Genomic DNA, 144,179 nt, shown 5'->3' with positions numbered 1-144,179 from the left:
GGTGTTTTCTTATCATGGAGGTGACCAATTGACCAAGACCAATTGAGTGGTCGGGAGACAAGTGTTTCTTTATTGATGAATAAATGTATTTGTTAAACCAGGGGTCGGGAACCTTTTTGGCTGAGAGAGCCATGAACGCCACATATTTTAAAATGTAATTCCGTGAGAGCCATACAATATGTTTAAAACTAAATACAAGTAAATGTGTGCATTTTATGTAAGACCAACACTTTTAAAGTACAATAAGTCTCTGAATTCTTTTTAATAATGTTTTTATGCTGTTGCTAGACAATGATGAATAAAGTACTTCTTACCATTAATGCGACTTCTGGTGCTGCATGGTTTTGCTGATGGCTTTGTAGTCTGGTTGATACGTGGTCAGGTTAAGCTTCATGCAGGCGTTGAGACTTCCATCCGTTAAACGTGATCGTAGGTTGGTCTTAATGTTCTTTAGATGTGAGAAAGACTGCTCAAAGCATACGTAGAGCCAAACATTGTTAGTACAGCAATATTCACACGCTGCAGTGTGTGGTATGCTACGGGAAGCGCGTTCCAAGTTTTGACAATCAGCTGGTCCGCGGGTTGAGGTTTTTTCATTTCTCCCCACTTGTGTTTGCTCGCCAACTCTGCTTGCTGTCGTGCAAGTCTTTCCAAATCTTCATTCAGTGACTTGAACTTATTCACCCACATGTCTGAGGCCTTCAGGTCAGCAGCTTGTAGCTCAAAATCTCTGACGGAGACACCGGGGATGTAACTCAGGTCGGCGCTGTCCACTGCACACTCGTGTGGATGGGTGATGAACTTAAAAAGACGAGTGCGCTCACGAAATTCTCCAAAGCGCGCTTTCAATGACTGCATGAGATTAGATGTGAAGCCCTGCTGCTGCTGAAGCTGCTGAAGATCAAGATGTTGAGCAGGGTCACTTGCTGTGCATGTATCTTTAAACTCTCCCAGTTTCTCAAAGTGTAGTAAACGACCTGTTTCAATGTCGGCGATGAAGAGTTCTAGCTTGTTTTCAAATGCAAACACTGCTTGTTAAAGGGATAAGACTGTATTTCCAACGCCTTGCATTTTCACATTGAGCTGGTTCAGATGTTCAGTCATGTCCACGAGATAGTAGAACTTCAGGAGCCACTCAGTGTTAGCTAACTCAGGATGCTCGACGTTTTTTCATTTCAAGAAAAGTCCGGATTTCGCTCAGACAAGCCGCAAAATGGCTGAGCACCTTCCCTTTTGACAACCAACGCACACTGCTGTGCAGAAGCAGACCAGGATAATTATTCCCAACTTCATCCAGCAGTGTTTTAAACTGGTGATCATTTAAAGCTCGGGCAACAATAAAGTTGACCACCCAAATGACCAGCGACATCACCTCACCAAGCTGCTCGCCACACATCTGAGCACAAAGCGCCTCCTGATGTAGGATGCAGCGAAAACTTAGGATGGGTCTCTTTTCATGTTCACGAAGAAGCACTATGAATCCTCTGTTTTTCCCCACCATGCACGGAGCACCATCAGTACACACCGAAATAAGTTTATCCATCGGTAGATTTTTTTCTTTGGCGAGCTCAGTGAAAGACTTAAATAAATCCTCCCCTTTTGTTGTCCCTTTCATAGGCAAAACAGCAAGACTTTCCTCACGTAGTATGTCACCGACAGCATACCTTGCAATCACGCTGAACTGGGATAAATGGCTTACGTCTGTTGACTCATCCAAAGCAGGAGAAAAGAATGGTGCTGCATTTATGTCCTTCACTTGATTAAAAAGAAGGGAAGTTTACTTCCTGACCTCACAACGACCCGTGTACGTTACGCATTATCCAATAAAAATTTGGTGTTGTCACGGAGGACAGCTGTGATTGGTTCCAGCCACCCGCAACCATGAACATGAGCGGTAGGAAATGAATGGATTGAAATACATGAGAATGTTTTATATTTTTAACGTTATTATTTTTCTTATTAAAGATTTGTCTGCGAGCCAGATGCAGCCATCAAAAGAGCCACATCTGACTCGCGAGCCATACGTTCCCGACCCCTGTGTTAAACTGTAAATTCCATCCGAGTCCTCTGTGTGATGAGAGTTTGGTTTTGAATCTGATGTCACTCCAAACCTCCTGTTACACACTGACCCAGCGGCTTTTTCATCATCAAAGCTACACAATGAGACAAAGATCAGCTCATACATTCATTCTTACTACAGTAAAACACATTCAACTGACTTTTAAAGTGAAGTTCAATATGTTGTACAGACATCGTCACCATTTAGTGCTGCTAGAAATAAATTACAGCTTGTTGCTTGGGTACAGATTTGTGACTTTATTATTATTATTATTAGTACGCTAGCCTAGTTGTTTGTTTGTAGCCTTTAGCTAAATAACTTTTTATATACGTATGTTTTAAACATATAATTTATACGTTAATCTTCCGTGTGTTGTTGATTTAGTTTTATTTTGTCTATCGTAAAAAAAGCGCTTGTGTTTACTAACGTAAATTCGTGCTGTGTTGGAAACTAGGAAACTTCTGCTACCGGCATTTGTTTGTACGCTAGCCTAGTTGTTTGTTTGTAGCCTTTAGCTAAATAACTTTTTATATACGTATGTTTTAAACATATAATTTATACGTTAATCTTCCGTGTGTTGTTGATTTAGTTTTATTTTGTTTATCGTAAAAAAAGCGCTTGTGTTTACTAACGTAAATTCGTGCTGTGTTGGAAACTAGGAAACTTCTGCTACCGGCATCCGAACGAAGCCGGTTTTGTTTGTTTTTGTACTTCAGCGCATAAACATCATAATTATCCAGAATTAAAACCGTTTTCGGTCCGCACGAAGCGCGTTTGTGTTTGGTTGTGTTCTGTATTTCAGCTCTTAAAACACCTCTGTTTTGTGGGGAGTTATAACCGTTTCTGTTCGTAGGAAGCGCGTTTATTTGTTTTGTACACCAGCGCATAACACCGTTTTCCTTTAGAATTACAGCCGCTTTTGTCCGAACGAAGCGCGTTTGTGTTGTTTGGTTGGTGGTTTTTGTATTCCAGCTTATCATCGCCTGTTTCATCTGGAATTAAAGCCGTTCTTCTGTGACTACCAGCAGAAGCGCCGGTGAATCCAACATTAACATCATCTCCAACTCATCTTGTAAAGCTAAGTACATTTCTTTGTTACTATGGCCCCAGCAGGAGCATTATATCCATGTTCCGAATGTAATATGTTCAGTTATTCCTTCTCCGTGTTTAGTGATAACTTTACATGTGATAAGTGTAGATTAGTGGTTAGTCTAACGGAGAAGATCTCAGTGTTAGAAGGGCGCATTCGGGCTTTAGAACAGACTACTACTAGTGAGGGCTTAGATTCAGCTGTAGCAGTCCCGAATGGCAGCAGTTCAGGTGTAGAACCCCAGACTCCGGCATTAGAGCCCTCACAGCGGGGCGACTGGGTGACGTCTCAGCGACATAGTCGTAGGGAAAAGCACCGACCATCTCAGTTGCACGTGTCCAACAGGTTTTCCCCACTCAGTGAGCCACCCGCTGAGAAGCCTGTTAATGTAAGTGCTCTGGTTATAGGAGATTCTCAGCTCCGACACGTGCGTATTGCAACCCCCATAGAGACACCAGCAACCATAGTCACTTGTATTCCGGGGGCCAGGGCGCCTGACATCAGAGCAAATCTAAAAGTGCTGGCTAATGCTAATCGTAGATTTTCGAAGATTGTTATCCACGTCGGCACTAATGATGTTCGTTTACGGCAGTCTGAGGTTACTAAGAGTAATGTTAAAGAGGTGTGTGAGTTAGCTAGGTCGATGTCCGAGGCAGTAGTGTGCTCTGGCCCCTTACCGATTCGACCCAGTGGCGAAACCTACAGCAGGTTATTGTCGCTGAACCGCTGGATGTCTAAATGGTGCTTAGAAAACTGCATTGATTTTGTAGATAACTGGTCCACCTTTGAGGGAAGGCCTGGTCTTTTGAAGCGGGATGGTGTCCACCCCACATGGGAGGGTGCTGCTCGCATTTCTTGCAGCATAGGTGACAGGCTTTACCACCGCGTTAGTGTAGCGGCAGATAGTGTTAAATGACTATCCAGAGCCAAGACCAGGCAGCAGACTAACAGGCCTAACCGACTGTCTGTGAGTCGCCATCGGACGTCGCCTGGAATCCTTAGGTCACAAACCATTGAGACTGTGTCTGTTTACCGTGGCAGGTGTAAGCCAAAACAAAATCAAAAAGTATGTCATAATAACTTAATTAAAATTAATCTAAATGAGCATCATGAAAACCCTAGTAAAGTTAAACTAAAGTTAGGACTTCTAAACATCAGGTCACTTGCATGTAAAACAGTAATTGTAAATGAAATAATTACAGATAATAGTCTTAGTGCACTTTGTTTAACTGAGACCTGGGCTAGACCTGATGAGTATCTAGGTTTAAATGAAGCAACTCCTCCGGGTTACAGTTATGAACATAAGCCACGTCTTAGTGGTCGTGGTGGAGGAATAGCCGCAATTTATGATAAAGACATAGGTCTTACTGTAAAATCATCTCCCATAACAAACTCGTTTGAAGTTCTTATCTCTGACATAACCAATAAATGTTCATCTGATAAAACTAGTATGTTTAAACTGGTTACTGTTTATCGACCCCCTGGTCCTTACTCAGAATTTCTTAACGAATTTGCCGATTTTCTTTCTAAATTAGTCTTATCAACTAAGAAAGCTTTAATTGTTGGTGACTTTAATATTCATTATGAGGATAAGTGTAATCCACTCAAAATTGCGTTTGACTCTATTTTAGAATCCTTAGGCATCACCCAAAATGTAACAGGACCCACTCACCGCTGTAAACATACCTTAGATTTAATACTTACTTATGGTATAAACATAGACAACCTGGAAATTATACCACAGAATGACTTAATCTCTGATCACTTTCTACTAATTTATGAAGTGTCCCTGTCCAATAATATACAGCAACCAAATCGTTTTAAATATAAGCGCACTATTACATCTGCAACTGCAGCAGCGTTCATAAACTGCCTACCAGAATTACCAAATATATCAGCATCAGAACCTAAAGAACTAGATCAGGCAACTCAAAACCTAGAGACCGTACTGCGCACAACCTTAGATAACGTAGCCCCACTCAAAACTAAACTGATTAGGGAGAAAAAACTTGCTCCTTGGTACAATGACCACACATGCGCACTTAAACAAGCAGCACGAAAATTAGAACGCAAGTGGCGTCACACTACACTAGAAGTGTATAAGATTGCTTGGAAAGATGCTCTAACTGAGTATAAAAATGCACTTATAAAAGCTAAATCTTTATATTATTCATCCCTAATAGAGAAAAATAAAAACAATCCCAGATTCCTTTTTGAGACAGTGTCCAAATTAACTAAAAACGTTAATGAAACTGAATCTAATATACCGCCTGACTGTACCAGCGATGATTTTTTAAAATTCTTTAATGACAAGATAGAAAAAATACGACTTCAGAGTCAGAGTGTGTCACTTGCCAATGTTAAGTATGGACTCACTCCGAGCAGCATTGGTGATAACAGTGGTGATAATAGTAACGAGTTAATCCAACTAAATTCCTTTAATCCAATCTCCCAAAATGAACTAACTGTGTTGATTAAATCATCGAAGTCATCATCGTGTATACTCGATCCTGTTCCAACTCGTTTACTTAAAGATTTACTCCCAGCTATTGTAGAGCCCCTGCTTACATTAATCAATGCATCCCTTAGCCTTGGATATGTACCTAAATTGTTTAAAAGTGCTGTTATTAAACCCCTGATTAAAAAACCTAATCTTGATCCACATGTACTAGCTAATTATAGGCCAATTTCAAACCTTCCTTTTGTCTCAAAGATATTAGAAAAAGTCGTTTCCAAACAGTTATGTTCTTATTTGAATGAAAATTGTATTCATGAAAAATTTCAATCAGGATTTAGACCCAAACATAGTACCGAAACCGCATTAATTAGAGTAGTTAACGAGTTGTTAATGTCTTCTGATAATGGATGTGTCTCTTTTCTTGTTCTATTAGATCTTAGTGCAGCGTTTGATACGGTCGATCATAACATTTTACTGGAGAGGCTAGAAAATACAGTAGGTGTTACAGGACTCGCACTCTCTTGGTTTAAATCATATCTGACTGACCGCTCTCAATTCGTTTATGTAAATAATAAATGCTCGGAAACTACAAAAGTAAAGTATGGTGTTCCACAGGGGTCGGTACTGGGACCGCTATTATTTACACTCTATATGCTTCCACTAGGTGAAATTATTCATAAACATGGCATAAACTTTCACTGCTATGCAGATGACACACAGCTCTATATATCAGCCAAACCAAATGATACTGACACAATCAGTAAGATAGAAGATTGTGTAAACGACATAAAAAACTGGATGTCGTGTAATTTTCTTTTACTTAATTCAGATAAAACAGAGGTTTTACTTGTTGGCTCTAAAGCTGCAAGAGACAAGTTGTCTAACCTGGTGCTAAACTTAAACACGTTCTCTGTTACTCCCAGCCCAGATGTAAAAAACTTAGGTGTCACAATAGATTCAGATCTCTCATTTGATACACACGTTAATAATATTACTAGAGTTGCTTTCTATCATTTGCGTAACATTTCTAAAATAAGAAATATACTATCTGTTAATGACGCCGAAAAACTGATCCATGCGTTTATAACTTCTCGATTAGATTATTGTAATGCTCTTCTAACTGGATGCTCTGGTAGATCCTTAAACAAACTCCAGTTAGTTCAAAATGCAGCAGCTCGAGTGCTAACTAGAACTAAAACATTTGACCATATTACTCCTGTTCTATCATCTCTACACTGGCTGCCAGTTAAATTTCGCATTGATTACAAAATACTTTTACTAACTTATAAAGCGCTACATGGTCTGGCTCCACAGTATCTGAGTGAACTTATTAATCACTACAGCCCAGCGCGTCCACTTCGTTCACAAGATGCAGGGTTACTTATAGTTCCTAAAATTAAAAAGATCACGGCTGGTGGAAGAGCGTTTTCCTACAAAGCTCCACAACTCTGGAATAATCTTCCTGCCTCTATTCGGGATTCGGACACAGTCTCAATGTTTAAGTCTAGACTGAAAACATATTTATTTTCTCAGGCTTTTGATTAGTATAGACAAAGGCGCAGAGCTTGGGGGTTCTTGGTCATAGAAACTTGTGGTGATCAGGGATGTTGGGTTGCTGTCGTTCTGCCTCTCTTGTCCGATCACTCAGGTTTGGTGACGGTGGGGAGATGGGCGCTGATGTCCTGTGAAAGCCTTCATGACCTTGTTACCTGCTCGCTCTCCCTTTTAGTTATGCTGTAATAATTAGGGCTGCCGGAGTCTAAAACTCTCTGTAAAACTGTTTGTCAACTAGCATTGTACATTATTAACTACATTCTCTGTTGTTTTACCCCGAGGGCATTCTGATGGAAACCTGTTTACCCGCCGAGGTTAAGGATTGAAGTCGAGACTGCCGGGACAACGATGCTGCTCCTGTCAGATGTGACGGGTCTGGAGTAATTGCAACGACAAGAAATCACTACAGACTTTATTGAAGACTAGAGCGGATAACAACTCTATTATTATTTAATTGTTTATTTATCTATTTATTACCAGTTATGACTTTTAGATCATTTAATTCTGTGTTTGTATGATTTGTGTAAATCGTGTATTTATTTAAAGTATCCTCCAGGCCACCCATGAAGGATGGGCCCTGCTGAGTCTGGTTCCTCTCAAGGTTTCTTCCTGTAATTTTCAGGGAGTTTTTCCTTGCCACAGTCGCCCTCGGCTTGCTCAACAGGGGTTTTTGTATCTGTTGGTCCTGGATTTTGTAAAGTTGCTTTGAGACAATGTCTATTGTAAAAAGCGCTATATAAATAAAGTTGACTTGACTTGACTTGACTTATTATTATTATTATTATTATTATAATTAATTGTTGATGTGTTTGTTGTAATAAAAAAACTCTTCATGTTTTAAGTGTAAAATCATAAACAGCACCGTCTATAAAGATGAATCCTCTTGTGCTTATAGACTAGTTGGTTTGTAGTGTTATTTTTAAGCTTCTACTGGTGTGAATGTGTGAGTTGGAAAACAAAACATGACATTAGAGAAACTGCTTGGAAGAACATCTAGGACTGACTGTAGTCCTCTCTAAAGCTACCTGAGCAGTGTTGGGGTAGTTACTCAAAAAAGTAATCCATTACTCATTACTTATTACTTAACTAAAATTGGAATGGGATTACTTTACTCATTACATCCTGGAAAATGTAATCTCGTTCCTCATTACTTTACTTTCACGTTACATTCTAAACCCAAACAAATACTGTATACTGGAATCACATCTACAAACAAATTCCATTTATTTACTTTATTTATTTAGTTTCAGAAAAATCCTCTCTTGTGCAGAGATGTGTCTGTGTTTGTTTCTGCTTTAAAACACAAACGCCATGAACCAATCAGATTTAACATCATTAAACAAGTTTATTCCTTAATTATTTGTCCTTATACTAGAGGAGCGACTCGGTTCCTTTAATTCATTTCAAAGAGTCGTTCAATAGAATCGGTTCGTTCGGGAACGACTCATCCCTCATTACAGTAACTGTAATGTCATTACAAATATGTAACTGTAACGCGTTACATGACTTCGTTACAGATAAAAAGTAATCACGTGACTGTACCGCGTTCCCCCCAACACTGTAGCTGAGAGATACAGGGCTAATGGAGATGTTTTACTGCTAAGCTGCTGTTCAACTCCAGTCCAGTTGGTGACGCTGGTGCGTCTTAAGTTGTTCTGCCAACCGCCATTAAACATCATAAGAAGAACAAGAAGCTGCTGTGTTTGTACTGTAGAGCCTCATCTGTAAGTAAAATATGTATTTAATTATAACCCTTATATTTAATTATAACCACATTCTAATTAATAATAAAACTAGAGTTCATAATAAAACATCACTGTGAGGATTTGAGGAGCTTTAACTCCAGTTTTATTTAAACAAACAAACTTTTAGCTGCTCCGCTAACTGTTAGCATCACACATGATTCAGTACTGATGAACCGATTCATTGAACCGATGAATCAGTGGATTGTAACGGATTCAGAGTTTATTCATGATTAAATCTAACATTTTGATATAAACGCGTCACATTTTCAGCTTTGTTTACAGTTTTTAATGTTTGATAGAAACAGCGAGTTCTTGTAGCTTTGTTTACAGGTTGTTTTACAGGTTTATAGTAAAAGTTAAAAGTATTAGTACAGCACTGTTATTGGGAGTGGATGAGAAACTAGATGTAAAGAACATCAGACTTCATCATTTCACTTTGGACCACAAAACCACTTCCACCAAACTCAAAGGGTTGTTTCCCAGACAGGCATTAAGGCTTATAGTCCAGGACTACATTTAGTTTTAAATAGAGAATCTCCATTCAAAATGCTGTGTAGTCTAGGACTAGGCTTAATCCCTGTCTGTGAAACCAACCCAAAAAGTTCTATTAGAAGTCTTTTCTGTCTGATGCTGCTCAGTCCCACAATAGTTTCAACATTTTCACTCTGTTTACAGCCTCACAGCATTAAAAATAAACAGTTAAAACAGTCTGAAAGAATTTTCCTGGATTTCTCTTTAATAGGGAATAAAGTACATTTGTCTATCTGTCCGTCTGTCTGTCAGATCTTTTAATAATGCAGTCAGCAGAAGAGGGACACGTCACCCCCATAGATCTACAAAATGAAGGATTCCAAGAGAAACTAATAAAAAAGGAGGAGGAAGAAGATGGAAGTTACTTCTGTAAGTAAATGTGGAGCAATTTGCCATGTTAGTACAGTACAGTGTGGTTAGTATAGTAGAACTAATAAGAGAATGTGGATAGTGGGATTAGAACCTGTACTGTACCGTACTGTCCTGTGTAGAAGTGCTGATACTTCCAGTCTGGATTAAATCTAAGTAGTATTTATTTGTGGTAACTAAACCCACAACCTTCAGTTTCCTCCAGTTGTTGAGTTTCTTCTTCACATATTGATGAATTTCAGGTGAAGGAACCTCGATCCCTGTGGAACACGTCACCTCTGAGGAACACCTCACCCCAGAGGACCAACAGTGTGGAGGTTTCCAGATGAAGCCTGTGAAGAAGGAAGAACCTGAAGATGAAGATGAACTCAGTAAGATATTTTTTATCTTGAGTAAAATAAGATTTGGATTGAATAGAATCAGAGGAACCTGGGATGAAGCATCATACAGTGAAAGCTTGTATTGTGCTCATGCAGATCAGTGTGAGCAGGAAATGATGAATGCAGGATGAATCACGTTACAGGACTTTAGCATCAGATCTCAGTTTAACAATTACTAACAGTATTTATTATTTATAATGTTATAAATGTATTTGATTATTTATAATGTTATAAATGTATTTGATTATTTATAATGTTATAATTGTATATTATTATTTATAATGTTATAAATGTATATTATTATTTATAATGTTATAAATGTATTTGATTATTTATAATGTTATAAATGTATTTGATTTTTATAATGTTATAAATGTATTTGATTATTTATAATGTTATAAATGTATTTGATTATTTATAATGTTATAAATGTATTTGATTATTTATAATGTTATAAATGTATATTATTATTTATAATGTTATAAATGTATTTGATTATTTATAATGTTATAAATGTAATTGATTATTTATAATGTTATAAATGTATTTGATTTTTATAATGTTATAAATGTAATTGATTATTTATAATGTTATAAATGTATTTGATTTTTATAATGTTATAAATGTATTTGATTATTTATAATGTTATAAATGTATTTTATTATTTATAATGTTATAAATGTATTTGATTATTTATAATGTTATAAATGTATTTGATTATTTATAATGTTATAAATGTATTTGATTATTTATAATGTTATAAATGTATATTATTATTTATAATGTTATAAATGTATTTGATTATTTATAATGTTATAAATGTAATTGATTATTTATAATGTTATAAATGTATTTGATTTTTATAATGTTATAAATGTATTTGATTATTTATAATGTTATAAATGTATTTGATTATTTATAATGTTATAAATGTATTTGATTATTTATAACATTATAAATGTATTTGATTATTTATAATGGTATAAATGTATTTGATTATTTATAATGTTATAAATGTATATTATTATTTATAATGTTATAAATGTATTTGATTATTTATAATGTTATAAATGTATTTGATTATTTATAATGTTATACATGTATTTGATTATTTATAATGTTATAAATGTATTCGATTATTTATAATGTTATAAATGTATTCTATTATTTATAATGTTATAAATGTATTCGATTATTTATAATGTTATAAATGTATTTGATTATTTATAATGTTATAAATGTATTTGATTATTTATAATGTTATAAATGTATTTGATTATTTATAACGTTATAAATGTATTTGATTATTTATAACGTTATAAATGTATTTGATTATTTATAATGTTATAAATGTATATTATTATTTATAATGTTATAAATGTATTTGATTATTTATAATGTTATAAATGTATTTGATTATTTATAATGTTATAAATGTATTTGATTATTTATAATGTTATAAATGTATTTGATTATTTATAATGTTATAAATGTATTTATTATTTATAATGTTATAAATGTATATGATTATTTATAATGTTATAAATGTATTTGATTATTTATAATGTTATAAATGTATTTGATTATTTATAATGTTATAAATGTATTTGATTATTTATAATGTTATAAATGTATTTGATTATTTATAATGTTATAAATGTATTTGATTATTTATAATGTTATAAATGTATTTGATTATTTATAATGTTATAAATGTATTTGATCATTTATAATGTTATAAATGTATTTGATTATTTATAATGTTATACATGTATTTGATTATTTATAATGTTATAAATGTATTCGATTATTTATAATGTTATAAATGTATTCGATTATTTATAATGTTATAAATGTATTCGATTATTTATAATGTTATAAATGTATTTGATTATTTATAATGTTATAAATGTATTTGATTATTTATAATGTTATAAATGTATTTGATTATTTATAATGTTATAAATGTATTTGATTATTTATAATGTTATAAATGTATTTGATTATTTATAATGTTATAAATGTATTTGATTATTTATAATGTTATAAATTTATTTGATTATTTAAAATGTTATAAATTTATTTGATTATTTATAACATTATAAATGTATTTGATTATTTATAATGTCATAAATGTATTTGATTATTTATGTTATAAATGTATATTATTATTTATAATGTTATAAATGTATTTGAATATTTATAATGTTATAAATGTATTTGATTATTTATAATGTTATAAATGTATTTGATTATTTATAATGTTATAAATGTATTTTATTATTTATGTTATAAATGTATATTATTATTTATAATGTTATAAATGTATTTGAATATTTATAATGTTATAAATGTATTTGATTATTTATAATGTTATAAATGTGTTTAATTATTTATAATGTTATAAATGTATTTGATTATTTATAATGTTATAAATGTATATTATTATTTATAATGTTATAAATGTATTTGATTATTTATAATGTTATAAATGTATTTGATTATTTATAATGTTATAAATGTATTTGATTATTTATAATGTTATAAATGTATTTGATTATTTATAATGTTATAAATATATTTGATTATTTTTAATGTTATAAATGTATTTGATTATTTATAACGTTATAAATGTATTTGATTATTTATAATGTCATAAATGTATTTGATTATTTATTGTATAAATGTATATTATTATTTATAATGTTATAAATGTATTTGATTATTTATAATGTTATAAATGTATTTGATTATTTATAATGTTATAAATGTATTTGATTATTTATAATGTTATAAATGTATTTGATTATTTATAATGTTATAAATGTATTTGATTATTTATAATGTTATAAATGTATTTGATTATTTATAATGGTATTAATGTATTTGATTATTTATAATGTTATAAATGTATTTGATTATTTATAATTTTATAAATGTATTTGATTATTTATAATGTTATAAATGTATTTGATTATTTATAATGTTATAAATGTATTTGATTATTTATAATGGTATTAATGTATTTGATTATTTATAATGTTATAAATGTATTTGATTATTTATAATGTTATAAATGTATTTGATTATTTATAATGTTATAAATGTATTTGATTTTATAATGTTATTAATGTATTTGATTATTCATAATGTTATAAATGTATTTTAATTTTTATAATTTTATAAATGTATTTGATTATTTATAACGTTATAAATGTATATTATTATGTATGTTATAAATGTATTTTATTATTGATAATGTTATAAATGTATTTTATTATTGATAATGTTATAAATGTATATTATTATTTATGTTATAAATGTATATTATTATTTATAATGTTATAAATGTATTTGATTATTTATAATGTTATAAATGTATTTGATTATTTATAATGTTATAAATGTATTTGATTATTTATAATGTTATAAATGTATTTGATTATTTATAATGTTTTAAATGTATTTGATTATTTATAATGTTATAAATGTATTTGATTATTTATAATGTTATAAATATATTTTATTATTTATAATGTTATAAATGTATTTGATTATTTATAGTGTTATAAATGTATTTGATTATTTATAATGTTATAAATGTATTTGATTATTTATAATGTTATAAATGTATTTGATTATTTATAATGTTATAAATGTATATTATTATTTATAATGTTATAAATGTATTTGATTATTTATAATGTTATAAATGTATTTGATTATTTATAATGTTATACATGTATTTGATTATTTATAATGTTATAAATGTATTCGATTATTTATAATGTTATAAATGTATTCGATTATTTATAATGTTATAAATGTATTTGATTATTTATAACATTATAAATGTATTTGATTATTTATAATGTCATAAATGTATTTGATTATTTATGTTATAAATGTATATTATTATTTATAATGTTATAAATGTATTTGAATATTTATAATGTTATAAATGTATTTGATTATTTATAATGTTATAAATGTATTTGATTATTTATAATGTTATAAATGTATTTGATTATTTATAATGTTATAAATGTATTTGATTATTTATAATGTTATAAATGTATTTGATTATTTATAATGGTATTAATGTATTTGATTATTTATAATGTTATAAATGTATTTGATTATTTATAATGTTATAAATGTATTTGATTATTTATAATGTTATAAATGTATTTGATTATTTATAATGTTATAAATGTATTTGATTATTTATAATGTTATAAATGTATTTGATTATTTATAATGTTATAAATGTATTTGATTATTTATAATGTTATAAATGTATATTATTATTTATAATGTTATAAATGTATTTGATTATTTATAATGTTATAAATGTATTTGATTATTTATAATGTTATACATGTATTTGATTATTTATAATGTTATAAATGTATTCGATTATTTATAATGTTATAAATGTATTTGATTATTTATAATGTTATAAATATATTTGATTATTTATAATGTTATAAATGTATTTGATTATTTATAATGTTATGAATGTATTTGATTATTTATAATGTTATAAATGTATTCGATTATTTATAATGTTATAAATGTATTCGATTATTCATAATGTTATAAATGTATTTGATTATTTATAATGTTATAAATGTATTCGATTATTTATAATGTTATAAATGTATTCGATTATTCATAATGTTATAAATGTATTTGATTATTTATAATGTTATAAATGTATTTGATTATTTATAATGTTATAAATGTATATTATTATTTATAATGTTATAAATGTATTTGATTATTTATAATGTTATAAATGTATTTGATTATTTATAATGTTATAAATGTATTTGATTATTTATAATGTTATAAATGTATTTGATTATTTATAATGTTATAAATATATTTGATTATTTTTAATGTTATAAATGTATTTGATTATTTATAACATTATAAATGTATTTGATTATTTATAATGTCATAAATGTATTTGATTATTTATTGTATAAATGTATATTATTATTTATAATGTTATAAATGTATTTGATTATTTATAATGTTATAAATGTATTTGATTATTTATAATGTTATAAATGTATTTGATTATTTATAATGTTATAAATGTATTTGATTATTTATAATGTTATAAATGTATTTGATTATTTATAATGTTATAAATGTATTTGATTATTTATAATGGTATTAATGTATTTGATTATTTATAATGTTATAAATGTATTTGATTATTTATAATTTTATAAATGTATTTGATTATTTATAATGTTATAAATGTATTTGATTATTTATAATGTTATAAATGTATTTGATTATTTATAATGGTATTAATGTATTTGATTATTTATAATGTTATAAATGTATTTGATTATTTATAATGTTATAAATGTATTTGATTATTTATAATGTTATAAATGTATTTGATTATTTATAATGTTATAAATGTATTTGATTTTATAATGTTATTAATGTATTTGATTATTCATAATGTTATAAATGTATTTTAATTTTTATAATTTTATAAATGTATTTGATTATTTATAACGTTATAAATGTATATTATTATGTATGTTATAAATGTATTTTATTATTGATAATGTTATAAATGTATTTTATTATTGATAATGTTATAAATGTATATTATTATTTATGTTATAAATGTATATTATTATTTATAATGTTATAAATGTATTTGATTATTTATAATGTTATAAATGTATTTGATTATTTATAATGTTATAAATGTATTTGATTATTTATAATGTTATAAATGTATTTGATTATTTATAATGGTATTAATGTATTTGATTATTTATAATGTTATAAATGTATTCGATTATTTATAATGTTATAAATGTATTTGATTATTTATAATGGTATTAATGTATTTGATTATTTATAATGTTATAAATGTATTCGATTATTTATAATGTTATAAATGTATTTGATTATTTATAATGTTATAAATATATTTGATTATTTATAATGTTATAAATGTATTTGATTATTTATAATGTTATGAATGTATTTGATTATTTATAATGTTATAAATGTATTCGATTATTTATAATGTTATAAATGTATTCGATTATTCATAATGTTATAAATGTATTTGATTATTTATAATGTTATAAATGTATTTGATTATTTATAATGTTATAAATGTATATTATTATTTATAATGTTATAAATGTATTTGATTATTTATAATGTTATAAATGTATTTGATTATTTATAATGTTATAAATGTATTTGATTATTTATAATGTTATAAATGTATTTGATTATTTATAATGTTATAAATATATTTGATTATTTTTAATGTTATAAATGTATTTGATTATTTATAACATTATAAATGTATTTGATTATTTATAATGTCATAAATGTATTTGATTATTTATTGTATAAATGTATATTATTATTTATAATGTTATAAATGTATTTGATTATTTATAATGTTATAAATGTATTTGATTATTTATAATGTTATAAATGTATTTGATTATTTATAATGTTATAAATGTATTTGATTATTTATAATGTTATAAATGTATTTGATTATTTATAATGTTATAAATGTATTTGATTATTTATAATGGTATTAATGTATTTGATTATTTATAATGTTATAAATGTATTTGATTATTTATAATGTTATAAATGTATTTGATTATTTATAATGTTATAAATGTATTTGATTATTTATAATGTTATAAATGTATTTGATTATTTATAATGGTATTAATGTATTTGATTATTTATAATGTTATAAATGTATTTGATTATTTATAATGTTATAAATGTATTTGATTATTTATAATGTTATAAATGTATTTGATTATTTATAATGTTATAAATGTATTTGATTTTATAATGTTATTAATGTATTTGATTATTCATAATGTTATAAATGTATTTTAATTTTTATAATTTTATAAATGTATTTGATTATTTATAATGTTATAAATGTATTTTATTATTGATAATGTTATAAATGTATTTTATTATTGATAATGTTATAAATGTATATTATTATTTATGTTATAAATGTATATTATTATTTATAATGTTATAAATGTATTTGATTATTTATAATGTTATAAATGTATTTGATTATTTATAATGTTATAAATGTATTTGATTATTTATAATGTTATAAATGTATTTGATTATTTATAATGTTATAAATGTATTTGATTATTTATAATGTTATAAATGTATTTGATTATTTATAATGTTATAAATGTATTTGATTATTTATAATGTTATAAATGTATTTGATTATTTATAATGTTATAAATGTATATTATTATTTATAATGTTATAAATGTATTTGATTATTTATAATGTTATAAATGTATTTGATTATTTATAATGTTATAAATGTATTCGATTATTTATAATGTTATAAATGTATTTGATTATTTATAATGTTATAAATGTATTTGATTATTTATAATGTTATAAATGTATTTGATTATTTATAATGGTATTAATGTATTTGATTATTTATAATGTTATAAATGTATTCGATTATTTATAATGTTATAAATGTATTTGATTATTTATAATGTTATAAATATATTTGATTATTTATAATGTTATAAATGTATTTGATTATTTATAATGTTATGAATGTATTTGATTATTTATAATGTTATAAATGTATTCGATTATTTATAATGTTATAAATGTATTCGATTATTCATAATGTTATAAATGTATTTGATTATTTATAATGTTATAAATGTATTTGATTATTTATAATGTTATAAATGTATATTATTATTTATAATGTTATAAATGTATTTGATTATTTATAATGTTATAAATGTATTTGATTATTTATAATGTTATAAATGTATTTGATTATTTATAATGTTATAAATGTATTTGATTATTTATAATGTTATAAATATATTTGATTATTTTTAATGTTATAAATGTATTTGATTATTTATAACATTATAAATGTATTTGATTATTTATAATGTCATAAATGTATTTGATTATTTATTGTATAAATGTATATTATTATTTATAATGTTATAAATGTATTTGATTATTTATAATGTTATAAATGTATTTGATTATTTATAATGTTATAAATGTATTTGATTATTTATAATGTTATAAATGTATTTGATTATTTATAATGTTATAAATGTATTTGATTATTTATAATGTTATAAATGTATTTGATTATTTATAATGGTATTAATGTATTTGATTATTTATAATGTTATAAATGTATTTGATTATTTATAATGTTATAAATGTATTTGATTATTTATAATGTTATAAATGTATTTGATTATTTATAATGTTATAAATGTATTTGATTATTTATAATGGTATTAATGTATTTGATTATTTATAATGTTATAAATGTATTTGATTATTTATAATGTTATAAATGTATTTGATTATTTATAATGTTATAAATGTATTTGATTATTTATAATGTTATAAATGTATTTGATTTTATAATGTTATTAATGTATTTGATTATTCATAATGTTATAAATGTATTTTAATTTTTATAATTTTATAAATGTATTTGATTATTTATAATGTTATAAATGTATTTTATTATTGATAATGTTATAAATGTATTTTATTATTGATAATGTTATAAATGTATATTATTATTTATGTTATAAATGTATATTATTATTTATAATGTTATAAATGTATTTGATTATTTATAATGTTATAAATGTATTTGATTATTTATAATGTTATAAATGTATTTGATTATTTATAATGTTTTAAATGTATTTGATTATTTATAATGTTATAAATGTATTTGATTATTTATAATGTTATAAATATATTTGATTATTTATAATGTTATAAATGTATTTGATTATTTATAGTGTTATAAATGTATTTGATTATTTATAATGTTATAAATGTATTTGATTATTTATAATGTTATAAATGTATTTGATTATTTATAATGTTATAAATGTATTTGATTATTTATAATGTTATAAATGTATTTGATTATTTATAACATTATAAATGTATTTGATTATTTATAATGTTATAAATGTATTTGATTATTTATAACATTATAAATGTATTTGATTATTTATAATGTTATAAATGTATTTGATTATTTATAATGTTATAAATGTATATTATTATATATAATGTTATAAATGTATTTGATTATTTATAATGTTATAAATGTATTTGATTATTTATAATGTTATACATGTATTTGATTATTTATAATGTTATAATTGTATATTATTATTTATAATGTTATAAATGTATTTGATTATTTATAATGTTATAAATGTATTTGATTATTTATAATGTTATACATGTATTTGATTATTTATAATGTTATAATTGTATATTATTATTTATAATGTTATAAATGTATTTGATTATTTATAATGTTATAAATGTATTTGATTATTTATAATGTTATAAATGTATTTGATTATTTATAATGTTATAAATGTATTTGATTATTTATAATGTTTTAAATGTATTTGATTATTTATAATGTTATAAATGTATTTGATTATTTATAATGTTATAAATATATTTTATTATTTATAATGTTATAAATGTATTTGATTATTTATAGTGTTATAAATGTATTTGATTATTTATAATGTTATAAATGTATTTGATTATTTATAATGTTATAAATGTATTTGATTATTTATAATGTTATAAATGTATTTGATTATTTATAATGTTATAAATGTATTTGATTATTTATAATGTTATAAATGTATTTGATTATTTATAACATTATAAATGTATTTGATTATTTATAATGTTATAAATGTATTTGATTATTTATAATGTTATAAATGTATATTATTATTTATAATGTTATAAATGTATTTGATTATTTATAATGTTATAAATGTATTTGATTATTTATAATGTTATACATGTATTCGATTATTTATAATGTTATAAATGTATTCGATTATTTATAATGTTAATTATTTATAATGTTATAAATGTATTTGATTATTTATAATGTTATAAATGTATTTGATTATTTATAATGTTATAAATGTATTTGATTATTTATAATGTTATAAATGTATTTGATTATTTATAATGTTATAAATGTATTTGATTATTTATAATGTTATAAATGTATATTATTATTTTTAATGTTATAAATGTATTTGATTATTTATAACATTATAAATGTATTTGATTATTTATAATGTCATAAATGTATTTGATTATTTATGTTATAAATGTATATTATTATTTATAATGTTATAAATGTATTTGATTATTTATAATGTTATAAATGTATTTGATTATTTATAATGGTATTAATGTATTTGATTATTTATAATGGTATTAATGTATTTGATTATTTATAATGTTATAAATGTATTTGATTATTTATAATGTTATAAATGTATTTGATTTTATAATGTTATTAATGTATTTGATTATTCATAATGTTATAAATGTATTTTATTATTTATAATGTTATAAATGTATTTTATTATTTATAACGTTATAAATGTATATTATTATGTATGTTATAAATGTATTTTATTATTGATAATGTTATAAATGTATTTTATTATTGATAATGTTATAAATGTATATTATTATTTATGTTATAAATGTTTTTTATTTTTGATAATGTTATAAATGTATTTGATTATTTATAATGTTATAAATGTATTTGATTATTTTCTGCTTCAGAACTGAACAAGGATTTCTGCTGCTCCTCGTGTCCACATTCCTCTACAACCCAAAATCAGCTCCACAATCACATCAAGAGCTGCAACCATGATAAATATGAGACTCTGGTGAAGATTAAGACTGAACATGAGGATCTGACGCCCACCAGAAGCTCCAGTAATCAGCAAACGTCCTCTGGTACTTTCAGCATTAACACCCCTCTCAGTCCCACACAGGAAGAAGGAAACGTCTGCTCACAGTGTGGGAAGAGCTTCAGGTTCCAGTGTCATCTCAAAATACACCAGCGCATTCACACTGGAGAGAAACCATATCAGTGTGCACAGTGTGGAAAGAGTTTTAATACAAAGAGTGAGTTTAAAATACACCAGCGCATTCACACAGGAGAGAAACCGTATCAGTGCTCACAGTGTGGAAAGAGTTTTAATACAAAGAGTAAGCTTAAAATACACCAGCGCATTCACAGTGGAGAGAAACCGTATCAGTGCTCACAGTGTGGAAAGAGTTTTAATATACAGAGTAATCTCAAAAAACACCAGCGCTTTCACACTGGAGAGAGACCATATCAGTGCTCACAGTGTGGGACGAGTTTTAATACACAGAGTTATCTCAAAACACACCAGCGCATTCACAGAGGAGAGAAACCGTATCAGTGTTCACAGTGTGAAAAAAGTTTTAATCAACAGAGTTATCTCAAAATACACCAGCGCATTCACACTGGAGAGAAACCGTATCAGTGTTCACAGTGTGGAAAAAGTTTTAATCAACAGATACATCTCAAAAAACACCAGCGCATTCACACTGGAGAGAAACCGTATCTGTGCTCACAGTGTGGGAAGAGTTTTAATACACAGAGTTATCTCAACACACACCAGCACATTCACACTGGAGTGAAACCGTATCAGTGCTCACAGTGTGGGAACAGTTTTCTTACACAGAGTAATCTCAAAACACACCAGCGCATTCACATTTTACAGAAATGATGCTCACAGTGTTGGAGCTGCTTTGCTCATTTCTCAGCACTTAGACACAAGTGTGACTCATCAGATTGTACCAAACAAGCTAAAATATAAAATATAGTGAGTGAGTGAGTGTTGGGGAGAAATGGTTAGCAATGAATGAATTATACTGTGTAATTAATAGGTAATTAATTACACAGTAAACATTAATAAGTAAATAGTAATAATAACAGTATAAATCTTTTGGTTAAACTATTACTGGGAAATAATGTGATTATCTGTGGACAGGTGTCTTTTATACAGATAACGAGGTCAAACAGGTGCCATTAATACAGGTAATGAGTGGAGGACAGAAGAGCTTCTTAAAGAAGAAGTTACAGGCCTGTGAGAGCCAGAAATCTTGCTTGTTTGTGGGTGACCAAATACTTATTTTCCACCATAATTTACAAATAAATTCTTTAAAAATCCGACAATGTGATTTCCTGGATTTTTTTTTCTTATTTTGTCTCTCATAGTTGAAATGTACCTATGATGAAAATTACAGACCTCTCTCATCTTTCTAAGTAGGAGAACTTGCACAATCAGTGGCTGACTTAATACTTTTTGGCCCCACTGTAACTGAGGCAGCCCAGAGCTTAACTTAAACTATACACTCTAAAAATGCTGGGCTGAAAACAACCCAACCTGGGTAATTTGGCAACCCAGCGCTGGGGAAATATTGGACAGAACACATGATGGGTTATTTTAACTTGTTGGGTTGTGTTGTCTTCCAGACGGTAGAAGAGAGAAAAGATCATGTCCAGAGTGAGTCACTTCTTTCAGAATCCCTCTGGCTCTGTTTAGACAGCGAGTTCTGAAGGTGTCCTCCAGTGTGGGCAGGGAGCGTCCAATAATATTTTGGGCAGTGTGTATAAACCTTTCCTTTCTGCTACTGTGCAGTTGGCATACAATGCATTAATGCAGTAGGTCAGTATGCTCCCCACGGAGCAGCGGTAGAATGTCACCAAAAGCTCCGTGTTCAGGTTAGTTTTCCTAACTAGGGTGTGTTCTCATAAAATATAGCCACTGTTGAGCTTTCTTGACCAGAGTAGTGGTGCTTGTGGTCCAGGTAAGGTCCTCTGTGATGTAGGTTTCCCGAAACTTAAAGCTGGAGACTCTTTCCACTTCCTCTCCTTTGATGTTTAAGGGAGTGAGGTTCTCATTGGACATGTTGAAGATTTGGGCTGGTGGGCACAGTCTCTGAGTTCTTTTCCTGGGATCCTATCAGAAATATAAACAAATGCATTGTTTTGATGTCAAGATGTTTTAAGTAGGCAGCCGTAGCCTAGTGGTTAAGGTACTGGACTAGTAATCAGAGGGTTGCCGGTTCAAGCCTCACCTCTGCCAGGTTGCAACTGTTGGGCCCTTGAGCAAGACTCTTAACCCTCAATTGCTCAAACTGTATACTGTAACTGTACTGTAAGTTGCTTTGGATAAAGGCGTCTGCTAAATGCAGAAAATGTAAAGTAAAAAAAGATGATTTAGGGTTTTTTTTCTGCTCTTAAACATAGTAGAGTGCCACTTAAGAACACACCAGGTATATTGTCAAAGGGACTATAACACATAAAACATAAACACATAAAAGCACTTACCAGTCTAGAGGTTTATGTCAAAGTGTTTGAACTGAGATTCGTTGGCAAGTGGAGCAGTGAAATCCTTAATTTGTTTTGGATCATTTTTTCCAAGAGCATTTGTGATGGACCTGAGTTGTAGCAGCATCTCTAATACAGTCAAAATTTCTCTCTAAATTACTGTTAGTAAAATATAATTTACAATATTCAGTTTCTAAATACACACACACACACACACCTTATACACACACATAATACACACACACGTGTTATACACACACACATCAGTACACATTACACACACACCATACACACACCTTATACACACATGTAATACACACATCAGTACACAATCACACATCATACACATGTATGAGGTGTCAATACCAGGGTGTGTCATGGTATGGGGGCGTGTCAGTACCAGGGTGTGTCATGGTATGGGGGTGTGTCAGTACCAGTACCAGGGTGTGTCAGTACCAGGGTGTGTCATGGTATGGGGGTGTGTCATGGTATGGGGGTGTGTCAGTTCCAGGGTGTGTCATGGTATGGGGGGGTGTCAGTACCAGGGAGTGTCATGGTATGGGGTGTGTCAGTACCAGGGTGTGTCATGGTATGGGGGTGTGTCATGGTATGGGGGTGTGTCAGTACCAGTACCAGGGTGTTTCATGGTATGGGGGTGTGTCAGTACCAGGGTGTGTCAGTACCAGGGTGTGTCATGGTATGGGGGTGTGTCAGTACCAGGGTGTGTCATGGTATGGGGGTGTGTCAGTACCAGTACCAGGGTGTGTCATGGTATGGGGGGGTGTCAGTACCAGGGTGTGTCATGGTATGGGGGTGTGTCAGTACCAGTACCAGGGTGTGTCATGGTATGGGGGTGTGTCAGTACCAGGGTCTGTCATGGTATGGGGGTGTGTCAGTACCAGTACCAGGGTGTGTCATGGTATGGGGGTGTGTCAGTACCAGGGTGTGTCAGTACCAGGGTGTGTCAGTACCAGGGTGTGTCATGGTATGGGGGTGTTTCAGTACCAGGGTGTGTCATGGTATGGGGGTGTGTCAGTACCAGTACCAGGGTGTGTCATGGTATGGGGGTGTGTCAGTACCAGGGTGTGTCAGTACCAGGGTGTGTCATGGTATGGGGGTGTGTCAGTACCAGGGTGTGTAATGGTATGGGGGTGTGTCAGTACCAGTACCAGGGTGTGTCATGGTATGGGGGGGTGTCAGTACCAGGGAGTGTCATGGTATGGGGGTGTGTCAGTACCAGGGTGTGTCATGGTATGGGGGTGTGTCAGTACCAGTACCAGGGTGTGTCATGGTATGGGGGTGTGTCAGTACCAGTACCAGGGTGTGTCATGGTATGGGGGGGTGTCAGTACCAGGGTGTGTCATGGTATGGGGGTGTGTCAGTACCAGTACCAGGGTGTGTCATGGTATGGGGGTGTGTCAGTACCAGTACCAGGGTGTGTCATGGTATGGGGGGGTGTCAGTACCAGGGTGTGTCATGGTATGGGGGTGTGTCAGTACCAGGGTGTGTCAGTACCAGTACCAGGGGGTGTCATGGTATGGGGGTGTGTCAGTACCAGGGTCTGTCATGGTATGGGGGTGTGTCAGTACCAGTACCAGGGTCTGTCATGGTATGGGGGTGTGTCAGTACCAGGGTGTGTCATGGTATGGGGGTGTGTCAGTACCAGGGTGTGTCACACACACACACACACACTTATACCTAGTGTACCCTGTTACCCCAGGACATGGGGAGAACATGCAAACTCCACCCGGGAATCGAACCCAGGACCCTCCGAAAGCCGTCCCACAGTGGAAATCAAGTCAGTATATGTGCAGTCACATGAATCCAGTCATGCCCATATATGGTAAAGGTAAATTCACTCTGCTGCCTCGGAACGCTGTGACATCACAATGTGGACCTGTGCTCTTCAGGAGCAGCATTTAGATTTTCTCCTCATTTACGATGGCTGCTTCTCTGAGACAGAGGTTTCTGCGTGTGCTGTATCGCGGGGCGCCTCCCCGGGCGTCCTCCGGGGGCGACCCGGGTCACGGGGGAGGTGCGGCGGCAGAGGAAGCGCTCCTGATGGAGGGGTTTCTGTTTAAGAGGACCAGGAGTGTGTTTAAAACCTGGAACAGGTCTGTACACTGATGCTTAGTGTATATATTAGGAATTATATATATATATATATATATATATATATATATACAGCATATATATATACTGTATATACACTCAATATTATATATATACACTCAATATTATATATATACACTCAATATTATATTTATACACTCAATATTATATATATACAGTGTATCACAAAAGTGAGTACACCCCTCACATTTCTGCAGATATTTAAGTATATCTTTTCATGGGACAACACTGACAAAATGACACTTTGACACAATGAAAAGTAGTCTGTGTGCAGCTTATATAACAGTGTAAATTTATTCTTCCCTCAAAATAACTCAATATACAGCCATTAATGTCTAAACCACCGGCAACAAAAGTGAGTACACCCCTTAGTGAAAGTTCCTGAAGTGTCAATATTTTGTGTGGCCACCATTATTTCCCAGAACTGCCTTAACTCTCCTGGGCATGGAGTTTACCAGAGCTTCACAGGTTGCCACTGGAATGCTTTTCCACTCCTCCATGACGACATCACGGAGCTGGCGGATATTCGAGACTTTGCGCTCCTCCACCTTCCGCTTGAGGATGCCCCAAAGATGTTCTATTGGGTTTAGGTCTGGAGACATGCTTGGCCAGTCCATCACCTTTACCCTCAGCTTCTTCAATAAAGCATTGGTCGTCTTAGAGGCGTGTTTGGGGTCATTATCATGCTGGAACACTGCCCTGCGACCCAGTTTCCGGAGGGAGGGGATCATGCTCTGCTTCAGTATTTCACAGTACATATTGGAGTTCATGTGTCCCTCAATGAAATGTAACTCCCCAACACCTGCTGCACTCATGCAGCCCCAGACCATGGCATTCCCACCACCATGCTTGACTGTAGGCATGACACACTTATCTTTGTACTCCTCACCTGATTGCCGCCACACATGCTTGAGACCATCTGAACCAAACAAATTAATCTTGGTCTCATCAGACCATAGGACATGGTTCCAGTAATCCATGTCCTTTGTTGACATGTCTTCAGCAAACTGTTTGCGGGCTTTCTTGTGTAGAGACTTCAGAAGAGGCTTCCTTCTGGGGTGACAGCCATGCAGACCAATTTGATGTAGTGTGCGGCGTATGGTCTGAGCACTGACAGGCTGACCCCCCACCTTTTCAATCTCTGCAGCAATGCTGACAGCACTCCTGCGCCTATCTTTCAAAGACAGCAGTTGGATGTGACGCTGAGCACGTGCACTCAGCTTCTTTGGACGACCAACGCGAGGTCTGTTCTGAGTGGACCCTGCTCTTTTAAAACGCTGGATGATCTTGGCCACTGTGCTGCAGCTCAGTTTCAGGGTGTTGGCAATCTTCTTGTAGCCTTGGCCATCTTCATGTAGCGCAACAATTCGTCTTTTAAGATCCTCAGAGAGTTCTTTGCCATGAGGTGCCATGTTGGAACTTTCAGTGACCAGTATGAGAGAGTGTGAGAGCTGTACTACTAAATTGAACACACCTGCTCCCTATGCACACCTGAGACCTAGTAACACTAATGAGTCACATGACATTTTGGAGAGAAAATGACAAGCAGTGCTCAATTTGGACATTTAGGGGTGTAGTCTCTTAGGGGTGTACTCACTTTTGTTGCCGGTGGTTTAGACATTAATGGCTGTATATTAAGTTATTTTGAGGGAAGAATAAATTTACACTGTTATGTAAGCTGCACACATACTGCTTTTCATTGTGTCAAAGTGTCATTTTGTCAGTGTTGTCCCATGAAAAGATATACTTAAATATCTGCAGAAATGTGAGGGGTGTACTCACTTTTGTGATACACTGTATGCTGACCAGGCATAACATTATGACCACTGACAGGTGAAGTGACTCTATCAAGGAGCGAATTGTGATGGATAGATGACTGGATCAGAGCATCTCCAAATCTGCAGCTCTTGTGGGGTGGTCCAGGGAGGGTAGAGTGGTAAACCAGTGACAGGCATGTGTGGTCCGATTCAACAGACAAGCTCCTGTAGCTCAAAGGTAGCAGCAGACCAGTCATGATGCCCATGGTGACCCCTGTCCACGTCACTTACCTGGGGGAACACATGGCATCAGGATGCACTATGGGAAGAAGTTCTGCCAACATTCTGTTGGGAAACTTTGGGTTGGGTCACTCTGACACGTAGCTACTACCTAAGCGTTTGAGGACCACGTCCACCCTTCCATGGATTCCCCAGATCTCGATTCAACCGAGCATCCGTGGGATGTGCTGGAAAAATGAGTCTGATCAATGGAGGCCACGTTATTAGGAAAGTGGTCATAATGTTATGCCTCATCGCTGTATCTTCTTCAGATCTAAACACCGTATAATTTAAATCTGCATTGTCGCACTCACCAGCCTGCCGCCATCTGATTGAACAATGCCTCAAGAAGAAGCCCAGCAAGCGTCTCACCCTCGGGCAGATCCTCCTGCACGGGTGGTTTGATGAGTAAGCCGAAGACTAGGTTCAGATGATGTAGATCTTTAACCGTAGAGGTTTCTGAAGGCTTCTGCTAACGGTAAAAATGATCAAACCTTTTAAGATTTGAGCTTTTTTCCAGGAATAAGAAGGTTCGAGAGCTCTGGCAGGTCTTTCTGGGTGAGTAGGAGATGATGAAGGTTTGATATCTATGCAAGGTTTAAGTCTCTATTCACAGGGCCTCACAGAACCTTACCGGACCTCCAGGACGTCACGATAGCTTAATGGTAGAACTCTATAAACTAACATCTCCAACCTTTCAGGGCTGGATCGTGTCTAACTGCATTTCTTGCTTGTTTTCTCGACGCAGGTCAACGAGCATCTTGATCCGGAAGACGAGGAGATTATTCTTACAGTTACCAGCAGCTTCTTTGTTTATTAAATAAATAAATTGTTCAATAAAGACGTGAACTGTACCGTCGTCTGTGTGTCTGTGTGTTATTAGCACGCTTTTAGGCGTCTGTTTGCACACACTTTGATAGGACACCCAAAAGACGGGTATGATACCGCTTGAGATGCGTCTCCAATTTAATTGGAGGCCACCTGTGGTCAATTGGATTGATTGGACACGATTGGGGATCGCAGACACCTGCTTATATGAGGTCCCACAGTCCACAGTGGCCATGGGGTCAAAGGAATCGTCTACAGACCTCGGAAGCATAGATCTGGGCAAGGGTACGGACCACCAACATTCATAAATGGAAGAAGTCTGGCCTGGCCGGGAGGTGAGCAGGAACCTCCGGCGTATCCTTGTGGAGACGTGAGAACCTTCCAGAAGATCAATCATTTGAACTAGGTGCCAAAATGCACCTACAGGTCTTTCGGACCGCGAGAAACAAGTCACGTCTGGAGGAGACCAGGCACCCGGCTAATGCCACACCCACTGTGAAGCATGGTGGTGGCAGTCCTGATAGAGGGGAAGATGAATGCAGCTGATCCGTCCTGTAGTGCTTATATATTTTATTTATTTGTATTAAACAGCACTGAAACACACTCATTTTAGGACGACCTTTTGAGGTTTTCAGTGTATTTCACTGTGCACATTCTTTAAAAAAAGTTAAATTGTTCTATTTCATTTATTTTTGTTTATTTAAAATAACACTATTAAACCTACATCTCTCTGATGGTCTGATCTATAAGCTGTCTGTTCTGACATGCTGCTGAAGCCCGGCTAGCTCAGTCGGTAGAGCATGAGGCTCTTAATCTCAGGGTCGTGGGTTCGAGGCCCACATTGGCCGAGTATCTTCATTTAACATCTACAGAAACCAAAAGGTCTTTCTTCCACTCTGTACAGCTGGTCTCCGGTGACTTATCAGGTGGATGTTTGTGCTTGTAGGACTGTTGTTTACTTGATGTTTTTCAGTTACTTATTTCCACTGTTCTGTGGGACTACACATTGTGCAATAAAAGGCACTCCTTTCTGGGTGGGCTCGAACCACCAACCTTTTGCTTAACAGCCAAACACGGTAACCGATTGCGCCACAGAGACGCGCACAGCTGTTTCATTGGAGGGTACACACATGTCACATGACTTGCTAACATTTACAGAAGGGCAATTAAGTTTGGCAAATTGAAATAATGGCATGTTTGTGACCTGAATGAGAGCGGCATTAAAAAGATCTCACACTTGTCAAAGACAACGTTTGAAGCTCAGATCAATAGGACCTGCTAGTTAGAGAAGGATCACTTGCTTGTTAGTTTATGTCCAAAAGTGGGTGTGCCCCATACGGGGATTGAGCCCATGACCGTGGCATTATTAGCACCACGCTCTAACCAACTGAGCTAACCTGCCAATGTCTAAGGGCAGGTCATATACCCACATACCCGATACACTACAGCCCTTCAGTTATGGACCTGCCACACGGAAACGATGGAGAGCTTTACTGTTGTTAAGCAGAACAGATCTTCGTGTATTTTTCTTTTAAGAATAAATAAAAGCTGATGCTTTTAACCTCATACTTTCCTAATACTTTTATTTTACACGGTCTACATTTCTTTTAATCTTCTGCCATGAGCCCATACGAGGATTGAACTCACAACCACGCTCTAACTAACTAAGCTAACCAGTTAAACTTTTCTCTTTAAATCTCTGTACATAATTCTACACTAACTCCATTTACCCAGCTGCATGGCAGCACAAAAAACATTTAAGATTCTGCACACTTTCAGTGAAGATCTGCAGAAATGAGCGGCTCCTAAACTGAATTTGGTTGTTATTACACCAGAAATGCAGCAGTTTCATGTTATTTTAATGATCCGAGATCTCAGTCCTACTTCAGACATCTCTGTCTCGTCATTTCTTATGATCAGACTTTCTTAATACACATCTAAGAGGTTTTGTGGGTTCTTATATGTGTGAACTATCTAAACTATATTGTGGCCTCCCCCAATGAGCTAGATGCCAGACAACGCCACCCCTTGGTTTATTCCTGGAGCAAAGGGGAAGCTCCGTGTACAAGAAACTCACAAACGCAGGTTTAGAAAAGTACAAAAGATCAATTTTATTAAATGTCATTAAAGTCATTAAAAACCACTGTCAGTTTGGTTCCAGGACAAGGATAAAACAAAACACATGCTCTACTGAATAGTAATAATTGGGGGGAAGCTGGGAAACCCACAGATCTAATGTCAGTAACAAACGTGGCTAAATTCTACGACTAAGAAAATACACTCTGCAATATAGTATGACACAATAATCTCTCACACTACACAGCACTGCAAATCGATCACACTGGTGAACAACACCCGATTATACCCACCAACCTGTTGGTTTCCCACCATCCCTCAATTACCCAGCACTATAAGACCTTTAAAAATAGAGCAGCATTCCCATAAAAGCTAAGGCCTATAAGTTTGAGGATACAACAATAAAATTGCTAATAGCAGCACAGTCGAACAGTTTCAGAGTACAAAGGAAAAAGAATAAGAAAAGAAAAAAAACGGAAACAGTTGGCAACCCAAGCGGCTGTACAATCTATAAAGTGCATACAAAGAAGTAAAAATGTTACATTCTGTACATGGACTAATTCATGAAACACACCATAGAACACTTTTCATAATGGCAATGTAAACAGAACATACCAATTTTCACAGAGCAACTGGATAACACTCCCAGGCAAATATTACGTGACCTCGAGCCTGGACAATTCAAAATACACAAAAATGAATTGTGATGTACAATATAGCATGCACTTTACCATCTTTGCTATACAATAAATACCAAGTCTTAACCCAGTAACTTTATTAGCAGCATCCAAGCTAGCAGCAGCAACTCTAACCAGTCGGAAGCCAGCAGCAGTAGCCAAAATTCTAGTTTAGAATTCTAGACTAGATTCTGGTCTAGGCGCCGTCGTGAGCGGCAGCCTCTCCAGTAGCTCCGTCAGTGTTTTACTTTTTCAGCGTTTCTATTGTGTTTTTCTTTTATTCTTTATTTTGTGTCACGTCTTTTTCTCCCTTTCTCCATCATGAACATAACTTTTTCACAAGGGGGCGGCAAAAAACATACTTATTCAAAGGAACAACTACTCTCCTTAAGGAGGAGATGGAATGCTGGTATTGTCCACAACATACCGGAGGAGCTAAGACCCAGGTACCGCGGACGCAGAGCCGAAACTGCAGGAGAACAACACGAGGGAGGTCTGCAACGGCATGAAAACCATCACTGGCTGCAAAAAGAAAGGAAGAAACTCAGCAGAGGGGGACGTGGTTAGAGCGAACCAGTTCAAACTTTTCTTTAATAGGTTTGATAGCCCTGCTGCAGTTAACACCTCCAAACCCCCACCACCAGCCAGTAGTAGTAACGACTGCACAGTTACCACCTTGGATTCCCCATCATCCTCCACACCAGCTGCTGATTTGGCACACCCCCCAACCATAACTACAGGTCAAGTCAGAGGTCAACTGAGGAGGCTTCGTCCCAGCAAGGCAGCGGGCCCAGACAGGGTGTGTCCGAAAATGCTGAAAGCATGTGCTGTTGAACTGGGGGAGCCACTCCAATACATCTTTAACCAAAGCCTGAGACTGGGGAAAGTCCCCACACTGTGGAAAACATCATATGTCGTCCCAGTCCCCAAGAAAGCACACCCCAGCGAGCCAAACGACTTCAGACCAGTCGCCCTGACGTCGCACATCATGAAGACGTTTGAGCGACTGCTACTCCACCACCTCAGACCACAGGCCCATCACGCACTGGACCCACTGCAGTTCGCCTACCGAGAGAAGGTGGGGGTAGAGGATGCCATCCTCTATATGCTACATAGAGCCTACTCTCACCTGGACAAGGGAAGCGGAGCGGTGAGAATTATATTCTTCGATTTTTCCAGTGCGTTCAACACAATCCAGCCACTCCTATTGGGAGACAAACTGGCGAAGATGGGGGTGGACTCATTCCTGGTGACCTGGTTCGTGGACTACCTCACAGAGAGACCACAGTGTGTCAGGCTAAAGGACTGCTTTTCAGATATACAGTGTATCACAAAAGTGAGTACACCCCTCACATTTCTGCAAATATTTTATTATATCTTTTCATGGGACAACACTATAGACATGAAACTTGGATATAACTTAGAGTAGTCAGTGTACAGCTTGTATAGCAGTGTAGATTTACTGTCTTCTGAAAATAACTCGACACACAGCCATTAATGTCTAAATAGCTGGCAACATAATTGAGTACACCCCACAGTGAACATGTCCAAATTGTGCCCAAATGTGTCGTTGTCCCTCCCTGGTGTCATGTGTCAAGGTCCCAGGTGTAAATGGGGAGCAGGGCTGTTAAATTTGGTGTTTTGGGTACAATTCTCTCATACTGGCCACTGGATATTCAACATGGCACCTCATGGCAAAGAACTCTCTGAGGATGTGAGAAATAGAATTGTTGCTCTCCACAAAGATGGCCTGGGCTATAAGAAGATTGCTAACACCCTGAAACTGAGCTACAGCATGGTGGCCAAGGTCATACAGCGGTTTTCCAGGACAGGTTCCACTCGGAACAGGCTTCGCCAGGGTCGACCAAAGAAGTTGAGTCCACGTGTTCGGCGTCATATCCAGAGGTTGGCTTTAAAAAATAGACACATGAGTGCTGCCAGCATTGCTGCAGAGGTTGAAGACGTGGGAGGTCAGCCTGTCAGTGCTCAGACCATACGCCGCACACTGCATCAACTCGGTCTACATGGTCGTCATCCCAGAAGGAAGCTGACGCACAAGAAAGCCCGCAAACAGTTTGCTGAAGACAAGCAGTCCAAGAACATGGATTACTGGAATGCCCTGTGGTCTGACGAGACCAAGATAAACTTGTTTGGCTCAGATGGTGTCCAGCATGTGTGGCGGCGCCCTGGTGAGAAGTACCAAGACAACTGTATCTTGCCTACAGTCAAGCATGGTGGTGGTAGCATCATGGTCTTGGGCTGCATGAGTGTTGCTGGCACTGGGGAGCTGCAGTTCATTGAGGGAAACATGAATTCCAACATGTACTGTGACATTCTGAAACAGAGCATGATCCCCTCCCTTCGAAAACTGGGCCTCATGGCAGTTTTCCAACAGGATAACGACCCCAAACACAACCTCCAAGATGACAACTGCCTTGCTGAGGAAGCTGAAGGTAAAGGTGATGGACTAAACCCAATTGAGCACCTGTGGCGCATCCTCAAGTGGAAGGTGGAGGAGTTCAAGGTGTCTAACATCCACCAGCTCCGTGATGTCATCATGGAGGAGTGGAAGAGGATTCCAGTAGCAACCTGTGCAGCTCTGGTGAATTCCATGCCCAGGAGGGTTAAGGCAGTGCTGGATAATAATGGTGGTCACACAAAATATTGACACTTTGGGCACAATTTGGACATGTTCACTGTGGGGTGTACTCACTTATGTTGCCAGCCATTTAGACATTAATGGCTGTGTGTTGAGTTATTTTAAGAAGACAGTAAATCTACACTGCTATACAAGTTGTACACTGACTACTCTAAGTTATATCCAAGTTTCATGTCTATAGTGTTGTCCCATGAAAAGATATAATAAAATATTTGCAGAAATGTGAGGGGTGTACTCACTTTTGTGATACACTGTAGTAGTCAGTAGCACTGGGGCACCACAAGGGACTGTACTTTCCCCTGTCTTGTTTACCCTGTACACCTCCAACTTTAAGTACAACTCTGAGTCATGCCACATGCAGAAGAAGATGACACTGCAATTGTGGGGTGTATTGGGGCGGGGAGGCAGGAGGAGGAATACAGGTACCTGGTGGATAACTTTGTGTCATGGTGCACGTCAAACCATCTACAGCTGGACACCTCCAAAACTAAAGAGATGGTGGTGGACTTCCGGAGGCACAAGCCCCATCTTCGACCTATCACAATTGAGGGGGCTGACGTTGAGGTGGTCAGGACCTACAAATACCTGGGACTACAACTCAACGATAAACTGGACTGGACAGATAACACAGCCACTATTTACAAGAAAGGACAGAGCCGTCTCCACTTTTTGAGAAGGCTTGGGTCCTTCAAAATCTGTAAAAAACTCCTGCTGATGTTCTATCAGTCTGTCGTCTCCAGTGTTCTTTTCTATGCTGTGGTGTGTTGGGGTGGCAACATGAAGAAGAGCGATGCCACACGACTGGACAGGCTGGTGAGAAAAGCCGGCTCTGTGATTGGCACAGAGCTTGACACCTTCATGCAGGTGGCTGAGGAAAGAACTCTTTTTAAAAAAACTCTTATCAATCATGGACAATACACAGCACCCTCTGAACAGCACCATCACCAGACAGAGGAGTGTATTCAGTGATAGACTGCTGTCTCTGTCTTGCTCTACAGACAGGCTGAGAAAGTCTTTTGTACCCCAAGCAGTCAGACTGTTTAACACCACACAACGACGGGGTCGTTAAACCGAATCAACAACTCAAACATACATTTGTATTGCCACTTTACATATTCTGTACTTACATTCTTGTTTTCATACCTGTATGTATATATCGGTTATAATTTTATAATTTTATCTACATACATACTGCTATTATTATCTGTATGTTACCACCACTATTCTCATCCATATTTTATGACATATTTTATATCTGATACACAATCTCTATTCATATTCTATTTTATATACATATATATACCCATAAATTATACATTGTAGATATTTATAACTATAACAACATCCTTATCTCTATATTTATTCTTATATATCTGTATATATTGTTTATAAGAATAGATACACTGCTGCTTTTATCACATGTACAGATGCCTAATTTGCACATGCTGTTATTCTGTTGTATACCATATGCTGTATTAATGCACCTTATTTTACTTACTTTATTTTGTATTTGTATTTGACCTTATTTTGTATTTGTATTAAGCTTTCTCTTCTTTGTTAAAACTACTGGAGACCAATAATTTCCTTCGGGATAAATAAAGTATCCATCCATCCATCCATCCATCCATCCATCCATCCATCCATCCATCTAAAAGCTACAACCAGGGGCCACAAAATGGTTATTTAGCTTAACTACATGTTTAATAAATAAAACACATACATACCTGCTCTAGCATAGAGCAAACGGCATTAGTCAGACACTATCCTGCTGTTTGTGTTCTCCCACACGGCCAGGTTACTTTAGCTTCCGGCTAATAACAGGCAAAGCAGCATTGGATTATCAGTCATATCGAACAAAACAGAACCGAAATAAAACGAATGCACTCCACAGTACCCTTTCTTACATACGGTTCTATATCTACTTTAAACTGTGTACCACGCTGTCGCCAAACAGCAGCAGCTCAGCTCCACTCAGACCAGCTAATGCTACCGGGAACCAAGGCGTCTCGTCTATGCCCGTCCCTCACTATCTAACAGAAAAAAAAACCATTTCAGTCGCTGGCTACAAATATTACATTTGAAACAAACAAACGAGTAACGCAACCGACCTTCACAGCAGCCAATGCTCCACCAAACAGCCCAGGATGCCGAACGCCGCTACCCACACTAGCCCAGCAACGAGGCAAACTACCCTCAGGACCCGAAGGTGTCCGCCTAAATGCCCGATTGCTAGGACCCTAGCTGGCTCAATAACTGCCTGCTTGGCTTCAATCTAGGACATATCCTCAAAAAGACGAAACCCCTATACCACAGGCTACAATCTATTTCTTAAAGTTCTTGATTGAGCTTAATGCCGCCAACCAGTGACTGGACCAGATACGACTCAGGTCCTGCACGCAGTAAGTAGTGCTGAAGGAATCATATGAACGCTTATATGAATGGAAACATTGTAGAAATGAAAAAGAATCGTTTATAAACATAGTTCTCAATCACTATGTGTGAACTACTCAACAACTCGATCCGAGCTACTCGAGAATCGAGATATCTAGCATGTCAGATTTCTGGATCTGAGTTGGCCGACTGGCTATGAGTGCTATGTCGAACAGCCAATGAGAACACAAGATACGGTGTGAGGGGAAACGCAGGGGAGGAGTGTAAAAAGGTGGGACAGGGGCGTTAAATAGTTTATATCAGAATACATCAGCACACACACAAGTTTTACAGTATATCTGACTTGATCGTTCTCTACAAAACATAACACCAACATTGCATTGCAAAAAATATTTATTAACCTCCAGCTCACTATAGAACAATCCAAGTCAAATCCACTTAAATTTATTTATTTTTCTTTTTGATTTTACGCTGCACATCAGCGCACAAACTTTAATCGCTCGCTACTTGTTGACGTACATTTTTGGACGTGGTATCATTAAACCCCTCGTCACATCTCGCGTTTGTTTTCGTGACAAAACGTAGTTTGGGAGACCAGAGAAGCTCGCCTGTGATTCCAGTTGGTGATAGATGGTGTAGTGTGTGACCCCCTATCAGTGACCAGCCTTGGGCAGTTGTAGCTTAGCGGTTAAGGTACTGGACTAGTAAGCAAAGGTTCACTGGTTTACTGGCCCTTGAGCAAGGCACTTAACCCTCAATTGCTTAGACTGTGTACTGTCTTAATACTGTAAGTCGCTTTGGGTAAAAGCGTCTGCTAAATGCCAAAAATTTAAATGTAGTGTGAAATACACACCGACTTGAAAGACTCTCGATTACAAGAGATCCAATCGTGTAGTGTGAACTGTACAGCGACCTGACGACTTGGAAAGTCGTGTGGTGTGAACTTGAAATAAGTGCATAGCACTGTCGCCTCATAGCAAGAAGGTCCTGCTTTCAGTCCCCAGGTGGAGTGGTCTGGGTCCTTTCTGTGTGGAGTTTGCATGTTCTCCCCGTGTCTGTGTGGGTTTACTCCGGGTGCTCCGTTTTCCTCCCGCAGTCCAAAGACGTGCAAGTGAGGTGAACTGGAGACACTAAATTGTCCATGACTATGTTCAATATAACCTTGTGTAATTACTTTGTTTATTAGCCTGAAGTAAACGTTTAGCTAGTCATGTGACCCATGTGTACCATCCAATAAAGCAACAGTGCCTGTGTCTTTGGGGCGCAATTGGTTAGCGCGTTCGGCTGTTAACCGAAAGGTTGGTGGTTCGAGCCCACCCAGTGACGAGCGCCTTTTATTGCACAACCTGCCTGTTGATCAAACTAATATGAGACACAACAACAATGTGTAGTCCCACAGAATAGTGGAAATAAGTAACTGAAAAACATCCAGTAAACAACAGTCCTACAAGCACAAATATCCACCTGATAAGTCACTGGAGACCGACTGTCCAAAGTGGAAGAACGTTCTTTTGGTTTCTGTAGACATGTAATGAAGATACTCGCCCAACGTGGGGCTCGAACCCACGACCCTAAGATTAAGAGTCTCAAGCTCAACCGACTGAACTAGCCGGGCTTAAGCAGCATGTTAGAACAGACAGCTCATCGATCAGACCATCAGAGAGATGTAGGTTTAATTCACTAACATCACGACCAGATTAAGAACTAATTCACAGTTTACAAACAAATACAATTCAGAATATAGCAATAAGAACTAAATGTAAAAGTGTAAGTCAGTCGCGTCTTTCTGCTCATACTGAGTACGTATATATATATATATATATATATGTATATATATATATGTATATATATATATACATATATATATATGTATATATATATATACATATATATATATGTATATATATATATATATATATATATATATATATATATATATATATATATATATATATATATATATATATATATATATATATATATATATATATATATATATATATATATATATATATATATATATATATATATATATATATATATATATATATAGTGGGGCCAAAAAGTATTTAGTCAGCCACTGATTGTGCAAGTTCTCCTCTTTAGAAAGATGAGAGAGGTCTGTATTTTCATCATAGGTACACTTCAACTATGAGAGACAAGATGAGAAAAAAAAAAATCCAGGAAATCACATTGTAGCATTTTTAAAGAATTTATTTGTAAATTATGGTAGAAAATAAGTATTTGGTCACCCACAAACAAGCAAGATTTCTGGCTCTCACAGACCTGTAACTTCTTCTTTAAGAAGCTCTTCTGTCCTCCACTCGTTACCTGTATTAATGGCACCTGTTTGATCTCGTTATCTGTATAAAAGACACCTGTCCACAGCCTCAAACAGTCAGACTCCAAACTCAACCATGGCCAAGACCAAAGAGCTGTCAATGGACATCAGGAAGAAAATTGTAGACCTGCACCAGGCTGGGAAGAGTGAATCTACAATAGGCAAGCAGGTTGGTGTGAATAAATCAACTGTGGGAGCAATTGTAAGAAAATGGAAGACATAAAAGACCATTGATAATCTCCCTTGGGGTCAAGATCTCATCCTGTGGGGTCAAAATGATCATAAGAACGGTGAGCAAAAATCCCAGAACTACACGGAGGGACCTGATGAATGACCTGCAGAGAGCTGGGACCAAAGTACAAAGGCTACCATCAGTAACACACTACACCGAGAGGGACTCAAATCCTGCAGTGCCAGGCGTGTCCCTCTGCTTAAGCCAGTACATGTCCAGGCCCGTCTGAAGTTTGCCAGAGAGCTTATGGATGATCCAGAAGAGGATTGGGAGAATATCATGTGGTCAGATGAAACCAAAATGGAACTTTTTGGTAAAAATTCAACTCGTCGTATTTGGAGGAAGAAGAAGAACCCAAGAACACCATACCTACTGTGAAGCATGGGGGTGGAAACATCATGCTTTGGGGCTGTTTTTCTGCAAAGGGGACAGGACGACTGATCCGTGTTAAGGGAAGAATGAATGGGGCCATGTATCGTGAGATTTTAAGCCAAAACCTCCTTCCATCAGTGAGAGCATTGAAGATGGAACGTGGCTGGGTCTTCCAGCATGAAAATGATCCCAAACACACCGCTCGGGCAACGAAGAAGTGGCTCCATAAAAAACATTTCAAGGTCCTGGAGTGGCCTAGCCAGTCTCCAGACCTCAACCCCATAGAAAATTTGTGGAGTCCGTGTTGCCCAGCGACAGCCCCAAAACATCACTGCTCTAGAGGAGATCTGCATGGAGGAATGGGCCAAAATACCAGCTACAGTGTGTGCAAACCTGGTGAAGAATTACAGGAAACGTTTGACCTCTGTCATTGCCAACAAAGGTTATGTTACAAAGTATTGAGTTGAACTTTTGTTATTGACCAAATACTTATTTTCCACCATAATTTACAAAAAAATTCTTTAAAAATCCTACAATGTGATTTCCTGGATTTTTTTTTCTCATTTTGTCTCTCATAGTTGAAGTGTACCTATGATGAAAATTACAGACCTCTCTCATCTTTCTAAGTAGGAGAACTTGCACAATCAGTGGCTGACTAAATACTTTTTGGCCCCACTGTAATTATAAACTGACTTCACCATTCAACAGTTCATGGGGCCACAGTGTCACAAAGTCTTGTGTGTCGCAAAGTGTAGATCAACTTTCCATTTTGAAGAATGGATGTATTTGTTATGCCAAACCAATTCTCAACATGACAGTTCATGTCTCTTGTTTGACCTGAAGTAAGGTCATCATCTGTTCTTTTATCCCCTAGCATTGTCCCACTTCACAGATGAAAGATTCCAAAATTATTGTCCAAAAGAACTTTCAGGACAATGACAGGCATTGTCTTCATCATTGTCTTTTATATCCACTGTGGTTTTAACTTCTTCTTTGCATCATCTCAGACTTCTGGCTTGTCATCATCTGTATAATACCCAAGGAGTTGTGATCTTTCCTTGAGTGTAAGGTCCTTGAGAATTTCAAGACAGCTGCTTTGCCAACAAAACAGTACTGAAGTGCCTAAAACTCTCACAGCCTTCCTCCAAAACAAGTGTTCTGCAGTCTGGTAAAATATAGGTGGAGAAATCTTTAAGTCCACGGTCAATATTCTACTGTGCAATAACAGAAACAACTGCCTTGATAATATGAGCAGAGTGAAGATGCAAAATTGTAAATGACTTTATTTCTGCCCATGACTTGCACTTCTTGGCAGTGCATATGTTTTATCCAGGTACACATCAATGTGCTCTCTGTTAAATACCAAAATACCAGCCTGCATCAAAGCTCAGCTGTAATCAGTCTCCACATTATGAACTCTGAGGCTGGTATACCTGGACAATTTAAGCACCAACTGTTTTAAAAATGTTAGTGGGGGAGTTGATAGAGGAGAAGCATCTCGATCTTTTCCAGGTAAGGTAAGGGAGTAATACAGGATTCTTCAATTTTGTTTAGGTATTGTAGGCGCCACACCTCCTGTTGCATCTAAGTACAGTAGTACAGGTGTACAAGATGCTAATCCCTGTTTCTGTGTAACCCAGTGTACTGAACAAACTGGTCTCACTCATTCATAACTTGCAGTGTGAGGTACAATTCCATCAGAATGTTGTCATGTATCTGGATGGATTTTCTTAATTCTGTGGCAATTGTTTTCATGATGTTTTTATTTACACCATCTCTTCAATTGGTGGTGTTCTTGGTTGTCTGTGGTACTCCTGGCTAACTCCATGAACTTCATGTTCTCCCAATTTTTCCTCTGCGTCTGTTGCTTGCTGGAGTAAACCATGTCTCTGATTTTAGATGACGAATCGGTCCATGATGGAGAACAGTCACTGTGATGTGTGTCCGAAGTGGGTTGGGCTTATTTTGTATTGTAAATAAATACAGAGCGTTGCAGGATGTAAATTTGTAAATGGTATGTCCTCTCCTCTCAGGTAGGGAGTAAAGATAAAGTAAAGATTTCACTTTTTAAACTGGTTTGGCTCAAACAAATCCATAATGTGTCTCTCTGTTTGAGATTAAATCTTCAGATGGTTCTTCTAGGTCTTTAATGGATACTATATTTACCTCGTTCGTTATTTCCAAAGATATCCACACTCAATCTTCAGACCATATATCAGAACTGTAGGTCTGCTCTTCCAGCTCCATTTCCTTTGTAGGACTTTGGCATCGTTCTAATGTGAATAAGACAGTTATTATTATAATATTAACAGTTATTATTATTTGTATTATTATTAGCAGCATGCTTTACACACTACACTGAAAAAATGAACTTAGTAAATTGTACATAATAATGAAAGTAAGCTGCTTAAAGTGTAATAGAAATTATTATGTTGGGTCATATGGTCAAAACTGCACATGTGCACGAACAACTTTGACGTGCACGAGAATTTGAATATCTGAGATACTTCATCACCTTACAATAAAAAACATGGTAAGATATTACATATTATCTATTATTTGACGTTATTAACACACTTCTAACATCTGAATGGCATTTATGTACATAAATATAGTTTGTTAAGTAAAAAGTTAAGGTTAAAGGAGAACTTAATTTTTGATGGTTAGCTAGGTAGCTAAACGGCTTAACGCTTTTATGGCTAGACTGGACAAGAGGGGGCGGACACACAGAGATGTTTTACAAAAAGATACTTAATAGTAACAAAAGAAAAGCCTAATATACACAAAACCAAACACAAACACATGACCTATGCTGACTGCAAAGCTAAGTACTAAACTAAACACACATGAACTAAGCTAAAGGCTAAACTAAATGTTAATGCTAATCTAAACATGAACTAGACTTCTAGGAATGAACAAACAAGAACATGAGCAAACTGGACCAACCTGACAAACCAAACCGCTGCAAGAGAGCCAATACAACATAAGGCTTGTTCGAGATGAACTGCGCCTCGCCTTGGTGGTCAGCGAGAGCTGCCAGTTGCAGTTGGGGGAGGAGGTTAAAAGAAAGCCGTCAAGTCGGACAGTCGCCACCTGCAACAAACGTGAGCTATAGCGGATCTCGCGGCGTTCCTGTTCTACGTGGCTGATGAAGTGGATGCAGTAGAAATCGCTCTGCTTTTGCGTGAAATCGAACTAAACATTCTTGATCATTGAGCAGGTTAAGCCCAGCGTTTGTTTTCCAAATCCATAGTGGTGAATATAGATGACCATAAAGTGTCAAACTAAGTTTCTGTAAAATCTGTAAATAAATATAGTTTTACTCATCATTCATTTATCTTGTAGATTGGTGAAAAAGAAAAGTTCTAACAAACATGTTATCAAACACATATTTATGTTATTGAATAGATTTAAATATTTGTCTACAACAGTTTAAATGAATAGACCTAAACTAAGTAGCCTATTTTTCAAGACTGTTTATTGAAACATTTCACATGAAAACGTGTGAATACATAATTCCAAATATATGGTTTGTTCAAGGTAGAATTAGTGAATATGATAAACAATGTATATAAAAGTGTTCTAGAAATAATTAGATGGAAATTATAAAGTGCACTCAATCAGACCTTAATCATTATGGTTGTGTATATGGTAAATAGACTGCAATTATATTGTGTCAAAGTGGCTTAAAGTCCAAACTGTCTACATAATTATTTTGTCTACGTAAGGACTTAATCACATTTACCCTTCTTTAGGCTTGTTCCAAAAATACAACATTTTGTAGAGGATGTTGTCCCCCTCTATAGTCTCTCAGAATTTAGAGGTCATTTCAGACATTCTGAAAGCAAAGTTTAGGAGACTCCGATGCCTGCACTTGAGAAATGTCCAATCCATCAGCTCAGCGGTGTCAGCTTGTTGCATTCTACACAGTGTTTGCTTGGAGCCAGTAGACCATGGTGATGATGTGCAGGATGAAGAGGATGATGAACAGCATTCACTACAACCTCACAACCAAGATGTAATTCATTATAGAGACATAATAAAAAAATGTTTTGTGTCATCTTTAACTTCATGCCTTTTGGAGATAATTTTATCTTCAACTTGCTTAACTGTTTACAGTAACAGTAATTTTAACCGGGGTGCCCAAATGTTCGCATGCCACTGTATTTTATAGATGCATTGTTAAACAGTAAACTTCAGTATGCTCACCGATGTGCCCAGTATGAGTCACTAATGAATAATGTGGTACATTGTACAATTGTGCTTCTTCGAGCACTGACACATCAGTTATTTAGGCATTGATGATGAATAGTGGCTGTGGTTTATTGAAGATCAATCTCTTAACACAATCATCTTCTGAACAAGATTGTTTACCTTCTGGCCTTGGTTCTTGTAAAGAAACATGACACCATGTTCATCCACACATTTTTATTTATGTAGCATATTTTAAAATGTTTACAAAGTTTACAAGGAAGAATAAAAAATAAATCAAAGTGTAATAGTGATAGTGGTATTAAAACAGTTAAGATATAAAATATTACAGCAATTCAGATTGCTTTATATTAATAAAATTGAAAGACAAGAACCATCAGAAGTTCTAGAAAAACATCAAGATAAAAAGATATGTTACATTAAAGAAATATCAGGTAGCCTACCCGAGTCTTTTCATGATATGGAATGATAATTATAAAATATGTTGCAATTTGTACGAAAATAAACTCATGCTACTAGAAAGCATGATAGTATTTCGCAAATATCAGGTCTTTTTTTTATTTTATTTTTTTATTATTTTTATTATTTTAAACAACATAACATACAGAACAATAAAAAAAGAATACAAATTCTCGTGGAGGATGTCATACCTATAAATTACAATCTAGGGGGTGCAAAATAATAATAATAAAAAAGAAAATAAGATTTTAAAAAAACAGAGGAACAAGCCATACAATAATACAATGAGAAACTTAAAACAGTAAAATATCAGGTCTTTAAGACAAATAAACAGATTTAGAATGAAACGAAACAACCGCCAGAGGATTCAGCGGAGCTTCTAGCCAATGAGGATTAAGCTCTGTCGTCATCAAGCCGTCTCTCAGGTAGCGCAGCCCGTGGAGAGCAACTGCAGTGACCGGTTCCGCCGCCTGCAGCCGCCGCGCTCTCTCAAGATTATAACGAGTCTGTCATCATGACGCGCCGGTGGCGCCGACGCAAGTCGGACAAAAAAAACTAACCGGCATGCACCGTACCGAGCCAGGCGGCGATCGGTCTGCGCAGCGCCGGGTTAAGTCGAACAAGCCTATAGTCTCCAGTGACTGTTTCCCAACTGCCTTCTTAAATGCTCTCAGCTCAGACCAGGTACAGCTGGGTCTAATTACCTGGAGACCAATCACAAAAGGGGTGTGGCACCTAAACACTGAACATGCTCTGGGAGTACAGAGGTACAGAATCAGTGACATAGACAAGTTATAATAATAATGATTAAATTCACTAAAGCTGATCGCATAGATTTAATTACACATGTTGATCTGCATGTTAGTAGGAATAAAGGGCCGGTTAGCTCAGTTGGTGAGAGCGTGGTGCTAATAACGCCAAGGTCGCGAGTTTGATCCCCGTACCCTCTTTAATGATTAAAGGTAGCATGGTTGAGAGAGAGTCAGGTGAGCCTGTGCTGCGTATCAGTACTTTCTAACCTGAGTAATTTAATCACTGAAAGTAAGAATACCACCCTGTTCTTCTGCCATCTTTAATTCTGGCTTCATTTCACCTAATGAACGTGGCATGACCTTTATAAATGCTTACAATCAATTTTGTCAATAGCAAAGATAAATAAATAAATAAAAAGAGAGCTGCTGTGTAATTTAGTGAATTCTTGTACTGCACATGGCAGAAGACTAAAAGAAATTTAGATCGTGTAGAATAAAAGTATTAGGAAAGTATGAGGTTAAAAGCATCAGCTTTTATTTATTCTTAAAAGAAAAATACATGAACCTCAGTCATCTCACATGAAGATCTGTTCTGCTCAACAACAGTAAAGCTCTCCATCGTTTCTGTGTGGCAGCTCCATAACTGAAGGGCGGTCAGTGTAGAATCGGGTATGTGGGTATATGCCCTGCCCTTGGACGTCGGCCGGTTAGCTCAGTTGGTTAGAGCGTGGTGCTAATAACGCCAAGGTCGCGGGTTCGATCCCTGTACTGGCCACACCCATTTTGGACTTAATCTAACAAACAAGCTGCTACAGAAACTGCTTAGTTAAAGCAAATAAAGACACATTTAAAATGTTCACCTTTTATTACAGGTTTAAAGTTGCATAAAACAAATGTTTATTTGAATTATCTCACAAGTCACTTCTCAGTTTTAAAGGTCAAAGGCAGCAGCATCTTTTAGATCAGAACAGCTATTAACATTAAATATCACTAAAGAGGAAATCCTGAAGACAGCAATGTAAACCTTTCATTTAAATACAAGCTGCAGTAAAGTTACATAGTTGATCCATGATAAAAAAGAACCTCACAGCTCAGCACAATGGTTAAACTGCACAACCCAACAAGTTAAAATAACCCATCATGTGTTCTGTCCAATATTTACACAGTGCTGGTTGCCAAATAACACCTTTTCACCTGCATTCAGCCTTTTCTTTCCTGTATAACAAAAACAATCGCCAGTGCAGGTCTACAACACGTTACAAAAACACAAAAGAGCCATAAAAGCTTCCAGCAGCTGGTATTCCCAGGCAGTCTCCCAACCAAGTACTAACCAGGCCCACCCCTGCTTAGCTTCCGATATCAGACGTTCATCTGTAGTCAACCTTTTCTTCACCAGCAGCACAGTGATTAACAGAGTGACAGTGGGACCTAGTAGCAGTACTGGTAGCTCTTATTACATTTAGTAGTAACACTTTAAATAATAAATGCTCTGAATTTCACTTCTACTCTTTTCTGTTCTTTCCTCTCCTGTTTTCTTCTCCTCTCCAATCTTCTTTATTAACGATTTAGTATTGTCATCCTCTTATGATTTTTGAATAGAATTTTAGGTTACATGAAGAACTATTTTGAATTATTACCCACCCAGTTCTTTACATCCACTTTCTATTGTCACTCCAGCTCAAGCCTACATACAAATACATTGACGAGTTTAGTCGCATTTAACAACCATGGACACATTTGCTGACATCAGATTTAAAACCAAACTCTCATCACACAGAGGACTCGATTGGAATTTACAATTTAACAAATATATTTATTCATCAGTAAAGAAACACTTGTCTCCTGACCCCTCAGTTGGTCTTGGTCAATTGGTCACCTCCATGATAAGAAAACACCTGAACTACCACAATATCATTTATTTATTTTTAAATGTAATTTCAAAACATGTCAGTTCAATCTGTATTAGGATTTATATGAACTGGGTTTTATGCACTAGAAGATGGTGGGATAATTAAATGTAAATATGAGTATTTCTTTTAACAAAGGAGTTTAGCTACCACTAATTTAGTCTATAGATAAACACAAAGAACAAAGACTCATGATGATAAAACAATACAACACTGTTCAGTCCACAGCCCTCCATTCACACCTTCTCATGTACATTCTGGTTGAGGACGGTTCATTATTTGCTAAGTGGAAATCATCTAAAGACTAGAATTTTGGAGTGTAGACCTAGAAGTGTTAAAGTAAGAGGCTATTCATTTATGAAAACTTAGCATTCATAATATGAAGAATTTTTGCAAACACCATAAAGACCAAGGTAAAATTCTTCCACTTGAAAGTAAAAGTTGTTCTGTGTTTAATAAAGTAGATTAAACTTGAATAAAGAATAAAAACAGATTCAGATCTGAGGTTGGTACATTACACCACATTACATTTGATGATTAATGATCATATTCATACCATCATGTACATTTGATAATTGAAGTAGAACAGTTCTAGTGTATATTAGTAAAAAAAGAAAACTATAAGAGAAAAAATTACACATAGCTTTTTCTGTACATGCAGTAGTGGAGTATCATTTTATTTTCTCCTCTGAATGTATGTGCTGGTGTTTTTCAAGACGACTTCAGTCTTCTTGAAAAAACGAGTTTCTGTGTGACCGTACTGGTGTCTATTAAAAATGCTGCTTCCAGTAAAACTTCATCCGCACTATAAGCAGCAATATGGGTCATCCTCTTATGTGAATGCGCTGGTGTGGTGTACTTAAAGGATATTCCTTTCAATAAAGTTCTTTTCAGACAGTGAATGGTGATACGACCTCTCTCCTGTGTGAATGCGCTGGTGTTGTTGGAGAACATAATGTGCAATAAAATACTTCCCACACACTTAACAGTGATGTAGTTTCTCTATGTGAATATGCTGATGCCGTTTGAGACTATTTTCATGAGCAAAGATCTTTCCACACACTGAGCAGTAATACGGTTTCTCTCCTGTGTGAACACGCTGGTGTACTTTAAAGGCACTACTTTGAGTAAAACTTTTTCCACACTCAGTGCAGTTATATGGTTTCTCTCCTGTGTGAATACGCTGGTGTTTTTTAAGGTTACCATGTTCAGCAAAACTCTTTCCACACTCTGAGCAGTGATACGGCTTCTCTCCTGTGTGAATGCGCTGGTGTAGTTTAAGGGCACTACTTTGAGTAAAACTCTTTCCACACTCAGTGCAGTTATACGATTTCTTTCCTGTGTGAATGCGCTGGTGGTTTTGAAGGGTACCATGTTGAGCAAAACTCTTGCCACACTCTGAGCAGTGATATGGCTTCTCTCCTGTATGAATACGCTGGTGTTGTTTGAGATTACTCTGCATAGTAAAACTCTTCCCACACTCAGTGCAGTTATACGATTTCTTTCCTGTGTGAATGCGCTGGTGGTTTTGAAGGGTACCATGTTGAGCAAAACTCTTGCCACACTCTGAGCAGTGATATGGCTTCTCTCCTGTGTGAATGCGCTGGTGTTTTTGGAGCGTATTCTGTTGAGAAAAACTGCTTCCACACTCTAAGCAGTGATATGGCTTCTCTTCTGTATGAATGCGCTGGTGTTTTTGAAGGGTACCCTGTTGAGCAAAACTCTTCCCACACTCTGAGCAGTGATATGGCTTCTCTCCTGTGTGAATGCGCTGGTGTCGTTGGAGATGACTCTGCGTAGTAAAACTCTTCCCACACTCTGAGCAGTGATATGGCTTCTCTCCTGTGTGAATACGCTGGTGTTGTTGGAGATTACTCTGCGTAGTAAAACTCTTCCCACACTCTGAGCAGTGATGAAAGTTCTTCATGTTTATGCTTTGATAAGACTGTAGAAACTGTTTCCTTGGAAAGCAACAGAAACAAAGAAACAAGTCGATTAATTAGAATTACTTTTACTACATTAATACCACAATAATATTAAACTCTTCACCTAGTAATAAAAACATTAAATTCACTTCACGTCTAAGTGAGAATCTGAATTCAAAGAACATCAGGATAAAATACTTATAAATACTGCAGATATTAATAATTAAATAACTATAAATAACTTGCAAATAGTCCTGCACCAAGCAAATCTAATCCAGTTGATGACAGGACTAATAATTAGCTCACAAGTGTAAATCTTTGGTGTGCTGGGAGTAAAAAAGGCTTCATAAATCACCACAATTATGAGCATAAATCTATTTTAAACAGTCTGAATATATTAACCTGATAATATTACATAACATCATAAAATAAAAAGAACAACAAATGCAACATAAATGTAAAATAAACTAAATATAAAAAAGCCTTTACCTTCCTGTTAGAATACTGGCAGCCACTTTAACAAAGCTGGTGTCTCCAGCAGGTCGTTTCTAATGAAGAACGTGCAGAAGATCCTTCTTACCAAGTGACTTAGCTACAAGTCTAGAGTTTAGTCCTTAAATAGAGCTGAGGACAAAGACCCAAGACCAGTTCAAAACTCTGCATTGGTCAATCATCAGACAACCATTCACACCTTCTTGTGTGAAGTACTAGCTCATTATCTATGGAACGTGTGCAAATGAACTAGATGGAGCCACAAAGCATGATGGGTGAAGTCTAACTACACCCATTTATCTCAGCAGAAAAGTTATTTACATTTAATCCTAAACACAAACAAGGAATTGAAAGGCTATTCTGTAAAGTGAAATGACATGAACTTAGATAAAGCTTTTATGATAAGAATCTAAGTCATGTAAAATGCTGTATGTATATTTGTGTGAATTAGTTTCTACTGTATATGAGGAACAATAAGAAAACTAGAAGAGGAAACACCCACCTATAGATTTATCTGTATTTATGGTGTAGAAATATGTGAACTGTTGGATTTACTGAAGCACTTTCTACATTCTGAGCAGTGATACGAGCTCACTGAGGAAACATAAAGATTAATAAAGGGAAGGAAACAAAACCTGAAAATAAGAGCTTTACCTTCCGTTCAAATCCTGTTCAAACTGCTGAGAATGAGAGCAGTTCATAACTACAGGAACACAGACTGTACTTGTACTCGGTCTCTTTACCTCCAGCAGCAACTGGAATCAACACTAAACAATTCAACTCTACCCAGGGTTGCCAAGTCCAGCACAAATATCCAGCTCAAATTCTGTCTAAACCCGTCCTTCACATGCTAAAACTAGCAAACCTTGTTCATAGGTATGTGAGCATAAATCCTCATTAAAACATTTTGTACGGTTTGTAAAGAAAGCTTTCAGACAGCCGTGACACATTTTGAAAGTAGCCCAATTTGGCGGGAAAATCACGAAAGTTGCCAGGTTCAGCCTGGTCTAAAATCAACCCTGAAGCTGAAACTAGCCCAGAATCCAGGGTGTCACAGATACTGGTGGAATGGCAAATGAATGATCAGTGTACTACTAGTGAATCTTTTATTATTAATAATATACTTTCATTTTACATTCCGATTGATACTTTTTTGTGTTGTATTTTGTTTACAATCTACTGCTTTTAGTAAAGAGTGGGCAGTCGTTGCGTAGTGCTTAAGGTACTGAACTAGTAATTAGAAGGTCGCTGGTTCAAGCCCCACCACAGCCAGGTTGCTGCTGTTGGACCCTTGAGCAAGGCCCATAACCCTCTATTGCTCAGACTATATACTGTAACTGTATTGTAAATCGCTTTGGATAAAGATATCTGCTAAATGCTGAAAATGTGAATGTAAATAAAGAGACAAAATTAATATTGAGCAGAATTAAGTTCACCTTATTGGTCCGGCCCTCCACAACAGTCCCAGTTTCTTATGTGGCCCCTTGGAAAATTTAATTGCCCACCCCTGATTTAAACCCTATTTTTTGGTACCCTTAAACTTTATAATAAAGGCCTTTAATATTGTCACATTTCTAGAATGTATTTAGAAATGATACATCAGAATGTCTTGATATTAACTGAGTGTAAACTACAGGTGATGTACTATCATTATGAAGTTGAATTGTTCTGTGGAAACAAGAGAATTCCTTTTAATAACAATAACAGTTCATGTAATCAAGATTATTCCATTTAATAACAATCTAAATTAAAACGGGAATGAGCTTAGATTATATTTTAGTTTACTTTAAATTTAAAGTAAAATCATAATTTCCAGTTATTACCAAACCTTTTATATTAAAGCCTGAAATTCTATCCTAAATAGTTCCGCCAGACGCTTTTACCGTAATGTTTAGTATACGTACATCTTCACAAACAATGTGGGGGCTGATTTGACTGAGCATTTTGAAGTGGAGGCTTGACCGCAGTAGTAAATCAAACAGTTCACAGACACACAGGTGCACAGTAAATATTTCTACACCATAAATACAGATAAATCTATAGGTGGGTGTTTCCTCTTATAGTTTTCTTATTGTTCCTCATATACAGTAGAAACTAATTCACACAAATATACATACAGCATTTTACATGACTTAGATTCTTATCATAAAAGCTTTATCTAAGTTCATGTCATTTCACTTTACAGAATAGCCTTTCAATTCCTTGTTTGTGTTTAGGATTAAATGTAAATAACTTCTCTGCTGAGATAAATAGGTGTAGTTTGACTTCACCCATCATGCTTTGTGGCTCCATCTAGTTCATTTGCACACGTTCCATAGATAATGAGCTAGTACTTCACACAAGAAGGTGTGAATAGTTGTCTGATGATTGACCAATGCAGAGTTTTGAACTGGTCTTGGGTCTTTGTCCTCAGCTCTATTTAAGGACTAAACTCTAGACTTGTAGCTGAGTCACTTGGTAAGAAGGATCTTCTGCACGTTCTTCATTAGAAACGACCTGCTGGAGACACCAGCTTTGTTAAAGTGGCTGCCAGGATTCTAACAGGAAGGTAAAGGGTTTTCTTGTTTGTTTCTTTTACATTTATGTTGCATTTGTTGTTCTTTTTATTTTATGATGTTATTTAATATTATCAGGTTAATATATTCAGACTGTTTAAAATAGCTTTATGCTCATAATTGTGGTGATTTATGAAGCCTTTTTTACTCCCAGCACACCAAAGATTTACACTTGTGAGCTAATTATTAGTCCTGTCATGAACTGGATTAGATTTGCTTGGTGCAGGACTGATGTTGAGAAAGTCAGATCTCTTATATCTTTATTTAAATCAAGTTATTTATAGTTATTTAATTATTAATATCTGCAGTATTTATAAGTATTTTATCCTGATGTTCTTTGAATTCAGATTCTCACTTAGACGTGAAGTGAATTTAATGTTTTTATTACTAGGTGAAGAGTTTAATATTATTGTGGTATTAATGTAGTAAAAGTAATTCTAATTAATCGACTTGTTTCTTTGTTTCTGTTGCTTTCCAAGGAAACAGTTTCTACAGTCTTATCAAAGCATAAACATGAAGAACTTTCATCACTGCTCAGAGTGTGGGAAGAGTTTTACTACGCAGAGTAATCTCCAACAACACCAGCGTATTCACACAGGAGAGAAGCCATATCACTGCTCAGAGTGTGGGAAGAGTTTTACTACGCAGAGTCATCTCCAACGACACCAGCGCATTCACACAGGAGAGAAGCCATATCACTGCTCAGAGTGTGGGAAGAGTTTTGCTCAACAGGGTACCCTTCAAAAACACCAGCGCATTCATACAGAAGAGAAGCCATATCACTGCTTAGAGTGTGGAAGCAGTTTTTCTCAACAGAATACGCTCCAAAAACACCAGCGCATTCACACAGGAGAGAAGCCATATCACTGCTCAGAGTGTGGAAAGAGTTTTGCTCAACAGGGTAACCTTCAAAAACACCAGCGTATTCACACAGGAGAGAAACCGTATCACTGCTCAGAGTGTGGAAAAAGTTTTGCTCAACAGGGTAACCTTCAAAAACACCAGCGTATTCACACAGGAGAGAAATCATATTACTGCTCAGAGTGTAGAAAGAGTTTTGCTGAACATAGTACCCTTCAAAACCACCAGCGTATTCACACAGGAGAGAAACCGCATAACTGCACTGAGTGTGGAAAGAATTTTACTCAAAGTAGTGCCCTAAAAGTACACCAGCGTGTTCACACAGGAGAGAAACCGTATCACTGCTCAGAGTGTGGAAAGAGTTTTGCTCAACAGGTTAACCTCCAAAAACACCAGCGTATTCACACAGGAGAGAAACCGTATTACTGCTCAGTGTGTGGAAAGATTTTTGCTCATGAAAATAATCTCAAACGGCATCAGCATATTCACATAGAAAAACTACATCACTGTTAAGAGTGTGGGAAGTATTTTATTGCACATTGTGTTCTCCAACAACACCAGCGCATTCACACAGGAGAGAGTTCGCATTACTGTTCCCTGTCTGAAAAGAACTTTAGTGAAAGGAATATCCTTTAGGTACACCACACCAGCGCATTCACATAAGAGGATGACCTATATTGCTGCTTATAGTGCAGATGAAGTTTTACTGGAAGCAGCATTTTTAATAGACACCAGTACGGTCACACAGAAGTTATGATTTTGTGACTGAAGTCGTCTTGAAAAACACCAGCGCATTCAGAGGAGAAAATAAAATGATTTTCCACTACTACATGTACAGAAAAAGCTATGTGTACTTTCTTTTTCTACTAATATCCACTAGAACTGTTTTCGAATGTACATGATGGTATGAATATGATCATTAATCATCAGATGTAATGTGGTGTAATGTACCAACCTCAGATCTGAATCTGTTTTTGTTCTTTATTCAAGTTTAATCTACTTTAATAAACACAGAACAACTTTTACTTTCAAGTGGAAGAATTTTACCCTGGTCTTTATGGTGTTTGCAAGAATTCTTTATATTATAAATGCTAAGTTTTCATAAATGAATAGCCTCTTACTTTAACACTTCTAGATCGGCCCTGAAAGGGTCAATTGTAATTTATCCTGCTGTGAGTGCAGTCTGCTGTTTTTCTTGGAGGCTGAATTCTGTGTTTGGTGTCAAATTGTCAAATTTATACAGTATATTTATAATGTCTATCTACATTTATATTGTCCTCCTCTACCACAGACATGGCCTCATAACACAAGAGATGCACCGGTTTCTCTTCCTAAAGCACAAACTTGTATTCACTTTCATTAATTTTTTTTATTCTGCTTAATTTTCTCTTCTTGTACATGTTGGGATTATGTTTAAACATCATCTACTGGCGGGATGGGGTCACTTTGCGGGTCACAAAATCAGCATGCATTTTGGGAGATGCAGTTTATGTAGGATTTTACAGTGTATTTTAAGACAGACTAGACAGACAACTCCCTCCAGAACACAGTTATGTCGGTTTTATTTGCTTTCTAGCTGTATGATACACTGTGTGCATCAGAATGGAGTAAAACTACATAATAAAAACAATAAAGAACTTAATACAGTACATGCATATAGCTGTAGTTACAGTGTTACATCTGGTACAATATGAGATGTAACCAAACGTAAAATAGTGCTAACGAGTTAGCATTGTGTGTAAAGATACTAATTGCTATAGTAGCGATAACAAACATATTTAATTATGGAATTACGGTAAATTTGTAACTTAAACACTGTAATATAATCGCTAAACATTTACAAACAACTGAGAATATAAACGTCACTGCTGTCACTACGATGCTTCTGTATTATATTGCAAGATAATTATTTGTGTTTATTATTATTATTTACATTACTGACTACGCTACCCCGCGTTCTTTTTGCCGTAAAAGTGACATGGCTTCTAGCCAAGGTCAAAGTTATTTGCAGTGACTATGACGTCAGCAGTCACTGCTTAAAGGTGCAGGAGTCCCATTAAATTATAAGTGCGTCTCTGTAATGACTCCATTAGTACTTTGTTGCACCACCTCTGGCTTTTATAACTGTTTGAACTCTCTGAAGCATGGACTTAACTAATGACAAACAGTATTCTTCATCAGTCTGCCTCCAACCGTCTCTTATTGCTGTTGCAAGATCAGCTTTGCAGGTTTGAGCCTTGTCATTGACCATCTTCTTCAATTTCCACCAGAGATGTTCAACTGGATTGAGATCCGGACTATTTGCAGGCCGTGCCATTGACATTATATGTTTTCTTGAAGGAAAGTTTTCACGTCCTTTGTCCTAAGGCAAGATGCATTATCATTATCACCAAACATCCTTTTAACTGAAAAGTGTCAAAAATTTCAATATGGACTTTGGCATTTATTGAACACTGCCATCTCCCCTGTGCATTTACCTGACATGCAGGCCCATATCATCAACCACTGTGGAACTTTACATGCAGTTATCTTCATACATTTCATTGGACAGACACCAAACAAAAGTTCCAGCATCATCACCTCGCCCAATGCAGATTCACGATTCATCACTGAAGATCACTTTCATCCAGTCACCCACAGTCCATGATTGCTTTTCTTTAGCCCCCTTTAACCTTGTTCTTTTCTGTTTAGGTGTTAATGATGGCTTTTGTTTGGCTTTTCTTTATGTAAAGCCCATTTCTTTTAGGTGATTTCTTACAGTTCGGTCACAGACATTGAGTCCACTTTCCGCCCACCTGTTTCTCATTCTCATTTTGACTCTTTGATGCCTTCCTTGGTCTACCAGTATGCTTCCCTTTTACAACCTTCCCATTTAGTTTGTACTCAGTCCAGATTTTAGACACAGCTGACTGGGAACAACCAACATCTTTCATGACATTCCATGATTATTTACCTTCTTAACACTAGCTTGACTGAAAATCTGAGATCCTCAGGACATACCCCCTCCTTCTACATAACCATTAGAGCACTATCAGTCCTCTTTTGTCATGCATATGCTTGCAGATAACACACTATTCAACCCACCCCCAACTAATCTATGATTCTGTCTCTTGCTAGCCAGCATGGTCAAACAATAGTTTGTGCGCCAGTTTTCAAATAGTGTCATATATAGTAGTTTTCAAATAGTATTCATATATACATGTATGTATGTATGTATGTATGTATGTATGTATACACACACACACACATATATATATATATATTAAATAATGTAGAAACATGGTGTTGTAGAAAAGCATTATGTACTTTAATCAGGAATGATTTGCACTTTACTTTTTAATGTTACTGTTATATTAGTTTTTTGTTTTTTTTTGTAATTTGTATACTTGCACATTGTAATAAAATGTAATTTTAAAAATCAACCGCCAAGGTCGTGGATTCGATCCCCGTACGGGCCACACCCAGTTTTAGACTTAAACTAACTAACAAGTGAGCCTTCTCTAACTAGCAGGTCTTATTAACCTGGGCTTCAAACATTGTCTCTGAGAAGTGTGAGATCTGTGTACTTTGGTCAGTGGAAGTAGTTTTATAGCTTTATAAAAACATTTTACTTACGTGTCCAGCCCTGCTACACAAACTGTCATTTTTGTCCCTGTTAAAAACTTTAGCTTAGTTAAAGCAAATAAAGACACATTTAAAATGTTCATCTTTTATTACTGGTTTAAAGTTGCATAAAACATTTACATTTTCAGCAGACGCTTTTATCCAAAGCAACTTACACAATGAGCAATTGAGGGTTGAGGGCCTTGCTCAGGGACCCAACAGTGGTAACTTGGTGGTGGCAGGGCTTGAACCGGCAACCTTCTGTTTACTAGTCCAGTACCTTAACCACTAAGCTATCACTGGCATAAAACAAATGTTTGTACAAATAATATAAAACCAAAGTACAAAATAAACATTTCACTTATTTTAATTATCTCACAAATCACTTCTCAGTTTTAAAGGTCAAAGGCAGCAGCATCTTTTAGATCAGAACAGCTATTAACATTAAATATCACTAAAGAGGAAATCCTGAAGACAGCAATGTAAACCTTTCATTTAAATACAAGCTGCAGTAAAGTTACATAGTTGACCCATGATAAAAAAAAAGAACCTCACAGCTCAGCACAATGGTTAAACTGCACAACCCAACAAGTTAAAATAACCCATCATGTGTTCTGTCCAATATTTATACAGTGCTGGGTTGCCAAATAACACTTTTTCCACCTGTATTCGGCCTTTTCTTTCCCATATACCAAAAACAGTCGCCATTGCAGGTCTACAACACGTTACGAAAACATTTGGGACAAAAGAGCCATAAACACTCACTAATTTATATACATTATAAAGATAAAATAATAGTAATAATAATAATGTCACAATTCTGTACCCAAGCAACAAGCTGTAGTTTATTTCTAGCACCACTAGATGGCAATGATGTCTGTATAAAATTTTGAACTTCACTGTAAAAGTCAGTTCAACGTGTTTTATTGTGTATATATGGTAAATAAAAGCTTCCTATCTGTACTAGATTGGTTCTTTGGCATGAGCAGCAGGGATCAATAGACCCAACATGCCTTGTGCCAGCAGGTTAGATCGATGGTGTTGTGGTTTAATGGTGTGGGACTTTTTCCTGGCTGCATTCCTTTACAGAAAACAGAATGTATTCATTGAATAATGGGATTCAGACATGTTTCGGACACATTTACGATATTATCACGTCCACATGTGGATATTACATTGAATGTTATTGTCAGTGAATGCACTGAGGGGAACATTGAAACCATCAGAAAGGCCCATGAAAGGGAACCAAGAGCAGAACTTCCAGAACTAATAGAAGAAGACTTTGTGGACAGCATGGACCTGAGAGATCGTGTGAGGCAGGTCCTGTTCAGTAGTGCCAGCAGCACGCAGCAAGATAAAGTCAGTCAGGAACCATCGATAGAAACTATGACTGAATCTCTTGCTGGAGCGCTCTGCCAGCACCTCCAGGACAAAATCACTCTTCTGCTCCAGAATGTAAAACAACTACTGGAATGCAGAAGCTCTCAGGCTGACTGTCTTTCTACACCATGTGGCTGCGACTATTCGCTATTAGATTTTTTTCTGAATCTGCTCAAGGCCAAAAAGTCCTCAAATCCAAAAGAGCTCTCGCTCTACTACAAGATTCTTCTACACACTGTTGTGGACAAAACAGTGACACGATTGTTGACTGAAGGATTTGAGGTAGAGGAATCACCCATGGGCTCCCCTCAGTGTGAGCTCGTTTCATTGCTTCGTCCTGTTCTTCTAACGACCATCATGGAAGATCTCATCCCTTCAAAACAAGGTCAATTATTTTCTTTATTACTATGTGTTCACTATGGTGATGGTATATTTTTGCATCATTGTTTTGAAACCACATTTTAAAACATTTATATATATATATTATTTCAGTAGAGGACGCTTCTTGCAACACAATACAGTCCTCTGAACAGAATGAAGACACCACAGAGGTCCTGGGTTCAACAGGACAGTGTGAAGACTCTGTCAATGGACAGACAACCACAGCTGGTAAATAACAGAAAATCCCTTTTGAACACCTTTCAGAACAGAACCATTTGCTACAATTATTGGATTAAAAATAAACCTTTGTGTGAGGTTTTGCTTATTTACCACATCGATTTTTTATGAGCTTTTAACCATCACAACTCTCTTTGTGTTTCTTCTTTCTATGATACAAAGACACAAATCCAAGAAGAACACGGATGAAGAAAGTCCGGGACTTCTTCAGAGGAGTGTGGCAGAGGGTCAGACGACTTTTCAGCAGAGGATCCAGTTCCAGCAATGTAATTACATAATAATAAGAGCTGATTTTATGTGAAACTGGGTGTTAAATGAGAAAATCTTGTATGAATATTGTAATCTTTTTTAAATATAAATCTTCCTTCTTTTACAGGCTTTGAATGTGGACAATCTGCTGGATTTAGTTGAAAGGGTCCAAATTATATTAGTGGAGGAACTTAAGGACAACCTGTATCCTCCACTGATGGAGTTTGTAAACGATCAATTTCCTTGTACATCCACTAGTTCAAACCAGACCAGGGACCATAATGAGCCTGGACCCTGTGGAACCAGTCCCACTAAAGATCAGCAGCTTGAAACAGAGCTACGAGTGAAAAACTTGCCACCAAATAACACAGACACCATTGTGGACAGTATGGACCTGAGGGATCGTGTGAGGCAGGTCCTGTTCAGTAGTGCCAGCAGCACACAGCAAGATAAAGTCAGTCAGGAACCATCAGTTAAAACAATGACTGAATCTCTTGCTGGAGTGCTCTGCCAGCACCTGCAGGATGAAGTTACACCACTGCTCCAGAATGTAAAACACCTACTGGAATGCAGAATTTCTCAAGACGACTGTTTTCCTACACCATGTGGCTGCAAAGATTTTGTATTAGATTTATTTCTAAATTTGCTCAAGGCCACACATTTTTCAAGTCCAGAGGAGCTATAGCTCTTCTACAATATCCTTCTGCACACTGTATTGGACAAAACAGTGACGCAACTGCTGGCTAAGGGATTTGAGGTAAAAGGGTCACCAATAGGCTCCCCTCAGAGTGAGCTCGTTTCATTGCTGCATCCTTTCATTTTAATTACAATCATGGACAATCTTGTCCCATCAAAACAAGGTAAAGTTTTTCTTTCTCACTATGTGTTCACTATTGTGACGGTATATTTCGTATCATTGTTTTGAAAAGCATTTTTAATCCCGTGTATCATTGTTTGAACAGCATTTTAAATCATGTTTCTGTGTGATTTCAGTAGAGGATGCTTCTTGCAGCACCACCACAGAGGTCCTGAGTTCAACAGAAATATCTGCAGATCCTGTTGATGAATTCCCAATTCAATGTAAATAACAGAAAAATTCGATTTCAACACCATTCAGAACAGAGAAAAAACATTTAGCATTAGTTTATATGTTGGGTTAAATGTTTTCTAATTAACCATAAAAACCTTTTATGCGTGCGTTTTAAACATTGTGACTGACTGCGTTTCTCCTTTCTATGATACAAAGGCACAAAACCAAGAAGGAAAAGAATGAAACAGGTCCAGGACTTCTTTAGAGGAGTGAGCCAGACAATCAGACGACCTCTCAGCAGATGATTCCATTCCAGCTGAATCCACGATGCTGATTCATTTTCATTTTTAGTTCTATTTAGCAATTAAACATTGTAAGAGACGTTCTAAATAATACTAAAGCGAGTGTAGCTGCACACTTTCCAATTGGTATACTAAATGTACAAGGTATTTCATAAGTGAACAGACAGGGATGAGATTGTTTAACTATCTCTCTGGCTATAGTTCATTGCTTATATGTATCTCAACAATCTGATTAGTTTTGAAGTGATTTGGGTGAAAGTATTCCTTTTGTGGGACTTGAGCTCCTCTAATGATTGGATTGTTTGTGGGCTAAGTTATTTGAATGGGTTTAATTACAGTAGACCAAAACTGATCAGTTTAAAACTTTTCATGTTACCTTTTGCCACTTTACTTCAGTATTATTATTATACTGACTGACCGTAGCTTTAAAACAAATATAAACATGTCTGTTGTAAGCTTTAAACAGTATTACTAGAGGAAATGCATTTTTTCTGGATCTAATACGCTGTTCTTCATTATAAATCAGTAAAAGCTGAATCATGAAGAATGGAAATCCTTTTTACTTTGCAGAAATGCAGGATAGAAGCATTTTCACTAGCTGCTACAACTATAAGCATGTGGAATAAGTTTTAACACAAGGGTAGATAATTCATACATGTACCAGCCAGCCCACCATAAATCATGGTCTCAGACTCATTTAGTGTAATTGACACTTTCATCAACGAATAAAAACGAGATGAAAATGTTTGGCAGGGACGACATCCAATCAGAACTGATTTAGTTTTGGAGAGTTAGGGAGAGATCCAATCATAACTACTTTAGCGTATGTGGAGAGGCGGGACAAGCCGGGTAGCCATCCTATCAGTACTAATTTCTTTTGCAGTACCGCTGTAAGACCACACTCGCACACATTTGATCTGAACCCAGGAAGACCAGACTAGCCTGTGAACTGTCGTTACTCATGGAACCAGGTTAACTCCACAATGTCAACAGGGAGAAAGTGGAGAGCCGATATATAGACACATTCCTCATTTCACATCGTGAAAAACAAGACGATGTGTAAACCATCTGGGGCGACGATCTCGGGTAAAAACACAACAAATCTAAAACCACTTCTGGCACTGCTGGCAGTATAATGGCAACATAATGGCACTGCTGCTTTTACGGTACCCAGTTTTATAAAGAATGTAATATGCAATTTGTTATGAACAATGCATATATTTTTCAGGCAGAGCAGGCCTACTGGTCATTAATATTTTGTTAATCTTATGCTCAATAAGCAAGGTCAGGTAAATAAAGATGTTTGAAATAAGTTACATCTGTTTTTGTGTGTATTGCACATTCAAACATTAATAATATTCCATAACTGGTCAAAAATGTTTCATTTTGTGTAAGTGTGCATAATTACTTAAATAATTCAAGTTAACTGATTAAAAAGCATTTACATTTTACACCCTTTATATGTATTTTAGTCTAGGGCTGGGCAATTTTCACGATTAATTCGGTTAATTCGCATGAACGTTTACACCCGATGTTAGAAATGTGACAATCGTGATTGTTTACATACTTTATATTTTAATTAAAATACCAACATGTCACGAGGCAGAAACTGACCAGACGCTCGTGGAACATAAATCAGGGAAAGTTTAATATCAAAAGGGTGAAAACAGTGTACAAAATCGGGTAGAATGCAAAACCAGCGGATAAACTAAACAGTAAACGGAAGACAACAAGGATTATACACGGTAACGGTTAGATTCAGAAATAAGGAGCGCAAACACGATCGGCAAAACGAGACACAAACAGAAGAGTTTAATTAAGATTCACTGAATCAAACACCGCTGAACTGAATCAAAACTCCGGAGACGGTGAGCGTGATCAGGATTGGCTGACCGGGACATGAGAGTCACGTGACAGTCCGGGGGAGCATGGGAATTGTAGTCCATATAGTTAGAAGCAGACCGTGCCCCCTCCATCCACCCCCAATAACAAGAGGACAAAATCAAAGCTGAGCTGAGTGATTACTTGATGCCCCCCCAGTGTAGCTACTGATACAGACTCACTCAGTGGTGGAAACAGTACAGTACAGGCTCGTGTTCCTTTTAAGAAACCTGTAAAGAACTTTTTGTAGTTCTTTTCCTAATGTAAGGAGGTTCTGCTGCACATTATTTAAAATAAGAGTTGTTTGTGAGCTATTCTTATAAAGGATATAGATAATTCAGATTTCTATTTTGTTTTAATTATTGTTAATTATTGTGATATTGTTTTTGTTATAAGTTTGAGTCCCTTGAAAGGATAATTATAGGTGGTGCTGTTACTATTTTTGCACTTCTGCAGTCTTTTAAATTACAATGCAAAAAAAAAAAAATTTGAGTCTTGTTTCAATTGCATTATACAAGAACAAAAAAAAAACTAAATCGTAATCAACAATCGGTTATCATTTTAAAATAATAGAGATTTTTTTATTTGGCAAAATCGCCCAGCCCTATTTTAGTCGACTGAAACTAAAACTAGACTAAAACTAAAACAATTCAGATGACTAAATTATGACTGAAACTAAATTACATTTTAGTCAAAAGACTATGACTAAAACTAAATCAAAATTTGCTGTCAAAATGAACACTGACGTGTGGTTCCATGAGTAACCCAAAAAATAGGTCCAGACCTTTAACCATACAGGTTTCTGAAGGCTTCTGCTAACGGTAAAAACAATCAAACCTTTTAAGATTTGAGCTTTTTTCCAGGAATAAGAAGGTTCGAGAGCTCTGGGAGGTCTTTCTGGGTGAGTAGGAGATGATGAAGGTTTGATATCTATGCAAGGTTTAAGTCTCTATTCACAGGACCTCACAGGACCTCACCGGACCTCCAGGACGTCACGATAGCGTAACGGTAGTCCGCAGGTCAACGAGCATCTCGATCCGGAAGATGAGGAGATTCTTCTTACAGTTACCAGCAGCTTCTTTGTTTATTAAATAAATAAATTGTTCAATAAAGACGTGAACTGTACCGTTGTCTGTGTGTTATTAGCATGTTTTTAGGCGTCTGTGTGCACAGACTTTGATAGGACACCCAAAAGACGGGTATGATACCGCTTGAGATGCATCTCCAATTTAACTGGAGGCCACCTGTGGTCAATTGGTTTGATTGGATACGATTGGGGATTGCAGACACCTGCTTATACGAGGTCCCACAGTCCACAGTGGCCATGGGGTCAAAGGAATCGTCTGCAGACCTCAGAGGCATAGATCTGGGCAAGGGTACAGACCACCAACATCCATAAATGGAAGAAGTCTGGCCTGGCCGGGAGGTGAGCAGGAACCTCCGGCGTATCCTTGTGGAGACGTGAGAACCTTCCAGAAGATCAACCATTTGAACTAGGTGCTAAAATGCACCTAGAGGTCTCTCGGACCACGAGAAACACATTATGTCTGGTGGAGACCAGGCACCCGGCTAATGCTGCACCTAATGTGAAGCATGGTGGTGGCAGTCCTGATAGAGGGGAAGATGAATGCAGCTGATCCGTCCTGCAGTGCTTATATATTTTATTTATTTGTATTAAACAGCACTGAAACACACTCATGTTAGGACGACCTTTTGAGGTTTTCAGTGTATTTCACTGTGCACATTCTTTGAAAGTAAAATTGTTTTATTTCATTTATTTTTGTTTATTTAAAATAACACTATTAAACCTACATCTCTCTGATGGTCTGACTGATGAGCTGTCTGTTCCGACATACTGCTTAAGCCCGGCTAGCTCAGTCGGTAGAGCATGAGACTCTTAATCTCAAGGTCGTGGCTTCGAGCCCCACGTTGGGCGAGTATCTTCATTTAACATCTACTGAAACCAAAAGGACGTTCTTCCACTTTGGACAGCCGGTCTCCGGTGACTTATCAGGTGGTTTTTTGTGCTCGTAGGACTGTTGTTTACTGGATGTTTTTCAGTTACTTATTTCCACTATTCTGTGGGACTACACATTGTTCTTGTGTCTCATATCCGTTTGATCAACAGGCAGGTTGTGCAATAAAAGGCACTCGTCCCTGGGTGGGCTCGAACCACCAACCTTTCGGTTAACAGCCGAACACGCTAACCGATTGCACCACAGAGACACAAGCACTGCTTTTTCATTGGACACAAAAGTCACATGACTTGCAAACATTTACAGAGGGTTAATTAAGTTTGGCAAATTGAAATAATGGCATGTTTCTGACTTGAATGAGAGGGGCATTAAAAAGATCTCACACTTGTCAGAGACAACGTTTGAAGCCCAGGTCAATAGGACCTGCTAGTTAGAGAAGACTCACTTGCTTGTTAGTTTAAGTGCAAAAGGGATAGTGGCCCGTATGGGGATCAAACCCAAGACCTTGGTGCTATTAGCACCACGCTCTAACCAACTGAGTTAACCGGCTGGTCTTCATGGGCAGGGCATGTACCCACATACCTGATACACTGACAGCCCTTCAGTTATGGTGCTGCCACACAGAAACGATGGAGAGCTTTACTGTTGTTGAGCAGAACAGATCTTCATGTGAGATGACTGAGGTTCATGTATTTTTCTTTTAAGAATAAATAAAAGCTGATGCTTTTAACCTCATACTTTCCTAATACTTTTATTCTACACGGTCTCAATTTCTTTTAGTCTTCTGCCATGTGCAGTGCAAGAATTCACTAAATTACACAGCAGTTCTCTTTTTATTTATTTTTGCCATTAACAAAATTGATTGCAAGCATTTATAAAGGTCATGCCACGATCATTAGGTGAAATGAAGCCAGAATTAAAGATGGCAGAAGAACAGGGTGGTATTCTTACTTTCAGTGATTAAATTACTCAGGTTAGAAAGTCCTGATACTCAGCACATGCTCACCTGACTCTCTCTCAACCATGCTACCTTTAATGGTTAAAGTGGGTGTGGCCCGTACGAGGATCAAACCCTGGCGTTATTAGCACCACGCTCTAACCAACTGAGCTAACCGGCCAGTTCATCTAGACTCTGTAGATCTTTGTACATAATTCTACACTAAACTTTAATTCAATTTAATTTTTTTAACAGGAGAAATAACTCACATCAGCATTTTATAAAGGCTTTCACAAAGCATTAACAAATTGAGACGCGTCCTGGAGCAGCTGAGGTAAACGCTACAGACTCTATACTACCTGATTATCAGTTTTACCTCACTCACTTTTCATTTTCTTTATTCTTTCACACTATTGTAAATTGTTCCACACTAACACACCATGTCAGTGTCACTGCAGTGTCACTGCAGTTCTGAGAATGATCCACCACCTAAACAATGTGACCATTGAAAAACAGAGTAAAAGCAGGTAGAGAAATAGATGGACTACAGTCAGTAATTGTAGAACTACAAAGTGCTCCTATATGGTAAGCGGAGCTGATTAAATAGACTACACTGATCATCCATAACATTAAAACCACCTCCTTGTTTCTACACTCACTGTCCACTGTGTAGTGTGAACTGAACAAAGATCTGAACACAGTCGTGTAGTGTGAACTTGGTATTAGTGGTTAAGGTACTGGGCTAGCGATCAAAAGGTTGCTGGTTCAAGCCACACCATTGGTGAGTTGTCACTGTTCGGTCCCTGAGCGAATTGGTTCTTTGCCTTGTAGAGCTTCTTTTCCTTAAGTGTCTGTGACACCTTTACTTCCTCTGTATTGTGTCCACATTCCAGTTCCCAGTTTGTTCCCAAATCTCACAACTCAAATTCCCTCAAAATAAAGAGCAGCATGGAGAGCAACTGTAACTGTAATCTTCTATAAACCTTTTACTCTTATTCTGCCTGCGTCCCAACTTTATATAGCAATCAGTGAAATCATTGGAAATCTTTTATTTTGGAGAATAAAGACGCTAGAGAATGAATGACTCACAGTTTCTTCTTTTTTTATTAAATTTTTACAGAACATCAGCTTTTTACACATCTGGATCTGGTCCACAAAGTCATCCGGGCGTTGTCCTGATGTAAAGACATCGTCTTAAAGGCAGCAGGTCTCTCAGAGATCCTAATACATGCTTCCACATCGGTGGTATCTTCACACGTCGCCGATGTCTTGGGTCCTGACGCACCTCCACAAGTACACAAACTGTGAACAAACATTAAAAACACGTCAACCACCAGACATGCATCCCTGACAGTTAAATAAAGGTTCTAATCAAGGTTGGCCTTTAGATGTCCTCTGTTTCCAGCCTTTCATGAAACCGTTGGAGGCTCTGCCATAAAAGCGTCTCCAGTGCAGCAGCCAGGGCTTCAGGTTCTGCATACAAAGACTCGTCCAGAGTGAAGATTTCATCCAGGAAGCTCAGCATCTCAGTCTGAGAGAGAAACAGAAGAAATAACAGATTACTAGCAGACAGTTCTATTCAAGATCATTCATGGTGTAAAGAACACACACCTGAAGATGGAATAAATAACACGTTCAGTCTATCTGGGCGTAACACACGAATAGATGAGAGCAATCAGCCGGTCCAGAAAGAGCCTTTGTCTCCGGTACTGCGTCAACTAAACAATGGTGTGTTTAACTACACTTGTAGGGCAGCACAGATTAATTTTAGACTCTATAGAGCACAGACTCTCTTACTGAGATGATCTGATGCACCCTCGCTCTTCCCAGAATTCCCAGCAGCACCAGCTCAAAGACGATGTCTATAAAGTTAACGTGCTGGATCTGTGAGTAAAAGGAAAATAGATTTTCTATTAGAACGGTAGGACTGTGGTTCTGACTGATGGCGTAGTCGCTATGGGTAACCGCATGGGTGGCATCCGGCAGTCGACACATATAGTAGTAAATATAGTGCCAGTTTCAGACTGAGTCAAACTCACCCCGATCTGCGCCAGCTCCACTTTGGCCCACATCCGATTAGTACGATTCTCCAGCATCTGTATCAGCCGGTCGTACCTTTGCTGGAAGACGCGCAGATCCTAGGAGAGAAACGCTCAAGACGTTATTAAATCATTCGTACATCACTTGAATTATTTGATACGTGTTTTTCTGCCGTGTTACCCTCTTTTTTGCAGCCGCCAGTATGAGTGTAAAGATCTACACCGTCTGGACCTAGTCTTCCGGTTACTCATCAAACCACCCATGCAGGAGGATCTGCCCGAGGGTGAGACGCTTGCTGGGCTTCTTCTTGAGGCATTGTTCGATCAGATGGCAGCAGGCTGGCGAGTGCGACAATGCAGATTTAAATTATACGGTGTTTAGATCTGAAGAAGATACACCGATCAGGCATAACATTATGACCACCTTCCTAATAACGTGGCCTCCATTGATCGGACTCGTTTGTCCAACACATCCCACGGACGCTCGGTTGAATCGAGATCTGGGGAATCCATGGAAGAGTGGACATGGTCCTCAAATGCTACGTGTCAGAGCTACGTGTCAGGAGCTACGTGTCAGGAGCTACGTGTCAGAGTGACCCAACCCAAAGTTTCCCAGCAGAATGTTGGCAGAACTTCTTCCCATAGTGCATCCTGGTGCCATGTGTTCCCCCAGGTGAGCGACGTGGACAGGGGTCACCATGGGCATCCTTACTGGTCTGCTGCTACCTTTGAGCTACAGGAGCTCTTCTGCTGGATCGGGCCACACATGCATCAGCGAGCCTTGGCTGCCCATGACCCTGTCACTGGTTTACCACTCTACCCTCCCTGGACCACCCCACAAGAGCTGCAGATTTGGAGATACTCAGACCCAGTCATTTATCCATCACGATTCGCTCCTTGATAGTCACTTCACCTAATAATGTTATGCCTGGTCAGCGTAATTGCAGGTCTTAATGTATATATTTCCTTACCATTAGACACACCAGGTTTGAACACTAGACGCCCTTTGGTGATCTCCTTCCTAGACCGAAATGGCAGGCGTCCACAAACCAAGAAAAACAGCAGTACGCCCAGACTCCAGACGGTCGCAGGGCAGCCATAGTACTTCTGCTTGGTTATCCACTCGGGTGGCGAGTATTCCCACGTGCCTACACGAACAAAGAAGACAAACTAGTACCCAAAGTCCAAACCAAAGTACCCGTCCCTCATTGGTGCACAGTTACCTGAATATGTGTAGTACGGAGTGTCCCTCAACAGGTCGCCGCATCCGAAGTCGATCAGCTTCACCTCCAGCGTCTCCGTGTTCAGAAGGACATTCTGGCGCTTAATGTCCCTGTGCAAGACACCGCGATCCCGGCAGTGGAGCACCGCCAGGACAACCTGCCGCATTACATGCCGGGCAAACTGCATCCTCAGCCTACCCTTCTTGCGCATCAGCTGGTAGAGGTCTACGCAGGGGACGGGCCGCTCCAGGATCAGGATGCAGCGCTCGGGCGTGTCGAACCACTCCAGGAGCTTCAGCACGTACGGGTTGGCGGGCGGCCTGGACACCATGCGCATCAGGGCCACCTCGACGGGGAGTAACTCTGTCTCGCCGGGCTGATGGTAGAAGAGACAAGAACAAATGATTTAATGTACAGTGTATCACAAAAGTGAGTACACCCCTCACATTTCTGCAAATATTTTATTATATCTTTTCATGGGACAACACTATAGACATGAAACTTGGATATAAGTTAGAGTAGTCAGTGTACAACTTGTATAGCAGTGTAGATTTACTGTCTTCTGAAAATAACTCAACACACAGCCATTAATGTCTAAATGGCTGGCAACATAAGTGAGTACACCCCACAGTGAACATGTCCAAATTGTGCCCAAAGTGTCAATATTTTGTGTGACCATCATTATTATCCAGCACTGCCTTAACCCTCCTGGGCATGGAATTCACCAGAGCTGCACAGGTTGCTACTGGAATCCTCTTTCACTCCTTCATGATGACATCACGGAGCTGGTGGATGTTAGACACCTTGTGCTCCTCCACCTTCCACTTGAGGATGCGCCACAGGTGCTCAATTGGGTTTAGTCCATCACCTTTACCTTCAGCTTCCTCAGCAAGGCAGTTGTCATCTTGGAGGTTGTGTTTGGGGTCGTTATCCTGTTGGAAAACTGCCATGAGGCCCAGTTTTCAAAGGGAGGGGATCATGCTCTGTTTCAGAATGTCACAGTACATGTTGGAATTCATGTTTCCCTCAATGAACTGCAGCTCCCCAGTGCCAGCAACACTCATGCAGCCCAAGACCATGATGCTACCACCACCATGCTTGACTGTAGGCAAGATACAGTTGTCTTGGTACTTCTTACCAGGGCGCCGCCACACATGCTGGACACCATCTGAGCCAAACAAGTATATCTTGGTCTCGTCAGACCACAGGGCATTCCAGTAATCCATGTTCTTGGACTGCTTGTCTTCAGCAAACTGTTTGCTGGCTTTCTTGTGCGTCAGCTTCCTTCTGGGATGACGACCATGCAGACCGAGTTGATGCAGTGTGCGGCGTATGGTCTGAGCACAGACAGGCTGACCTCCCACGTCTTCAACCTCTGCAGCAATGCTGGCAGCACTCATGTGTCTATTTTTTAAAGCCAACCTCTGGATATGACGCCTAACACGTGGACTCAACTTCTTTGGTCGACCCTGGCGAAGCCTGTTCCGAGTGGAACCTGTCCTGGAAAACCGCTGTATGACCTTGGCCACCATGCTGTAGCTCAGTTTCAGGGTGTTAGCAATCTTCTTATAGCCCAGGCCATCTTTGTGGAGAGCAACAATTCTATTTCTCACATCCTCAGAGAGTTCTTTGCCATGAGGTGCCATGTTGAATATCCAGTGGCCAGTATGAGAGAATTGTACCCAAAACACCAAATTTAACAGCCCTGCTCCCCATTTACACCTGGGACCTTGACACATGACACCAGGGAGGGACAACGACACATTTGGGCACAATTTGGACATGTTCACTGTGGGGTGTACTCACTTATGTTGCCAGCTATTTAGACATTAATGGCTGTGTGTTGAGTTATTTTCAGAAGACAGTAAATCTACACTGCTATACAAGCTGTACACTGACTACTCTAAGTTATATCCAAGTTTCATGTCTATAGTGTTGTCCCATGAAAAGATATAATGAAATATTTGCAGAAATGTGAGGGGTGTACTCACTTTTGTGATACACTGTATATCCAGTCTATACGGTATTTACTTCATCTGAAAGGTAAAGTCACTTACAATCCTGGTAAATCTGAGGTCCTCATCCTTCACCACGTATTTGATGGCAACCTAAACACACACAAGTAAACGATCATTAGTAGATTTTTAATACAAGGGTTGGGAGAGACTCGATAAGGTCCTAGTAGGTCGCCATGGGTGTCTGGAGCCGTGCTGACTGCATTTGCTCAAGGCGCTCCTTAGGGTTCAAGTCTGGGAAGCCAGCTCACGAAATGAGACCTTCTTCAGGAGTAACTCGGACCACCGACACGTGGACTCCACGAGACATCCAAAGGCATCCCGTGGTATCCGGTATCAGGGACTCAGATCTTCTTAGTGTGCATCCCGGGTTTGTCTGAATAATGTCCCGGTAGGTTGTAGGGAGGATCCTGGGGAGGATCTGTAGATTGGAACAAAGGGAATTCAGGGGGAAGGGTACTCGGAAGCCCCCGTGACCCTATAAGGTCCTGGAAGGTTGTCACAGGTATCTGGAGCAAAGGGAGGATCCAGGGGAGGATCCGTAGAGCCAACACGACCATCAAGGAGGTCCCATAGATGCTCAATTGGGTTCAAGTCTGGGACCAAAGGGAATTCAGGGGGCCAGGGTGGTACTCGGAAGTCCCCGTGACCCAATAAGGTCCTGGAAGGTCGTTGCAGGTATCTGGAGACATAGGAGGACCCAGGGGAGGATCCATTGAGCCAACACGACAATTCGAGGTGGGTTCAAGTCTGTAGAATTAGAGGGCCTGGGCCTGGGTCATGCTCTTCTAGCCATGCTGGAAGATCCCATCCATCCCACTGAGTCCTGATAGGTCGTCACAAGTATCTGCAGCCATAGGAGGACCAAGGGGAGGATCAACACAGCAAACTGATACTCACCTGGTTCCCGTCCACCTTATGGATGCCTTCGTAGACCGAACCGCAGCCTCCCTTTCCCAGCAGCTCTCCAACAGTGTATTGGCTCTCAAAGCTGTTCGGGTTCGTGTCGGTCGTCACCTCCTCTTGACGTCCTCCATCGGTGGTTTCTCCTTCAGCAGGTTCTCCTTTAGCGGGTTCTCTTTCACCGGTTTCTCCTTTAGTGGTTTCTTCCTTAGCGGTCTTTCCTTCACCGGGTTCTCCTTCAGCAGGTTCTCCTTTAGCGGTTTCTCCTTTAGTGGTTTTTCCTTCACCGGGTTCTCCTTCACCGGGTTCTCCTTCACCGGTTTCTCCTTTAGTGGTTTCTTCTTTAGCGGTTTCTCCTTCACCAGGTTCTTCTTCAGCGGGTTCTCCTTCACCGGTTTCTCCTTTAGTGGTTTTTCCTTCACTAGGTTCTCCTTCACCGGGTTCTCCTTCACCGGTTTCTCCTTTAGTGGTTTCTTCTTTAGTGGTTTCTCCTTCACCGGGATCTCCTTCAGCAGGTTCTTCCTCAGCAGGTTCTCCTTCAGCATCTTCAACACAAGTATCACCAATGATGCTTCATGGGCTCATGTAGACCAAAAATAAGGGTCCAAATAAAGGTTCGGCATACTCACTCTTGTTCTCGGGAGCATCGCAGACGACTTCTCCAGAACTGATCCCACCTATGAAGCCCAAGGGTTAATTACATAGTCACTACAGTTCAATAGTGTCGGACTTGAATGTGGTGGTGTTAAGGTTACCTGGAGCTTTAGAAGACGCCCGCGGTCCCTGGGAGTCTGTCTGCTCGCTCGAGTCTGAGTCCTCCAACTGAATCTCCCCGTCCACTAACGTCTTACTGGAGTCTGATTTCGAATCGTCCTCGTACCCGTCTGATTCCTCCTGATTCAGACGCATTAAACTGGTGTTACAGAGCCGAGAACCGAACCCCTCCCCTCCCGGAGTATAGTGGTGATGATAATTCACCTCGCTCTTGACTGTTCCTTCTTCTCTCTCAGTCAGGTTCTGAATGGCGCTGATCCACGCCCGTCTACCTGCCTCACAGTCGGCCTGGAACGTACAGCTCCTGTACACACACGGTGATAGATACAGATTATATAGGATGCAGACAGACAGACAGATTGAGTAGATAGATAAACAGATAGATAGACAGACATTGAGACAGACAAATGGATAGAAAGATAGATAAATAGTCTGTCTATTGATCTGTCTTTTGATAATCTATCTGTCTGTCTATCAATTATCTTCTTGTCTATCTGTCTATTCATATGTCTATCTAGAATCTGTCTGTCTGTTTATGGAACATCTGTCTGTTTGTCTATTGATCATCTATCTAGCTGTCTGTCTATCTATCTATCTGTCTGTCTGACTATCTATTTGTCTGGCTAATATTTGTCTGTCTGTCTGTCTGTCTGTCTGTCTGTCTGTCTGTCTGTCTATTAATTACAGTGGGGCCAAATAGTATTTACTCAGCCACTGATTGTGCAGGTTCTCCTACTTAGAAAGGTGAGAGAGGTCTGTAATTTTCATCATAGGTACACTTCAACTATGAGAAACAAAATGAGGAAAAAAAAATCCAGGAAATCACATTGTAGGATTTTTAAAGAATTTATTTGTAAATTATGGTGGAAAATAAGTATTTGGTCAATAACAAAAGTTCAACTCAATACTTTGTAACATAACCTTTGTTGGCAATGACAGAGGCCAAACGTTTCCTGTAAGTCTTCACCAGGTTTGCACACACTGTAGCTGCTATTTTGGCCCATTCCTCCATGCAGATCTCCTCTAGAGCAGTGATGTTTTGGGGCAACACAGACTTTAAACTCCCTCCACAAATTTTCTATGGGGTTGAGGTCTGGAGACGGGCTAGGCCACTTCAGGACCTTGAAATGCTTTTTACGGAGCCACTCCTTCGTTGCCCGAGCGCTGTGTTTGGGATCATTGTCATGCTGGAAGACCCAGCCACATTCCATCTTCAATGCTCTCACTGATGGAAGGAGGTTTTGGCTTAAAATCTCACGATACATGGCCCCGTTCATTCTTCCCTTAACACGGATCAGTCGTCCTGTCCCCTTTGCAGAAAAACAGCCCCAAAGCATGATGTTTCCACCCCCATGCTTCACAGTAGGTATGGTGCAACTCAGGATTCTGCTTCCTCCAAACACGACGAGTTGAGTTTTTACCAAAAAGTTCCATTTTGGTTTCATCTGACCACATGATATTCTCCCAATCCTCTTCTGGATCATCCAAATGCTCTCTGGCAAACTTCAGACGGGCCTGGACATGTACTGGCTTAAGCAGGGGGACACGCCTGAAACTGCAGGATTTGAGTACTTCTCGACGTAGTGTGTTACTGATGGTAGCCTTTGTTAATTTGGTCCCAGCTCTCTGCAGGTCATTCATCAGGTCCCTCCGTGTAGTTCTGGCATTTTTGCTCACCGTTCTCATGATTATTTTGACCCCACGGGATGAGCCCCAGATCGAGGAAGATTATCAATGGTCTTGTATGTCTTCCATTTTCTTACAATTGCTCCCACAGTTGATTTATTCACACCAACCTGCTTGCCTATTGTAGATTCACTCTTCCCAGCCTGGTGCAGGTCTACAATTTTCTTTGGTCTTGGCCATGGTTGAGTTTGGAGTCTGACTGTTTGAGGCTGTGTACAGGTGTATTTTATACAGATAACAAGGTCAAACAGGTGCCATTAATACAGGTAACGAGTGGAGGACAGAAGAGCTTCTTAAAGAAGAAGTTACAGGTCTGTGAGAGCCAGAAATCTTGCTTGTTTGTTTTTGACCAAATACTTATTTTCCACCATAATTTACAAATAAATTCTTTAAAAATCCTACAATGTGATTTCCTGGATTTTTTTTTTCTCATTTTGTCTCTCATAGTTGAAGTGTAGCTATGATGAAAATTACAGACCTCTCTCATCTTTCTAAGTAGGAGAACCTGCACAATCAGTGGCTGACTAAATACTTTTTGGCCCCACTGTATCTATTTATCTATAATCTGTCTTCTTGTCTATCAGTCTATCCATCTGTCTATCTAGCATCTATCTGTCTGTCTGTTTATTGGTCATCTGTCTGTCTGTCTGTCTGTCTATCTATCAATTATCTTGTCTATATATCTATTGTCTGTGTATTGATCATCTATCTGGCTGTCTCTCTGTCTATTTGTCTGTCTGACTATTTGTATGTCTAATATGTGTCTATCTGTCTATTGATCATCTGTGTCTGTCTATTGATCATCTGTCTGTCTATTGGTTATCTGTCTGTCTGTCTATTGATCATCTATCTGTCTGTCTGCCTATCTATCTGTCTATTGATCATCTGTCTGTCTGTCTATTGATCATCTGTCTGTCTATTGGTTATCTGTCTGTCTGTCTATTGATCATCTATCTGTCTGTCTGCCTATCTATATGTCTATTGATCATCTATCTGTCTGTCTATTGATCATCTGTCTGTCTGTCTATTGATTATCTGTCTATCTGTCTATCTATCTGTGATTATAGATCTGGACTTACCTTGTGGGCGTGACCACCCGGAAGCAGAAGCGTCGCCCGGCGTCCTCGCAGCTCTGGACCGAACAGCGCTGCAGGTCTTCAGCCAGCACCATGAAGTCACGCTGGGGGAATAGAACATAAAACCTTCTTATTTATACAGTTGATGATATAAATGCCGGTGAAATCATCCCAGACGTAAACATGACGGGGGTGGTTTGGGACACAGCCCGGCACAGAAGTCGACTTCTGCTGTAATGCGCCCGAATGATGAGGGGCGTATGGCCGCGGTACATTATGGGTATTTCACAGAGTCCAGGAAAGAGCTGATTTGGATCATATAAAGTCATGTGACCTACCTTAAACCTCTTCTTGTAGAGAAGCTGATTGTTCTGTATGATGAACCACCGCCTGCAGAGATCAAACACATCGTGTATATATATATATATAATATTGAGTGTATATATATAATATTGAGTTTATAGATATAATGTGTGTCTATGTATATAATATTAAGTGTATAAATATAATAGTGTATATATATAATGTTGAGTGTATAGATATATAATTCCTAATATATAGACTAAGCATCAGTGTACAGACCTGTTCCAGGTTTTAAACACACTCCTGGTCCTCTTAAACAGAAACCCCTCCATCAGGAGCGCTTCCTCGGCCTCCGCACCGCCCCCGTGACCCGGGTCGCCCCCGGAGGACACCCGGGGAGGCGCCCCGCAACACAGCACACGCAGAAACCTCTGTCTCAGAGAAGCAGCCATCGTAAATGAGGAGAAAATCAAAATGCTGCTGCTGAAGAGCACAGGTCCACATTGTGATGTCACAGCGTTCCGAGGGAGCAGAGTGAATTTACCTTTACCATATATGGGCATGACTGGATTCATGTGACTGCACATATACTGACTTGATTTCCACTGTGGGACGGCTTCTGGAGGGTCCTGGGTTTGATTACCGGAAAGAATTTGCATGTTCTCCCCATGTCCTGGGGGTAAAGGGGTACCCTAGGTATAAGTGTGTTTGTTTAGGTGTGTCTGGCAACCTGTCCAGAGTGGTTTGTTAATTCCACACAGTGAATCACACCCCATACCATGACACACCCTGGTACTGGTACTGACACACCCCCATACCATGACACACCCTGGTACTGACACACCCCAAACCATGACACACCCCCATACCATGACACACCCTGGTACTGACACACCCCCATACCATGATACACCCTGGTACTGGTACTGACACAGCCCCATACCATGACACACCCTGGTACTGACACACCCCCATACCATTATACACCCGGGTACTGACACACCCCCATACCATGATACACCCTGGTACTGACACACCCCCATACCATGACACCCCTGGTACTGGTACTGACACACCCCCATACCATGACACACCCTGGTACTGGTACTGACACACCCCCATACCATGACACACCCGGGTACTGACACACCCCCATACCATGACACCCCTGGGTACTGGTACTGACACAACCCATACCAAGACACACCCGGGTACTGACACAACCCATACCATGACACACCCTGGTACTGACATACCCCATACCATGACACACCCGGGTACTGACACAACCCATACCATGACACACCCTGGTACTGGTACTGACACAACCCATACCATGACACACCCTGGAACTGACACACCTTCATACCATGACACACCCGGGTACTGACACACCCACATACCATGATACACCCTGGTACTGGTACTGACACAGCCCCATACCATGACACACCCTGGTACTGACACACCCCCATACCATGTTACACCCGGGTACTGACACACCCCCATACCATGATACACCCTGGTACTGACACACCCCCATACCATGACACCCCTGGTACTGGTACTGACACACCCCCATACCATGACACACCCTGGTACTGGTACTGACACACCCCCATACCATGACACACCCGGGTACTGACACACCCCCATACCATGACACCCCTGGGTACTGGTACTGACACAACCCATACCAAGACACACCCTGGAACTGACACACCCTCATACCATGACACACCCGGGTACTGACACACCCACATACCATGACACACCCTGGTACTGGTACTGACACAACCCATACCATGACACACCCTGGTACTGGTACTGACACACCCCATAACATGACACACCCTGGTACTGGTACTGACACAACCCATACCATGACACACCCTGGTACTGGTACTGACACAACCCATACCATGACACACCCTGGTACTGGTACTGACACACCCCATAACATGACACACCCTGGTACTGGTAATGACACAACCCATACCATGACACACCCTGGTACTGACACACCCTCATACCATGACACACCCGGGTACTGACACACCCCCATACCATGACACACCCTGGTACTGGTACTGACACACCCCCATACCATGACACACCCTGGTACTGACACAACCCATACCATGACACACCCTGGTACTGGTACACCCCCATACCATGACACATCCTGGTACTGACACTCCCCATACCATGACACACCCTGGTACTGACACACCCCCATACCATGACACACCCTGGTACTGACACACCCCCATACCATGATACACCCTGGTACTGACACACCCCCATACCATGATACACCCTAGTAGTGGTACTGACACACCCCATACCATGACACACCCGGGTACTGACACACCCCCATACCATGACACACCCTGGTACTGACACAACCCATACCATGACACACCCGGGTACTGACACAACCCATACCATGACACACCCGGGTACTGACATACCCCATACCATGACACACCCTGGTACTGGTACTGACACAACCCATACCATGACACACCCTGGTACTGGTACTGACACACCCCATAACATGACACACCCCATACCATGACACACCCTGGTACTGACACAACCCATACCATGACACACCCGGGTGCTGACACACCCCCATACCATGACACACCCTGGTACTGGTACTGACACAACCCATACCATGACACACCCTGGTACTGACACACCCCCATACCATGACACACCCTGGTACTGACACACCCTCATACCATGACACACCCGGGTACTGACACACCCCCATACTATGAAACACCCTGGTACTGGTACTGACACAACTTATACCATGACACACCCTGGTACTGGTACTGACACACCCCATAACATGACACACCCCATACCATGACACACCCTGGTACTGACACAACCCATACCATGACACACCCTGGTACTGACACACCCCCATACCATGACACACCCTGGTACTGGTACTGACACACCCCATAACATGACACACCCTGGTACTGGTACTGACACAACCCATACCATGACACACCCTGGTACTGGTACTGACACACCCTGGTACTGGTACAACCCATACCATGACACACCCTGGTACTGACACACCCTCATACCATGACACACCCAGGTACTGACACACCCCCATACCATGACACACCCTGGTACTGGTACTGACACACCCCATACCATGACACACCCTGGTACTGGTACTGACACACCCTGGTACTGGTATTGACACAACCCATACCATGACACACCCTGGTACTGACATACCCCCATACCATGACAGACCCTGGTACTGGTACACCCCCATACCATGACACACCCTGTGTGTGTATTATGTGTGTATTACATGTGTGTATTACGTGTCTGTGTTACGTGTGTATAAGGTGTGTGTATTACATGTGAGTATAATGTGTACTTGTTTATATATCCTGGTGGGGACTGCCACCTAATTGCACACCAAACCAGCAAACCTGAATCAAAGTCCCCACAGGCACAATCATTTCAACCAATAGAAAGCCTTAATTTAAGTCATCTGACAAAGTTTCATTGAAATGGCCTCAGGTCCCCCCACAGGGTAGGTCAACCGGAGAAAAAGTGTGTGTGTGTGTATAAAGTGTGTGTGGAAGTTTTTAAATGCCACACAACATATTATTAAGATTAACACTAATTAACACTATTATATTGTTGTCGTTTCTTGTGTGTACAACTTCCACACACACTTCCAACTTTAATTAATTAATTAATTATAAATTAAATACTGCAAAATAATGACAAATACTGTAAACAGAAAGCAAAATAAATGTAAAAACAAACGGTACTAACACAGTGACCTCTGTGTGATCTTTTTAGCTAGTCGTTTTTCTGAGAAGCTTCTTAAGAGACTTTGAAGTGTGTCTGTGGGAACTCAGTAAAAAAGCATTTGTATGGCTGGGCACTGATGCATTGTAAAAAAAAAAAAAAGCCTCAGTCGGTGTTCCGGTTCATCTCAGAGCTGTTGAGTGGAGCTAAGGTCAGGGCTCTGTGCAGGACACTGGAGTTTCTTTAAACCACATCCAATTTGGTGGTACTACAACAGTAACTTCAAAGCGACTTACAGTATTGTGACACTATGTTGTCTGAGCAATTGAGGGTCAAGGGCCTTGCTCAAGGGCCCAACATTGGCCACCTGGCAGTGGTGGGGTTTGAACAAGCGACCGTTTAATTACTAGTCCAGTACCTTAACCGCTGGGCTACAACTAGGCTAGGCTACAACTGCCCCTTTAATAGTGATAAAGGACACACATCATTTACAGCTTTTGCTGTCTACTCTGAACCAGCACAGATTCCCAAGATGCAATGCAAGCCACCACAGTGGGTTAAAGTAAGACAGTAAAGGTAGCTCAGATCACCGGTGCCATGGAGGGACCTGAACCTATAGAATAGTCTAACGTGGGTGGCCCTTACCAAAAATCTTTGAAGCTGAATTTCAGGAAGCACCCGTGGCCAGCTAACCTGCGACACCAACCCCACCACAGAAAATGATGGTGAGGTGAGAAACTGGGGCTACATGTCACAGAAATTCCCAACTGCAGTTAAGGAAAGCCTGGTGCTGGAGAACTTAATACAACTTTCCACTTTAAACAACTGTGACCTGCCTGCCACAGCAATTTCACCTGGGTAACTCCAGCATGTTCCAGCACCGCACTGCACTGAAGAATTAGACACCATCTTTACTGATCATGCCACCAAATCAGAAAAAGCTGCAGTAAAAGTGAAGCTGAGAAAATGAGGCCATATGAGCATGGGTGTTATTCCACCATTGTAAAAAACCAGGCAAGCTTAAAGTGCTATGTCGGTTCAAAGGTACATCTGCGGAGGCGCTGGTAGACACGAACACGATGATAAGCCTGATCTGCTCAGGAGAACACCAGCACAGTGGTGAAGAGCATGTAGAGACTGATGAAAGCTACACCTGAATGTAAAGTTTTGATGTTTCAGCTGCCCTAAACACCACTGTCAAACCCACTCTGTCTGGACTGAAATTAGTGGCAAGTCAGCACCGGCACTTATTCACAAATTTTGTAAGATAAACAAAAGAAAAATGTTGTTATTGTATACAACCCTAAATAACGTTATAATTAGCGCAAAAAGACGATAAATATCCATGAGTGGGGCTTGTAATGAGCTTTTAATGTAACTATGGTGATATTACATCATCACGTCCTCAGGTCATCACTTGACGTTGGTAAGATGGTGGACGTAGTACGTAGGGTTGTTTGTGTGCATACTGCACACTTCTGTACTGAAAGCGCCGCGCACTTCTTTACCGGCTGAGCGCTGCGTACTTCCTCCAATCTAGTACAGACTCTGTAAGTATGAGATTTCAGATGCAGCTTAACATCACCTCAGTGGGGGAGGGGTAATCAGTTCACTACAAACAACTCAACTTGTTGATAGCAGTTTACTTTAAAATCAGATCAATCAGTTCAAAACTACAACAGTCAACAGTTTGTAAAAAGTGTATACATGGGGTCCACCCTTCAGACAGCCATCTGTAATTTCAAAGTTTCGAGATTAAAAATTTTAATCAAACGATTTTTATTGGGCTGTTTGTGCCACAATGTGTCTCTGTGGTAATTTGCATTTCTTAAAAGTGCAGGAAGCAGAACGCTACTTATGTCACACAAGTGAACATAAGCACAACCGAAATCGATCATTTCTGATATCTTCCCTACACACTTGCTCCCTATGCCCTAGCATAGTACACTTAACATTCTTAAAGGGCCAGACAATATATTTGTAATGCACATTACATGACAGGTCAGACATTAGAAAACAACATTCTTTTTCTTACAATAACCTTTATTTTTTTAAAGAAAAAGTACAGTAGTTCTTATGTGAATTACAAGGGCAGGAAAAACTACGGCAGACACAAGTCAGAACAGGGGGCGCGGCGTAACATTTTTATTATTTTATCAGTTGAACTGATTAAAAAAGTTGATTTCGTAAAATTAAAATACGAGCCGTTTTTCAATTTCTGCTTGTTTGTTATTTGATTTTTGAACTTGAAATAAAATACGAATAACGCCCCGTGTTCCTGTTTTTTTAACTTTGGGATTTGAAGTGAAAAACGAATGACCAAAGGTACACGGACCTTAAATAGATCACGATGGACTGTATAAACGCTTTAACATAGTTAACGATGTGGGTTGACAGGATGTTATACGTGTTGCACAGGGGCGTAACTACAGCGGGGGCGGGGGTGTAGGTGGCAGGCGCACCAGGGCGCTGAGCACTGAGTATGAACTAGTCCCTAATAGGTGAGCTACATCACTGGTGTGGAAGTTTTTCGGATACAGAAGGTCAGACTCCAAACAAACGACTGTAAATACAATCACGACAAACAGTGGCAACATCACATTTACTTCAGCACCTAAAGCAAAAGCATCCGCGTGAGTACAAGGAGTGTCGGTCACTGCTAATTTTTAAATCATCAACCGTTATAGAGTATAAATCGAATTTTATTGAACAAACCTCCCATTGATAACAGTATATTCTTCAAAAAAAAAAAAAAATCACTGTTCCAAATTATTTTGCACAACAGAGTTTCAAAACATTTCATAGGTTGTAAAGAACTGAAAATGGTCATTTGTTGAATTGGCAGCATTCACTGAAATCAAAAGATATTTCAATCAAAAACATCCTAACAGACCAAGTTACAGTGTATCACGAAAGTGAGTACACCCCTCACATTTCTGCAAATATTTTATTACATCTTTTCATGGGACAACACTATAGAAATGAAACTTGGATATAACTTAGAGTAGTCAGTGTACAACTTGTATAGCAGTGTAGATTTACTGTCTTCTGAAAATAACTCAACACACAGCCATTAATGTGTAAATGGCTGGCAACATAAGTGAGTACACCCCACAGTGAACATGTCCAAATTGTGCCCAAAGTGTCAATATTTTGTGTGACCACCATTATTATCCAGCACTGCCTTAACCCTCCTGGGCATGGAGTTCACCAGAGCTGCACAGGTTGCTACTGGAATCCTCTTCCACTCCTCCATGATGACATCACGGAGCTGGTGGATGTTAGACACCTTGAACTCCTCCACCTTCCACTTGAGGATGCGCCACAGGTGCTCAATTGGGTTTAGTCCATCACCTTTACCTTCAGCTTCCTCAGCAAGGCAGTTGTCATCTTGGAGGTTGTGTTTGGGGTCGTTATCCTGTTGGAAAACTGCCATGAGGCCCAGTTTTCGAAGGGAGGGGATCATGCTCTGTTTCAGAATGTCACAGTACATGTTGGAATTCATGTTTCCCTCAATGAACTGCAGCTCCCCAGTGCCAGCAACACTCATGCAGCCCAAGACCATGATGCTACCACCACCATGCTTGACTGTAGGCAAGATACAGTTGTCTTGGTACTTCTCACCAGGGCGCCGCCACACATGCTGGACACCATCTGAGCCAAACAAGTTTATCTTGGTCTCGTCAGACCACAGGGCATTCCAGTAATCCATGTTCTTGGACTGCTTGTCTTCAGCAAACTGTTTGCGGGCTTTCTTGTGCGTCAGCTTCCTTCTGGGATGACGACCATGCAGACCGAGTTGATGCAGTGTGCGGCGTATGGTCTGAGCACTGACAGGCTGACCTCCCACGTCTTCAACCTCTGCAGCAATGCTGGCAGCACTCATGTGTCTATTTTTTAAAGCCAACCTCTGGATATGACGCCGAACACGTGGACTCAACTTCTTTGGTCGACCCTGGCGAAGCCTGTTCCGAGTGGAACCTGTCCTGGAAAACCGCTGTATGACCTTGGTCACCATGCTGTAGCTCAGTTTCAGGGTGTTAGCAATCTTCTTATAGCCCAGGTCATCTTTGTGGAGAGCAACAATTCTATTTCTCACATCCTCAGAGAGTTCTTTGCCATGAGGTGCCATGTTGAATATCCAGTGGCCAGTATGAGAGAATTGTACCCAAAACACCAAATTTAACAGCCCTGCTCCCCATTTACACCTGGGACCTTGACACATGACACCAGGGAGGGACAACGACACATTTGGGCACAATTTGGACATGTTCACTGTGGGGTGTACTCACTTATGTTGCCAGCTATTTAGACATTAATGGCTGTGTGTTGAGTTATTTTCAGAAGACTGCTATACAAGTTGTACACTGACTACTCTAAGTGATATCCAAGTTTCATGTCTATAGTGTTGTCCCATGAAAAGATGTAATGAAATATTTGCAGAAATGTGAGGGGTGTACTCACTTTTGTGATACACTGTACATGTTAACACAGGACCCCTTCTTTCATATCACCTTCACAATTCTTGCATCCATTGAACTTGTGAGTTTTTGGAGAGTTTCTGCTTGAGTTTCTTTGCAGGATGTCAGAATAGCCTCCAAGAGCTGCTGTTTTGATGTGAACTGCCTCCCACCATAATAGATCTTTTGCTTGAGGATACTCCAAAGGTTCTCAATAGGGTTAAGGTCAGGGAGGATGGTGGCCACACCACAAGTTTCTCTCATTTTATGCCCATAGCAGCCAATGACACAGAGGTAATCTTTGCAGCACCAGATTTGTCATGCATGAAGATGATTTTGCTGCAGAAAGGCACGATTGTTCTTTTTGTACCAGTGGTCAGTCAGAAACTCTATATACTTTGCCAAGGTAATTTTCACACCTTCAGGAACCCGAAGGCCCAAAACATAACTCCTTCACCTCCTTGCTGACATCGCAGCCTTGTTGGGACATGGTGACCATCCACTAATCCATCCATCTGGACCATCCAGGGTTGCACGGTACTCATCATGTATGTCTGGGCCCACTGCAACCGTTTCTGCTTGTGAGCACTGGTAAGGGGTGGCCGAATAGTAGGTTTATGCACAATTGCAAGCCTCTGGAGGATCCTACACCTTGAGGTTCGCTGGACTCCAGAGGCACCAGCAGCTTCAAATACCTGTTTGCTGGTTTGTAATGGCATTTTAGCAGCTGCTCTCTTAATCCGATGAACTTGTCTGGCAGAAACCTTCCTCATTCTGCCTTTATCTGCACGAACCCATCTGTGCTCTGAATCAGCCACTAATCTCTTCACAGTACGAAGATCAGGCTTAAGTTTTCGTGAAATATCAAATGTTTTCATACCTTGTCCAAGGCATTGCACTATTTGATGCTTTTCGGCAGCAGAGAGATCCTTTTTCTTTCCCATGTTGCTTGAAACCTGTGGCCTGCTTGATAATGTGGAACGTCCTTCTTAAGTAGTTTTCCTTTAAATGGCAAACTAATTATCACAGGTGTCTAAGATTGATTTCAGTGATCCAAAGAGCCATGAGACACAATACCATCCATGAGTTAAATTGAGAAACAAAAAATGTAATCTTTATGACACTTAAATCCAATTTGCATAATAATTAGGAATGCGGTGTACTTTAAGTTTACATTATATCGTACATTTATATGGGAATATGAGTTTTTTAACCATATCACCCAGCCCTACTGGAAGTGATGCTTAATTTAATGGACATTTAGTAACATTTGTACCTTAAATTTCCTGAGTGTCTGCAAAACAAGTGTGTTCTTATGTATCCCGAGTGAATATCATTATCGCTAAGATATCATGATATTTTTTAAAGGCCATATCGCCCACCCCTAGTGTTGTGTGCATACTGCACACTTCTGTACTGAAAGCGCTGCGTACTTCCTCCAATCTAGTACAGACTCTGTCAGTATGCGATTCTGGATGCAGCTAATGTCTCTCCAGTGTGAATGCGCTGGTGTGTTTTGAGAGCACTCTGTTGATTAAAGCTCTTTCCACAATGTGAGCACTGATATGGTTTCTCTCCAGTGTGAATGCGCTGGTGTGTTTTGAGAGCACTTTGTTGATTAAAGCTCTTTCCACAATGTGAGCACTGATACGGTTTCTCTCCAGTGTGAATGCGCTGGTGTGTTTTGAAAGCACTCTGTTGATTAAAACTCTTCCCACAATGTGAGCACTGATACGGTTTCTCTCCAGTGTGAATGCGCTGGTGGATTTTGAAATGACTCTGTTGATTAAAACTCTTCCCACACTGTGAGCACTGATACGGTTTCTCTCCAGTGTGAATGCGCTGGTGGATTTTGAGATGACTCAGTTGAATAAAACTCTTCCCACACTGTGAGCACTGATACGGTTTCTCTCCAGTGTGAATGCGCTGGTGTATTTTAACCTCACTCTTTGTATTAAAACTCTTTCCACACTGTGAGCACTGATATGGTTTCTCTCCGGTGTGAATGCGCTGGTGTGTTATGAGATCATTATTTGTATTAAAACCCCTACCACATTGTGAGCACTGATACGGTTTCTCTCCAGTGTGAATGCGCTGGTGGATTTTGATATGACTCTGTTGATTAAAACTTTTTCCACACTGTGAGCACTGATACGGTTTCTCTCCAGTGTGAATGTGCTGGTGTTTTTTCAGATCACTCTTTGTATTAAAACCCTTCCCACACTGTGAGCACTGATACGGTTTCTCTCCACTGTGAATGCGCTGGTGTGTTTTGAGATGACCCTGTTGATTAAAACTCTTTCCACACTGTGAGCACTGATACGGTTTCTGTCCACTGTGAATGCGCTGGTGTATTTTGAGCTCACTCTTTGTATTAAAACTCTTTCCACACTGTGAGCACCGATATGGTTTCTCTCCAGTGTGAATGCGCTGGTGTATTTTGAGCTTACTCTGTGCATTAAAACGCTTCCCACACTGTGAGCAGAAATACGGTTTTTCTCCAGTGTGAATGCGCTGGTGTTTTTTTAGATCACTCTGTGTAATAAAACTCTTTCCACACTGTGAGCACTGATACGGTTTCTCTCCAGTGTGAATGCGCTGGTGTGTTTTGAAAGCACTCTGTTGATTAAAACTCTTCCCACAATGTGAGCACTGATACGGTTTCTCTCCAGTGTGAATGCGCTGGTGGATTTTGAAATGACTCTGTTGATTAAAACTCTTCCCACACTGTGAGCACTGATACGGTTTCTCTCCAGTGTGAATGCGCTGGTGGATTTTGAGATGACTCAGTTGAATAAAACTCTTCCCACACTGTGAGCACTGATACGGTTTCTCTCCAGTGTGAATGCGCTGGTGTATTTTAACCTCACTCTTTGTATTAAAACTCTTTCCACACTGTGAGCACTGATATGGTTTCTCTCCGGTGTGAATGCGCTGGTGTGTTATGAGATCATTATTTGTATTAAAACCCCTACCACATTGTGAGCACTGATACGGTTTCTCTCCAGTGTGAATGCGCTGGTGGATTTTGATATGACTCTGTTGATTAAAACTTTTTCCACACTGTGAGCACTGATACGGTTTCTCTCCAGTGTGAATGTGCTGGTGTTTTTTCAGATCACTCTTTGTATTAAAACCCTTCCCACACTGTGAGCACTGATACGGTTTCTCTCCACTGTGAATGCGCTGGTGTGTTTTGAGATGACCCTGTTGATTAAAACTCTTTCCACACTGTGAGCACTGATACGGTTTCTGTCCACTGTGAATGCGCTGGTGTATTTTGAGCTCACTCTTTGTATTAAAACTCTTTCCACACTGTGAGCACCGATATGGTTTCTCTCCAGTGTGAATGCGCTGGTGTATTTTGAGCTTACTCTGTGCATTAAAACGCTTCCCACACTGTGAGCAGAAATACGGTTTTTCTCCAGTGTGAATGCGCTGGTGTTTTTTTAGATCACTCTGTGTAATAAAACTCTTTCCACACTGTGAGCACTGATACGGTTTCTCTCCAGTGTGAATGCGCTGGTGTATTTTGAGAAAACTCAGGAACCTGAAGCTCTTCCCACACTGTGAGCAGACGTTTCCTTCTTCCTGTGTGGGACTGAGAGAGGTGTTAATGCTGACAGTACCAGAGGACGTTTGCTGATTACTGGAGCTTCTGGTGGGCGTCAGATACTCATGTTCAGTCTTAATCTTCACCAGAGTCTCATATTTATCATGGTTGCAGCTCTTGATGTGATTGTGGAGCTGATTTTGGATTGTAGAGGAACGTGGACACGAGGAGCAGCAGAAATCCTTGTTCAGTTCTGAAGCAGAAAATAATCAAATACATTTATAACATTATAAATAATCAAACACATTTATAACATTATAAATAATCAAATACATTTATAACATTATAAATAATCAATACATTTATAACATTATAAATAATAAATACATTTATAACATTATAAATAATAAATACTGTTAGTAATTGTTAAACTGAGATCTGATGCTAAAGTCCTGTAACGTGATTCATCCTGCATTCATCATTTCCTGCTCACACTGATCTGCATGAGCACAATACAAGCTTTCACTGTATGATGCTTCATCCCAGGTTCCTCTGATTCTATTCAATCCAAATCTTAATTTACTCAAGATAAAAAATATCTTACTGAGTTCATCTTTATCTTCAGCTTCTTCCTTCTTTACAGGCTTCATCTGGAAACCTCCACACTGTTGCTCCTCTGGGGTGAGGTGTTCCTCAGAGGTGACGTGTTCCACAGGGATTAAAGATCCTTCACCTGAAATTCATCAATATGTGAAGAAGAAACTCAACAACTGGAGGAAACTGAAGGTTGTGGGTTTAGTTACCACAAATAAATACTACTTAGATTTAATCCAGACTGGAAGTATCAGCACTTCTCCACAGGACAGTACGGTAAAGTACAGGTTCTAATCCCACTATCCACATTCTCTTATTATTTCTACTATACTAACCACACTGTACTGTACTAACATGGCAAATTGCTCCACATTTACTTACAGAAGTAACTTCCATCTTCTTCCTCCTCCTTCTTTATTAGTTTCTCTTGGAATCCTTCATTTTGTAGATCTATGGGGGTGACGTGTCCCTCTTCTGCTGACTGCATTATTAAAAGATCTGACAGACAGACAGACAGATAGACAAATGTACTTTATTCCCTATTAAAGAGAAATCCAGGAATACTCTTTCAGACTGTTTTAACTGTTTATTTTTAATGCTGTGAGGCTGTAAACAGAGTGAAAATGTTGAAACTATTGTGGGACTGAGCAGCATCAGACAGAAAAGACTTCTAATAGAACATTTTGGGTTGGTTTCACAGACAGGGATTAAGCCTAGTCCTAGACTACACAGCATTTTGAATGGAGATTCTCTATTTAAAGCTAAATGTAGTCCTGGACTATAAGCCTTAATCCCTGTCTGGGAAACAACCCTTTGAGTTTGGTGGAAGTGGTTTTGTGGCCCAAAGTGAAATGATGAAGTCTGATGTTCTTTACATCTAGTTTCTCATCCACTCCCAATAACAGTGCTGTACTAATACTTTTAACTTTTACTATAAACCTGTAAAACAACCTGTAAACAAAGCTACAAGAACTCGCTGTTTCTATCAAACATTACACACTGTAAACAAAGCTGAAAATGTGACGCGTTTATATCAAAATGTTAGATTTAATAATGAATAAACTCTGAATCCGTTACAATCCACTGATTCATCGGTTCAATGAATCGGTTCATCAGTACTGAATCATGTGTGATGCTAACAGTTAGCGGAGCAGCTAATAGTTTGTTTGTTTAAATAAAACTGGAGTTAAAGCTCCTCAAATCCTCACAGTGATGTTTTATTATAAACTCTAGTTTTATTATTAATTAGAATGTGGTTATAATGAAATATAAGGGTTATAATTAAATACATATTTTACTTACAGATGAGGCTCTACAGTACAAACACAGCAGCTTCTTGTTCTTCTTATGATGTTTAATGGCGGTTGGCAGAACAACTTAAGACGCACCAGCGCCACCAACTGGACTGGAGTTGAACAGCAGCTTAGCAGTAAAACATCTCCATTAGCCCTGTATCTCTCAGCTACAGTGTTGGGGGGAACGGGGTACAGTCACGTGATTACTTTTTATCTCTAACGAAGTAATGTAACGCGTTACAGTTACATATTTGTAATGACATTACAGTTACTGTGATGAGTCGTTTCTGAACGAACCGATTCTATTGAACGACACTTTTGAAATGAAATAAGGGAACAGAGTCGCTCCTCTAGTATAAGGATGAATAATTAATGAATAAACTTGTTTAATGATGTTAAATCTGATTGGTTCATGGCGTGTATGTTTTAAAGCAGAAACAAACACAGGCACATCTCTGTACAAGAGAGGATTTTTCTGAAACTAAATAAATAAAGTAAATAAATGGAATTTGTTTGTAGATGTGATTCCAGTATACAGTATTTGTTTGGGTTTTAGAATGTAACGTGAAAGTAAAGTAATGAGGAACGAGATGACATGTTCCAGGATGTAATGAGTAAAGTAATCCCATTACAATTTTAGTTAAGTAATAAGTAATGAGTAATGGATTACTTTTTTGAGTAACTACCCCAACACTGCTCAGGTAGCTTTAGAGAGGACTACAGTCAGTCCTAGACGTTCTTCTAAGCAGTTTCTCTAATGTCATGTTTTGTTTTCCAACACATTCACACCAGTAGAAGCTTAAACATAACACTACAAACCAACTAGTCTATAAGCACAAGAGGATTCACCTTTGTAGACGGCGCTGTTTATGGTTTTACACTTTAAAATATGAGGAGTTTTTTTATTACAACAAACACCACGGCAACAATTAATAATTATAAAAATAAAATAATAATAATAAAGTCACAAATCTGTGCTTAAGCAACAAGCTGTAATTTATTTCTAGCACCACTAGATGGAGAAGATGCATTTGGTACAAAAACACCACAACAAATCATCTGGATTCAACCTTTTCTTCACTAGGATTTATATGAACTGGGTTTTATGCACTAGAAGATGGTGGGATTATTAAACGTAAATATGAGTATTTCTTTTAACAAAGGAGTTTAGCTACCACTAATTCATACCTGTCAAGTTTTGGATTTAAAAATAAGGGACATTTTCCGCCGCGCGCTTCGAGCCGTCCCACCAGCCCAACCGAGGTTCAGTATCCCTTACATTTTAAGACAGGTTTACAAGAAATCTAAAATAACCACCTGTGAACCACTTACAAACTACAATTAGATGATCAGAATCTGATAGGCCTACCTTTGTTGACACTGAAATGCTGTGGACATTCCTACATATGTAATTCTTATAATACAGCCTAAATGAAAACACAGTTACAAACCTTACAGAATGCATAACTCTGCCCCATCCTGCTCCTCTTTAGAAAGGTAAATTCGATGTCCCATTTAGATATTTGCATGCAGTCTTTACTTTTTTGGCAGGAATGCCCTCTCTCTCCTTGCATCCATCCATCTCTCCCTGTTCCAGGTTTGTTCCCGCTGTCTGCACTGACCTCGTGAGAACTGCCACTTGCAGCAGTCTGGGTGGCAGTTCTCGCGAGGTTAGTGACATTTCAGTTTGGAGAGGCACAGGAATGTTTTTTAAATTATAATTGTAGTATTGTGTAAAGGAAACATAAAAATACTTACCTGTAATGGGGAGCTGAACCTGTGGCAGGCACTGTTACCTTTTGTTATTGTTGTGGTGCGGTTAAAGCAGGGTCAGAAGAAAGTTACCATTCTGAGAGTTTGCACATGACTTTATTGCTTATCTGAGATTTGTTGGTTAATAATAAAGACACTTAAATATATTATATTTGGATGTGATGATTGAAGATACCACAATAAAATAATACGGGAAATTTACGGGAAAATACTAATACGCGAGGACGGCGGGAAAGAGGGGTAAAATACGGTAGTTTCCCGGCCGAAACGGGAGACTTGACAGGTATGCTAGTTTGGTCTATAGATAAACACAAAGAACAAAGACTCATGATGATAGAACAATGCAACACTGTTCAGTCCACAGCCTTCCATTCACACCTTCTCATGTACATTCTGGTGGAGGACGGTTCATTATTTGCTAAGTGGAAATCATCTAAAGACTAGAATTTTGGAGTGTAGATCTAGAAGTGTTAAAGTAAGAGGCTATTCATTTATGAAAACTTAGCATTCATAATATGAAGAATTTATGCAAACACCATAAAGACCAGGGTAAAATTCTTCCACTTGAAAGTAAAAGTTGTTCTGTGTTTATTAAAGTAGATTAAACTTGAATAATGAATAAAAACAGATTCAGATCTGAGGTTGGTACATTACACCACATTACATTTAAAGATTAATGATCATATTCATACCATCATGTACATTTGATAATTGAAGTAGAACAGTTCTAGTGTATATTAGTAGAAAAGAAAGTACACATAGCTTTTTCTGTACATGCAGTAGTGGAGTATCATTTTATTTTCTCCTCTGAATGCGATGGTGTTTTTCAAGACGACTCCAGTCACAAAAACTATTAAAAATGCTGCTTCCAGTAAAACTTCATCCGCACTTTAAGCAGCAATATGGGTCATCCTCTTATGTGAATGCGCTGGTGTGGTGTACTTAAAGGATATTCCTTTCACTAAAGTTCTTTTCAGACAGTAAACAGTGATACGACCTCTCTCCTGTGTGAATGTTCTGGTGTTGTTGGAGAACATAATGTGCAATAAAATACTTCCCACACTCTTAACAGTGATGTAGTTTCTCTATGTGAATACGCTGATGCCGTTTGAGATTATTTTCATGAGCAAAAATCTTTCCACACTCTTAACAGTGATGAAGTTTTTCTATGTGAATACGCTGATGCCGTTTGAGATTATTTTCATGAGCAAAATACTTCCCACACTCTTAACAGTGATGTAGTTTCTCTATGTGAATACGCTGATGCTGTTTGAGATTATTTTCATGAGCAAAAAACTTCCCACACTCTTAACAGTGATGTAGTTTCTCTATGTGAATACGCTGATGCCGTTTGAGATTATTTTCATGAGCAAAAATCTTTCCACACTCTGAGCAGTGATACGGCTTCTCTCCTGTGTGAATACGCTGGTGTACTGTAAGGACGCTACTTTGAGTAAAACTCTTTCCACACTCTAAGCAGTGATACGGTTTCTCTCCTGTGTGAATGCGCTGGTGTACTTTAAGGGCACTACTTTGAGTAAAACTTTTTCCACACTCAGTGAAGTTATACGGTTTCTCTCCTGTGTGAATACGCTGGTGGTTTTGAAGGGTACTATGTTCAGCAAAACTCTTTCCACACTCAGTGCAGTTATATGGTTTCTCTCCTGTGTGAATACGCTGGTGTTTTTGAAGGGTACCATGTTCAGCAAAACTCTTTCCACACTCTGAGCAGTAATATGGTTTCTCTCCTGTGTGAATACGCTGGTGTTTTTGAAGGTTATTCTGTTGAGCAAAACTCTTTCCACACTCTAAGCAGTGATACGGCTTCTCTCCAGTGTGAACACGCTGGTGTACTTTAAGGTCACTTCTTTGAATAAAACCCTTTCCACACTCTGAGCAGTGATAGGGCTTCTCTCCAGTGTGAACACGCTGGTGTACTTTAAGGTCACAACTTTGAATGAAACTCTTTCCACACTCTGAGCAGTGATGTGGCTTTTCTCCAGTGTGAATACGCTGGTGTACTTTAAGAGCATTACTGTAAGAAAAACTCCTCCCACACTCTGAGCAGTAATACGGTTTCTCTCCTGTGTGAATACGCTGGTGTGATTTAAGGTTACTGCTTTGAGTAAAACTCTTTTCACAGTCCGAGCACTGAAATGGCTTCTCTCCTGTGTGAATGTGCTGGTGTCTTTGGAGCGTACTCTGACGAGAAAAACTGCTTCCACACTCTGAGCACTGAAATGGCTTCTCTCCTGTGTGAATGCGCTGGTGTTTTTGAAGGGTACCCTGTTGAGCAAAACTCTTTCCACACTCTGAGCAGTTATATGGTTTCTCTCCTGTGTGAACACGCTGGTGTTGTTGGAGATTACTCTGCTTAGTAAAACTCTTCCCACACTCTGAGCAGTGATGAAAGTTCTTCATGTTTATGCTTTGATAAGACTGTAGAAACTGTTTCCTTGGAAAGCAACAGAAACGAAGTCAATTAATTAGAATTACTTTTACTACATTAATACCACAATAATATTAAACTCATCATCTAGTAATAAAAACATTAAATTCACTTCATGTCTAAGTGAGAATCTGAATTCAAAGAACATCAGGATAAAATACTTATAAATACTGCAGATATTAATAATTAAATAACTATAAATAACTTGATATAAATAAAGATATAAGAGATCTGACTTTCTCAACATCAGTCCTGCACCAAGCAAATCTAATCCAGTTCATGACAGGACTAATAATTAGCTCACAAGTGTAAATCTTTGGTGTGCTGGGAGTAAAAAAAGCTTCATAAATCACCACAATTATGAGCATAAAGCTATTTTAAACAGTCTGAATATATTAACCTGATAATATTAAATAACATAATAAAATAAAAACAACAACAAATGCAACATAAATGTAAAAGAAACAAAATATAAATATGAAAAACCCTTTACCTTCCTGTTAGAATCCTAGCAGCCACTTTAACAAAGCTGGTGTCTCCAGCAGGTCGTTTCTAATGAAGAACGTGCAGAAGATCCTTCTTACCAGGTGACTCAGCTACAAGTCTAGAGTTTAGTCCTTAAATAGAGCTGAGGACAAAGACCCAAGACCAGTTAAAAACTCTGCATTGGTCAATCATCAGCCAACTATTCACACCTTCTTGTGTGAAGTACTAGCTCATTATCTATGGAACATCTGCAAATGAACTAGATGCAGCCACAAAGCATGATGGGTGAAGTCAAACTACACCTATTTATCTCAGCAGAGAAGTTATTTACATTTAATCCTAAACACAAACAAGGAATTGAAAGGCTATTCTGTAAAGTGAAATGACATGAACTTAGATAAAGCTTTTATGATAAGAATCTAAGTCATGTAAAATGCTGTATGTATATTTGTGTGAATTAGTTTCTACTGTATATGAGGAACAATAAGAAAACTATAAGAGGAAACACCCACCTATAGATTTATCTGTATTTATGGTGTAGAAATATTTACTGTGCACTTGTGTGTCTGTGAACTGTTTGATTTACTTCTGCGGTCAAGCCTCCACTTCAAAATGCTCAGTCAAATCAGCTCCCACATTGTTTGTGAAGATGTGCGTATACTAAACATTACGGTAAAAGCGCCTGGCGGAACTATTTAGGATAGAATTTCAGGGTTTAAGATAAAAGGTTTGGTAACAACTGGACATTATGATTTGACCTTAATTTAAAGTCAACTAAAATATAATCTAAGCTCATTCCCGTTTTCATTTAGATTGTTATTAAATGGAATAATCTTGATAACATGAATTGTTATTGTTATCAAAATGAATTCTCTTGTTTTCACAGAACAATTCCACTTTATAATGATAGTACACAACATGTAGGTTACAATATCAAGCCATTCTGATGTATCATTTCTAAATAAATTGTAGAGATGTGACAATATAAAAGGCCTAAACTATAAAGTCTAAGTGTACCAAAAAACAGTGTTTAAATATGCATAAAACTTTTAGCATAGACCATGTGATCAGTACCATAAAACATGGTGTAAATTAACCTGGGTGTAAATAGAATTTACACCAGGGTGCAAACTGTGTGCAGATAGCATCTGCCTAATTTAAAATAGTTCTTCATGTAACCTGAAATTCTATTCATAAATCATTAGTTAATGATGAATATTGTAGAGGAAAGAACAGAAAAGAGTAGAAGTGAAATTCAGAGTTTTTAGTATTTAAAGATTTACTATTAAATGTTCTTTTATATGCTCTAAAACGATTATAAAAATCAATAAAATGACTAATAGTTTAATGATAAAATATTACTAGCTGTAATACCAATGTAAACAAAATACATCACAAAAAAAGTATCAATGGAAATGTCAAATGAAAGTATATTATTAATAATATAAGATTCACTAGTAGTACTGATCGATCATTTGCCATTTCACCAATATCTGTGACACCCTGGATTCTGGGCTAGTTTCAGCTTCAGGGTTGATTTTAGACCAGACATTAGGCTGGATAATTTTGCTGAACCTGGCAACTTGCGAATTTCCCGCCAAATTGGGCTTGTTTAAAAATTAAGTCATGGTTGAAAATTGGGCTACTTTCAAAATGTGTCACGGCTGTCTAAAATCTTTCATTGCAAACCGTACAAAATGTTTTTAATGAGGATTTGCGCTCATATACCTATGAACAAGGTCTGCTAGTTTTAGCATGTGAACAAAGACACACAATTACACAGTAAATATTTCTACACCATAAATACAGATAAATCTATAGGTGGGTGTTTCCTCTTATAGTTTTCTCATTGTTCCTCATATACAGTAGAAACTAATTCACACAAATATACATACAGCATTTTACATGACTTACATTCTTATCATAAAAGCTTTATCTAAGTTCATGTCATTTCACTTTACAGAATAGCCTTTCAATTCCTTGTTTGTGTTTAGGATTAAATGTAAATAACTTCTCTGCTGAGATAAATAGGTGTAGTTTGACTTCACCCATCATGCTTTGTGGCTCCATCTACTTCATTTGCACACATTCCATAGATAATGAGCTAGTACTTCACACAAGAAGGTGTGAATGGTTGGCTGATGATTGACCAATGCAGAGTTTTTAACTCGTCTTGGGTCTTTGTCCTCAGCTCTATTTAAGGACTAAACTCTAGACCTGTAGCTGAGTCACTTGGTAAGAAGGATCTTCTGCACGTTCTTCATTAGAAACGACCTGCTGGAGACACCAGCTTTGTTAAAGTGGCTGCCAGGATTCTAACAGGAAGGTAAAGGGTTTTCTTGTTTGTTTCTTTTACATTTATTTTGCATTTGTTGTTATTTTTATTTTATTATGTTATTTAATATTATCAGGTTAATATATTCAGACTGTTTAAAATAGCTTTATGCTCATAATTGTGGTGATTTATTAAGCCTTTTTTACTCCCAGCACACCAAAGATTTACACTTGTGAGCTAATTATTAGTCCTGTCATGAACTGAATTAGATTTGCTTGGTGCAGGACTGATGTTGAGAAAGTCAGATCTCTTATATCTTTATTTATATCAAGTTATTTATAGTTATTTACTTATTAATATCTGCAGTATTTATAAGTATTTTATCCTGATGTTCTTTGAATTCAGATTCTCACTTAGACGTGAAGTGAATTTAATGTTTTTATTACTAGATGATGAGTTTACCACAATATTATTGTGGTATTAATGTAGTAAAAGTAATTCTAATTAATCGACTTGTTTCTTCGTTTCTGTTGCTTTCCAAGGAAACAGTTTCTACAGTCTTATCAAAGCATAAACATGAAGAACTTTCATCACTGCTCAGAGTGTGGGAAGAGTTTTACTACACAGAGTAATCTCCAACAACACCAGCGCATTCACACAGGAGAGAAGCCATATCACTGCTCAGAGTGTGGGAAGAGTTGTACTACACAGGGTAATCTCCAACAACACCAGCACATTCACACAGGAGAGAAGCCATATCACTGCTCAGAGTGTGGGACGAGTTTTACTACGCAGAGTAATCTCAAACAACACCAGCGCATTCACACAGGAGAGAAGTCATATCACTGCTCAGAGTGTGGGAAGAATTTTATTATGCAGAATCATCTCAAACAACACCAACGCATTCATACAGGAGAGAAGCCGTATCACTGCTCAGAGTGTGGGAACAGTTTTGCTCAAAGTAATGCTCTTAAAGTACACCAGCGTGTTCACACAGGAGAGAAACCATATCACTGCTCAGAGTGTGGAAAGAGTTTTGCTCAACAGAGTGACCCTCAAAAACACCAGCGTATTCACACAGGAGAGAAACCATATTACTGCTCAGAGTGTGGAAACAGTTTTGCTGAACATGGTACCCTTCAAAAACACCAGCGTATTCACACAGGAGAGAAACCGTATTACTGCTTAGAGTGTGGAAAAAGTTTTGCTGAACATAGTACCCTTCAAAAACACCAGCGTATTCACACAGGAGAGAAACTGTATAACTGCACTGAGTGTGGAAAGAGTTTTACTCAAAGTAGTGCCCTTAAAGTACACCAGCGTATTCACACAGGAGAGAAGTCGTATTACTGCTCAGAGTGTGGAAAGAGTTTTGCTGAACATGGTACCCTTCAAAAACACCAGCGTATTACACAGGAGAGAAACCGTATCACTGCACTGAGTGTGGAAAGAGTTTTACTCAAAGTAGTGCCCTTAAAGTACACCAGCGTATTCACACAGGAGAGAAGTCGTATTACTGCTCAGTGTGGAAAGAATTTTGCTGAACATGGTACCCTTCAAAAACACCAGCGTATTCACACAGGAGAGAAACCGTATCACTGCTCACTGTCTGAAAAGAACTTTAGTGAAAGGAATATTCTTTAAGTACACCACACCAGCGCATTCACTTAAGAGGATGACCCATATTGCTGCTTATAGTGCGGATGAAGTTTTACTGGAAGCAGCATTTTTAATAGACACCAGTACGGTCACACAGAAGTTACGTTATTGTGACTGAAGTCGTCTTGAAAAACACCAGCGCATTCAGAGGAGAAAATAAAATGATACTCCACTACTGCATGTACAGAAAAAGCTATGTGTACTTTCTTTTTCTACTAATATCCACTAGAACTGTTCTACTTCAATTATCAAATGTACATGATGGTATGAATATGATCATTAATCATCAAATGTAATGTGGTGTAATGTACCAACCTCAGATCTGAATCTGTTTTTGTTCTTTATTCAAGTTTAATCTACTTTAATAAACACAGAACAACTTTTACTTTCAAGTGGAAGAATTTTACCCTGGTCTTTATGGTGTTTGCTAAGTTTTCATAGATGAATAGCCTCTTACTTTAACACTTCTAGGTGTACACTCCAAAATTCTAGTCTTTAGATGATTTCCACTTAGCAAATAATGAACCGTCCTCAACCAGAATGTACATGAGAAGGTGTGAATGGAGGGCTGTGAACTGAACAGTGTTGCATTGTTCTATCATCATGAGTCTTTGTTCTTTGTGTTTATCTATAGACCAGATTAGTGGTAGCTAAACTCCTTTGATAAAAGAAATACTCATATTTACATTTAATTTTACACTTTACACCATCTTCTAGTGCATAAAACCCAGTTCATATAAATCCTAATACAGACTGCACTGACATGTTTTACAATTACATTTAAAAATAAATAAATACTATTGTGGTAGTTCAGTTGTTTTCTTATCATGGAGGTGACCAAGTGTTCCTTTATTGATGAATAAATGTATTTGTTAAACTGTAAATTCCATCCGAGTCTAAACTCACGGTCCATGTATTTGTATGTACAGTGTATCACGAAAGTGAGTACACCCCTCACATTTCTGCAAATATTTCATTATATCTTTTCATGGGACAACACTATAGACATGAAACTTGGATATAACTAAGAGTAGTCAGTGTACAGCTTGTATAGCAGTGTAGATTTACTGTCTTCTGAAAATAACTCAACACACAGCCATTAATGTCTAAATAGCTGGCAACATAAGTGAGTACACCCCACAGTGAACATGTCCAAATTGAGCCTAAAGTGTCAATATTTTGTGTGACCACCATTATTATCACTGCCTTAACCCTCCTGGGCATGGAATTCACCAGAGCTGCACAGGTTGCTACTGGAATCCTCTTCCACTCCTCCGTGATGACATCACGGAGCTGGTGGATGTTAGACACCTTAAACTCCTCCACCTTCCACTTGAGGATGCGCCACAGGTGCTCAATTGGGTTTAGTCCATCACCTTTACCTTCAGCTTCCTCAGCAAGGCAGTTGTCATCTTGGAGGTTGTGTTTGGGGTCGTTATCCTGTTGGAAAACTGCCATGAGGCCCAGTTTTCGAAGGGAGGGGATCATGCTCTGTTTCAGAATGTCACAGTACATGTTGGAATTCATGTTTCCCTCAATGAACTGCAGCTCCCCAGTGCCAGCAACACTCATGCAGCCCAAGACCATGATGCTACCACCACCATGCTTGACTGTAGGCAAGATACAGTTGTCTTGGTACTTCTCACCAGGGCGCCGCCACACATGCTGGACACCATCTGAGCCAAACAAGTTTATCTTGGTCTCGTCAGACCACAGGGCATTCCAGTAATCCATGTTCTTGGACTGCTTGTCTTCAGCAAACTGTTTGCGGGCTTTCTTGTGCGTCAGCTTCCTTCTGGGATGACGACCATGCAGAGCGAGTTGATGCAGTGTGCGGCGTATGGTCTGAGCACTGACAGGCTGACCTCCCACGTCTTCAACCTCTGCAGCAATGCTGGCAGCACTCATGTGTCTATTTTTTAAAGCCAACCTCTGGATATGACGCCGAACACGTGGACTCAACTTCTTTGGTCGACCCTGGCGAAGCCTGTTCCGAGTGGAACCTGTCCTGGAAAACCGCTGTATGACCTTGGCCACCATGCTGTAGCTCAGTTTCAGGGTGTTAGCAATCTTCTTATAGCCCAGGCCATCTTTGTGGAGAGCAACAATTCTATTTCTCACATCCTCAGAGAGTTCTTTGCCATGAGGTGCCATGTTGAATATCCAGTGGCCAGTATGAGAGAATTGTACCCAAAACACCAAATTTAACAGCCCTGCTCCCCATTTACACCTGGGACCTTGACACATGACACCAGGGAGGGACAACGACACATTTGGGCACAATTTGGACATGTTCACTGTGGGGTGTACTCACTTATGTTGCCAGCTATTTAGACATTAATGGCTGTGTGTTGAGTTATTTTCAGAAGACAGTAAATCTACACTGCTATACAAGCTGTACACTGACTATTCTAAGTTATATCCAAGTTTCATGTCTATAGTGTTGTCCCATGAAAAGATATAATGAAATATTTGCAGAAATGTGAGGGGTGTACTCACTTTTGTGATACACTGTAGGCTTGAGCTGGATTGACAATAGAAAGTGGATGTAAAGGACTGGGTGGGTAATAATTCAAAATAGTTCTTCATGTAACCCCGAAATTCTATTCATAAATCATAATAGAATGAAAACTAAATCATTAATAATGAAGATTAGAGAGAAGAGGAAAGAACAGAAAAGAGACCTTTTAGTATTTAAAGTGTTACTATTAAATGTTGTTTTATGAGATCTAAAACGATTATAAAAAAATTACTAAGGTTTAGATGCCCACTAAAAGTTTAAGCATACCGTAAACATGGATGCTGCTTTTTCTTCATCAAAGCAACACAATGAGACAAAGATCAGCTCATACTTTCATTCTTACTACAGTAAAACAGTATGATATTAACAGAGTGTTTATGGTTCTTCTGTCCCAAGTGTTTTTGTAACGTGTTGTAGACTTGCAATGTCAACTGTTTTTGGTATACAGGATAGAAAAGGCAGAATGCAGGTGAAAATGTGTTATTTGGCAACCCAGCACTGTGTAAATATTGGATAGAACACATTATGGGTTATTTATCAGTCGTGTAGGGTGACATACACACCGACTTTAAAGACTCCTGATTACAAGAGATCCAGTTGTGTAGTGTGAACTTGGCATTAGTCTCCAGATTGGAACCAGTTTGAAAAAAGCGGACGAGATCTTGTGACCTTGTTGAAATAAAAAATCCTTGTGATGTTGCCCTGTTGTGGCCTTTTTATAGAATTGTAATAAAATAATATGAGTTGAGAGATGTGAGTTGATGAAGTTTTAGGGTAACGATTTCAGGCTGCTCTGAGTGAGCTGACAGTAGGTCTGTATCTTCACTGCTGAGTTCAATGTTCTGTAACATGTCAGGAAACGTTGTGCTTTCTTTCACTTCATATTACTGACATCATACACAAAATGATGAAGAAATGTGAAAATAAACATCCATAAACCTTCATATATTCAGTGAGTTTATTTATTTTTTATTCAATGTTATAACATTTTAAGGCTTGTTGATCCTGGTCATCCATGTTCTACACTTCTCATACAGCTGTGTGGATCAACAAGGGCGGCACCTCAGTGGAGTTCCTCTAACCAGTCACACACAGATACCCAAAATGCATCGTTCTGGTAAAAGAGAGAGAGAGAGAGAGGATGGGTTAGAGAGAAACACCTGCAACAATCACTGAAATGTGAAATTGAGATGTAGCGTGTCCTGATTGGATGGCGCCATCATCATCCCTCCTTGTCGCACCGACGACGTCTCCTGCTAAATAAAACAAGAAGAGGTGTAAGAACATTCCAGAAGCTGTAGTGTTTGGACAGATGAGCATGTAGAGCAGCGTTTATCAGGTAAAATACACTGATTGTGGAAATGTTACCTGGATTTCTTACACGTCCGCTCAGCTACACACTGGACTACTGCGCTGCTTCCTTCTCAAGAGCAAAAGATACGTAGCTGTGGTCTGATCAAACTTCTACTGTACACACACACACACACAAATCTCTTTTAGATGGAGCTCAAGAATGTCAATATTAATAAATGGCATCTGTGTTGATGCAGGTACAAGTACTGAAATGTACCTCAGACACCAGCTGCTTGGTGCTTTGGTTGGACTGTCTGAACACAAACACACACACAGACACAAATATATGAGTATGTAAGATAATAAAGATACAATCTTCTGTATGGTGGATCTCCATCATGCCACTGTACTACGTCTAGGGTGGATGTTGTACCGGGCATGTGCTGTGCCATTCCACAGGGCTGCTGTACCCCTTCATTACCCACTCATGATCCAGCAGATGCTCCACCTTTATGCGCTGCTCTGAAACCACCTACAGGACAAGATACAAGAACTTCAGGTGATGAAGCCCACAGAGAAACACACACCCACTTTGCTCACATTAAACACACCATAAACACACACCTGCAGCATTTCCTTAATCAGCAGTACAGAACCAGGAGACAGCCAGTCAGGAGTGTCATAATGTCCTTTCTGAGGAAACACAGAGCAAAACAATCACATCTGATCAAAGAACATCACCACAAGCCATTACTGTTACTTTTACTGTATGTTTAACATGCTGCTGAGCATTAAATAATGGATTTAGTTTCATAATCGTAACCAGACGTGTATGCCAATGGTGTTTCATTGTAGTTCCAAGACTTACAGTGATTTGTTCATGGAGCTCCTCAAAGTTGTCACCATCGAACGGGAGGTAGCCACACAGCATGTCATATAGGACAACACCCAAGCTCCAAACATCTGCCTAAAACACACACACACACACACACACACACACACACATTCATTGTCTTTTTTAACCATGCTTTACCCTGGTCAGTCCCCTCATCCAGACCTCATAGAATAACTCATGAATGGGGCTACAGAGGGGACTGAACACCTTGGATTTAGAGACTTTCCAATTGAAGTTTATCAGGAATAACCTGGGGACACACCCACACACACACCTACCTCTGCACCAAGATAGGGTTTATCATCAATGATTTCTGGTGCCAAGTAGGGAGGGGTTCCACAGCCCTCAATCAGAGCAGTACCCAATCCACCCTACAACAAAACAGATTTCTATCAACCGAAGGTCCAACTGTTGACTCACATCTGCAACACAACACACAAACTGAACCAGCATGGCTCTGTGACGTCCTGTTCATCTAACTGATCACTGAAACTAATTGTGGACACCATGTGTGCAAGGCTTTATTAAAGCATGATGGATGGGGGTAAGCACACCACCTTACTAGACTCTCTGAATGGCATGCTTGATTTAAGTATACACTACAGTCTTAGTAGAGACACGAACCTCTGGTTTGGCACAGAGACCAAAGTCGATGAGCTTGATGTTGTTCTTCTCATCCAGCATCATGTTTTCCTGAGAGTCAAAATAAAACACGTCATGTACAAGCACTAACAAAGAAAGAGCACAAAGTATGAAATCGTTTGGCTGACGCACTGGCTTAAGGTCACGGTGGGCGTATCCCTTGCTGTGGACGTAGGCCAGCGCCGAGACGATCTGACGGAAGATCCTGCGCGTCTCCTCCTCCGACAACCTGTCGTTATTATCGATGTGGTCAAACAGATTTCCACCCGGACAAAACTAGAGGAGAGAACGAGTCATGTGAGCAGCAAATCATCGTAAATCCAGAGATTAAATCAAATCTGATAGTTTCCAACCACTGATGGTACCTCAAGCACCATGTAGATCTGGTCAGCAGTCTCCATGACTTGGTACAAGCGGCACACGTGCTGATGATTGAGGTTCTTCAGGGCTTCAATCTCTATCCTCAAATCAGACAACTCATCCTGCAATGGGGAGGAAACAGGAACAGTTTTATGACTTTTCAGATCAGAATTAGGAGAACCAGACGTTTGGAAACTGAGACACATCCGTCTTTAACAGACGGTTTTGCTGAAACTAACCCCGAGCTCTTTCTTCTCCAGGATCTTGATGGCCACTGGCTCTTGAGTCTGAATGTGCCTGCCTAGCTTGACCGTCGCATAACCACCTGAAGAACGATTGAATTAAAAAAAAATATTAAGTCAGGTTTTAAAAGATGCACATCTGTGTTACACAAAGGCAGAGAGACGACTGAAAGTGGTACCAGTTACCTGATCCAATGGTTTTGTAAACCTCATAGCACTTGTGCAGCTCAGAGACGTCCTAAACCACACGTGACGTTCCCTCTGTGGTGTCGTCTGTCTCGGGTACAGCGCATGGAACTTCTACCTGCTGCCCACAAGAGACATGTTATTATTATTACTGATTGCTCTTCCTGGCCTCTTGTTTGGCCTCTTCAGAAGGTTGTCACAGGTATCTGGAGCCAAGGGAGAAACCAGGGGAGGATCAACACAGCAAACTGATACTCACCTGGTTCCCATCCGCCTTACGGTCACCTTTGTAGACTGAACCGAAGCCTCCCTTTCCCAGCAGCTCTCCATCGGTATATCGGCTCTCAAAGCTGTCCGGGTTCATGTCGGTCGTCTTCTCCTCTTGACGTTCTCCGTTGGTGGTTTCTCCTTCAGCATCTTCAACACAAGTATCACCAGTGATGCTCCATGTGTCATGTGGACCAAAAATAAGGGTCTACATAAAGGTTCGGCGTACTCACCCTTGTTCTCGAGAGCATCACAGACGACTTCTCCAGAACTGATCCCACCTACGAAGCCCAAGGGTTAAATATATAGTCACTAGAGTTTAATAGTGTCGGACTCTAATGTGGTGGTGTTAAGGTTACCTGGAGCTTCAGAAGACGCCCGCGGTCCCTGAGAGTCAGAGTCCTCCAACTGAATCTCCCCGTCCGACAACGTATCACTGGAGTCTGATTTCAAATTGTCCTTGTACCCGTCTGATTCCTGCTGATTCAGACACATTGAACTGGTGTTACAGAGCCGAGAACCAAACCCCTCCCCTCGCGGAGTATAGTGGTAATGATAATTCACCTCGCTCTCGACTGTTTCTTTACTCTGAGTCCGTTTCTGAATGGCGCTGATCCACGCCTGTCTACCTGCCTCACAGTCGGCCTGGAACGTACAGCTCCTGTACACACACGGTGATAGTTACAGATTATATAGGATGCAGACAGACAGACAGATTGAGTAGATAGATAAACAGATAGATAGACAGACATTCAGACAGACAGATGGATAGACAGATAAATAAATAGTCTGTCTATCTACCTGTCTGTCTGTCTAATTGATTATCTATTTATCTATAATCTATCTTCTTGTCTATCTGTCTATTCATCTGTCTATCTAGCATCTATCTGTCTGTCTGTTTATTGAACATCTATCTATCTGTCTATCTGTTAGTATGTTAGTCTGTCTATCAATCATCTTGTCTATCTATCTATTGCCTGTCTATTGATCATCTATCCGTCTGTCTGTCTATCTATCTATTTGTCTAATATTTGTCTGTGTCTGTCTATTGATTATCTATCTGTCCATCTGCCTATCTATCTGTCTATTGATCATCTGTCTGTCTGTCTATTGATTATCTATCTGTCTATTGATCATCTGTCTGTCTGTCTATTGATTATCTGTCTGTCTATTGATCACCTGTCTGTCTGTCTATCTCTGATGATTATAGATCTGGACTTACCTTGTGGGCGTGTCCACGTGGAAGCAGAAGCGTCGCCCGGCGTCCTCGCAGCTCTGGACCGAACAGTGCTGCAGGTCTTCAGCCAGCACCGTGAAGTCATGCTGGGGGAATAGAACATAAAACCTTCTTATTTATACAGTCGATGATATAAACGCCGGTGAAATCGTCCCAGACGTAAACACGACGGGGGGCGGTTTGGGGCGCAGCCCGGCACAGAAGTCGACCTCTGCTGTGATGCGCCTGAATTATGAGGGGCGTAAGACTGCGGTGCATTATGGGTATTTCACAGAGTCCAGGAGAGAGCTGATTTAGATAATGTAAAGTCATGTGACCTACCTTAAACCTCTTCTTGTAGAGAAGCTGATTGTTCTGTATGATGAACCACCGCCTGCAGAGATCAAACACATCGTATATATATATATATATATAATATTGAGTGTATAAATATAATATTGTGTATATATAATATTCATAATTATATATATTCCTAATATATATATATATATATATATATATATATAGAGAGAGAATTCCTAATATATACTCTAAGCATCAGTGTACAGACCTGTTCCAGGTTTTAAACACACTCCTAGTCCTCTTAAACAGAAACCCCTCCATCAGGAGCACTTCCTCGGCCCCCGTGCCGCCCCCGTGACCCGGGTCGCCCCCGGAGGATGCCCGGGGAGGCGCCCCGTGAGAAACCTCTGTCTCAGAGAAGCAGCCATCGTAAATGAAGAGAAAATCAAAATGCTGCTCCTGAAGAGCACAGGTCCACATTGTGATGTCACAGCGTTCCGAGAGAGCAGAGTGAATTTACCTTTACCATATATGGGCATGACTGGATTCATGTCACTGCACATATACTGACTTGATTTCCACTGTGGGACGGCTTCTGGAGGGTCCTGGGTTTGATTACCGGGTGAAATTTGCATGTTCTCCCCATGTCCTGGGGGTAACAGGGTACCCTAGGTATAAGTGTGTGTGACACACTCTGTTACTGACACACCCCCACACCATGACACACCCTGGTACTGACACACCGCCATACAATGACACACCCTGTTACTGACACACCCCATACCATGACACACCCTGGTACTGATACTGACACACCGCATACCATGACACACCCTGGTACTGGCACACCCCCATACCATGACACACCCTGGTACTGGTACTGGCACCCCCCCATACCATGACACACCCTGGTACTGGCACACCCCCATACCATGACACACCCTGGTACTGGTACTAACACACCCCCATACCATGACACACCCTGGTACTGACACACCCCCATACCATGACACACCCTGGTACTGGCACACCCCCATACCATGACACACCCTGGTACTGGTACTGACACACCCCCATACCATGACACACCCTGGTACTGACACACCCCCATACCATGACACAGCCTGGTACTGGCACACCCCCATACCATGACACACCCTGGTACTGAAACACCCTCATACCATGACACACCCTGCTACTGACACACCCCATACCATGACACACCCTGGTACTGGTACTGACACACCCCCCATACCATGACACCCTGGTACTGGTACTGAAACACCCCCATACCATGACACACCCTGGTACTGACACACCCCATACCATGACACACCCTGGTACTGGTACTGACACATCCCCATACCATGACACACTCTGGTACTGGTACTGACACATCCCCATACCATGACACACCCTGGTACTGACACCCCCCCATACCATGACACACCCTGGTACTGACACACTCCCATACCATGACACACCCTGGTACTGGTACTGACACACCCCCATACCATGACACACCCTGGTACTGGTACTGACACACTCCCATACCATGACACACCCTGGTACTGACACACCTCCATACCATGACACACCCTGGTACTGTCACACCCCCATACCATGACACACCCTGGTACTGGTACTGACACACACCCATACCATGACACACCCTGGTACTGTCACACCCCCATACCATGACACACCCTGGTACTGGTACTGACACACCCCCATACCATGACACACCCTGGTACTGGTACTGACACACCCCCATACCATGACACACCCTGGTACTGACACACCCCTATACCATGACACACCCTGGTACTGTCACACCCCCATACCATGACACACCCTGGTACTGGTACTGACACACCTCCATACCATGACACACCCTGGTACTGGTACTGACACACCCCATACCATGACACACCCTGGTACTGGTACTGACACACCCCATACCATGACACACCCTGGTACTGTCACACCCCCATACCATGACACACCCTGGTACTGGTACTGACACACCTCCATACCATGACACACCCTGGTACTGGTACTGACACACCCTCATACCATGACACACCCTGGTACTGGTACTGACACACCTCCATACCATGACACACCCTGGTACTGGTACTGACACACCTCCATACCATGACACACCCTGGTACTGTCACACCCCCATACCATGACACACCCTGGTACTGGTACTGACACACCTCCATACCATGACACACCCTGGTACTGGTACTGACACACCCCATACCATGACACACCCTGGTACTGGTACTGACACAACCCCATACCATGACACACCCTGTGTTTATAAGGTGTGTGTATTACGTGTGTGTATTATGTGCGCATATAATGTGTGTATAAGGTGTGTATAAGGTGTGTATAAAAGGTGTGTGTATTACGTGTGTATAACATGTGTATAAGGTGTGTATATAAGGTCTGTCTATTACGTGTGTATTACGTGTGTAGAACATGTGTATAAGGTGTGTATATAAGGTCTGTCTATTACGTGTGTATTACGTGTGTAGAACATGTGTATAAGGTGTGTGTCTAAGGTGTGTGTATTACGTGTGTATATCATGTGTATAAGGTGTGTATATAAGGTGTGTGTATTACGTGTGTATAACGTGTATAAGGTGTGTGTATAAGGTGTGTGTATTACGTGTGTATAACATGTGTATAAGGTGTGTATATAAGGTGTGTGTATTACGTGTGTATAACGTGTATAAGGTGTGTGTATAAGGTGTGTGTATTACGTGTGCACATTATGTGTGTATAAGGTGTGTATATAAGGTGTGTATTTGACGTGTGTGTATTATAGGGCAGTTGTAGCCTAGCGGTTAAGGTACTGGACTAGTAATCAAAAGGTTGCTTGTTTAAGTCCCACCACTGCCAGGTTGCAACTGTTAGGCCCTGTTGTAACCCTCAATAGCTTAGACAATTTGCTGTCACAGTACTGTAAGTCTCCTTGGATAAAAGCGTCTGCTAAATGCTGAAAATGAAAATGTGTAATGTGTGTGTGCATGAATATTAATAGAATAGATCCATGAAGTGATGTAGACACACATATTAACTCCTAAGCAATAATGATACACTAAGTGGCAAAAATTATCTGGACACCTTACCATGATCTTTTTGGACATCTCATTTCAAAAACAAACATTATTAAAATCAAGTGACTTCTGTGTGATCATTAGTGACTTGTGATCTCCTGAAAAGGTGCACAAACATCAAATCATCTGCTTCAGAGCGACAAGGAGGGACGATGGTGGCGCCATCCAATCAGGAAACGTTACATCTCACATGTACATACACTTGGAAAGAATTTGTGTTTCAGCGTAGTACTCGGATTTAAATGATTATTGCAGCTGTTTCTCTCTAACTGAACGGCGTCTTTCAGCACATGAAGAAGAAATCTATGGAGAGACCATAAATAACATGAACCTGAAGGTATGAACTTACATTGTAGAAAAGAAAAACGAGCCAGTTTGTTTGTTTACTGGGATTTTAACGTCATATTTTAATCTAAAATTACATTCATGACAGGAACGGTAGTTACTCGTTACACAAGATTCATCAGTTCACACAAGGTTATATTAAACACAGTCATGGACAATTTAGTCTCACTTGCATGTCTTTTGACTGCTGGAGGAAACTTTAGCACCCGAAGTAAACTCACGCAGACACGGGGAGGACATGCAAACTCCACACAGAAAGGACCCGGACCTCCCCACCTGGGGATCGAACCGGGGACCTTCTTGCTGTAAGGTGACAGTGCTACCCACTTAGCCACCGTGCTGCCCAAACAAGCCGGTAGCCAGCAGTGTGCACATTCAACCATTTACAGTTTGGTAATTAAGTTTGGCAAATTGAAATAATGGCATGTTTCTGACGTGAATGAGAGGGGTTATTAAAAAGATCTCACACTTGTCAGAGACAATGTTTGAAGCCCAGGTCAATAGGACCTGCTAGTTAGAGAAGACTCACTTGTTTGTGAGTTTAGGTCCAAAAGAGATAGTGGCCTGTACAGGGATCAAACCCATGACCTTAGCGTTATTAGCACCACGCGCTAACCAACTGAGCTAACCAAACTGTTCATCCAGGCTCTTTAGATCTTTGTACATAATTCTACACTAACCCCATTCAACCAGCAAAACTTCACAATGGGAAATCCTGACTTCAATCAATTTTACTGAGGAAGAACAGAACAACTACAGTACATCACAACCTACAGCACTTACAACACAACAGCTGGTTTTAACTACTCTGTACGTGTGGATCTAAAATGGACGAAACACTGGAGCCACTAAACTGGAACTAGAGACACTGAATTGTCCATGACTGCGCTTGATATAAACTTATGTAATTATACTGTTTATTAGCATAAAGTAAACATTAGCAAGTCATGTGACCCATGTGTACCGTCCAATTTCCAATTAAACAAATTAAATTAACATCCAGTAAAGAACAGTCCTACAAGCACAAATATCCACCTGATAAGTCACCGGAGACCGGCTGTCCAAAGTGGAAGAACGTCCTTTTGGTTTCAGTAGATGTTAAATAAAGACACTCACCCAACGTGGGGCTCGAACCCACGACCCTGAGATTAAGAGTCTGATGCTCTACCAACTGAGCTAGCTGGGCTTAAGCAGCATGTCAGAATGAAAGATAAAATAAAGAAAAGTGTGTGTAATTCTTACATACTTCCTACGTATTTTACGATGTGTTAACTTACATTAATTCTAAATAAAACCTGAACATTATTTTTTTGCAATAGTGTTTTCTCTAAATAAATAAAATATTTTTCAGTGTTTTGCCAAAAATATCGTTATCACATAGCACCTGCGCAAGTACAGCACAGCGCTTGTGGGGTGTAGACCACGATTACTTGTGTTAGTTCTGTCGACCAAGCAGATCACCATTCAGGAAGGTATATCAGTGCCAAAATACGAGCCAGTTTGTTCAATAAAACTTTATAAGCCAACAGCAGCGAGTAAACTTAAGTCACCTTAGATTACATGTTAACTTCCATCTATTCATCCAGCTTAAATACCATAAACACTACGTACAAAACATGTGGAGCTATTCTTACTACAGTAAAACACACTGAACTGACTTTTAAAGTGAAGTTCAAAATGTTGTGCAGAGATCGTTCTCATCTAGTGGTGCTAGATAAATTACAGCTTGTTGCTTGGGTACAGATTTGTGACATTATTATTGAATTGTTGTTGTTGTGTTTGTTGTTATTTTTTGAAACTGTAAAGTTTTTATTTATTTATTTTAGTTTCAATACAACGTGACACCGGCAAGATAAAGAAAGCAAAAATAAAGTGTCCCAAGTGTTTTTGTAACATGTTGTAGACCTGCAATGGCGTTTACCTGCAATGGTGTTTGGTATACAGGAAAGAAAAGGCAAAATGCAGGTGAAAATGTGTTATTTGGCAACCAGCACTGTGTAAATATTGGACAGAACACATGATGGGTTATTTTAACTTGTTGGGTTGTGCAGTTTAACCACTGTGCTGGATTAAATACATGTAAGAAAATACAGCATTAAAGCATAATCTCAATAAAATAGGCTACAGTTTAACACTATAATACAATATAATACAGCAACAGTAAGTCTGTGTCTGTTTCTGTTACTTATTCTGAATTGTGTTTGTTTGTAAACTGTGAATTAGTTCTTAATCTGGTCGTGATGTTAGTGAATTAAACCTAAACCTCTCTGATGGTCTGACCGATGAGCTGTCTGTTCTGACCTGCTGCTTAAGCCCGGCTAGCTCAGACGGTAGAGCATGAGACTCTTAATCTCAGGGTCGTGGGTTCGAGCCCCACATTGGGTGAGTATCTTCATTTAACATCTACGGAAACCAAAAGGTTCTTCCACTTTGTACAGCCGGTCTCCAGTGACTTATCAGGTGGATGTTTGTGCTTGTAGGACTGTTGTTTACTGGATGTTTTCAGTTACTTATTGCCACTACTCTGTGGGACTACACATTGTTGTGTCTCATATCCGATGATCAACAGGCAGGTTGTGCAATAAAAGGCACTCGTGCCTGGATGGGCTCAAACCACCAACCTTTCGTTTAACAGCTGAATACGCTAACCGATTGCGCCACAGAGACACGTGCACTGCACTCTCACTGGACGGTACACACAGGTCACATGACTTGCTAACTTTTACAGCAGGGCAGTTAAGTTTGGCTAATTGAAATAATGGCATGTTTCTGACCTGAATGAGAGGGGCATTAAAAAGATCTCACACTTGTCAGAGACAACGTTTGAAGCTCAGGTCAATAGGACCTGCTTGTTAGAGAAGGTTCACTTGTTTGTAAGTTTAAGTCCAAAAGTGGGTGTGGTCCATACAGGGATCGAACCCATGACCTTGGCGTTATTAGCGCCACGCTCTAACCAACTGAGACCTCTAACCAGCCAGCTCAGCTATTTTCTGTAGATCTTACATACACTGTAAAAAATAAACATTTTTTTACAGGTTTTCCCAGTAAATTTTTACAGTTTTTCCCTGTATTTATAAAAGACAGAATTTTTTTGTAAAATTACAAGAATAAACTGTATATTGAAAAGCGTCATGTGATTTACCAAAAAAAATCTGTATAAATGAAATACATAAAAAATCAGTTTTTTAACAGTTTTTTGATGACACTTTTAACAAAACTAACTGTAAAAATAAAGTAATATTCACTGACAAAAATAGCAGAATCTTCTGTAATTTTCAAAGAGAAACCTTTTGTTATGCCGATATATCACTGTCAAATAAATAAAAATACTGTTAATAATACATGTAAAAATGTACAATTGCAGAAAAAATATGTGAGCAAAGAAAGAAATATTTAGTAATTTTGCATTTCTTAACCACTACTTTACATACATAAATTGGAAAAACAAAGGTATTGCCTACCTTATGAGACAGGCAACAATACAATTTAAACAGATTTTAACTTTTACTTCATTTATGCATTTGTATTAATTTAAAGATTGAATTGTTAAATAAGTGCATTTATACAAACTGTGTAAAACCATAGTCAAATTTAAAGTTATTAACTGTGATTTATTCTCTCATTTATAATATTTAAATCAAGCATAATTTACCCATCCCCACATTCCCCAAAACACAGAAAAATGTATTACAGTTCATCTGTGCAACATGTTGGGTGCACATTCCAACCAGAGCACCACAGATATAAAATGATGCTCTAACCTACCAGGTACACACTCACAAAAAGGGTTTTGGGTGCCTGTTGGTTTTGCATAAAGAATATGTGCTGGTGTGACACAAATCAGTTACATTTTAGATTTAAACATGACTGTATTGTGTTTATTTAACTTAAATAAATGAACCATTCATAATATTTGATGTTTTGTAGAAGACTCAACTTAACTTAGTTGCTTTATTTCCCTGGAACTACTTAATGCAATAAGTTTATCAGGTGAAACCGGATATGACGCACCAGGGATTACGCAATACATCGTGAAGGCACGTTGTGTTTCAATGGCGTCTCAGGTAATGTGAAGCTTTACAAAATCTTGTTTTATGTCTTATTGCATGCTAATAATGATGTTTATCTTATTATATTGTTTAATATAGCTCTTTAGTTAAATAATATTCAAGTTTTACTGTTGTGCATGCTTTATTTGTTTAAAAATGCTAACGCTAATTCACGCGTGCTAATGCTAACGCTAACGGCGGACCTGCTTATAGTGATTTATTTATTAACATCTTTCCAGGGTTTCTGTGAATCATATTAAATTTTTGAGGCAGATTTTAATAGATTGCCGCTGGCTGACTGTATATTAAGTCCGGTTGCGCTGTGTGATAACGTTGCATTGCCGTGGTGCTAGCTAGTGCTAAGCTAGTCAAGTTCAAAAGCCAGTATTCTCAACTTGTGGCAGTAAGATTCTTTCCCGAAAGGTAAAAATGGCTTAAATTACTTCATGCGGAAGTATATTAGAGGAAGGTAGAAAATAAAAAGATGTGTAATATTTGCGGTGCCAGTGCATTAAAAAACATGGACACACAACCTAGCTAGCTAAGCTGTGAGCAGGCAGCTCGAGCCTGAGGGGAACTTCATGCTCAGTTAATTTGTAATGTTAAAGTCTTTACTATAGAAATAATATTTTAGTTATTTACAACAAAACAATTGATGTTTTGTATCTTCTGTTTACAGATGGTTGGAAATGTGTATTTGCAGTTGGACTGACCTTTTACTGGTAATTTTTTTTTCTACATTTTATGCTAATTTGAATATTGAGCTACTTTTGACTGAACACCAAGTTAAGTTTAGATTAAGTGAAGAAGAAAAAATGTGGAAATTCTTATTATTTATTCTGTTTGGTTCTTTTACTTTTTTTTTTGTTTTATGTATTTTATGTCTTTTTTTATTTAAGCTGGTATTTCTTTATAAATATTTGTCTTGCTGATTTTGATTTCCTTTAGTTTTCTTTAGTAGTTTTTTATTTATATATAATTTTAAAAGTATCCAATTTCATCTACAGTTTAGGATTCCCCCAATCACGCAATACCATCAGCGCTAGGAGGGTGAAGGTAAGCACAAGTTTCCTCTGAGTTGTTACAGCAACCACCCCATCTTTTACGTCTGAGTTGAAATAAAGGTTAAAGTGAGATATGTTAAGTCCTAAATGGATATTTGTGTACTGTTAAGTTCAAGAAAGTGATTTTTTCATCCTCTGTTCCATTGTAGGATGTTGATATGGCTGCAACTGAACGGGGGATCGGGAGACTGTTCTGGGGATCTGTGTGACTAGAGTTGAGGGAGCTGAAGCCATGGACCCCCCCTGCCAATACTGGAGTGGTATTAGAAGGTGGTGTGGTTCTAGAAGACCTGGGCAGTGTGTTCCTTGCCTTTGCAGTTCGGGCTGATTTATGCCTTATATATTTATAACCTTATGATTTATAACTTGTTACCCTCCTACATTCAGATACACTTTTGATGTACTCCAAAAACTGTTTGTTTCTGGAACTAGATGCTAACAAACTGTCATGAAGCTCAATTACTAAATACCAAGCTGTTCAGTGAGATGTGGTCCATACTGAGTATTACACTTGTGATGTACTGTTTATCGAATCCCACTGTGGTTGCACTTTCTGAAAACTTCAATGTTGGTACTGTGTTTTGTACATAATTCAGATTTATACGTGTTTCATGTTTTGTAGACATTTCACTTAACTGTATGGTGCTTTGTTAAACATTTTCCATTTAAATGAATTCTGATTGCACTTATTGTATTGTATTGTATGCTGTATTGTGTTAAAGACGTCTGATTCTTACACTGATCAGCCATAACATTAAATATATAATATTACCTCGTTGTTTCTACACTTACTGTTCATTTGTGTGAAAATTATTTGGGTCAAAAATAGCTGAACTGTGGTGGATTTTGATCCATTTTGATGCTGAATTTAACAAAAGTTATTTATATACTGCATTTTCATACTGCAAGTTCTGTATATGTTCTAAAGTTCTATATAACATGTAAGAGCTGCAAAATTTCACAGTAATTTAAAGTGTTATGCAGACAAATCTTAACCTACTTCTAATTTTTTTGAGCTTATATTTTTAAATGAAGAAAAACAATTTAAAACTACAGGTAACATGTTTTAGGGAAAAATGCTTTTATTTTGACAGTTTATTAATGTATTTGAATAATAAAAAAAGACAATTTAACAGATAATTTTTGCAATACCTCTGACAGTTAATTTAAAATTGGGCTTTTGCTAAGTAAAATTACATGGTTTTTTTTGTTTTATATGCTAATTTCTTGTGATAACAGTAGTATATATCTGTACTTAAACTTTTCTTTATCATTTATAAAGAGAATTATTCTGTTTTTTTAGAGGTGTATGACACTGTTCTAACAATTAATATATGTTAAAAATAGATTTCATGAAAATATAGGACAATTTCCTGTAAAATTACAGTGATAGATGTTAATTATGGTAAATATAATTACCGTTTTTTAACAGTTTATCTCCGTTTTAAATTTTACAGTATTTTTCCATTTTTTTACAGGCATTCTCTGGCGCCCCTGCTGCCAGAAAAATACCGTTTTTTTACGCTATTTTTTTTTACAGTGTAATTCTACACTAAACTTTAATTCAATTTAAATTTTTTAGCAGGAGAAATAACTCAAAGCATGAACAAATTGAGACGTGTCCTGAGGCAGCTGAGGTAAACCGTACAGACTTCTCTATACTACCTGATTACAGTTTTACCTCACTCACTTTTAATTACTTCATTTTCTTTATTCTTTCACACTATTGTAAATTGTTCCACACTAACACACCATGTCAGTATCACTGCAGTGCTGAGAATGATCCACCACCTAAATAATACTTGCTTTGTTTTTCAATGTGACCATTGACCAGGTGGACTACAGTCAGTAATTGTAGAACTAAACAGACTACACTGATCATTCATAACAATAAAACCACCTCCTTGTTTCTACACTCACTGTCCACTGTGTAGTGTTAACTGAACAGAGATCTGAACACAGTCGTGTAGTGTGAACTTGGTATTAGTGGTTAAGGTACTGGGCTAGCAATCAAAAGGTTGCAGGTTCAAGCCACACCATTGGTGGATTGTCTCTGTTGGGTCCCTGAGTGAGGCCCTTAACTCTCAATTACTAGAACTGGGGTAAGTGTAAGTATAAAATAGGAGCAGTAAATTGGTTCCTTTGCCATGTAGAGCCTCTTTTCCTCAAATATCTGGACACCTTTACTTCCTCTGTATTGTGTCCACATTCCAGTTCCCAGTTTGTTCCCACATCTCACAACTCAGATTCCCTCAAAATAAAGAGCAGCATGGAAAGCAACTGTAACTTTAATCTTCTATAAACCTTCCACTCTTATTCTGCCTCTGTCCCAACTTTTTATAGCAATCAGTGAAATAATTGGAAATCTTTTCTTTTAGAGAATAAAGACGCCAGAGAATGAATGAATCACAGTTCCTTCTTTTTTTATAAAATTTTTACAGAACATCAGCTTTTTACACATCTGGATCTGGTCCACAAAGTCATACGGGCGTTGTCCTGATGTAAAGACGTTGTCCTAATGGCAGCGCGTCTATCAGAAATCCAATACACGCTTCCACATCGGTGGTATCTTCACACGTCTCCCATGTCTTGGGTCCTGACGCACCTCCACAGGTATACAAACTGTGAACACACATGAAAAACACGTCAACCACCAGACCTGCATCCCTGACAGTTAAATAAAGGTTCTAATCAGGGTTGGCCTTTAGATATCCTCTGTTTCCAGCCTTTCATGAAACCGTCGGAGGCTCCGCCATAAAAGCGTCTCCAGTGCAGCAGCCAGGGCTTCAGGTTTTGCGTACAAAGACTCGTCCAGAGTGAAGATTTCATCCAGGAAGCTCAGCATCTCAGTCTGAGAGAGAGAAAAAGAATAAATAACAGATTACTAGCAGACAGTTTTTTTCGAGATCATTTGTGGTGTAAAGAACACGCACCTGAAGATGGAATAAATAACGCTCCGTGTACTGCCGTTCAGTCCTTCTGGGCGTAACACACGAATAGATGAGAGCAATCAGCCGGTCCAGAAAGAGCCTTCGTCTCTGGTACTGCGTCAACTAATCAATGTAAGAAAAGCCTCATGGGTGTGTTTGACTACACTTGTAGTGCAGAACAGATTAATTCTAGACTCTATAGAGCACAGACTCTCTTACTGAAATAATCTGATGCATCCTCGCTCTTCCCAGAAGCAGCACCAGCTCAAAGACGATGTCCATAAAGTTGACATGTTGGATCTGTGAGTAGAAGAAAAGTAGATTGTCTATTAGAATGGTAGGAATGTGGTTCTGACTGATGGCGTAGTCGCTATGGGTAACCGCATGGGTGGCATCCGGCAGTCGACACATATAGTAGTAAATATAGTGCCAGGTTCAGACTGAGTCAAACTCACCCCGATCTGTGTCAGCTCCACTTCGGCCCACATCCGATTAGTCCGATTCTCCAGCATCTGTATCAGCCAGTCGTACCTTCGCTGGAAGACTCGCAGATCCTAGGAGAGAAACGCCCAAGACGTTATTAAATCATTCGTACATCGCTTGAATTATTTGATACGTGTTTTTCTGTCATGTTACCCTCTTTTTTGCAGCCGCCAGTACGAGTGTAAAGATCTACACCGTCTGGACCTAGTCTTCAGGCTACTCATGGAACCACCCGTGCAGGAGGATCTGCCCGAGGGTGAGGCGCTTGCTGGGCTTCTTCTTGAGGCATTGTTCGATCAGATGGCAGCAGGCTGGCGAGTGCGACAATGCAGATTCAAATTATACGGTGTTTAGATCTGAAGAAGATACACTGATCAGGCATAACATTATGACCACCTTCCTGATAATGTGGCCTCCATGGACTTGTTTGTCCAGCACATCTCACGGACGCTCGGTTGAATCGAGATCTGGAGAATCCATGGAAGGGTGGATGTGGTCCTCAAATGCTTAGGTAGGAGCTACGTGTCAGAGTGACCCAACCCAAAGTTTCCCAGCAGAATGTTGGCAGAACTTCTTCCCATAGTGCATCCTGGTGCCATGTGTTCCCCCAGGTGAGCGACGTGGACAGGGGTCACCATGGGCATCCTGACTGGTCTGCTGCTACCTTTGAGCTACAGGAGCTCTTCTGCCGGATCGGGGGCCACAGATGCATCAGCGAGCCTTGGCTGCCCATGACCCTGTCACTGGTTTACCACTCTACCCTCCCTGGACCACCCCACAAGAGCTGCAGATTTGGAGATGCTCTGACCCAGTCATCTATCCATCACGATTCACTCCTTGAGTCACTTCACCTGTCAGTGGTCATAATGTTATGCCTGGTCAGCGTATGTGCAGGTCTTAATGTATATATTTCCTTACCATGAGACACACCAGGTTTGAACACTAGATGCCCTTTGGTGATCTCCTTCTTAGACCGAAATGGCAGGTGTCCACAAACCAAGAAAAACAGCAGTATGCCCAGACTCCAGACTGTCGCAGGGCAGCCATAGTACTTCTTCTTGGTTATCCACTCGGGTGGCGAGTATACCCACGTGCCTACATGAACAAAGAAGACAAACTCGTACCCAAAGTCCAAACCAAAGTACCCAAAGTTGGTGCACAGTTACCTGAATACGTGTAGTACGGAGTATCCTTCAACAGGTCACCGCATCCGAAGTCTATCAGCTTCACCTCCAGCGTCTCTGTGTTCAGAAGGATGTTCTGGAGCTTAATGTCCCTGTGCAGGACCCCGCGGTCGCGGCAGTGGAGCACCGCCAGGACAACCCGCCGCATGACGTGCCGGGCGAATGGCATCCTCAGCCTGCCCTTCTCGAGCATCAGCTGGTAGAGGTCTACGCAGGGGACGGGGCACTCCAGAATCAGGACGCAGCGCTCGGGCGTGTCGAACCACTCCAGGAGCTTCAGCACGTACGGGCTGATGGGTGGCCTGGACACCATGCGCATCAGGGCCACCTCGACGGGGAGCAACTCTGTCTCGCCGGGCTGATGGTAGAAGAGACAAGGTCAAATGATTTAATGTGTATCCAGTCTATACGGTATTTACTTCATCTGAAAGGTAAAGTCACTTACAATCCTGGTAAATCTGAGGTGCTCATCCTTCACCACGTATTTGATGGCAACCTAAACACACAAGTAAACGATCATTAGTAGATTTTTAATACAAGAGACTCGATAAGGTCCTGGTAGGTCTCCACGGGTGTCTGGAGCCGTGCTGACTGCACTTGCTCGAGGCGCTGCACAGGGTTCAAGTCTGGGAAGCCAGATCACAAAACAAGACCTTCTTCAGGAGTAACTCGGACCGCCGACACGTGGACTCCACGAGACATCCGAAGGCATCCTGTGGTATCCGGTATCACCAGGGACTCAGACCTTCTTAGTGTGCATCCCGGGTTTGTCTCAATAATGTCCCGGTAGGTTGTAGGGAGGATCCTGGGGAGGATCCATAGATTGGGAACAAAGGGAATTCAGGGGGCCAGGGTGCTACTCGGAAGTCTCCGTGAACCTATAAGGTCCTGGAAGGTCATCACAGGTATCTGGAGCCATAGGAGGACCCAGGGGAGGATCAACACAACAAACTGACACTCACCTGGTTCCCGTCCACCTTACGGACGCCTTCGTAGACCGAACCGCAGCCTCCCTTTCCCAGCAGCTCTCCGACGGTGTATCGGCTCTCAAAGCTGTCCGGGTTCGTGTCGGTCGTCTTCTCCTCTTCACGTCCTCCATCGGCGGTTTCTCCTTTAGCGGTTTCTCCTTCACCGGGTTCTCTTTCAGTGGGTTCTCCTTCAGCGGGTTGTCCTTTAGCAGTTTCTTCTTTAGCGGGGTCTCCTTCCGTGGGTTCTCCTTTAGCAGTTTCTTCTTTAGCGGGTTCTCCTTCAGTGGGTTCTCCTTTAGCAGTTTCTTCTTTAGCGGGGTCTCCTTCAGTGGGTTCTCCTTTAGCAGTTTCTTCTTTAGCGGGGTCTCCTTCAGTGGGTTCTCCTTTAGTGGTTTCTCCTTTATCAGTTTCTCCTTTACCGGGGTCTCCTTCAGTGGGTTCTTCTTCAGCATCTTTAACCCAAGTATCACCAATGATGCTTCATGTGTCATGTGGACCAAAAATAAGGGTCCAAATAAAGGTTCGGCGTACTCACCCTTGTTATTGGGAGCATCACAGACGATTTCTCTAGAACTGATCCCACCTACGAACCCCAAGGGTTAAATATATAGTCACTAGAGTTCAATAGTGTGGGACTCGAATGTGGTGGTGTTAAGGTTACCTGGAGCTTCAGAAGACGCCCGCGGTTCCTGTGAGTCCTCCAACTGAATCTCCCTGTCCAATAACGTCTCACTGGAGCCTGATTTCGAATCGTCCTCGTACCCCTTCTGATTCAGACACATTAAACTGGTGTTACAGAGACGAGAACTGAACCCCTCCCCTCCCGGAGTATAGTGGTGATGATAATTCACCTCGCTCTCGACTGTTCCTTCTTCTCTCTCAGTCAGGTTCTGAATGGCGCTGATCCACGCCCGTCTACCTGCCTCACAGTCGGCCTGGAACGTACAGCTCCTGTACACACACGGTGATAGATACAGATTATATAGGATGCAGACAGATAGACAGATTGAGTAGATAGATAAACAGATAGATAGACAGACATTCAGACAGACAGATTGATAGACACATAAATAAATAGTATGTCTATTGATCTGTCTATTGATCATCTATCTGTCTGTCTATCAGTTATCTATTTATCTATAATCTATCTTTTTGTCTATCTGTCTATCTAGCATCTATCTGTCTGTCTGCTTATTGATCATCTGTCTGTATGTCTATTGATCATCTATCTTGCAGTCTGTCTATCTATTTTTCTTTCAATCATCCTGTCTATCAATTGTCTGTCTATTGATTATCTATTCATCTATAATCTGTCTTCTTGTCTATCTGTCTATCTAGCATCTGTCTGTCTGTTTATTGATAATCTGTATGTCTGTCTATTGATCATCTATCTTTCTGTCTGACTATCCATTTGTCTGTCTAATATTTGTTTGTCTGTCTATCCATATGTCTATCTAGCATGTCTGTCTGCTTCGTGATCATCTGTCTATCTGTCTATTGATCATCTATCTGTCTGTCTATCAATAATCTTGTCTATCTACCTATTGTCTGTCTATTGATCATCTATCTATCTGCCTGTCTGTCTTTCTATCTGTCTGTCTGACTATCTATTTGTCTAATATGTGTGTCTGTCTACTGATCATCTATCTGTCTGTCTATCTGTCCGTCTGCCTATCTATCTGTCTTTTGACCATGTCTGTCTGTCTATTGATCATCTGTCTGTCTGTCTGTCTGTCTATCTCTGATGATTATAGATCTGGACTTACCTTGTGGGCGTGACCACCCGGAAGCAGAAGCGTCGCCCGGCGTCCTTGCAGCTCTGGACCGAACAGAGCTGCAGGTCTTCCGCCAGCACCGTGAAGTCACGCTGGGGGAATAGAACATAAAACCTTCTTATTTATACAGTCGATGATATAAACGCCGGTGAAATCATCCCAGACTTAAACACGACGGGGGCGATTAGGGGCGCATCCCGGCACAGAAGTCGACCTCTGCTGTGATGCACCTAAATTATGAGGGGCGTAAGACTGCGGTGCATTATGGGTATTTCACAGAGTCCAGGAGAGAGCTGATTTAGATAATGTAAAGTCATGTGACCTACCTTAAACCTCTTCTTGTATAGAAGCTGATCGTTTTGTATGATGAACCACCGCCTGCAGAGATCAAACACATCATATATATATATATAATATTGAGTGTATATATATAATATTGAGTGTATATATATAACATTGTGTATACATAATATTGATAATTATTCCTTATATATACAGTGTATCACAAAAGTGAGTACACCCCTCACATTTCTGCAAATATTTCATTATATCTTTTCATGGGACAACACTATAGACATGAAACTTGGATATAACTTAGAGTAGTCAGTGTACAACTTGTATAGCAGTGTAGATTTACTGTCTTCTGAAAATAACTCAACACACAGCCATTAATGTCTAAATAGCTGGCAACATAAGTGAGTACACCCCACAGTGAACATGTCCAAATTGTGCCCAAATGTGTCGCTGTCCCTCCCTGGTGTCATGTGTCAAGGTCCCAGGTGTAAATGGGGAGCAGGGCTGTTAAATTTGGTGTTTTGGGTACAATTCTCTCATACTGGCCACTGGATATTCAACATGGCACCTCATGGCAAAGAACTCTCTGAGGATGTGAGAAATAGAATTGTTGCTCTCCACAAAGATGGCCTGGGCTATAAGAAGATTGCTAACACCCTGAAACTGAGCTACAGCATGGTGGCCAAGGTCATACAGCGGTTTTCCAGGACAGGTTCCACTCGAAACAGGCTTCGCCAGGGTCGACCAAAGAAGTTGAGTCCACGTGTTCGGCGTCATATCCAGAGGTTGGCTTTAAAAAATAGACACATGAGTGCTGCCAGCATTGCTGCAGAGGTTGAAGACGTGGGAGGTCAGCCTGTCAGTGCTCAGACCATACGCCGCACACTGCATCAACTCGGTCTGCATGGTCGTCATCCCAGAAGGAAGCTGACGCACAAGAAAGCCCGCAAACAGTTTGCTGAAGACAAGCAGTCCAAGAACATGGATTACTGGAATGCCCTGTGGTCTGACGAGACCAAGATAAACTTGTTTGGCTCAGATGGTGTCCAGCATGTGTGGCGGCGCCCTGGTGAGAAGTACCAAGACAACTGTATCTTGCCTACAGTCAAGCATGGTGGTGGTAGCATCATGGACTTGGGCTGCATGAGTGTTGCTGGCACTGGGGAGCTGCAGTTCATTGAGGGAAACATGAATTCCAACATGTACTGTGACATTCTGAAACAGAGCATGATCCCCTCCCTTCGAAAACTGGGCCTCATGGCAGTTTTCCAACAGGATAACGACCCCAAACACAACCTCCAAGATGACAACTGCCTTGCTGAGGAAGCTGAAGGTAAAGGTGATGGACTAAACCCAATTGAGCACCTGTGGCGCATCCTCAAGTGGAAGGTGGAGGAGTTCAAGGTGTCTAACATCCACCAGCTCCGTGATGTCATCATGGAGGAGTGGAAGAGGATTCCAGTAGCAACCTGTGCAGCTCTGGTGAATTCCATGCCCAGGAGGGTTAAGGCAGTGCTGGATAATAATGGTGGTCACACAAAATATTGACACTTTGGGCACAATTTGGACATGTTCACTGTGGGGTGTACTCACTTATGTTGCCAGCTATTTAGACATTAATGGCTGTGTGTTGAGTTATTTTCAGAAGACAGTAAATCTACACTGCTATACAAGCTGTACACTGACTACTCTAAGTTATATCCAAGTTTTATTTCTATAGTGTTGTCCCATGAAAAGATATAATAAAATATCTGCAGAAATGTGAGGGGTGTACTCACTTTTGTGATACACTGTATATAGAATTCCTAATAGATACATAAGCATCAGTGTACAGACCTGTTCCAGGTTTTAAACACACTCCTGGTCCTCTTAAACAGAAACCCCTCCATCAGGAGCGCTTCCTGGGCCCCTGTGCCACCCCCGTGACCCGGGTCGCCCCCGGAGGACACCCGGGGAGGCGCCCCGCAACACAGCACACGCAGAAACCTCTGTCTCAGAGAAGCAGCCATCGTAAATGAGGAGAAAATCAAAATGCTGCTCCTGAAGAGCACAGGTCCACATTGTGATGTCACAGCGTTCCGAGAGAGCAGAGTGAATTTACCTTTACCATATATGGGCATGACTGGATTCATGTCACTGCACATATACTGACTTGATTTCCACTGTGGGACGGCTTCTGGAGGGTCCTGGGTTCGATTCTCGGGTGAAGTTTGCATGTTCTCCCCATGTCCTGGGGATAATGGGGTACCCTAGGTATAAGTGTGTGTGTGACACACCCTGGTACTGACACCCCCATACCATGACACACCCTCGTATTGACACACCCCCATACCATGACACACCCTGGAACTGACACACCCCCATACCATGATACACCCTGGTACTGACAAACCCCCATACCATGACACACCCTCGTATTGACACACCCCCATACCATGACACACCCTGGTACTGACACACCCCCATACCATGACACACCCTCGTATTGACACACCACCATACCATGACACACCCTGGGACTGACACACCCCCATACCATGACACACCCTGGTACTGACACACCCCCATACCATGATACACCCTGGTACTGACACACCCCCATACCATGACACACCCTGGTACTGGTACTGACACACCCCATACCATGACACACCCTGGTACTGTTACTGACACACCCCCATACCATGACACACCCTGGTACTGGTACTGACACACCCCCATACCACGACACACCCTGGTACTGGTACTGACACACCCCATACCACGACACACCCTGGTACTGGTACTGACACCCCCCCATACCACGACACACCCTGGTACTGACACACCCTCATACCATGACACACCCTGGTACTGTTACTGACACACCCCCATACCATGACACACCCTGGTACTGGTACTGACACACCCCATACCATGACACACCCTGGTACTGGTACTGACACACCACCATACCATGATACACCCTGGTACTGACACACCCCCATACCATGACACACCCTCGTATTGACACACCCCCATACCATGACACACCCTCGTATTGACACACCACCATACCATGACACACCCTGGGACTGACACACCCCCATACCATGACACACCCTGGTACTGACACACCCCCATACCATGATACACCCTGGTACTGACACACCCCCATACCATGACACACCCTGGTACTGGTACTGACACACCCCATACCATGACACACCCTGGTACTGTTACTGACACACCCCCATACCATCACACACCCTAGTACTGGTACTGACACACCCCCATACCACGACACACCCTGGTACTGGTACTGACACACCCCATACCACGACACACCCTGGTACTGGTACTGACACACCCCCATACCACGACACACCCTGGTACTGGTACTGACACACCCTCATACCATGACACACCCTGGTACTGTTACTGACACACCCCCATACCATGACACACCCTGGTACTGGTACTGACACACCCCATATCATGACACACCCTGGTACTGGTACTGACACACCCCCATACCATGACACACCCTGGTACTTGTACTGACACACCCCATACCATGACACCTTCTGGTACTGGTACTGACACACCCCATACCATGACACACCCTGGTACTGGTACTGACACACCCCATACCATGACACACCCTGGTACTTGTACTGACACACCCCATACCATGACACACCCTGGTACTGGTACTGACACACCCCCATACCATGACACACCCTGGTACTTGTACTGACACACCCCATACCATGACACACCCTGGTACTGGTACTGACACACCCCATACCATGACACACCCTGGTACTGGTACTGACACACCCCATACCATGACACACCCTGGTACTGACATACCCCATACCATGACACACCCTGGTACTGACACACCCCATACCATGACACACCCTGGTACTTGTACTGACACACCCCATTCCATGACACACCCTGGTACTGGTACTGACACACCCCATACCATGACACACCCTAGTACTGGTACACCCCAATACTTTTAACTTTTAATAGTTAGCTACATTAGAAAATTTTAGAACCTCATCACTTTCATGCACGTATCTTTCTTTTACAGATTGAGTGTTTTGGTTTGTGTGGAGGTACGACTGGGCTCGATTCCCGGGTTAAGTTTGCATGTTCTCCCCATGTCCTGGGGATAATGGGGTACCCTAGGTATAAGTGTGTGTGTGACACACCCTGGTGCTGACACACCCCATACCATGACACTCCCTGGTACTGACACACCCCCATACCATGACACACCCTGGTACTGACACACCCCCATACCATGATACACCCTGGTACTGACACACCCCCATACCATGATACACCCTGGTACTGACACACCATTATACCATGACACACCCTGGTACTGGTACTGACACACCCCATACCATGACACACCCTGGTACTGTTACTGACACACCCCATACCATGACACACCCTGGTACTGGTACTGACACACCCCCATACCATGACACACCCTGGTACTTGTACTGACACACCCCATACCATGACACACCCTGGTACTGGTACTGACACACTCCATACCATGACACACCCTGGTACTGGTACTGACACACCCCATACCATGACACACCCTGGTACTGGTACTGACACACCCCATACCATGACACACCCTGGTACTGGTACTGACATACCCCATACCATGACACACCCTGGTACTGGTACTGACACACCCCATACCATGACACACCCTGGTACTTGTACTGACACACCCCATTCCATGACACACCCTGGTACTGGTACTGACACACCCCATACCATGACACACCCTGGTACTGACACCCCCCCGTACCATGACACACCCTGGTACTTGTACTGACACACCCCCATACCATGACACACCCTGGTACTGGTACTGACACACCCCATACCATGACACACCCTGGTACTGACACACCCCCGTACCATGACACACCCTGGTACTTGTACTGACACACCCCATACCATGACACACCCTAGTACTGGTACACCCCAATACTTTTAACTTTTAATAGTGAGCGCAACATTAGAAAATTTTAGAACCTCATCACTTTCATGCACGTATCTTTCTTTTACAGATTGAGTGTTTTGGTTAGCGTGGAGGTACGACTGGAAAGGTTTTTTAAAATTAATATTTAAACTGAATTCATTCATTAAGTCTCCTCTACTACAGCCGAGACGAACTTGAGACCAACAGTAAAGCTCTCCATCGTTTCTGTGTGGCAGGTCCTTAACTAAAGGGCTGTCAGTGTAGAATCGGGTACAGAATTGGCACTAATGCTTGAACGAGCGCTTTCTGAACCAATCAGACCTTCTCACTGTAATTGTTAGTAAGAAATGCATTTATTCAGTTTGTGTCACACAGATGACGTGGTAATAAAAAGCTTGATTGGCTTTCTAACCAGTTCCTGTTTTACTTCACAACCGGGAAAAGTTTGGAGGTTTTTAATTATAAGCACATTTACAAAATAACGGATTCTATTCCTAATGGGGCACACGCTTATAAATTTAATAGCATCTGGAAGAACATAAGCTCAGGTAAGCAGTAGTTATGATTGTTTTTGCTGTGTTTTGGATTTTGGCCGCTGTGCCATGATTTATCGTGCGCTTTTGTTTTGCAATGAAAACAAAACGTATCAGTTGAAGCTTTTAACTGGAACCCTTATGTTACAGAAATTACATTTATTTTCACAATGACGAGGAAAGTAAAGGCACAAAGTAAAACAGCTAAACACAGTCGCTAATCTGTAGTTTTTTATTTGAACTTACAGATTATTTGTTTATTTCTATGCTACATTTGAATCGTGACTTGACTCTGACTCACATTTTTTGGGTTGGTCATAATGTTTTGGTTCAGCTGTGTAAATTCCCCAGACTGCTTTTCACCGATACATCATCCACTTCATAGTTTATGCCGCTTCCTTCTACATGATACAGACAAGATAATGTAGCTGGTCTAGTTTATATTTTCTCTTTCTTCTCCTATTAAATCATAGCCTGAAATCAATGACCCTGTGTGTATTTGATGTTCTACAATCTGGCTTTTGCAGGTGTTTGAATGTATATTACTGTAGTAAAGACTGTCAGAAGCAGGACTGGAGCACCCATAAGAAATATTGTTCAAAGTTGCGCATGGCTGCAGTAGATAGACTTGTCGAGTGGCTTATTTATCAAGGTATGATGATCAACATTAATTCAACACTGTACAAAACTAGTTTTAATTTTGCTTAAACCATCACTACCATATACAGTGGGGCCAAAAAGTATTTAGTCAGCCACTGATTGTGCAAGTTCTCCTACTTAGAAAGATGAGAGAGGTCTGTAATTTTCATCATAGGTACACTTCAACTATGAGAGAAAAAAATGAGAAAAAAAAATCCAGGAAATCACATTGTAGGATTTTTAAAGAATTTATTTGTAAATTATGGTGGAAAATAAGTATTTGGTCAATAACAAACAAGCAAGATTTCTGGCTCTCACAGACCTGTAACTTCTTCTTTAAGAAGCTCTTCTGTCCTCCACTCGTTACCTGTATTAATGGCACCTGTTTGACCTTGTTATCTGTATAAAAGACACCTGTCCACAGCCTCAAACAGTCAGACTCCAAACTCAACCATGGCCAAGACCAAAGAAAATTGTAGACCTGCACCAGGCTGGGAAGAGTGAATCTACAATAGGCAAGCAGGTTGGTGCGAATAAATCAACTGTGGGAGCAATTGTAAGAAAATGGAAGACATACAAGACCATTGATAATCTCCCTCCATCTGGGGCTCATCCCGTGGGGTCAAAATGATCATGAGAATGGTGAGCAAAAATCCCAGAACTACACGGAGGGACCTGATGAATGACCTGCAGAGAGCTGGGACCAAAGTAACAAAGGCTACCATCAGTAACACACTACGCCAAGAGGGACTCAAATCCTGCAGTGCCAGGCGTGTCCCCCGCCTTAAGCCAGTACAGGCCCGTCTGAAGTTTGCCAGAGAGCATATGGATGATCCAGAAGAGGATTGGGAGAATATCATGTGGTCAGATGAAACCAAAATGGAACTTTTTGGTAAAAACTCAACTTGTCGTGTTTGGAGGAAGAAGAATGCTGAGTTGCACCATACCTACTGTGAAGCATGGGGGTGGAAACATCATGCTTTGGGGCTGTTTTTCTGCAAAGGGGACAGGACAACTGATCTGTGTTAAGGGAAGAATGAACGGGGCCATGTATCGTGAGATTTTAAGCCAAAACCTCCTTCCATCAGTGAGAGCATTGAAGATGGAACGTGGCTGGGTCTTCCAGCATGACAATGATCCCAAACACACCGCTCGGGCAACGAAGGAGTGGCTCCGTAAAAAGCATTTCAAGGTCCCGAAGTGGCCTAGCCAGTCTCCAGACCTCAACCCCATAGAAAATTTGTGGAGGGAGTTGAAAGTCTGTGTTGCCCCAAAACATCACTGCTCTAGAGGAGATCTGCATGGAGGAATGGGCCAAAATAGCAGCTACAGTGTGTGCAAACCTGGTGAAGACTTACAGGAAGCGTTTGGTCTCTGTCATTGCCAACAAAGGTTATGTTACAAAGTATTGAGTTGAACTTTTGTTTTTGACCAAATACTTATTTTCCACCATAATTTACAAATAAATTCTTTAAAAATCCTACAATGTGATTTCCTGGATTTTTTTTTCTCATTTTGTCTCTCATAGTTGAAGTGTAGCTATGATGAAAATTACAGACCTCTCTCATCTTTCTAAGTAGGAGAACTTGCACAATCAGTGGCTGACTAAATACTTTTTGGCCCCACTGTACATGTGTTAAAATTACACTGATCAGCCATAACATTAAAACCACCTCCTTGTTTCTACACTCACTGTCCATTTTATCAGCTCCACTTACCATATAGAAGCACTTTGTAGTTCTACAATTACTGACTGTAGCCCATCTGTTTCTTTGCATGCTTTGTTAGCCCCCTTTCATGCTGTTCTTAAATGGTCAGGACCCCCACAGAGCAGGTATTATTTAGGTGGTGGATGATTCTCAGCACTGCAGTAACACTGACATGGTGGTGGGGTGTTAGTGTGTGTTGTGCTGGTATGAGTGGATCAGACACAGCAGCACTGCTGGAATGTTTAAATACCGTGTCCACTCACTGTCCACTCTATTAGACACTCCTACCTCGTAGATGTAAAGTCAGAGACGATCGCTCATCTATTGCTGCTGTTTGAGTCAGTCATCTTCTAGACCTTCATCAGAGGTCACAGGACGCTGCCCACAGGGCGCTGTTGGATATTTTTGGTTGGTGGACGATTCTTAGTCCAGCAGTGACAGTGAGGTGTTTAAAAACTCCATCAGCGCTGCTGTGTCTGATCCACTCATACCAGCACAACACACACTAACACACCAGCACCATTTCAGTGTCACTGCAGTACTGAGAATGATCCACCACCTAAATAATACCTGCTCTGTGGTGGTCCTGTGGGGGTCCTGACCATTGAAGAACAGCATGTAGAGAAACAGATGGACTACAATCAGTAATGGTAGAACTACAAAGTGCTTCTATATGGGAAGTAAAGCTGATAAAAATTGACAGTGAGTGTAGAAACAAGGAGGTGGTTTTAATGTTATGGCTGATCAGCGTATAGGACCAATTTATTCTGAAGACAAATAAATGACCATGTTTTTAAGTGGACGTGATTCACTAATCAATGCATTTTTATGTTTAACCCTCAATAGGAGACCTGCCCTTTCCCACAGAGGCGTGGTCTAAACCTCCTAAAGAGGTCCGATGCTGGGAGGACTGGCTTTCCATGCAAGGTGACCTTACAGCCCGACTGGAGCCCATCCTGTCTGGAAAAAACATGACAGACCTCTGGAGCAATGCCTGCAGGCCACGGCCACATGACGAGGAGCTTTGTGAAGAGAAGAAGAGGATATACTTTGTCATATATACATATACACGTGTACAGTACAATGAAATTCGTTCTTCGCATATCCCAGCTTGTTTGGAAGCTGGGGTCAGAGCGCAGGGTCAGCCATCGTACGGCGCCCCTGGAGCACAGAGGGTTAAGGGCCTTGCTCAAGGACCCAACAGTGGTTGCATAGCAGAGCCTGGATTTGAACCGGTGTGTCGTGTGTGTAGTGAATTCTTTTCCCGTCCTCTGACGATAGGAATGGCGATGCAAAGGGTCAATCTGAATCCCTACTCCCGACCCCTAACCGTCCATGTGGTGGGGGCAGGAAACACTGAGACCCTGGGGGCGAGGACCACCGACATGGATGAGCTAAGTCGCATGTTTCCCGGGCATCAGGGGCTGGAGGTGGTCATGGTAGGACCGGGAGTGGTGCAGGGACCCATTGTAAGGCCTCCTTTAAAGGGGGTTTGGTCCCAGAGGTAGAGTCTACATTAGCGCCTACAAGGGACTTTACCACCAGTTCTGGGAGGAGCTTGTGGAGAAGGGAGAGGCAGCCAGACCAGATCTTGTGGTGCGATTTCACCCAGGTACTAAACAACTATTCATACTATTTAAAATGTGAACATACTAAATGCATCCTTCTTTTATTTCACATATATCACATATCAAAGCTGGGCCTGACACACCGATCAGGCATAACATTATGTGTTGGCCCCCCTTTTGCTGCCAAAACAGCCCTGACTTGTCGAGGCATGGACTCCACTAGACCCCTGAAGGTGTGCTGTGGTATCTGGCACCAAGATGTCAGCAGCAGATCCTTTAACTTCTGTAAGGTGTGAGGTGTGGCCTCCATGGATCTGACTTGTTTGTCCAGCACATCACACAGATGCTCGATTGTATTGAGATCTGGGGAATTTGGAACCTCAAACTGGTGCTCCTCAAACCATTCCTAAAGCATTTCTGCTTTGTGGCAGAGGCCACAGATATCAGGGAACCGTCTCCATGAAAGGGTGAACATGGTCTGCAGCAATGCTTAGGTAGGTGGTACATGTCAGAGTAACATCCACATGGATGGCAGGACCCAAGGTTTCCCAGCAGAACATTGCCCAAAGAATCACACTACCTCAGTCAGCTTGCCTTTTTCCCATAGTGCATCCTGGTGCCGTGTGTTTCCCAGGTAAGTGACGCACACGCACCCGGCCATCCACGTGATGTAAAAGAAAACATAATTCATCAGACCAGACCACCTTCTTCCATTGCTTCGTGGTCCAGGTCTGATGCTCACGTGCCCAACTTCTGCAGTGGACAGGGGTCAGCATGGGCACCCTGACTGGTCTGTGGCTATGCAGCCCTATACACAACAAACTGCGATGCACTGTGTATTCTGACACCTTTCTATCAGAACCAGCATTAACTTCTTCAGCAGTTGGCTGCCCATGACACTGTCGCCGGTTTACCACTGTAAACTGGAGCACTTTTGATAGATACTGACCACTGTAGACCGGGAACACCCCCACAAGAGCTGCAGTTTTGGAGATGCTCTGACCCAGTCGTCTAGCCATCACAATTTGGCCCATGTCAAACTCACTCAGATCCTCACGCTCGCCCTTTTTCCTGCTTCTAATACATCAAGTTTTAGGATAAAATGTTCACTCGCTGCCTAATATATCCCACCCACTAACAGGTATCGTGATAAATAGATAATCAGTGTTCACCTGTCAGTGCTCATAATGTTATACCTCATTGGTGTATATTGTCTATTCACATCTGCCAGTTTAATGGTTTGGTTCTTAAACCAGGGTCTCAAATGTCTCAATAGTTTAATTCTTGGTAGTCATGAATATAGAAGCAATAGTGAGCACAATTAGAGGTCTGTAATACTTGACACATTAGCCTAGGAGGTAGTACAGCAGATGACCCAACACTCTGTTGTTGTTGTTGTTGCAGGGTTTGATTCTCATCAGGGAATGTCAGATGGCTGGTTACCAACACTGCTGCTGCTAAGAGATTAATAATAATAATAATAATAAGTTAAACTTATATAGCGCCTTTATCAATGCTCAAGGACGCTTTACAACATTTTACAATACAATACAATACAATACTTTTACAATACAATACAAAAACTATGAAAAATGCTCAGTAAAGAGAAGTGTTTTAAGCAAAGATTTGAAAATAGTGAGGGAAGACGCAGAGCGGAGAGCCAGAGGAAGGGAATTCCAGAGGCGAGGGGCAGCACAGGTGAATGAACGGCCACCCATAGAAGCCCGCTTGAACCTGGGTACAGCCAATAAGTCAGAGTCAGAGGACCTAAGACTGCGACAGAAAGAGTGATACGTTAGTAAGTCAGCTAAATATACCGGGGCCAGGCCATGTAGTGCTTTAAATGTAAGTATAAGTAATTTATATTTAATTCTCAAAGAGATAGGTAACCAGTGCAGCTTAGCCAGTACAGGTGTAATATGGTCATATTTTTGGGAAAATGTAAGGATCCGAGCAGCAGTATTTTGGATACGTTGGAGAGGGCGGAGGGTTTTGGCAGGAAGCCCATATAAAATTGAATTGCAGTAGTCAAGCCGGGAGGTGACTAGAGCATGGACCAGAGTCTCAGCAGAGTCTTGTGAAAGCAAAGGACGAAGGCGAGAGATATTGCGCAAGTAAAAATAGGCAGATTTGGAGACCGATGCTAAGTGGGAGTCAAAGGAAAGGTGAGAATCGAAAAGGACACCAAGATTACGAGCACAATTTGAGGGACAGATGGCGTTGGAACCAATATTAAAAGTCACATCAGAGAGAGTAGAGACAGCAGATTTCGGACCAATAAAAAGAAACTCAGTTTTCAGAGCATTAAGCATTAAGTTATTATTATGAAGCCAGGAATGTAACTTTTGTATGCAACTGGTAAGCGAGGGGGGAGGCACAGGGTCAGAGGGTTTGAAGCTAATATGTAGTTGAGTATCGTCAGCATAGCAATGAAAGCTCAGACCAAACTGGCGTACAAGGGGGCCAAGAGGGAGCATGTAGATGGTGAAGAGGAGGGGTCCAAGGACCGATCCTTGAGGAACACTTTGTGGAACCGGAATGGTAGCAGATGAGTGGTGACCAATACGAACAAATTGACACCTGCCGGTGAGATATGATTTAAACCAGGAGAGAGCTGTGTCCATGAGACCAAGCTCAGACAGGCGTGCCAAGAGAATGTTATGATTAATTGTGTCGAATGCTGATGAGAGATCAAGTAGGAGGAGAATAGAGACAAGACCGTTGTCAGAGGCAAGAAGAAGATCATTTATAACACGAATGAGGGCAGTTTCAGTACTATGTTTAGAACAGAACCCTGACTGAAAGATTTCAGATAAATTATTAGCATCAAGGTAGTCGAGCAGCTGGGAGGCTACAACTCTTTCTAGAATTTTAGCGAGGAATGGAAGGTTGGAAATGGGTCTAAAATTGCTGAGAATGGACTGGTCTAAACCGGGTTTCTTAATGACAGGGGTGACAGCAGCAAGTTTCAAGCCATCAGGAACCAATCCAGAGCTAAGTGAAAGATTGACAATGTGGGAGATGGGAACAGATAAAGTAGCACAGCAGAGTTTGAGAAGGGCAGTAGGAGCAGGGTCAAGGAAAGAGGTGGCAGATTTCGATGTAGATATAATTCTCTCAATGGTACCAGCGTCAACAGTGGAGAAGCACGGAAATGAGCAAGAGGATAGAGAAATGTAAGAACCAGATATAGTGGAGATAGATTCCGAAGTGGAAAGTTCACTATATATGCCCGACACTTTATCTTGAAAGAAAGTGAGAAAAGAGTTACAGAGATCCGACGACGCAGTGACAGAGTTAGATGGGGGACACAGAATCTTATTAACAATAGAAAAAAGTCTAGACGAGTTATTGCCAGCTTTTTTGAACTCAGAAGTAAGGTAGCTAGATCGAGCAGCATTTAAAGCTGCTTTATAATTGGCCAAGTGGTCCGCGAACGCCAAGGCATGAACCTGCAGCGACGTTTTTTTAAACAGACGTTCAAGCCGTCGGCCCTGGGTTTTTAAGGTTCGAAGCTCAGGAGTATACCAGGGAGAGGAGTGAGAGGAGGGGACAACCCTAGTTTTAACAGGAGCAAGGACCTCAAAAGTATTTGTGAGAGCCTGATTATATATATTCACAGCCTGATTAACAGAGTGCTGAGACGTGACAGAGACAAAGTTCGAGGATAGTAGGGTAGCAGAGAAGGACAATGGGTTAACAGAGGAGAGGTCCCGATAGGTGATTACAGTCTTAGATGAATGAGCGAGGGCAGGCAGTGAGAGACTCGAAGTTATAAACAAATGATCCGAAACACCAATGTTGTGTCCTTGAAGATTACTGATATTATTAGTAGTGGAACAGATAAGGTCCAGGATGTGACCATGTTTATGAGTAGGAAAAGTTACATATTGTTGAAAATCAAAGCAGTTAATTAATGACAGAAATTCAGTAGAGTTTGAGGTTTTGGAGTCTAGGTGAATATTGAAGTCACCCAGCAAAACTACAGACGAAGTTAGACCACACACAGACGTCAAAACTTCAGACAAATCAGACAGAAAATCAGCAATGGGATTTTTAGGTGGCCGGTAGAGGAGTAAAAAGAGAGTAGGACTAGGGCACAAGATCTTAACCACCATGTATTCAAAAGAAGAAACCTTAGGGGAGTTACAGATACAGAGATTGATAGCCTGGGAGAAGAGCACAGCCAAGCCGCCACCTCTCCCAGAGGACCTAGGGGACGAAAGATGCTTAAATCCCGCCGGAGCAGCAGTGTTCAGATGGATATAATCATTAGGCTGTTGCCAGGTTTCAGTCAGAAAAAGAAGGTCAATGTTATTATGAATAATGTGATCACTGAGTAGAGCAGCCTTGTCAGTGAGTGAGCGACAGTTAAATAGTGCCATGGTGAGCAAGCGATTATGAGAAGACCGAGTCAGAGCAGGTGGGCTGTTGGTACGAGAAATCGCACGTAATACGCCAGGATCAGCGCCGCGAGGATGCCAGGTAGAACGCTTCCAGGGACGACGATCAGTAGACCAGATGACCGGGATTGCTAAGGCTGATGCTTGATAGATGAGAATAGGATGAGAAGATTACAATATACCCACCATGTTCACCATGAGCAAGTAAGAATAAAACACACATCTACAAAGCACACACATCTACAAATCTGAACACGTGGATTTACGCTAAACTGTGTCCTTTTTAATATGAACAAAACATAAGTCTTTATGTTGGTGTTTGACTTATGCTTGGAGACACAGCCAACCTTCTGGGACGGCATTATTTGTCACATTTATATGTTTTTGATCTCACATCTAGACACGGCTGGTTGTGCCACCCTTGGAAATAACTGAACAAATGCAGTCAAATGTTTTAAGGATGTGGATTTGGGATTTGCAGAGACATTATTGGCTCAATAACAACTGTAACACATCTGTACAAGCTCAGCTGGATTTAGGCAGTTTAAGTCATTCAGCATGGCAAATCATCTCAAGCTGTCAGAATGAATAACAAGTGCATGTGAACTGAGAGCTTTAGGTTTCTTCATACCTGTTTACTTGGATCAGAAGGTTGCTGGTTCTATGGTTGATTGGCTGCCCCATTGGTGTTGTGGCCCTTTCGCAGATTGTACCCTAGATTTTGACCCATGCTGGGCACGTGCTGTGCCACTTGGTGGTCGTCTCCGACTTGTTCTGGGTTTCCTCTCTGTACTTTTGCCCTCTTTAATAAATCATACATCGTTCTCTTCTTCTCTCTTTCTGTCAGTGATGAGGAGCTGCAGTACTCCCTGCAAATTCTGCTGGAGTTAGAGATGGACATTAAAAGTACTGGACCAAACCCATTCAGCTGCAAGAAACCTGAGCAGGTGCAGTCGAGTCCCAACAAGGAAACAAGCTACTGCAGTGCCTTTTACCTGACCTTCCAAGGTCTGCTGGAGGACAAAGAGGAAGACCAAACTTAATCAGCATAGGATCTTTTGAGGTTAATAGAATAATTCGGATGGCACGTCTGTACTATTTGACCTTTAATGTTGTGACATTTCCTCTGGAATTATTTTGTACTGTTTACTTGTTTACATTTGGCTGTTTATTAAAAGTTCTCACATGTGTATTGCTTATTTACAAGGACAAGATAGCAGGCAAAGTGCTACAGCAGGTAGTTTTTATAAGTCTCTCACAGCTTTGGGGTTTAAGCTTCATGCCTGCAAATGATCATATAACCCAAGTTCAGTGTGTGACCTCCACAGAGCAGGTTTTATTTAGGTGGTGCTGGTGTGTTAGTGTGTGTTGTGCTGGTATGAGTGGAGTTTTTAAATACCGTGTCCACCCATTGTCCACTCTAATAGACACTCCTACCTAGTCGATCCAGCTTGTAGATGTAAAGTCAGAGACGATCGCTCATCTATTGCTGCTGTTTGAGTCGATCATCTTCTAGACCTACATCAGTGGTCACAGGATGCTGCCCACGGGGCGCTGTTGGCTAAATATTTTTGGTTGGTGGACGATTCTCCAGCAGTGACAATGAGCTGTTTAAAAACTCCACTCAAACCAGCACAACATACACAAACACACCAGCACCACCTAAATAAAACCTGCTATGTGGGGGTCCTGACCATTGAAGAAGAGGGTGAAAGGGGTAACAAAGCATGTAAAGAAACAGATGGACTACAGTCAGTAATTGTAGAACTACAAAGTGCTTCTATATGGTAAGTGGAGCTGATAAAATAGATCAACTGGAACTTTAACAAACTTGCCTGGACGAGGACCCAAGATTGTTTTTGAGGTTGGGGTTACTGTGTTTTATGATCATGGTTGATGGTTTTTGTTTGTTTCCTTTTTTCTTACAGCATCAACAGTTTTACTTCATAGTTCCAGTGGTTACTACGAGATCTAATCATCCTTTACTACACACGGTTATTAAGACTGAACAACATTTTGCAAAACTCGATTGTCTTTCTAAACCAGCCTAAATCAAACCATCAGGAATTTGTTGTTAGACTGCTCCCCCTTTTCCAGCTCCTATGTCATTATTTATTATTACCTGTTATTTATTATTTATAAATTATTTATTAGTTTTCAATACAACATCACAACGGCAAGAACAAGGTGTTTTGTAAGGTGTTGCAGGCAGCAATGACGACTTTTCTGATACATGGTTAAGAAAAGGTGGAATACAGATGATTTGTTGTGATGTTTTTGTACCAAATGCAGGTGAAAGAGGATCAGCAGCAGCAGCTGAGCGGTGCGTGTGGTTCTCGGTGTGTTTTGAAGAAGATCAGCTGATTCTTTCATTCTTACTACAGTAAAACACTTATTTTGTTCAACAGAAAACATGATGCTGAGGTAATGACAAAAAGAGTTAAATTTTGGAAAGTAACATGTTGAAATATGTGATGCATGTAACATGAGAGCACGTTGGGGGTGTTAACGTAAGTGCTAGTTTAGAATTAGTGCACTTAAGGTATGCTCCCAAGTTATATTGGGACGGTACCCGTCATGTGAGTGTTATGTAATGTACATAAATATAACCTGTTCTGTTCGAGTGCGGATCTGTTCAGTGTCTTTGTTTGTAGTTTTGTTGATAATTTAAGTTGATGAACGCAGGTGAGTTTATACATTTCCACACTTCTGTACATTAATGTGTAAAGTAACTTTATGAACTTTTTTTGAACATGACGCTCACAAACTAAACCAAGAAGTTTGAGCTGCCGTAAATAACTTGCTGTGTTTTTTGGTGTTTCTGTTTACGTGTAGAAAAATGGCTGAGTCCAAAATTTCAGTAACTCAGACCGAGTTCAGCTGTTCAGTCTGTCTGGAAACACTGAGGGATCCTGTAACTATTCTATGTGGACACAGTTTCTGTATGGTGTGTATTAATAACTGCTGGGATCAGGAGGATGATAAAGAAACATACAGCTGTCCACAGTGTAGACAAACCTTCACTCCAAGACCTGTTGTGAGGAAAAACATTATTCTGGCAAAAGTTGTAGAAGACCTGAGGAAGAAAGAATCCCAGGGTTCCCTTCCTTCTGGACCTGATGATGTGGATTGTGATTTCTGTACAGAGAGAAAATCCAAAGCAGTAAAATCCTGTCTGGTGTGTTTGGCCTCTTTCTGTGAAACTCACTTTCAGCCTCATTATCAAATTCCTGTTTATAAGACTCACAAGCTGGTTAAAGCCTCCAGACGACTCCAGGATCAGATCTGCTCTCAGCATAATAAACTGCTGGAGGTTTACTGTCATACTGATCAGCAGTGTATCTGCATGATGTGTACCATGGATGATCATAAAGGACATGCTACAATATCAGCTGCAGCAGAAAAAACTGAGAAACAGGTAAAAATATTATACAGCTCTCTTTAACAAGTAACAACTCATTAGCATTTACACTGACGTTGTTTATGTGGTGCTCGTACACAATAGAAGTAAATTCTGAATTGTTATTCTGTGTAGAAGCAGCTGCTGGAGATCCAGAGAAAATTCCAGGAGAAAATCCAGAACAGAGAGAGGGAACTTTGTGAGCTGATAAACGCTGTGGAGTCTTATAAGGTAAGTTGTATAAACAAAAAAGCTCTCAGGATCAGTCCGACTCTCCTCCATTAAACCAATATCCATTAAAAATTACATATTTTACTGGTAACTTTGCAAGTGATGGAGCATTTTTGTTCATTAATTCAAAATAAAAATGTAATTTCGCCTGGTTAGTTGGTGATTGATGCTGTACAACAATTCTGAGGTTGTGCTAATAATTATGAGGGTGATAAAATCAGATTAGGACTTTGACTGGGCCAACCAAAAAGGTTGATTGTTGCTTTGGATCAAGATGCTTAAACATAAATGACTGTACAAGATTTCTGCTGAAGACTTGAGAATGTGGACATGATGATGATGGTAACATTTTCAAGGGTATGAAAAATCAAGCCATTTAGCACCATCACCAAGCTATAAGTGATGAAAGTCTTAGTCTGGCCAGTAGCTACATATGAATGTGAAGGATGGACAAATATCTGAGTGAGAATCACTTCCTCTTTCTGACTTTTCTAACAGTGTTCTGCACAGACAGCAGTGAAGAACATTGAGAGGATCTGTACTGAACTAATCAATTCAATTAACAGAAGATGCTTTGAGCTAAAAGATCTGATCAGAGATCGAGAGACAGCAGAAGTAAGTCGAGCTGAAAAAGTCCTGAAGCAGGTGGAGCAGCAGATTGTAGAGCTAAAGAGGAAAGATGCTGAACTGGAACAGCTTTCACACACAGAGGATCCCGTCCATTTCCTCCAGGTAACAGCACTAAAAATAATTATATTATTGCTGCACCAGTCCAAGTAATAAATTACAGCGGTACCTTGTAAGTTGTCTTCCCCTAAACTCAAAATCTTTGAAACTTGATGCCTTTTGTTGAGAAATTTGTTCCCTTAAACCTTACAATGTTGGGGAGAGTCGGAAATGCAACAGAAACCACTTCACAAGCAAAGCATCCTCACCTGTTCTCTTCTTTTATAGGCGTTTCCCTTTGGTGGTTGCTTTTGCACATCTTCGTGCATCTTCCACAAATCTGTAACATAGGGAAAACCCCCCTACTTAAAACACATTATGACCCATAAAGTCGTAACACTCGGGGTTCTGAGAAATTGTGAGAATCAGAATCAGCTTTTCCGAGAGATCATTAAATACTGTTAATGTTATTAGGAGAAACTTCACTCTGTGCCTCATGTCTGTCGTCCATCATTTGTGATTCATCATCATCTTGTTGTTTCTCTGTGAACATTATTTGTCTGGATGTAGAATTTTCAGTCTTTCTTGGCTCCTGCTGGATCTGCAGAATACGCCGCCATCACAATCAGTCCTTTCCTCTCATTTGATGATGTTACAAAGTCTGTATCTCAGCTGAGAGAGAAAGTAGAGGAATTCTGGAAAGAGCAGTGTGAGACAATACCAGATGAAGTTCAAGCCCTCAGTGTTCCATTGTCTCCAAAATGCTTCGGTACTAAAACATCCAACAAAACAATCAAATCCACCAACATGAACATTTTACATCTAACAACATCATTCATTTACTCATTAACCCAATACTGCTCATGGTCACAGTGAATTTAGGGTTAAATGAAATACACTCACACAGTTACTCAGACTGAAGGTCACTTTAGACAAACACTGGAAGAACATGCCAAACTTCTTACAGGCTGTACCTGCGACAGTTTCTGGTGTAAATATTTACTGTGATTAGTGATTGTACTGTTACTCTTTCTGCAGTGAAGAAAGTCCGGATTACTTCACCTCCTAAACCTGAAATCAGAGAAGATTTTATACAATGTAAGTTTCTCACAAGGACACACACACACACTGTACACACACACACTGTACACACACTCTCTCTCTCTTCTATGTTAATTGATTTATTTTGTGTTTCCTATCCAGATTTTTGTCGGTTCACACTGGATCCAAACACAGTAAATAAAATCCTCCATCTGTCTAAGGAGAACAAAGTGGTGACCTGCAGTAGAACATTACAGTCGTATCCTGATCATCCAGATAGATTTGATGTTTACCCCCAGGTTCTGTGTAGAGAGAGTGTGAGTGGACGCTGTTACTGGGAGGTTGAGTGGAGTGGGGATTATGCGGTTTATATTGCAGTGTCATATAAAAGCATCAGCAGGAAGGGAGATGGTTATGAGTGTGTGTTTGGAGGTAATGATCAGTCCTGGAGTTTGTACTGTTCTCCATCCAGATTTTCATTCTGGCACAATAAGAAAAAGACTGAAATTCCCATAATGCAGAGTTCCTCTAGAATAGGAGTGTATGTGGATTATGAAGCAGGAACTCTGTCCTTCTACAGCGTCTCTGATACAATGAAGCTCATCCACAGAGTTCAGACCACGTTCACTCAGCTCCTCTACCCGGGGTTTAGAGTTGATAATAAATCAAAAGTGAAACTGTCAGATTTAACAAATGAAATGTAAAATTTACATGAAAGTGTAACATTAAACTGTTTGAGTGATTTTAGAATCTGTAAGACAGTGACAAATTTATGAAGATTTTCTTTTTCAATTTATTAACCACCATTTATTCAGTGCTGTGAAAAAGTATTTACCCCCTTTCCCAATTTCTTCTTGTACATTTCAAAAGGGTAAATATGATACTTCTTTCTTCCCATGTCTATTATAAGCAAAATCTTATTATATAAATGATGGTCATATGATGGTTATTATATGAATGTTGGTCATTTCAGCAGTAGCGAGCGCTTATGAGCAGTAATAACTGAGAGACGTTTAGTGTTCTTAGGCTGTTTAGTACATGAGGTGTTTTAGTCTCCTGCAGAAGCTGATTCTCACCTGATTTCTCCTGAGCTGTAAAACACAAGTTTAAAAGTAAAACCAGCACATGGCGAGGAATAATACAACAGAACTTAGATACGTGTGGATGGTTTCAGAGGGGATTTGATTCTTTCACAGAAATAGTTATTTGCGTTGTGGTACGTTCATTCAGCCTTCATCGGTTTATCTCTGCTCATTCAGCCTGCAGCAGTTTGTCGCCCTCTTGTGGCACCTTTGGAGGGCGACATCACAAGGATTTTTAAACATGGTCACAAGATCTCATATTACCATATCATATTTCTTTTACACATACTCTAAATGTGTCATGAAGTTGTTATTATTATTTTATTTTTTGTAATTTTTACAGTATAATTTCCTGTCGTACGAGCGGGACGGTGAGTGTTTTACTGTAGTAAGAATGAAAGCATGAGCTGATCTTTGTCTCATTGTGTTGCTTTGATGAAGAAAAAGCCGCTGGGTCAGTGTGTAACAGGAGGTTTGGAGTGAAGGTGGGTGTGTGTGGATAAAAGCTTCCAGCACCTGGTATTCCTAGGCGGTCTCCCATCCAAGTACTAACCAGGCTCAATGCTGCTTAGCTTCCGAGATCAGGCGTTCTCAGGGTGGTGTGGCCGTAAGCGAGAGACGTTGTAAATAAGCTGCTACTTATAGACGTCCATTGTTCAGCCTTTCACTCCGCTGTGTGTCGTCTTTACTTTCTACACACAGCTTTTCAAATAAAAGATCCTGAAACAGAGACAAAACACACAGAGAACTACACACACCGCTCAGCTGCTGCTGCTGATCCTCTTTCATCTGCATTTGGTACAAAAACACTACAACAAATCATCTGTATTCAACCTTTTCTTAACCATGTACCAGAAAAGTCGTCATTGCTGCCTGCAACACCTTACAAAACACCTTATTATTGTTGTGATGTTGTATTGAAAATTAATAAATAATTGATAAATAATAGGTAATAATAAATAATGGCATAGACTGCTCCCCCTTTTCCAGCATCCTTTACTTCAAACAAAAGTTCTCTAAAAGTTAAAGGAGTGAAAGTTTCTTCATGTAAGATTTAAGTGTTTCTTATGTTTTACCCAAAGATACAGAAATATCAGCATTTCAGAACAGAACAGAAACTCCCCATACAACCTTACCAAACGCACTGATGTAAGTTAGGAAAGATTAACAAAGTAAAGCTGAAGCATCAGGTTTTTATTTCTAATAATTAGCATTAAGATTGTTTAGACAATGTGATTAGTAACATAAAACAGGTTTTAGATGTGCACTAAACTTTCATTGTCTACAATGTGATCAGTACCGTAAAACAGGGTTTAGATGCGCACTAAAACTTTCATTGTCTACAATTTGACTGGTACTGTAAAACAGGTTTTAGATCCGCATTAAAAATTTTTGTCTCAGCAATGTGATCAGTATCATAAAACCAGGTTTAGATGTGCATTAAAACACTTAGTGTAGTCCATGTGACTGGTACCAGAAAACAGGGTGTAGATGCGCACTACAACTTTAATCATACAGTAAAAAAGGGTGTAGATGCGCACTAAAAGTTTAAGGGTACCGCAAAACAGGTTTTAGATGCGCATTAAAACCTTTAGTGTAGACCATGTGACCTGTACCATAAAATAGGGTGTAGATGTGCACTAAAACCTTTAGTGTAGACCATGTGACCTGTACCGTAAAACAGGGTTTAGATGCGCACTAAAACTTTTAGTGTAGACATTCTGACCTGTACCGTAAAACAGGGTTTAGATGCGCATTAAAATTTTTAGTGTAGAACATATGATCAATACCGTGAAACAGGGTTTAGATGCACACTAAAATTGTAAGGGTACCGTAAAACAAGGTTCACATGCGCAAATAATTTTTTAGTGTGGACCATGTGATCAGTACCGTAAAACAGGGTTTAGATGCGCATTAAAATTTTTTGTGTAGAACATATGATCAATACTGTGAAACATGGTTTAGATGCGCACTAAAATTGTAAGGGTACCGTAAAAAAGGGTTTAGATGCGCATTAAAATTTTAAACATACTGTAAAACAGGGTGTAGATGCGCACTAATAGTGTAAGGGTACCGTAAAACAAGGTTTACATGAGCAAATAATTTTTTAGTGTGGAGCATGTGATCAGTACCGTAAAACAGGGTTTGGATGCGCACTTAAACTTGAATCCTACTGTAAAACAGGGTTTAGATGCGCACTAAAACTTGAATCATACCGTTAAACAGGGTGTAGATGTGCATTAAAAGTTTAAAGTTAATGTATGTGATTAGGTCAGATAGCCTGCCTCATCCCCAAGATTCTGAAGGAATATGAAAATAAACCTAGGTTATGTATATATGTATATAAGTGTGCACAGTTACTTACCTTTTGTCTACTACACCAGTGTTTCTCAACCTTTTTTCAGTCATGGCACCCTTTAAAAGTATGCAAAATCTCAAGACACCCCAGTCTAAAATGTATTAAAAAACTTACACTCAGCATCCCTCGGACTGCTAACACACGCGCACACACACCATAAGGTGTCATTTAGGGAGGGAGGGGTAAACGTGACTTACTTTAAATGGGAAACCTGAGCCTGGGATGATGCACACAATCGCCCAATTCTGGCAGGGATGGATGAGAGGCAGACACGGAGCTCCTGGTCCAGAGCCCTCAGTCGCTCCCTGTACTTGTTCTTATGTAAGTTAGGCTCGAAAAGCTCAGTTCGCGCCATGAACGAATCAGATTTAATATAACTAAACAAGTTTATAGTTTATTTCTCAATTATTTGTCATTATACTAAGAGCACTGCTTCTTTTCTGCATGTTCTCTCTCTAGCTCGGTTACGGCTCTCTTAACTCAAACTCAAAAGAAGCTTTATTGGCATGACAAATAAAGACATTCGTATTGCCAAAGCAAGTTGGAGAGAAATAATAAAAAATAACAGTAAGAAAGAACAAATATATCCAAAACAGTTACATGTGCAAAAAAAACATAAAATAGAATAAAATATTAATAAAAACAGTGCAAAAATAAT

General features: G+C 39.3%; 3 protein-coding genes, 4 long non-coding RNA genes, 2 other non-coding genes and 2 pseudogenes across 9 annotated transcripts; 7 read left to right on the top strand and 4 right to left on the bottom strand.

Moving 5' to 3' along the window:
• Nucleotides 1-21,013: 21,013 nt before the first annotated feature.
• On the top strand, nt 21,014-22,328 carry LOC134326936 (uncharacterized). Its single transcript, XR_010014648.1, has 2 exons — nt 21,014-21,247; nt 22,144-22,328. It is a non-coding gene; the product is annotated as an uncharacterized LOC134326936 (long non-coding RNA).
• A 3,115-nt stretch (nt 22,329-25,443) lies between these two features.
• Nucleotides 25,444-28,509, top strand: LOC134326935 (uncharacterized). Its single transcript, XR_010014647.1, has 2 exons — nt 25,444-25,600; nt 27,973-28,509. It is a non-coding gene; the product is annotated as an uncharacterized LOC134326935 (long non-coding RNA).
• A 16,846-nt stretch (nt 28,510-45,355) lies between these two features.
• On the top strand, nt 45,356-45,429 carry trnai-aau (transfer RNA isoleucine (anticodon AAU)). The gene has a single exon. It is a non-coding gene; the product is annotated as a tRNA-Ile (tRNA).
• A 2,210-nt stretch (nt 45,430-47,639) lies between these two features.
• On the bottom strand, nt 47,640-105,142 carry LOC134326273 (zinc finger protein 850-like; the record flags this gene model as incomplete). Its single annotated transcript, XM_063008441.1, has 17 exons — nt 104,993-105,142; nt 104,366-104,466; nt 103,503-103,804; nt 103,377-103,424; nt 103,136-103,293; nt 102,940-102,994; nt 102,688-102,773; nt 102,454-102,570; nt 102,221-102,364; nt 102,071-102,139; nt 101,725-101,817; nt 101,420-101,518; nt 101,176-101,244; nt 101,022-101,083; nt 100,829-100,865; nt 84,132-86,244; nt 47,640-48,472 (listed from the first exon to the last, which is right to left on the bottom strand). Coding segments are annotated over exons 1-17 (4,536 nt in total), but the record flags the coding sequence as incomplete, so codon positions are not given.
• Nucleotides 63,321-63,393, top strand: trnak-cuu (transfer RNA lysine (anticodon CUU)). Its single transcript has one exon. It is a non-coding gene; the product is annotated as a tRNA-Lys (tRNA).
• On the bottom strand, nt 65,456-69,991 carry LOC134326933 (serine/threonine-protein kinase pim-2-like). The gene is made up of 7 exons (XM_063009030.1): nt 69,690-69,991; nt 67,633-68,008; nt 67,381-67,557; nt 66,591-66,748; nt 66,410-66,508; nt 65,982-66,254; nt 65,456-65,901 (listed from the first exon to the last, which is right to left on the bottom strand). The coding sequence occupies exons 2-4, from the start codon at nt 67,967-67,969 to the stop codon at nt 66,654-66,656; spliced, it is 609 nt and encodes a 202-aa protein (XP_062865100.1). The 5' UTR covers nt 67,970-68,008; nt 69,690-69,991; the 3' UTR covers nt 65,456-65,901; nt 65,982-66,254; nt 66,410-66,508; nt 66,591-66,653.
• On the bottom strand, nt 100,203-100,804 carry LOC134327133 (uncharacterized). The gene is made up of 2 exons (XR_010014675.1): nt 100,627-100,804; nt 100,203-100,514 (listed from the first exon to the last, which is right to left on the bottom strand). It is a non-coding gene; the product is annotated as an uncharacterized LOC134327133 (long non-coding RNA).
• A 6,999-nt stretch (nt 105,143-112,141) lies between the features above and the next one.
• LOC134326957 (uncharacterized) lies at nt 112,142-113,998 on the top strand. The gene is made up of 4 exons (XR_010014657.1): nt 112,142-112,202; nt 112,867-112,909; nt 113,195-113,243; nt 113,401-113,998. It is a non-coding gene; the product is annotated as an uncharacterized LOC134326957 (long non-coding RNA).
• Nucleotides 113,999-125,053: 11,055 nt separating this feature from the next.
• LOC134327037 (putative protein MSS51 homolog, mitochondrial) lies at nt 125,054-135,785 on the top strand (annotated as a pseudogene).
• A 1,796-nt stretch (nt 135,786-137,581) lies between these two features.
• Nucleotides 137,582-140,766, top strand: LOC134327036 (E3 ubiquitin/ISG15 ligase TRIM25-like; the record flags this gene model as incomplete). The annotated part of the gene is made up of 6 exons (XM_063009119.1): nt 137,582-138,160; nt 138,278-138,373; nt 138,872-139,105; nt 139,610-139,783; nt 140,083-140,137; nt 140,243-140,766. Coding segments are annotated over exons 1-6 (1,662 nt in total), but the record flags the coding sequence as incomplete, so codon positions are not given.
• A 900-nt stretch (nt 140,767-141,666) lies between these two features.
• Nucleotides 141,667-141,775, bottom strand: LOC134327163 (5S ribosomal RNA; annotated as a pseudogene).
• Between the last annotated feature and the right edge of the window lie 2,404 nt (nt 141,776-144,179).

The sequence above is a fragment of the Trichomycterus rosablanca genome, chromosome 14, assembly GCF_030014385.1.
Source record: "Trichomycterus rosablanca isolate fTriRos1 chromosome 14, fTriRos1.hap1, whole genome shotgun sequence".
In the NCBI taxonomy this organism is placed as follows: Eukaryota; Metazoa; Chordata; class Actinopteri; order Siluriformes; family Trichomycteridae; genus Trichomycterus; species Trichomycterus rosablanca.
This window is presented reverse-complemented; position numbering and strand designations above follow the sequence as displayed.

Bases quoted from the DNA above. Each gene is read 5' to 3' on its own strand.
- LOC134326933 (XM_063009030.1), bottom strand. From the start codon at position 67,969: ATGCGCATGGTGTCCAGGCCGCCCGCCAACCCGTACGTGCTGAAGCTC. The intron at 67,558-67,632 runs GTAACTGTGCAC...TTGTTCGTGTAG, and splicing joins TCCGTACTACACATATTCAG to GCACGTGGGAATACTCGCCA. The intron at 66,749-67,380 runs GTAAGGAAATAT...CGCACTCGCCAG, and splicing joins CAAACCTGGTGTGTCTAATG to CCTGCTGCCATCTGATCGAA.